The following is a 126,775-nucleotide window of genomic DNA, read 5'->3' on the forward strand; positions in this document are numbered from 1 at the left end:
TCCAGCTCTTGAGTGTAGCTTGTGTGCTAGGCCTTCTGATGAGGCACCCTGGCTTCATCAAGACACCTACACTGTTGTCAGTGAGCTAGGCTAGAGGTCTGGCTGTGGTCCAGACGAATTAGGCCTGGCTTCTGACTCTGAAAACCAGACAGGAAAAGATAATGGTCCGGGAAAAGAGTACTCACAGGCACAGGGTGTCCTCAGTCCTAGAGTACTGCAGTCACATGGCAAGCCTGGGCACTGTCTGAGGTTGGTCAGGCATGAGATATATATATATATATCAAACAAGGTTGAATTACATGACGATCCCAGTTCCCTTCTCCCCCCTTCCTCCTCTACCACCCCCCCAACTAAAATCCTACCTGTCATATGTCCTTTCTTCTAATCTACACCTGAATCAAAATTTCTGCTCCCTCATGACCTTCTTCTTCTTCCCTTCTCATTCTCGTAGCTCCCTCCCCCCTCTTCCCATGCTCTCACTTTGCTCAGGGGAAGGTGACCCTTTCCCCTTCTCCAGGGGACAAAGTTTGTCTCTCTTAGGGTCTTCCTTGTTTACTAGTTTCTCTGGCAGTGTGGACTGTAGGATGATAATCCCTTACTCTATGTCTAAAAACCACATATGAGTGAGTACATATCATGTTTGTCTTTTTGTGACTGGGTTACCTCGCTCAGAATGGTTTCTTCGAGTTCCATCCATTTTGCTGCAAATTTCAAGATTCCATTGTTTTTTCTGCTGAGTAGTACTCCATTGTGTAAATGTACCACAATTTCTCCATCCATTCTTCGGTTGAGGGGCATCTAGGCTGCTTCCAGTTTCTGGCTATTACAAACAGTGCTGCTATGAACATCGTTGAACAGATGTCTTTGTTGTATGAATGTGCTTCTTTTGGGTATATGTCTAGGAGTGGAATTGCTCAGGCATGGGTTTTTTAATGTAAGAAAGTCATCACTGCCTGGGGGGATTTTGACTCCAGTCACAGGATGTGGACCCATCAGACCTGTTCCTCAGAGAGAATGTCTGAGAAAGATACATCTCCTCCGATCCTAGGAAAAAGTGGCACGTTAGCAGCAGCTGCCTCTAAGACCTGTTACAACACTCTAAGGTCAAAGGCCACACAAACTCACCCAAGTGTCAGGCTGAGTGCATCCTGCTCTAGCTTGCATGTGTGGGTGGTTCTGGGCCATTCTTCACTGTCCTTGACCCCAGCTTCATATACATACCTGCCCTGATCTGCCCTGTGGGCTTTGAATTCCAGCGTTGGGCCCAGGGACCATGGCTTTAAAGAGAGTCTCACTAGCTTCGACACTTGTTCAAGGTTGAACTGTGTGTCTAATGTGTATATGTGTGTGCACAGTGTGTAAATGTGTATAAATATACATGTGTGTATGTGTCTGTGTATGGTATATGTGTGTGTGTGTGTGTGTGTGTGTGTGTGTGGTGTGTAAATATTTGTGTATATATGTATGTATGCAGAAATATGTGTTTATGTCTGTGTACAGTGTATCTGTGTGTGTGTGTGTGTGTGTGTGTGTGTGTGTGTGTGTGTGTGTGTTTGTGTCTGTGAGTGAGTTGAGATTAAGCTTTGCTGATACAGAATTGGGTACTGAGAGTGGCGAAGAACAGAATTTTACTGGGAGTGGAGCTTGGTGGTACAAAGTTCACCTAACATGCTTGCTTAGGTTCTATCTCTAGCATCACCGGAGGAAGAAGAGGAGGAAGAGGAAATAGGAGGGGGAAGAAGAGAAGAAGGAAGAGGAAACAGGAGGGGGGAGAAAAGTGGAGGAGGAGAAACTCACAAACGAGTTTTGGGTTTTCTGGAATTTTTCTCTGACCTAATTAGATCTAAAAGCATTGGTTCATTACCCTGTTTCCAGTGAGAAGAGGGACAGCGATAGCCCGTGGCATGAGTGTGACTAATTGTTCCTGAGTCACCAGTAGCTTCCTCTATCGAGTTCCTGTAGACCACAACGCTTTATGTGACAGTTTTGCTCCCACAGAACACTGGGGCAAGGATAAGTGGTGACGTATGGGGGCTGCGTCCTCGCTCGGAAGAGCTGAGGAATGACGATGGTGTTGAGCTCAGAGCTCTCGGGCTCCTGCTCAAGTTCTCCCATCCAAGTACCAGCCAGGCCCAAGGCTGCTTAGCTTTGGAGACCAGAAGAGGTCAGGGTCGTATGCCCAGACACCCAGCTCAGGAGCTCCATGAGGGACCTGAAGCTTCTGGCAGTACATGAATTGTGTTTCCTAGAGTCACATGGCTGTGGTTTCCACAGTTGTTTGACTAAGAATGGACCCCTAAGCTCATATATTTGAATGCTTAGTCACCAGGGGGTGGAACTCTTTGTGGAATTAGAAGGATTAAGCTTTGCTGAGGTAGAATTGCTACAGACCAAGAGGTGTGGCCTTGTGGGAGGAAGCTGCTGTGGGCTTTGAGGTTTCAAAAGCCATTGCCAGGCCCAGTCTCTCTCTTTCTCTGCTCATGGATCAGGATGTAGCTCTCAGCTACCGTTCCAGCACCATGCTTGCTGCCATTGTTAGACCCCCGAAAACTCAAGTATCCGGGGTCCTGGGCCACGTTCTCGGTCATCCCAATCACCAGGCGGATTCGAGAGCTTGCTGCAAACTGCACGAGGCTTTATTGTAATTTAACGAGCTAACCCCATGTTAGCTCGGGCCTTTCACCCACCCGCCATGGCGGATGGCTAGCAAAGACGGCTCCTAGGGGCTCCCAAAAGATCTTATAGGGCAGCGTAAGGGGAGTGTCTAGGGGTACGCACAGGCTCACGATTGGTGTGCCTCCAGGTTTGGAGGGCTTGCCCTGGGTTGATTGGTCAACTGGTTGTTATGGCCCATAGGCCCTCCCAGGGTGGTTGCTATGCTCTCTACATCATTGCTGTGCGCTTGTCCGTAAAGCACACCCAGGGTCGTAAAGCATAGCGCCACCAGCTAACTTCTGATTGGTTCCTTGTCACGAGATAGGCATCTGACTTTCTAGTGTCTGGGACAAGGTCATAGAAGCACATGTTCGGCTGTTATGGTTGCCAAAAGGGAAGCTGGTTCCTTCACCATGATGGAGTGACCCTCTAAAACTGTAAGCCAGCCCCAATTAAATGCTTTCTTTTATGAGTCGCCATGGTTGTGGTGTCTCTTCACAGCACTAGAACACTAAGACAGTTCTGAAACGAAAATGCCAAGTCTGAATTGAGGATAATTCTCTTACACCAAAACCTGAACTTCCAAGCATGCTATGTTGTTTGCTAAAAGTCTGGGCGGGCACCAGGAGGTGGGTGGCACACCCCTTTAATCCCAGCACTTGGGAGGCAGAGGCAGGTGGATCTCTGTGAGTTCAAGAGCAGCCTGGTCTACAAGAGCTAGTTCCAGGACAGCCTCCAAAGCCACAGGGAAACCCTGTCTCAAAAAAATGTTAAAAGGTCCTGGCAGGGGTTGGGAGGGTATGCGACCCTGCCTGAAGGCTTGGGACGTATTCCAACATACCTGGAGTTATGCTCAGCTGCTGTACTATTGCTGTGAAGAGACACCATGACAGAGGCAACTTAAAAAAGAAAACATTGGCTCAGAGGTTAAGAGCACCGACTGCTCTTCCAGAGGTCCTGAGTTCAATTCCCAGCAACCACATGGTGGCTCGAAACCATCCGTTATGAGATCTGGTGCCCTCTGCTGGTGTGCAGATAAAAAATGGAAGCAGAATGTTGTATACATAATAAATAAATAAAATCTTTAAAAAAAAAGAAAACATTTAACTGGGGCCTTGCTTACGGTTTCAGAGGGTCGGTCTATCATCATTTGGTGGCAGGCAGATGGACAGGGGTGATGCTGGAGTAGTCTCTAAGAGCTCACACCCTGAACCGAAAATGTTGAAGGCAGAGAGTGGGAGAGAAGGAAAAGAGAAACAAGGCCGAGGTGAGAAGGCGGAGCTTGGCATCCAAGTGACGAGTTACTCAGTCACTAGTATCTTCTGAAACTTTTGAAAGCTTTTTGAAACTTCAAAGCCTGTCGTGGCCCGGCATGTCTCAGCCCCAAACCATGGAAGCCATGAGGTTCGGCCTGAGATGGGGGATGTGGATTTGGAAACTCCCAGCAGCCCAACGTCGATAAAGACCAAACTCAAGCCAAACTCAAGCCGGACCTCATGGCTTCCGTGGTTTGGGACTGAGACATGCCGGGCCATCACATTTTAGACAGGCAAAGTAACACAGCTTCAGAGAGTTAAACAAATGCAACATCTTTGTATTGTTAGACCCCCGGAAAGCTCAGGCCTCCGGGGTCTCAGGCCAGGACCGAGGTCACCCCAATCACCAGGCAGAGTCAAAAGCTTGATGCAAACTACATGAGGCTTTATTGTTGTTTAACGAGCTAACCCCATGTTAGCTCGAGTCTTTCACCCACCCACCATGGCGGATGGCTAGCAAAGACAGCTCGAAGGGGCTGCATAGAGATCTTGTAGGGCAGTGTAAGGGGAGTGTCTAGGGGTACGCACAGGCTCAGGATTGGTGTGCCCCCAGGCTTGGAGGGCTTGCCCTGTGTTGATTGGTCAACTGGTTGTTATGGCCCATAGGCCCTCCCAGGGTGGTTGCTATGCTCTGAGCGTCATTGCTGTGCACTTGTCTGTAAAGCACACCCAGAGCATAGCGCCACCAGCTAACTTCTGATTGGTTCCTTGTCACGAGGCAGGCGTCTAACCTCCTAGTGACCAAGGCAAGGTCAGAAAAGCAGGTGTTACTGTCATGGCTGCCGAAAGGCGTCTGACCTTAGTGACTAAGACAAGGTCAGACAAATACGTGTTCGGCTGTTATGGCTGCCGAAATGGGGAGCTGGTCCCTTCAGTATCATGAAACAAATGTTCCACAGCATAAATGAATATAACACATCTCCAATGATATTCCACAGCATGCCACCTCCTTTTTGATAAAAGAAACCTTTTCCTCCCTGTATGTAGATGTGTAGTCCATTGCCTGGTGCTGCGGCATGGTTTTCCTGAGGTAGTTGCCTTGTGGGGTGCAGCTGATGCTCTGGGGACCGCCTCATACTCCCCCTTTTCCTTAAACCTGCTACTAGACTTCAGGCTCAACTGAACTCAAAGGCTGAGGGAGACTGGAATGGATGATGGTAACTCTGTCGTGTTAGATTCGCTTATCCACACACACCAGAATGGCTAAGGGGCCAGTTTCCACTGGGGGCTCAGAAATAAATGTGTGAAGGTGAGTCATAGGCGTCCTTCATAGCTCTGAGGTAGTCTTTGTAGGTCAAAAATTCTAACAAAGTGTGTGAGTATGGAGGCTTTCCAAAGTTTGTTGTACTCAGGGTCTGAATGCCTCTTATTCCCAAAGAGTCGAGTGTCATTGTGACTGTGGTGGCGGTGGGGTTATGGGTGTGTGTGTGTGTGTGTGTGTCTGTCTGTCTGTCTGTCTGTCTGTCTGTCTGTCTGTCTGTCCTCTGTGGGTCAGAGGACCGCTCTGTGGAGTTGGTGCTCTCTTTCCACCTTCTCATGGGTTCTAGAGGTCAAACTCACGCCATCAGGCTAACACGGCAATCGACCCACCAAACCATTTCTCCAGTCCTTTGTGAAAGGTTCAAGCATTACGCTGGCCTACCTCTGTTACCTGGCGGAATCCACTCAGGCAGTAACCCGGTCAGCCCAGGGTTCCATGGGAACTAAGTCTGCACGCAGGTGCAAAGGACCCCTTTAAAAGACAGACCCTGCCCTCTTCTTCTTCTTCTTCTTCTTCTTCTTCTTCTTCTTCTTCTTCTTCTTCTTCTTCTTCTTCTTCTTCTTCTTCTTCTTCGTCTCTCTACTCCTCTCCTCTTCTCCCACCTACTCTCTCTCTCTCTCTCTCTCTCTCTCCCTCTCCCTCTGGTGACCAGCCACAGCGGTCAGCCATTAGCCCTGTTTCTCTTCTCTCTTAGTCTCTCTACTCTGCCGGGCCTATAATAAACTGGTTCATATGTCTCGTGTCTCATCCTGCGCCTTTTCTTTAAATCTAATTTAAGCAAAAATCTAACACTTTGACCCGAGATTTTTTTTTTTATGCAAAAACCAAGATAGGAGTCTGAGATGCCAAAGGCGCTGGTGGCTGTCTACTTACTGATTTGTTTACTTAATTATAGAGTCAGGATTTCTCTGTGTAGCCCTGGCTGTCCTGGAACTCGCCCTGTTGACCAGGCTGGCCTGGAATGCACATATCTCGCCCCCCCCCTGCCTCCTGAGTTCTGGGATTAAAGGCGTGCACGCTATGCTAGGCGCCTGGTGCTTCATTACAGAGATGGGTGAGCAAGGTTTCTACAGTGGGGAGTGAAGCCAAAATAGCAACAAGAGAACTCTGACTCACAGGTGCGCTTGGCATTCGTGGGCTTATAAGGAATTCCTAGAAATGAAACCCATGCGAGCTTACTGAGTCTCATTCATCTAAGTGGGTGCATTCTGGGTCTAGAGTCTCAGAATACGACCCAAACAGCAACACCAGAATCAGAGCTTTCAATCATTTCCCACAGTTGGATCTGTGAGTGGAGGAGACGCTGGGGAAATTTGCTTTGCTGCCAAAACGTCATGCTGATCATCTCTCTCTCACATGCTACTTCCCCAGATAGAGCTGCAGGCATCTCCAGCTGGGCTGTGCAGTAGAGAGAGGGAAATGATTCCGCTATCCAAAGATTACCGGACTCGGGATCAGAATGCCTCCTATTCCCAGAGAGCCAAGTGACACTGTGGTCAGCTGTGGGGGCACTGTGGGAGCACTAGGGAGCAATGGGTGGGGGGTTTAGAGAAAGCCTATTTTACAGAGGACCTAAGGGACCCCTGAATCCACTCTGTGGCTATTTACACACACACACACACACACACACACACACACACACACACACACACGCTCTCATCCCCACTGTGCACACATGCACGCACGCACGCACGCGCTCACACTGTGTAGTGTTTTGAATGAGATGTCCACCATAATCTCAGACATTTGAATACTTTGTCCCCAGTTGGTGGTGCTGTTTGGGGATGGCTTAGGAGGTGTGACCCCGTTGGAGGAAATGTGTCACTGGAGGCAGCCTTTGAGAGTTTAAAGACTCAGGCCCTTTCCAGTTTGCTCTCTCAGCTTCATGCTTGGCAGTTCAGGATGTGAGCCCCAGTCTCCTCCTCCTGCTGCTCTGTCCTGCTAATCCCACCCATAGAGAGTAAGAATGCTGCCACAGTTTAAAGCCAAATTTGAAGCAAGTTTTAATTAAATGCTGGCCAGGTGGGTGGGCTCTGGCCAGGTCCACCCAGGTTCCTAGGAAATGGCCCAGAATCAAGTATGGCAAGAGCTTAAAAAGGCAAATTCATTGCATTTTTCATCAGGTCCAATCAGGAGCAAGCCTACATCCTGACGTATTTCCTGTGAATATGTATTACTCTCACTGGTTGATAATAAAGCTGATTTGACCTATAGCAAGACAGAAGAAGGCTAGTTGGGAAAGCCATACAAAATACAGAGAGGAGGAAGAGTGGAGTCAGGGAGGAGAGATTCGAGCCAGCCCCCAGAGGAACCAGATATGCTAGAGGGCAGGTAAAGCCATGAGCCGTGTGGCAGAATGTAGATTAATCGAAATGGGTTAACTCAGGTTGTAAGAGCTAGTTAATAATAAGCCTGAGCTATAGACAGACCATTGCGTAATTAATATAAGCTTCTATGTGCTTATTTGGGACTGGGCTGTCAGGAAAGAAAAATGCCACCTCTGTTTACAACATCTGGTACAGATGGGTCAAATAGACTTGTTTAGGTAAATGAAAACATGTGGCTTGCTATCACCCATAAATAATAGCCTCCAGCATTTGGGGAACTATCTTTCTCTGGCCAAGGGGTTTGCAGATGAGAGGCATTTTGTTATATAGATCACTAAGGCATAGTAATTAAAACTTAAAATGTAACTTTGGCTTTCACAGTCCCACCACCATGGACTCTTACCCTCTGGAACCATAAGCCTAAATAAACTCCTCCTTCTATTGTTCGTTCCAAAGGAAACTCCAATTCTCTAAACTGCAAAATGCAGTTCAAATATCCAGAAATAAACTCAACCAGGACTGTAGGGGGATTTCTGGTAGCCATATAAAAGGCAGCCTTCCTCAGGAACTTGTGAAACTGGTTCCCCTCTACCAAAAGGAGTCATCTCTCTTATTTCTGGGCTTAGGTCAACTTGTGGTGCCTATTAGGACATCAGAGCTCATGCTAGCCTTCAGGGTCCCTCAAGATCACATTTCTGTGATGCTGTGATACATTTCAAAGTTCACCGTCCTAGCCCTTCTCACCTCCTCCTCAACCCTAAACTCAAGGCTCAAAGGCTTCTCTTCCCCAGCTACTGCTAGTCTCAATATGTTTCTCTCTCTCTCTCTCTCTCTCTCTCTCTCTCTCTCTCTCTCTCTCTCTTGAAGGTGAGCATGTAAGTATATCACCAGACACAAGATAAATGATAAATGGGTGTTTATTGGAGACAACACAGAAAAATACAAAGAACCTCCAGAGTGTTTCCATGCTCTTCCTACGGGATCTGCGGACCTACGAGAAAGGGCTCAAAATGCACCTCAAGCTCCCCTCTTTCTGCCTGAAGCCACACCCAAAGGGTGTGGCCTCCATTTCAGGTCCACAGACCAGAAGCCTACACTTTCCCTACTTCACTGCCCATTTTCTCTGTTCTCTATCCCCTGCTGTTCTCCCTTCTCCCACAAGTAACCCTGACCACATCTGGTCTGCGGGACATGCTCAGTCTACTCTCCCTCTCTGCTCTGGACTCTTCCAGATGCCTCTAACTGTTCTCCCTCTCAAATCTACAATGAAAGCGTACCCGAGCCATACGATGGAGCTGTCAGTTTATACATGTGTAAGTTTCCTTGATCCTGGTGATTTATCATAGCAATAGAAAGCTAACACACACATACACACACACACACATACACACACACACACACACACACACACACGCACAGGAATAAATAATAAGTAAATAAACACAGGAAGACTGCCAACACCAGTTCCCTGACTCATGCGGTGAGACATGTTAGGATAGGAAAAGGCCAGTGACGTCATTACGAAGTTCTCCATCCATGAACACAGTAACCCAAAAGCAAAGCCACTTTCCTGGTGGGACTGTGAAGACTGCTGCCACCATGAAAGCCTGGAAGCAGATTGTCTGTTTCCACGAATCAGTCAGTGGGCATTCTGATGTGTATTTGAATCCCAAGTCCTCTGAAAAGAGTAGCCAAGGCCCTTAACTGATAACTCCAGCCCTTCTCCAAAGAGTTTTAACAGACACAAAAATATAACTTTGACGGTGAGTTAATGCAGGAGTTTGTCTCTAAAGGGCACACACAGCCCTTACTGTCCATCCCAAGGGTATTTTTCCACATAGACATGATGGGAATTCTGTATGCCGTGAATATGTGTTTCCCTTATTGGTTGGTGAATAAAGCTGTTTCATCCAATGGACAGGCAGGGGTTGGCCAGGCAGGAATCCAAACACACAGAGAGAAAGGAAATAGGCAGAGTCAGGCAGAAACCATGTAGCTGACTAGGAAGCAAGAGATCTGGGCATCACTGGTAAGCCAAGACCATATGGAGATACACAGATTAATAGAAATGGGTTAACAATTGAGAGAGCTAGCCAATAAGAAGCCAATGAGCAATAAACCAGTTTACAATTAATATAAGCTTCTGTGTGTTTATTTGGGACTAAACACCTGTGGGATAAGGCAGGATGGAAACTTCTGTCTACATAAGACACATTCCAGATATGGTGGGTCAACTTACAATTTTATTTATTTATTTGATGATTTGAAAATGATCGGTATAAACTGTACTCTAAATTTTGAATTTTGGTCCCTTGCTCCAGGCCCTCAATTTATGGTGCTGTTGTCACACAACGCTGAAGTGACCAGTGACCATTTCTCAGGCCAAGAGTGTACCATCCTTTCAACGCCTGGATACAACCATACATACAGGAATCGAATTATCTCGGGACTTAATAAATTACACAAACCAACCCAGGTGGTGGTGGCCCTCGCCTTAAATCCCAGCACTCGGGAGGCAGAGGTAGGTGGATCTCTGTGAGTTCGAGGCCAGCCTGGTCTTCAAAGAGAGTTCCAGGACAGTCTCCAAAACTTACAGAGAAACCCTGTCTCGAAAAACAAAACAAACAAACAAACAAAAATTACACATACCAACAAGTTCCATCTTCATCATTTAAGTCTGTTTGAATTGAGGTTTCTAACTGTTGCCATCCAGCTAAAATGAATAAATAACCCCTTCAGTAAAAGAAGCAATGCGTGTCCCATAGACGGAGCCGGTGTGATTTTAGCCAAAGCCTGGGGCTGTGGAGAGGCTGGCAACAGTGGCTGACTCTGTTGAGCATGTCTTGCATATCAGCACTCTTCAAACATAGTCTCTTAAATCCTCAGGACTATCCGATGAGCTGGTTACTAAAGGGCCCAGGGTTCCCTTTCTCTCCCCAGGGGCAGGCAGGAGTTTATAAAACAGCTCAGCACTACCCGGCCTGGCAGAGGACCAGGAGACGCCAGAACAAAGGACATTCTGAAACGTGTGAATCTAAATTTACTGGCTTATTATTGCATTCCTCCCTGGGCTTTCTCCCCCTAAGTTTTATTGGAGAGCCATGGATCCCTGACTTGCATCCAGGCACTTTGATAGCTGTTGGAGTGGCTAGACTCACTGCATGAGGTCCCCCAGGGGGGAGTCCTTAGGTCCTGAAGGATGGGCCACCTCTTCTGTCCTCCCAGGAGCTTCATTAGCAACCCATCTGGGTGGCCACATATTACCAAAAAAACTCTGAGAAGTCTCCCCTGGGTGCCATAATTACTGGGGAAACTGGGGTTTGTTTCTGTGGCTCTTAATCTCGTTCATATTAGAATTTTAAAATGGACTTGAATGGAAGCTTGGAGACGATTTCATTTGAGTTTAGAAACAAAGCCTGGAAGGAGGAAAAGAGGAAGAGAGAAAGCCCAAATGCTTCAGAGAAAGGTGAGGAAGCCCAGAGTGTCAGGGAAAGCTTGGCCAGGCGGTGGAAACAGTGATTGAAGGAAAATTGGGAAAGAAATTGAAAAGAAAAATAGGAAAATAACTTGGAAGCGGGTGGGAGAAACGGTGCTGCCCGGGGCTCAGCAAGCTTCTGCTGTCTGTTGGCAGAGGGTCCTTCAGCACGATTGGGATCCACATCGCCACCCGAGGCTGAAGTACCTTCCTGGGGCGCCTCTGAAGTTTGAAGGCCAGCCGCTCTCCCGGCAGCCTCAGTTAGCAGCTCTTCCAAGCGAGAGAGCAAGCGCTCTAACAGCGGAGACTGACAAGAACAACCCTGGAAATCACCTTGTGTGACCGGCTCAGCATAAATAACCAAGTGTGGCCGTCATGTTGACATCTCCAGTCTGGTCTCTCCTCTCTCACCCTGTTCCCTGCAGCTACCTTGCCGGTTTGGTCTGCCTTCTCCCTCTTGGCAGGGGAATTTTGCAGATGCTATTCCTTCTCCTATATACTGTTCCTTGTCTTCCTTCCTTCCTTCCTTCCTTCCTTCCTTCCTTCCTTCCTTCCTTCCTTCCTCCCTCCCTCCCTCCCTCCCTCCCTCTCTCTCTCTCTCTCTCTCTCTCTCTCTCTCTCTCTCTTTCTACTTTTTAGAGACAGAGTATAGCAATTTGGGCCAGACTTGTGATCCTCCTGCCTTAGCAGTTCAAGCATTGGAATGACAGATGTATGTCACTACTCCTGCATTCCCCTGAATCCTGTTGTCATGTGTGTACATGTGTGTGTGAGGGGTCTGTAACTGTGTGTTCATGTGGGTATGTTCGCACACATGTGGGAGACAGAGATCAATGTCAGATGTCTTGTTCAATCATTCTACACATTTTCATAAAGGATTTATTTATTTCATGTTAAATATTATACTTACGTATGTATGTATGCATGTATGTACGTATGTATGTGAGTATTTGTCTGTGCACCACAAGCACGCAGATGCCCGTGGAGGCCAGAAGAGGGCGCCAGTTCCCCTGGAGCTGGAGTTACAGGTGGCTATGCATCTCCAAATGTGGGGGCTGGGAACCCAACTCCAATCCTTTGAAAGAGCAGCCAGTATTTGTCTTAGTGTGAATTTCCATTGCTTTGATGGAACACCACGAATAACCAAAAAGCAAGTTGGGGAGGGAAAGGTGTAGTCCATCACTGAGGAAGTCAGGACAGGAACTGAAGCAGGGCAGGAACCTGGAGGCAGGAGCTGATGCAGACGCCATGGAGGGGAGCTGCTCACTGGCTGGCTCAGCCTGCTTCCTTCCTTCCTTTGCTCCTTCCTTCCTTCCTTCCTTCCTTTCTTTCTTTTTCTATCTATCTATCTATCTTTCTTTTTTTTTTTTTTTTTGGTTTTTTGGTTTTTCGAGACAGGGTTTCTCCGTGTAGCTTTGGAGGCTGTCCTGGCACTCGCTCTGTAGACCATACTCGCTTCAAACTCACAGAGATCCACCTGCCTCTGCCTCCCGAGTGCTGGGATTAAAGACATGCGCCACCACCACCTGGCTCAGCCTGCTTTCTTATAGAACCCAGGACCACCAGCCCAGGGCTGGAACCACCCGCTATGAGCTGGACCCTCCTGCATCAATCACTAATTACCCCATTAATTACTAATTAAGGAAACAGGTGCAGCCTGATCTTACAAAGGCACTTTCTCAATTCAGGCTCCCCCCTCTCAGGTATCTCTAGCTTGTGTCAAGCTGACATAAAACTATCCAACACAATTGACCCCCTGTCACCTTGACACACAAACACATCACTGTTAAGCCACGCCATTTCCTTCCTCATTCACCCCCAAGATCTCACATTAGAAGCATAAATAAAAGTCCCACAGTCTTTACAAAATCAAACACAATAAGAGTTCATCCCCTTTAAAATATCCAGTCGCTTTAAAGATCCAAAATTTCTTAAAAGTTCAAAATCTCTCAACTGTGGGTCCACAAACTTCAGCATTCCTCCAAAGGGCGTGGGTCACTTCTCCCACTCTGGCCTCTGCAGCACACACAGCTTGTATTTTAGTCTCTGGCTGACTCCTCTCCACTGTTGCTGCTATTATTGGTGGTCATTCCGTGGTACTGGCATCTCCAAAAGATGCTGGGGTCCCTTGCTGAAACTGGACTGCACTTTTTTAAAACTATTACTTTTTTGAGACAGGGTTTCTCTGTGTCCTAGCTGTCCTGAACTTGCTTTGAGGCTGGCTTCGAACTCACAGAGATCTACCTGCCTCTGTCTCCTGAATGCTGGGATTAAAGGTGTGCACCACCAGCACCTGAGATGGACTGCACTTTTACTAATAGCCTCTTCTAGGCTCTCTTCAGGGACTCCAGCCCTGCCACACAGTGCCAAGCCTCAGCTGCTCTTCATGTCTTTAAAACCAGCACCTCCTGGGTGACTCTCACACTACAAAGTTTTAGCTTGCCTGTTTCTGGAACACAGCTTCTGTGTGGTGACCCTGAGGAAACACTCATAGAAGACTTTACCTCAGCAATGCTGCTCTCTTAATCTTCTTAAGATGATCCTTCAGCCCCAGCTGACCAGGATCTATTGTCCCAGCAAAGCAAAGATTTTACTATAGTGGTTCTGATCTCCTGTTAATCACAGCTTCAGCTGACCAAGTCCTGCACAGTCTTCACACAAAAGACCCTGTAGATTCTTTGCTGCCCTCTGAAACCTCACAAGCTAGGTCTCTATTGTTGCACTGCTCTTAACATTCTTATCTTCAGACCTCTGACAGAACAGCCCACTGAACTCTCAATACTCTATGGTTCTTCTAGCCTTGCAGTGGTGGCGCACGCCTTTAATCCCAGCACTCAGGAGGCAGAGGCAGCTGGATTTCTGTGAGTTAGATGTCAACCTGGTCTACAGAATGAATTCCAGGACAGTCAAGGATACACAGAGAAACCCTGTCTTGAAAATAACAACATCAGAGAGAGAGAGAGAGAGAGAGAGAGAGAGAGAGAGAGAGAGAGAGAGTTAGTTTTCTGTCCTGCCTGGTCCTGCAGCTGTTTAGTCCTAAATAAACACACAGAGGCTTATATAAATTATAAACTGTTTGGCCAATGACTCAGGCTTCTTATTGTCTAGCTCTCTCTTAATTATTAACCCATTTCTATTAAACTATGCATTGCTACGAGGCTGTGGCTAACCTGCAATGTTCTGGCATGTTACTCCTTTGGTGGGCTACATGGTGTCTCACTAGTGACTCTCTCTGTGTTTCTCTTCCCAACCTTCTCCTAGTCTGGTAGCCCCACCTATACTTCCTGCCTGTCCATTGGCCAAAACAGCATTATTCATCATCCAATAAGAGAAACATATAGTCACAGCTTACAGAAGGACATCCCCCAACAGAGAGAGAGAGAGAGAGAGAGAGAGAGAGAGAGAGAGGAGAGGAGGAGAGGAGAAGAGAAGAAAAGAAATAAAAAAGAAATTAAATTCAATGGCTCTTTTAGCCCAAAGTTCCCAAGTCCTTCCACAATCCTCCAAAAAACATGGTCAGGACTGTCACAGCCATATCCCATGCCTGGTACCAATTAATCTTCTAAGCTTGATTTAGTTAGGGTTACTATTGCTGTGATGAAACCATGAGCAAAGCAACTTAGGAAAGAAAGAGTTTATTTGGCTTACACTTCCATACCATTGTCCATCATTGAAGGACAGGAGCTCAGGCAGGGCAGGATCCTGGAGGCGGAGCTGATGCAGACGCCATGGTGGATGCTGCTGACTGGCTTGCTCCCTATGGCTTGCTCAGCCTGCTTTCTTATAGAACTCAGGACCAGCAGCCCAGGGGTGGCCCCACCCACAATGATCTGGGCCCTCCCCCATTAAACACTAGTTAATAAAATGCCTTACAGGCTTGTGTACAACCTGAATTTATGGAGGCATTTCCTTAATTGAGAGTCCCTCCTCTAAGATGGCTTTAGCTTGTGTCAGGCAGACATAAAACTATCTGTTGTGGGGCATTTACCAGAGAAGACTGCTTGGACATGAGTTTAAGCCAACAGAAACCCTTTATTAGCTGGCCAGTGACTATACTGGGTGCTCAGGATCCCAGTGGAGCACCGAGCCTTTCTCAGGGTAAGCTTTTAAGCACAAAAATCATGCCCTGCATTGACATACTTCAGTTAACAAGAACTGTGAGCCAGAACCAGAACTGCAGACGCCAAAAAGCAAGGTTAGTACATTTTGAGATTTTCCCAGAACTGTGGACTTTAATGGATTAGGTCTTTGCTTTCATTTTGGCAGGTGGTGCTGTCTATGTGCTGAGTTTTTACTGCTCAATTGGCACTTTCATTATGGAGTCAGTTGTGCTGAGGTCTAAGGCCCTGTTATATTCCCCCATTGGTCTTAGTGACTGAGTCAAATCATGGACTCATCCTGTTTTAGTTTAAGATTCAGGGCCTTGATGTTAATCCAATCAGAATGAGAATTAAGGTGCCAGATAGTCCTGATGGCAGAGTAGTTAGTCGGGGATGGGGGGGGGGGACCAAGAGAACTAAAACTGGTACCAATTATTTCCCCCACTGTGGTGAGATAGTTTTCTAATTACTCCTGATCAGTTAGCTTAGAAACAGCAGGTTTCTCCCAAAGCCATACATAGTTTCCTTTATCTCCTGAGAAGTCCAAGCCTCTCTGATTTTGTAGGACATTTCTGCAAGGGAATCTAACTGTTGTTTTAATGAAGGCACAGAATCTTTTAATACCTCTAGGTCCTGGTCAACCTGTCTACTTAGTTTGGGAAGCATGAGAAGAGGCACATTTAGTCAAACCATTAGTACATGCCCACCAAGGAGTCTCCGGGGCCCAGTGCTATCGCTGTTGTTCATTTGGATTAACCCTTAATGCAGAGCAGCAGGTATCACAATAAGGCATGTGTCTGGGTTAAAGGTTTTGGATATCAGACACTTTTAGTCCCCGCCTTGGAAGTCTTTTTTTTTTTTTTTTTTTTTTTTTTTTTGGTTTTTTCGAGACAGGGTTTCCTGGCACTCTCTCTGGAGACCAGGCTGGCCTTGAACTCACAGAGATCCACCTGTCTCTGCCTCCCAAGTGCTGAGGTTAAAGGCGTGCACCACCATCGCCCGGCTCCCTTGGAAGTCTTCTAATGTTGATTTGAGCTGCCTCCGTCACAGTGAGTTTTGTTGGTCAATTGACTGGCAGTCTGGTTAGCTCCTATCCCTGTGTAACACAGGGGCGGCAGGTCTAAGCATGACCAGCAATCCTGGCTGGTTTCTGGTGGGAATGATTAACTAAAAGGTGGACTTTGTTAAGAGTGAAAAACAAGCAAGAGGATCCCCTCAGCTTCCTGGACAGGAGGTGGAACTCTGGCCCTAGGTGTGGAGGGAACAGTTGGTTGGGGCTTTGGCATGGGTGAGAGAATTCTATTAGGACTGAAAATCTGGAGATCTGGAAGGGCAGGGTTTGTTTGTTTGTTTGTTTTTTGTTTGTTTTTTATAGTAAGGGTCCACTCCCATGGCACAAAGTCTAATTCCCTTGTTTTTCCTGTTTCCCAAAGGCCAGAATTTTCCTTCCAGACATTTAATTTCATCACCATTGGATTCCATTTTTTATTGTGTTTCTTGGGAGGGAGGCTTTCTTTCTACAGATATGTATTCCACTGAGTGTTTCCAGGAAGCCTCGGCTTCACAACCCCAGTTTTGCAACGGAAACTCTCTTGTTCCCAGCAGGTAGGGGCCCAGCCACAGGCATGCATAGGACTGTAAACTGTATTCCTACCTCAGAAGACACATTCCCTCATCCTTTCTTCCTCTAAATCAACCAGACCCATAAAGTGGGCACCAACGAGCAAAGGTCGATATGGGAGGCAGCTGGTCTGCAGTCACACTAGCCAATACTGTCCCTGTATCTGTCTTCCTCGGTTTCCCGTGAAGGCCTGAGGATGGTGAATGTTGGACCATGATCACACTAAACGTAACAGTCAGGAGGAGGGAGAGGGGCAGGAAGTGGAAGGGCCAGGGCCAGACGAAACCTTAATTTTCCATCGTCCGAGACAGTCCATTTGGCAGCAACGTCTGTGACTTCCACTTTCTTGACTTGGGTATGGTGGATCCGTGGTGAAATGCCAGCTACCTTCACAGCCATAGGAGTGGAGAGAGTCAGCTTGTAGCACCCTTTCGGGGTTAGTTCCAGCGTCCCTTTGGCTACCTGCCTGACCCAGACAGTATCACTGGCCTAGAACAAAGGCAAACTGGTGGCGGAATCAGAGTCGGCTGTGTCTCTCAGAAAGTTTAATAAATAGCCTGTATGGAGAACCGGGGGGCCTGTAGTGAATTGAGAAAGGAATGGTTAGAGACTTCTGCCTGCCTGTCAACGGCTGGTCTCTGAGCCTGGGAAGCAGTGGGGGAGGTCTTCCGCATATAATCTCACAGTGGGTAAATCGTTCCTGTGGTCATTTGAATAAGAATGGCCCCCATAGGCTCATGAGTTTGAATGCTTGGCCCATAGGGAGTGGCACTATTAGGAGGTGTGGTCTTGTCAGAGTAGGTGTGGCCTTGTTGGAGGAAGTGTGTCACTGTGGAGGCGGGCTTTGAGGTCTCATAAATGCTCAAGCCATGCCCAGTGTGACAGTTCACTTCCTGTTGTCTGATGATCAAGATATAGAATACTCTTTCAGTGAGGAAATCTCGGAAATCTACAGGACCTCCTGTAGTAGTTCAGTTCTTATCCCTAGCATAGGTGTGGACCTTGGGAGTCCATTCCACATAGAGGAATACTCTCTGAATCAAGTCACACAGGGGTGGGCCTAGGCCCTATTCCAAAGGATATGACAGACTCTGATGACCCCCCCCCCCACGGAAGGCCTCACCCTCCCTGGGGAGCAGAAAGGATATGTGATAGGTAGGGTTTTAGTTGGGAGGGAGGTAGGGGAGGAGGGGAGGGAGAGGGAACTGGGATTGACATGTACAACAATCTTGCTTCTAATTCAGATAAAAAATGAAAAAAAAAAAGATATAGAAATCTCAGCTCCTTCTCCAGCACACCTGCCTGCATGCCGCCATTCTTCCTGCCATGATGAGAATGGATTAAACCTCTGAAACTATAAGCCAGCCCCAGTTAAATGTTTTCCTTATCAAAGTTGCCATGGTCACGGTGTCTCTTGCCAGTAATATAAACCCCGACTAAGATGCTGCCTTATATGGGGTGCAGTAGGCCAAAACAAAGTGAAGGAGAGGGCCTATCCATCCTTCACCGGACTCTAGTGAGAGTTTTGCTGGTTTTTGTTTTGTTTTGCTTTGCTTTTTGAGACAGGATTTCTCTCTGTAGCCCTCGCTGCAGACCAGGCTGGCCCCTCCCCCTTCTGGCCAGAACTCTGAGGTTTATATGCACAATGAAGTTTTAAAGCTTTAGTTATTAGTTGAGAGGTTTTAACTAAGAACCTGGGCCACTATCAGACCCCATTGGCTACGAGGAGGCCAAAGTTCCTGGAGTGGTTTTTAAGCTACTATCTGAGTAGTTTCAGTCCCGGTGAAACTACTGGAAAAAGCATCTATAAAAAACCAGCATGCACTTTTAACCTTCCCCAGCAGGCCGGATCTTAGTGAAGTCAGTTTCCCAGAGTTCACTGGGGATGCTGGTCTCTCTTTGGATCGCTTCCTGGGTAAGAGCTCTCTCTGTTTTGATTCATTTGCACAGACACCTGGCATCTGGCTGCGACATCCTGTGGTAGGCTGTCCTGTCGAGGTGTAGCACACCTTTGTCTGAGCCACTGAAGAGTTTTGTGGACCCCAGAGGAGTAGCTTGGAGAAGGTCAGATACGAGAGTCCTACAGGTTGTTTCTGAGAGAATGGTCTTTTCCCCTGGTGTCTTCCATCAACCCGTGGGTTTGAACTGTCCATTTCTTCTTTACCCAGGAGCCTCAGGCAGCACTAGGTTGGGGTATATCAGACTATCAAGAGGCTCCACTGGTCTTAGTGTCATTTGTCAGGCAGCCAGGTTAGCAGACCAGCAACGGAGGAAAGCCATTTGTAAGGGAAGCCAAATAGCCTCTAATGTCTTTTTCCCCTTTGGTGAGAAGGCCTCTTTCACTACAAATCATACTGTGGACCTGCCCGGTAGTAAAAGCACACCGACGGACGGTCTGCGTATATGGTGGCAGACTTCCCTTGCGCCCACCCGAGAGCCTGGGTCAGATCGATCAGTTCTATGCTCTGGGTTGAGTGAGGTACCCGGCTTGGGCCCAGATCATTTCAGTTATAGTAACTACGGCGGTTCCCATGAACTTGGTTTCATCTTTCATCTCATGACAGCCATGGATGAAGACTTGTAGGTTGTCACCATGCAAGAGGGTGGCAGGATTCTCAAACTGGACTTGAGGGCAGGCCAGGAGTAGGACAGTTAGCATTCTGGTGTTCCTTTGAAAATGGTGTCACCATGTGCAGTGAGTTATAAGCTCCTGACCCAGAGTTTCTTTAGACTAGCAGTGGCCACCGAAGCTCTTATACAGGTGGACCACCTCCAATCATTTGGACAGGTATGTCACAAGGCATTTCCATGGCCCCAAAGTTGAGATTAAAACCCCTTTTGTAATATTTTTTGTTTATTCTCAGTCCAGATTAGGGGCTCAGTGCCCTCCCCCCTTGTGCTGGTGTATAGAGGCCTTGCTATGTCCACAAACTCTGGTATCCAGACGCAGCAATATCTAGCTGCACCTAGGGACTCTGGATCCTGTCTCTTAGTCTTTGGAGTTGGGATCTAAAGGATGGCAGCAATCCTACTTTCAGAGAGGCTCGTTTTTTACCTCCCTTCAGTTGGTAGCCAGAATAGGTAGCCTCTGATGTACAAAGTTGGAAATTTCTAGCTGATACCATATAGCCCAAGGTCTGTAACTTTCAACAGTCCCTCAGTGGCTCTTTTAGAATTTATTTGCCCAGGAAACCTCTGACAGAAGGGTAGGAAGTCTTAGTGTCCCATTTAACAGGCTAGGCAAATTTTTAAATCTTTGGGCCAACCTGGTCTAGGTATGATACCCATTGTAACGCCCCTCCCCCCCCCCGCCCTGTCTGTCCTTTTAAAAGCAAGGATGGGTGAACTCACCCCTGCCAATGGGAGGCCTAAGAATGCATCTTTCAGGTCCAAGACAGGACCTGATTCTCTCGAGGAATCAGATGCATGAGAATCAGAGGTCCCAGGTTTCATCATAGGTGGGAGAGCTGTATTCCAGGGTGACTGGCAGGGCGCCAGGACGCCTGTCTCTTCAAGCCAGGCAATATGGACTGCAATTTCCCCTTTGTGTCCAGGGTCACTGAGCATTGTTTAATCTGGATGGGTATGGTTGAACTGGTTGATTGAACAATTTTAGGAGCTTGGTGTTGGGCCATTCGGGGGTGGGGGTAGGGGGCTGGTTTCTGTCCACACCCCTTTGAATCTTCATTGTCAGTCTGAGAGATAGTCCAACTGTACACTTTGATTGGAGACAGAGCTTCCAACTCGGAGATATTCTTCTGAAAGAGGTGAGACACCAAACTTTTTCTGGGTATCTGCAAGTCCAACTGGGTGTCATGGTCAGAGAAGGTGATGGTGGCTTTCGGTTTACGCAAAGGTCTCGAGAATTCAGGTCTCTGTCATTGAACACCTTCGAGCTACCTCCAGCCACTGCAACCTACTTCTGCCTTTAAATTATTTTTCTTTTAGCTTTATAACTTTTTTCTAATATCTGGGGCCAATTGGGTGACAAAGGACATCTTTTTTAGCAGTTGTCTTTAATCCTTTAAGAAGGACCTGGTGAAAAAATTTTAAAGTCTACCTGGTCAGTGTTGGCTATAAGGGAAAAATCTGTTCTATCCTGGCTTTGTTGTCTGGAAGCAATCCTGATTTTTCTACCTTAGTTCAGAGAATGATGTGTTTTGAGCTGTTTAATTATAGGGATCAATGGTTAATCAGGAGACAAATCATGAGAGGAAAAAAAGTAGAACTTTCTCCTTTCAGAAACAGCCCAGGGGAACGTTGGCTGGCAGGGAGCAGAGCGAATGCTCACCTGGGGGACTGTTTCCCCTCCCTGTGTGCAGTCAGCTTAGATGGCAGCCGCCGCCCCCCCAACCCCATTCCATGAGAGGCCTGGCTCCTCCCCCACCTCCACACTGGGACCAACCTTGACCCTGAGCAGGAGCTAAGCAACTGAACAAAGGAAACAGGAATCACTCATCTCCCAGAGTGGGATAGGATTTGGGTTCCCAACCTGAGGGGACACAGGTCATAAGCCCGGTTGGAGTAGGGTCTCCCACCAGAGAAAGTCACTGGTCAATACAGGGAAACAAAACGGACACATAGAAAGAGACACAGACACAAGCAAAAACAACCAGGGAGGCCAGCACACAGTCACGCACCCGGACAGACAGAGGGATCCAATGACACGCTCAGACAGCAGGCGCCTTAACCAGACTCACATCAAATGGACAGGCCTGGTGGCTTTCTAATTTGTTTCATTTTGGGGTGGAGGTGTCCGATTCCTCTAAAGTATTAGGCAGCAGTTGACTAAAGGGAATCTCCGGGACCTGGGTTTCAGGTTGTGTCCCCTGGCGACTTCACTCTTCCTTGTTCCGAGGGCCTCTAGAACCCCAGTGTCTCAAGGTCTTGTTCTGTGATCTCAGTAAGACCTCCTGAAATATTGAGGGGTATCCCCCAGAGAAGAATGCTTGGACCTGGGTCCAAGCCTTTGTTAACCAGCCAGCAACTACACTGGGTGCTCAGGACTCCAGTGTAGCCCCGAGCCTTTCCCAGGGTGAGCTTGTAAGCACAAAAACCATGTTCTGGGTTGACATACTTCCGTTAACATGAGCAGTTAGCCAGAAGTGGAACCATAGAAGTCAAAAAGGAAGTTAGAGACGTTCCCAGGACTGCGATGGATTAGGCCTTTGTTTTAGTTTTGGCGGGTGGTGCTGTCTATGTGCTGAGTTTTATAGGCCGGATGGTACTTCTGTCATGGAGTCAGCCATGCTAGGTGTGGGGCCCTTACTCTCTCCAGCTCAGGACTCTTAACCGCTGAGCCATCTCTCCAGCCCCACACCTTATCTTAATTAATTAACTTTTAGATTAGGCCTCTCACTGAACCTGGAACTCATCTATTTGGCTACCCGGTTGTTGGCTAATGAGCTCAAGGAACCCCACCTGTTCCCACCTTCCCAGTGCTGGAGTTGTGGGTGCCGCGGTGCCTTGTGTTTCTTCCATGCTGGGCTGAGGGTTTGGGCTCACTTCCTCAGGCTTGTATGGCAAATGCTGCATTGACTGACCCATCTCCTCAGTCCCTTTGTTATTTTCGGTAAGGTCTCATGTAGCCCAGGCTAGTCCAGCTATATCGTCAAGGATGAACTTGAACTCCTGATCCCCCTGTCTCTACTTCCTGAGTGTTGGGATGACAGGTGTGAGTCACCACACCTGGCTTCCCTATGTTCTTTACCTCATTAAATCTCCTCATCCTCAAGTCTCAAGTGAATTCACTGTCCTGGGGAAGCCATCTTGGGGTTTCCCAGGACCTGATACAACTTTACTGAGTTGGAAGGAAGGAAGGAAGGAAGGAAGGAAGGAAGGAAGGAAGGAAGGAAATGGATTCCTCACAATGGAGTCTCCTCTTCCCAAGTATATTTACTATCTGAAACTGTTTTATTTATTATTTATTTATTTAGGTTTTATTTTTTTTCGACAGGTTTCGCTATGTGGCCCTGGCTGTCCTGAAAGTCTATCTGAAAGACCAGCCTAATCTTGAACTCAGAGATCTACCAAGATCTACCAGCCTTTGCCTCCCAAAGGCCGGGATTAAAGTCATGAGCCACCATGCCTGGATGAAACCGGATTTTCCAAAGCAAAGATACAGCATCTCCAACAAGTAATACATATTTATCGTGAGGTAGATGCTGTGGCTTCAATGGCCTCAGACGAAACATGGTGCATTTTAGTCCCTCCTGTAACTGGTAGAAGCAAGAACAGAGGAGGCTGATGGGAGGAGGAGATAATAGTCAAAGAAGCAGACAGATCACCCAGGGGCTAATGAAGTCATGGGCTGATGGGTAATCCCCACCTGGGAGACTGCGAGGACTCAAAAGGTAAAAGGGCTTACCACCAAGCCTGACAACGTGAGTTCAATCCCTGGGTCCCACGTGGTGGAAGCAGAGAACCGACGACTCCTGAAGCTTGTTCTCTGATGTCCCTATGTACACTGTGTGTGGCATGTATGGGCTCACTCATAGATAGTCCCAGCACCTAGAAGGCTGAGGATAGCCTGGGCTACATATTGGGGGCAAAAAACCCAAGTTTGGGAGTCCATTTGGTAGGTCCAAGCCTCTCATTCTTTTGGCAGGGGAGGCGGCTGAGATTCCAAGTTTCGGGAAGGAAGGTTCCCGGAGAGGCTGGTGAGGAGCCTATGGTGCTTCCCAGGCTACCAGCAGGCCACATCCCCAGCCTGACTCCCTGAGCGGAGGGTCCAGCCTAGAGCTGTCCTCACTCGAGGACGTTGTGGTGGACTGGGGAGCAGGCAGGGGACAACCTGCAGCTGACCCTTGACCACAGAAGTTGGACTTGGCTAGAAGTGAAGGTAGGCTCAGGCTGTGAGCGAAGTCACATGGCCTGCCGGGAACTCTCTGTAGATTGTATTTAGCTGAACTAATTACATCATAAATCGTTTTTATATTCCACCCAGAATCTTGCAGCAGACTGGTGTCTGTAGGATGTCATTAAGTCTGCACCACAGCCTGTGTAAGTGAAAGAGACGGAGACAGAAAGACAGAGACTGGGTCACAGGAGAGAGTGACTGACCCCACTTTGCTTCAGTGGCCTTTGTGGGTCTAACACCTCCTATAAAACAAAACAAAACAACCAAAAAACAGCTTCTAAATGCCTGCTATAGAGAGCAGGAGGGCTGGTGAGATGGCTCAGTGGGGAAAGGTGCTTGCTAACAAAACCGATGACCTGAGTTCAATCCCCGGGATCCCACACATCTCTGCGGAAGGAGAGACCCAACTCCTGCAGGTCGTCCTCTACCCCACACGTGAGTGCAGCGGCACACGTGTGAGAATAGGTATAACTAAAAATAATAAATACATTCAGAGAGGAGAAACGGGCACAAAGGGCAAGTAGTCACTTGGGAAGCAGTGCAGGGTCAGGAATCTGCATTGGAAGAGCTCTCTGCGCTGCTGGATTCTCTGCTCCAGGGCTCTTCCAGATCCTGGGGGGACAGCTCTGACAACAGCAGGTCCCCACACAATGTGAAGAGGAAGTTAAGCAGGGTGCTGTGATCTGCAAAGGAAGAGCTGCTGCAGGGGCAAGGGTGTGGCTCTGAGGAGGGGATGGGGGGCAGGACAGAGCCGGACGGACGAATACATTTGGGGGGGGGGTTGCAGGCAGAGGGAGCAGCAACCACAGTAGCACAGAGGCCAGACAAGGAAGGAGCTTGGTGAGTCTAAACAGAAAAAAAAAAAAAAAGGAAATGAGCATGAGGTGGGCAGGGAGAGAGGAGATGAGGGGGGAGGGGAGGAGAGGGGAGGGGAGGAGAACTTACAAAGGATGTTCTCCAGGTAACTCAGCTGCCTCTAGGTGTGATACACACTTGTGATCCTAGCACTTGAGATGCTGGGGCGGGGGAGTGTGAGTCTGACCCCAGTCTGGACAGCATGGCGAGACCCTGTCTCAAAAAAGGGAAGGGGAGGAGAAAGAGAAGAAAGGGAGAAGACAGGGAAGGGACAGGAAGAGAGGGAGGGCAGAGAATGAAGAACACCCCCTCTCCTTCCTGTCCTTGCAGACAATTTTGTCTGCTCTCACCACTTCCCCTTTAGCTTCTCTTTATTCTCAGTTCAAAAGCTCCTTCGGAGTAGTCAAGGATCTCTGCACAGTCCCAGGCCATGGCATCCATCATCCATCCATCCATCCATCCATCCATCCATCCATCATCCATCCATCCATCCATCCATCATCCATCAATCCATCCACCCATCATCCATCCATCATCCATCATCCACCCATCATCCATCAACCCATCATCCATCCATCATCCATCCATCATCCATCCATCATCCATCCATCCATCCATCATCCATCATCCACCCATTATCCATCCATCATCCATCCATCCATCATCCATCATCCACCCATCATCCATCCATCATCCATCAATCCATCCATCCATCATCCATCATCCATCCATCATCCATCCATCATCCATCATCCATCCATCATCTACCCATCATCCATCCATCATCTACCCATCATCCATCCATCATCCATCATCCATCATCCACCCATCATCCATCCATCCATCCATCCATCCATCCATCCATCCATCCATATGCACCACCCACCATGATTTCCCATGGATCACCCCCTACTGATTTTCCACAGGTCTTTTGCCTGGGGTGCTTTTGTCAGAAAGCCTCTCCATTCCACTCCCTGTGATGCCTCCTCTGGGAACCCTTCGCTGACCACCGCAGCTACCTTAGTCCCATGTGCCTGCCAGCTCTCCATGCTCACGCAGTTCACATCCTGTGCTGTCTCTGTGAGAAAGCTGCCTGCCTCATGCACATGCTTCTCCCAGCCCTCCTCCCCTGTGTAACTTGGACATGACCAACCCCAAGCCCTAGCTGTCCAAATGAGCGTGGTTGTTCAAGTCAAGCCAATGGGAGAGAGAACTGCAGGAAAGATCTGGAAAGTGGAGTTCTCCTGCTGCTGCTGCTTAAGTAAGGCTGGGGCTGCTGGGCGTCATGTTTGCCCTGAGGAGGAGAGAATACACAAACACAGGAAATCAATATTAGAGAGGGAACAGGGGGCTGAGGAGGAAAGAGGAGAGGGGAAGGAGAGAGAGCTCAGTGAATTACTTAAACACTGGGATCCAGCCATCTCTGAGACCCATGCTCCCCCGAGTTTTCCAGAAGAACCAATACATTCCCTTTTGTGCCTGGTTTCCGTCGCTCCTGAGAGAAGGTCTGATACAGCCTCAGAGATCTGCACATGTAGCTGAGGTACTCTACCCTGGAGGGATGTGGGCAGAGGCTTCCTTCTCTCCGAAACCACTCCTACTCCAGGGACTACAGTTCTCTGAGACCTGAGCCTGGGGCTGCAAGGCAGGATTGCAGTGCAAGCAAGGTCAGAGGCCAAAGCCGGCAGAAACTGCAGGGAGCAGGGCGGGTTGGGGCTGGGTTTGCATTGTTAATGTCAACATCCATCTTCCTTGAGTCTTCTTTGCAGGGATGGCCCTAAATTCATTAGCCTGCTTATTAGTTCTGGCCACCATTCAGGAAAGGTCGTTTCCATCCCTTTGTGGTTCACAATCACCACCTCACACCGCTCTCTCTTTGGTGGGGATTGCTTCTGGAAAAGACTGTCATTCGTGCTCGTCAGGAAAATGAGAGGGAATTCCACTGGGGGCTGGTGGGTGGGAAGCTTTAGGAAAAGATGTTTTTGTTTGCAAAAAGTGATGGCACTGGGGTGACGGGGGTGGGGGGTAGAGAGGTGACTTAAGAGCCTTAAACTTAAGCCTTTAAGAGCACTGGCTGCTCTTCCAGAGGACCAAGCTTGGTTTCCAGCACCTGTATGGTGGCGCAAAACCACCAGTAACTCCAGCTCCAGGGAATCTGATGCCTTCTTCTGGCCTCTGCAAGCACCAGGCATGCATGTAGACATATGCATAAAATATAAATAAATAAATCTCACCTTTTAAAAAGTAGTATAACTAGAGAGAGAGGGCTCTACAGTTAAGAGTGCCAACTGCAGAGGATCTGAGTTCAGTTTCCATCAGTGCTCAGCACCCACATCGGGTGGCTCACAACTGAGTACTTATTACTTTATTTAGCTCCAGGAGATTCCATCTTCTGAACTCTGCAGGTGCCTGTACACACATACACATACACATACACATACACACACACACACACACACACAGAGAGAGAGAGAGAGAGAGAGAGAGAGAGAGAGAGAGAGAGAGAGAGAGAGAAATCTAAAAAAAAAGTAGTATAAGAGATTCAGGTATGGTGACATACGCCTGTGACTCCAGCACTTTCAAGTCTAAGACAAGCTCAGAAACAGCCTGGGCAACTCAGTGAGACTCTCAAAAGAAAAAGTAAAAACAGGATTGAAAGCATGACTCCGTGGTAGAGCCCCTCCCTAGAATCCCCCAGTGAGGGGCTGGGGGAGTGGCTCAGTGGTAGAGCCCCTGCCTAGCACTGATCAGGCCCTAGGTTCAAGCTTCAGTACCATAAAGAAAGAAATTCCTTCCTCCCTCCCTCCCTCCCTGCAACCATGGAGCCCTGTGTGGATCAATAGCGGCCGTGGAGCTCTCTGCAGCTCCTCCTCTACCTTTCTGCTTTTCTCCCATCTGTGTGGGGAATGAGGAGATAGCAATAATATTCAGCAAATAAAAACCCACTAATATTTTCCCTTCTGAGTCTACACATCAACTTCAGTGTTATGTTCAGGGCAATATCTATGAAGAAAGACAGTTGCCCCCATTACAGCTCTGGAAAAGTCTGAGTCTCCCTTCACAAGATGCACTGAACCCTCTGAAGCTCCCTTGGCCTACAAAGAACATGGTTGTGTGGGTTGTGGGTGGGTACGTGTGCAGAGACCGGAGGAGGGCGCTAAGCATTCTTTCTCGGACTCCACCTTATTCCCTTGAGACAGGGTCTCTCTGAACTGGGAGTGATGGTGGACATCTGCAAGCTTCCTCTCATCGGCCCCATCATGTTGTGTAGTGATTTCCTCTGAATTGAAACATTTCATGCTGGAAGGAAACTCCTTAAGATTCAGAAAGGCAACAACTCAAAAGTCTTAGGAAGTTCCTGAATGCGACCAGATACAAAAGTCCCCGCCCCACTCCCCGGGGCCATAAGAGCTAAGAATGCTGGGGGGAGGGGGCTCTCTGACCTGCTGAGTCCTCTGTAGGTCATGCAGAGAGCTCTGGGGTTGCAGCTTTTGTAGTCATCATCTAGGGAGGCCTCGGAGTCACCCGTGCCTGTAAGTGACCCCAATCAGCTCACTACTTCACCAAGCTGGACTTCGGTGTGACAGTTACTTTGGTCTGTGTGGGGTTCCTTTTCTGGACTGTTTGTTAGGTTCCCCTCTCCCCGCCCCCACTTAATTACCTACCATGAGGAACAAGATCCAAGAAACTAAGTGCTTAAAAGAAGTAGGGAGCCAGGCAGTGGGGGCGCACGTCTTTCATCCCAGCACTCGGGAGGCAGAGGCAGGCCGATCACTGTGAGTTCAAGACCTGGTCTACAAGAGTGAGTTCCAGGACAGCCTCCAAAGCCACAGAGAAACACTGTCTCGAAAAACTAAAAAGAAGAAAGAAGAAGAAGAAGAAGAAGAAGAAAAGAAGAAGAAGAAGAAGAAGAAGAAGAAGAAGAAGAAGAAGAAGAAGAAGGGAGATGGACAGAGTAGAACTGAGCAAAATAAATAATAAATAATAAATGGTTATAGTGTTTTGCATCTATAAAAAATGATGACTTGGCACCATGGCAGACATTTTGCCACCACAGGGGACGACAAGCCAACATGCCAAAGAGACTGAGTCCCTGAGGATGGTACTTGGTGCCCTCAGCACTGGGGGTATGTGTGGGGTGTTTTCTTTCCTCTGTGAAACTCCCTGTATAATAAAAAGCTCCTTAGCTCTTAGAGACGGTTGAAGTTTGTTCCTCCCTCACACGCAGACGAGAGTTTCTCATGTGGTGAGGGCAGGTCGGAGATGCCCACAAGGTGTGGATAAACTGGGAGAGTGAAAGCAATTACACACGAGGCCCAGGCCAGTGGCCTCTCTGAGCACTCTCCTCGCTGCCCTCTAAGCCCAGTCACGGTTGTGGGTGACAAAGCGGAGCTCCATGGAGAAGGGAACTGTAGATGTTTTTGTTTTTATTTTTTGTAACACCGTCACAGTTTGCTTTCCATTGTTGTGATAAACACCGTGACCAAAGCAACTTGGAAAGGGCATAAATTTCACCCTGCGGATTACCGTCCCTCACTTAGAGAAATCAGGGTGGGAACTCCAGGCCACGGAGGGGAGCTGCTGGCTGGCTTGCTCTCATGGCTTGCTCAGTCTGCTTTCCCATAGAACCCAGGACCACCAGCCCAGGGATGGCTGCACTCACAGTGGGCTGGACCCTCCCCCATCAACCATTAACCAAGAAAATGCCTGCAGGATTCTATCCAGGCCAATGTGATGGAGGCATTTTTCTCAAGTTGACTATAAAAACAATCAGATAAATCGCCAACCACAAAGTCCAATTATGATCGTTCCCGGAACACCTTTGTTGTCAACCCTAAGAATTCAACAGTGAAGTTATAGAAGTAGGGGAACCATGAAGAACCTTTGGGGTGCACTAGGGCTGGGGATTGTCTCGGATGAAATGACACACTGGCTTTACCACTGGCATGTTATCATAACAGGGTTTAGGTTGCTAGGTCAGAACTCAGCCAATGACTGCTTTTACATTGTTTTATTGTTGTGGTGCTAGGGATTAAATACAGAGCTTTGCACATATGAGGCTAGGACTCAATCACTGAGCCACACCCCCAGCCTCTCACTGGGGGATTCTAGGCAGGGGCTCTACCCCTGAGCCACACCCCCAGCCCCTCATTGGGAGATTCTAGGCAGGGGCTCTACCACTGAGCCACACCCCCAGCCCCTCATTGGGAGATTCTAGGCAGGGGCTCTACCGCTGAGCCACGCCCCCAGCCCCTCACTGGGGGATTCTAGGCAGGGGCTCTACCACTGAGTCACACCCCCAGCCCCTCACTGGGGGATTCTAGGCAGAGGCTCTACCACTGATCCATGACCCAGTGAGCCCCAGTCCAATTCCATTCTTGAAAATTACAAGGGAACATAAGTATGATCATCTTTGAAGAGTCAGAGCCAACCCACTAGCCTGATGGAGCACGGCTGTGGACAAGACGGTTCGTGAGAGCTAACTCATTTCTCCTCACGTCTAACCTGAGAGGCTAGTGTGGGTCTTCCACAGGGGCAGACACTGTGCCCCAGCGGGGTACATGGGAAGGGCTGGGCAGTGAATGGAAACCTGCCTTTGGAAACAGGAAGTCAACAAAGAAAGGCTTTGTGGGTAACAGATGAATCACACACCAATGGTGTAAACATCTTGCTACGAAAATCTCTTCACCGCAGAACCTGGCCTGGGAGGAAGGAAGGGGTGGTTAGAAAAGAGACGGGGTGGCATGCCCTGTGATAACAACGGGAGGCCTAGGTCATGAGGCCTGGAACCTGCAAGCCTTGTTTGGCCTTGGCCTCACTCCTTGGGCATCACGTCCTCCTGATGATGGCTGAACCCAGGGACATTAAAATCAGGGGTGAGGACTGAGGCTTGAGGACCAGCCTGGAAAGCTCAGACCACAGCCCCCAAAAGTCCGGAATATTCCTTGTATATCCAGCTAGGCAGCGCCTTCTCGAGTGTCCCGGCAGGCTCTCCGGAGCCAGGCTGAATACCTGCAGCTACAGGAAAGATTTATGAAGCCAGTGCCCAGCATCAGAGGCATCTTCACTTGACCCGTGAGTCCTTCCTTCCCTCCTCCCACACGAGAGGATGAAGCAAGTCCAGGCGCTAACCTTCCTTCACACCCGAAACTCAGAGACAAAGAAAGTAGACGATGCTACAAAAAGCCATCGTATCAGGGACCCCTCCAGGTACCCTGCCACGGCGGATCGCTCAGCATCAGATCCCCCCTCCCGTGTTGGGGACCGCTGACTCATTTCTTACGCCCTCTCTTGACCTGGCACTGGTAAAAGAAACCACGCTGCAATTGCAATTCTGAGGGCACCAGAGACAGCAAGGATGAACCACACAGCCGCCTGATTGCTGTGTGTGTGCCCGGCCTCCATGTATAAAGTGGGGTTGGTTACCAGTGCTGTTTTTGCTGCAGAATCCACCAAAGCCAGCTGAACTTCCTCCAGGGGAGGAGCTGAGAACCGTGAGCCCCTGGAATACCAGATGTGTGACAAACAGGATGTGGGCCTCAATAAAATAAGTAAGCCGGGCAGAGCAGCCCCCCACCTGTATGTAGTTGTAGCTACTATTCTGGAGGTTGAGGTGGGGGCATCACTTGGGCCAGAAGGTGGGTGACCACCATGGACAATATAACTAAACCCTATTTAAACAATCAAGGAAAAGGGAAAAATCTAGATGTAAAAACCCACCTGTAACCCCAACATTCCAGAGGCTAAGGCCAGAGCAATCTAAAGTCAAAGCTAGCCTGAACTATATAGTGGGACCTTGGCTCTGACTGTTCCCAAAGAATTCTGGGAGAAAGACTTCAGTCCCCCAAAGAGCTGATGGTTATCTGGTGATCAGAGGCCATTTGCTGGCTACATGGTTTCTGTTTCACCAACCGGTCACCACGTGGCTACGGGGAAGTAGCCATGCCTCTCTGAGACTCAGTTTCTCCACCGGAAAATAGCCACAGTCTCCTGTTTGCAGGGTGGCTGGAGAATCTGAGTCCGTGCAGCCAAGCACGCTCTTGCCTCTGTGGAGCAGCGGGCGGCTTTCCACACAGAGATGCCACTGCGTCCACCCAGCTCGAGCTTGGCAGACAAATCAAAAGACTATAAATAGACATGTCTCAGTTCTCATAAATGGGTTAAATATGACTTGGCCTCCTGCCCAGGCTTCCTGTTAGGGCAGTGGGCGAGGACTGTTCTCTGCAGGGGTCACCAGCAGTGGAGAAGGTGGGGACTGGAGCTAAGAGCAGGTGATGTCCATTCTAGACCCAGGCTGCCACCAGCACTCTGAGCCCTGCCCAGTGACTCAGGCTGGGCCACTGGCCCAGTTGCCTGAACTCACCCCTCTGGCCCAGCCTGCATTAGGTCAGTCTGTCTGCAAATAAGTCCTGAGACAAGCCCTGGGGTAGGGGAGAGGAACAGGAGGCAGGCAGCACCCCGCTCTAGGAGAGTCTGAGCTATCCTGAGGTCCCCTCCCATCTGACTCCAGGAAGAGCTCAGAAGTAGACCTCCACTCTGGTACCCTGATACTCAGAAGTATGTTTTGGAGATGGCACTGGTGGGTCCCCAGTGCCCAGGTTCAAGTCCCAGCTGCTTCAGTTTCTCCATCTGTGGAGGGCAGAAAATAATAGTACATCCCATACAGGGTGAGGGGATTTCCTAGCTCTCAGCGTAGAGTTGGAGCAGAGGGGTCTGCTCCGGATAGGAGAGAGGTGTGCCACTATTGTTTGTTTTGTAGGTGGAGTTTTCCTGTCCCACAGCCACTCTCAAAGAAGCTCTCGGAGGCTTAATATCAATTACAAGTGCTCTGCCAATAGCTCAGGCTTATTTCTAGCTAGCTCTTACATTGTAAGCTGACCAACCTCCCTTCTGGAGGTCCTTTTATTAGATGGCACGTTCATCTCCTGCTCCCTGTGTCTATTGGTGACCCTTCCTCATCCCATCATTCTCCGTTTGGCTTTCCCGCCTGACTTCATTTTGCTCAGCTATTGGCCAGGCCGCTTGCTTACTAAACCAATCATAGCAATATATATCCACACAGCGTACAAAAGGATTATTCCACAGCATTGTTTTGTTTTAATTTTGAGACAGTATCTTAAATGTAGCCCCTTGCTGGCATGGAATTCAGTGTAGTTCAGGCTGGTCTCAAAGCCATGAGATCCACCTGAGTGCTGCTGAGATTCAAGGCACTCACCACCATGCTCTGTTATTATTATTATTGTTATTCATTTATTTTTATTGATGTGTAGGTGAGTGTGTGCATCTATCTGCTTGTCTCTATGCCCAGGTACCACATGCATACAGTGTCATGGCACCCTAGAAGATGGGGTTGGATTCCCTGGAACTGGAGTTATAGATCTGAGTTGCCTTGTGGGTGCTGGGAATTAAGTTTGGGTCTTTGGAAAGAGAAGAACTGTTCTTAACCACTGAGCCATCTCTCCAGTTATTTTAAGACAGAGTCTTCCCGTAGCCCAGGTTCGTCTTGACCCTGCAATCCTGACCCTCCCAGGTACTGGGAATTTAGGTGTGTGTCACTCTGCTTAGATTGGCACGACTGTTTTTCAGCTGTTGCTATATGGTACTCAAAAAACAAGTACTGTAACATAGATGAGCTGGTACGTGTTTATAAGGTGAAGGCAGGAAGGTCGGGGATTCAAACTGTCATCCTAGCCCATGGAGCCCGGGCTATCTTCCACGTTCTCCGAAGCAAAAAACAAACAAACAAAATAAATGAAGACAAGGGTCAGAAGCCACCAAATTGGGTTCAGTACCCAGACACACCACTCCCAAACACTGCACCCTTAGATGTGGATTTAATTCCTTCATGTTTCTATTAATCATCTGTAAAATGTGTGTGCTGGCCATTTCTGATGTGTTATGAGAATTAATTAACACTCTTGTACTAGTTACCCTTAATTGTCAATTAAGCCTAGAGTCATCTGCAAGGAGAAGCATGCCCAGATCAGATGGGCCTGTAGGCATGTCTCTGGGGGGTTGTCTTGATTGTTACTTAATATGGGAGGAAGCAGCCCACTGTGGGCAGCACCATTCCTAGGCAGGCAATGCTGAGTTGTATATATAAAAAAAAAAGGCTGGGGGCTGGAGAGACGGTTCAGTGGCACTGTTCTTCCAGAGGACCCTGGTTCAATTCCCAGCACCCACATGGCAGCTCACAACTGTCTATAACTCCAAGACCTGACAGCTTCACACAAATGTACATGCAGGCAAAACACTAATACAAATAAAAATAAATAAAAGCCCTAGCTCTTTGAAAGAAACAATAAAATCGTTTAAAAAAAAAAAGCAGGGGACTGGAGAGATGGCTCAGAGGTTAAGAGCACTGGCTGCTCTTCCAGAGGTCCTGAGTTCAATTCCCAGCACCCACATGATGGCTCACAACCATCTACAATGAGATCTGGTGCCCTCTTCTGGCGTGTAGGTAGAACATTGTATACATAATAAATAAGATCTTAAAAAAAAAAAAAAAAGCAAGCTCTTGTTTTGAGTTCCTACCTCGACTTCCCCCAGTGACAGACTGTGACCTGGAAGTGTAAGCCAAGCATCCCCTTTCCTCCCCTAAGTTGCTTTCAGTCAAGAGTGTTTCGTTACAGAGGCAGAAACTAGAACACTCTTTACTTAAAACAGTACTCAGCACTCAGTAAACACCCAGACACTTGGTTACAGACACTTGGTCATACTGATCAAGGGAGGGGTGTGTGCTGTGTCTGTTGAGATTGCCAGGCTATGATGTAGCTGGAGAGGAGAAAGGGTGTCTTATCTTCTCTTGGGAAGTGTCTGGTTAATGCTAAGGCATGCAGGAAAACATGCAGTCGACAGAGGGAGACATCCAGAAGAGCATTATATGAACGTCTGGATCTGACTGTGCCTGAAGCAGCATCCTTTCCTGACTCCTCTGTGAGCTCCTTCTTAGCTTAAGCCGTTTTTGCTTGGATCTCTGTTCCACAGAGCACATGCACCCTGACCCGTATAGAACACACTGAGGGCCTCAGGACACAGATAAGGACCACAGGGGAGGCAGGGGGCGGGCAGAGAAGGGTCCCAGTTTAAGAACGACAGGATGGAGAGGCAGTGATCTCTGGGTTTGGGGGCTCCAGCTGGGCCACTCCCTACAGAAAGAGCCCGAGGAAGGCCCAGAGCCTCCCTCCCAAGACACAGCCTCACCATGTGACTCTGACCATTTGTCCATCACGAGGTGGGATCCATTTCCCCATGGCTGTGTCTGACTTGATAACTGGTGTGGCCAACAGACTGCGGTGAGAGAGACATTGCGTGGGATTCAAGTTTGAGCTGTGGGAAACTTTGCAGTGTCTGATTACTGTCTTGGTCACTTGTCATGACCTTGTGAATATGACCAGTTGGGAAGGTAGGGGGCTGGAAGCTCCCCACCCAAGTGCCCATGTATCCTCCCGAGGAAGAGCATGAAGGAGCAGGCCCAGACATGATGTTTATGGAAGAGTCTACATTTTGACACATGAAAGAGGGCCAAAGACATTGACTATTTTTATCATTGTTAGCGTCAGCTTCTGCCTCCCAGCCATTCCTGACTCTGTGGGAACCTTTGCATCTGCGGGTTATCACACGGTGCCTTTCATGGGAGGAGCTCTGCTCCGTCTTCCTGGGCCCTCGTCCTACCCTGGGAGCCCTTCTTATAGGCCCTGCCAGGACGTCACTGTGCAAATTTAGGGCAATGAGTTGTAAGAGGCATTAATATTTCATGTCTTGCTCTGCTGTCCTGCTAAATCGTTGTGTGTTGTTTCTGGGAACAGGCAGGCCCAGCTGTTCCTGCTTGTCAGCTGAGCAGGGACAAGTATCTTGTCCCAGTGTGGTACCGGAGGGCTCTCCCCCCACCACAAGAGCCCAGAACAAGAACGCAGAGAGGTGTGATTGCATCTGTGGCTGATGTCCTTTAGGGACAAGATGACAAAGGCATCAGGGGACCAGTGCAGACCTGGGTGGCCTGAGAGATGCCCCTGTGTGTCCTGCATCTTGTCCTTGGGACATGGTGTTGAATGAAGAGGCTGAAGTATCCCACAATAGAGACATAGCCTGTTGTGAATCGACTGAGATTCCTTTCTGGCTGACGTGTTCCTTTTGGGAGAGTGAAAGGAGGCCCAAGAGACTCAGGAATCGGAGCAGATGAAAGGACCAGCTCCCCATTTCCGCAGCCATAACAGCTGAACACGTGCTTGATTGACCTTGTCTAGGAGGTCAGATGCCTGCCTCGTGACAAGGAACCAATCAGAAGTTAGCTGGTGGCGCTATGCTTTACGGCTCTGGGTGTGCTTTACAGACAAGTGCACAGCAATGACAGGCAGAGCATAGCAGCCACCCTGGGAGGGCCTATGGGCCATAACAACCAGTTGACCAATCAACACAGGGCAAGCCCTCCAAGCCTGGAGGCACACCAAGCCTGAGCCTGTGCAAACCTCTAGACACTCCCCTTATGCTGCCCTACAAGATCTCTCTGCAGTCAGTTCGAGTTGTCTTTTCTAGCCATCCGCCATGGCGGGTGGGTGAAAGACCCGAGCTAACATGGGGTTAGCTCGTTAAACGACAATAAAACCTCACGCAGTTTGCATCAAGCTTTTGACTCTGCCTGGTGATTGGGGTGACTGCGGTCCTGGGAAAAGATCCCGGAGGCCTGAGCTTCCAGGGGTCTTACATGGATAGACAAGGCTCGGGAAGCTTGGGAAGTTCCATGATTCACAAAGTCCTCCCTGATTGCACAGCAGTAACCATTCTCTGGGGAAGAGGAGGCTCTGGCGGAGCTGTCTACAGTTGTATGGAAAGTTTAAGAAAGCGGCTCTCAGACATTCCATCACCTGTGCCGGGCCTCATGAGTGACATCATCCATGCTAGACTTTTGGGTGATGCACCCTCTTTAGAGTCACCTTCACTAATATAAGCACCCCCTCATTTATTGTCCTGTAAGGAATCCCAGTAAACTCACTAGTTCACCAAGCCAGGCTTGGGTGGATTCATTTCTTTTAGTCTGTCATTAGTGTCTGGGATGAATAGATGTGTGTTCACACCTCCCCAGAGAAAGCCATACCACACACCCTGAGAAGGTTCCCTCCCTCCCTCTGAGGAACCCTGGAGTCCCAGTTCTCCAATGACAAGACGGCGTTACCTCGTTGCCTTATCTGTGCAATGGGGTGACCCATAGATTAGCCGAGTAGAGAGTAAAACAAGGAGTGGCCATTGGATTTGAATACAGGTCTGTGTTGGCTCACACACCTCCAGGGACTAGTAGCTAAGACAGTGGAGAGAGACCAGGTCCCCTTTGGTACGGGGGCCTTGGTTTATTTCACCAGGAGGACCTGGTTCCTCTTCTTGCCTTGGGAAGGACGGAAGACCACCTTACAGAGAAATGCCCCCACAACCAGTACAGACAGCATCAGCAGCATTAGCTTCAAGCCTCTGAGGACCGAATCTGCCTTGCCTGGCTGCTTCCTGGACCACTCCTTGCCTTTGGATCGTCTCTCAAACTCCATTATATTGTCAGGGTTTGCGGGGTTGAACTGGGCTATGAGCTCCTGTTCCACGAAACATCTGTAGATGGCTGGCTGGACGACCCTCAGCTGCTGGCCACCGCTCAATGGGTCCATGAAGGTGCTGACATACTTTTCAGAGAGTTGTTTCTGCCATGTCAGAGCGGTATTGTTGGCTTCCCAGTGGACAGGCCTGGATGGAAGAAGCACAGGGTCAGACTTCAGGGTCCTGAGAGAAGGGAGGACTGAAGGCAGCTGGGGACAACCGCTCCATGTTCCCGCCATGGAGCACTGTAAATGTTACCAGGAGGTGCTGGGAGCTACGGCTCTCGAAGCTTCCAGACTTCTACCTCTGACTGGCTGGATGGCCCGAGTCAAGGCCACCAGTGTCTGTTTCCTCATCTGAGAACAGGGCAGCACCTGCCTTGAGGTAATTTGAAATAATTTTTGGAAAACCATTGCCCCCCCCCCCCCCGCCGATCTGTATTGCCTCCTCTCTGTTACCTCCACCTATAATTAACGCCCAGCCACACTAGTGTCCTAGGGATTTCTCAGCCATGCTGCCTCGGGGCCTTCATCTTTGTTGTTCCATCTGCCTGGAACGATGTTCCTCAAAGCCCATGGCTCTCTCATCTGTTTCTGTCTTGGCAGGAGTGACCAGTTCTCACAAGGGCCATCCCTGATCGACTCCCCACTTAGAATTTTAATTTTCCCCAACTGCCATCAGCCCTTAGCAACATTTAAAATACTGCATTTCAAGCTAGATATGACAGTACACACCAGGGATCCCAGCACTCAGAAGACTGAAGCATGACGATGGCAAGTTTGGGGCTAGCCTGGGCTATATAGAGAGACACTCCCCGCCCCCATTCTCAAAAAGACAACTCATCAGTTTAAAATGCCATGTTCTTATTCGTCCTGAAATAAAAGTAGTTAATTTTTCTGAGCAGGCAGGAGGCTGTGGTTTTCACCATTTCCTGGGTACCTAGAACGTTACTGAGACAATGAATGAATCAGGTCCTCATGGCCAAAGAAACTGGGTGACAGAGGGGAAGTCAGTGCTGTCACAAGGCCCCTGGAGAACACTGAAGTTTTGCCAGACAAGATCCTTTCCAATGAGAAAGCTAGATAACCATGAACCTGTGCGCCAGCAAGCAGCATTCCTCCGTGGTTCCTGCCCTGACCCCCTCAATGAGAGGCTAAAGTAAACAATGAAGAGAATCAGTATTAGGAACCCAGGAGGTTTTGTCTTATGGGCTCCTCTGACCCAGCTGGAGACAGTTGTTCTAGCCATTTCAATCACCTGCATTCCGATGGGAAACACAGCAATTATATTTGTATTATTCTCAAACTCCATACACCTGCATCAGTCTCTCCTTCTGGACCTCCATTGTGCTCCAAGCACCTTCCTCCAGAGCTCCAGAATCTCAAGGGCCCAGAGAAGAAGGTTAGCCACACTTGTGTGTGACCTGGTTTCACGTGACTTTAGGACTGAGTTCCACAGAGTGTGTGTGTCTTGCAGGCACTGTGACGGTTTTGAAGATACTTCCCAACCCCTTTATGGGGGTCATCGTGCACCCAAAGGTCCTCTGGCAGCCGGCTACCATGGCTCAGATCTGTGGTTTTGTGGGGTCTACAGTTCAGTCCACCTTGATCTTCCAATTGCCTCTCTGTAACCATCCCAGGGTGGATGGTTTTATGTGGAAGCCTGATTAAAATCCTTGTGTGAACACAACTTTCCTGGAAAATGAACTCTCCATGGTTCCTGTCTTCTGAGGGTCACACCCGTGGGACTTGCTTTGGTCTCTTATGCCTGCACTCTTAAGGGTGTGCCGAGGAGAAGGCATGGGGGGAAGCCTTTGGGGACTTGTGGGTCTCACCTGACTGCTGTGGTTTTTTGTTTGTTTGTTTTTGTTTTTTTGTTAGGGCGATCTAATGTCTGTCTAACTTAACCGAAAAACAAGTTCACAGAGAATCATGGGAAATCCTTATTCCTGTTCTATTCTATAGTGACACCCTCACTCAGCCCTCTGATCTACACCTGAGGAATGAAAGCCAAATGAGTGATAAAAAGGTTGGTGACAGACGACTCAAGGTTAGGGAGAAGTAAGAAACACTTCATGTATATCAGACTCAGGGGACTTGATTGAGCTGGAGAGATGGCTCAGTGGTTAAAAGCACCGGCTGCTCTTCCAGAGGACCTGGATTTAGTTCCCAACATCCACACAGTGGCTCGCAAGCATCTGTCACTCCAGTTTCAGGGACCCAATGCCCTGTCTGGCCTTTTTAGGCCCGAGGCATGCGCGTGGTGCATGTACATACATGCAGGCAAAACACAGACACACATGAAATGAAAATAATTTTACAAGTTGGCCTACTGGAAAATCACTATGACCTAACAGTTTGCTGTATTTTGCCGGTATCTGTTCTCACTCTTTAAAGAAGGGGGCATCAGAGCTGGACAGATGGCTCAGTGGTTAAGACCACTGACTGCTCTTTCAGAGGACTGAGGGTAGATTCTAGCAGCCACATGGCAGCTTACAACCATCCGTAATTCCAGTTCTAGGAGATCTGACCCACAAGGGCACTGAACATACGCAAATGCTGGCAAAGCACTCAACATACAAAATAAACCTCTAAAAAGAAAGGAAGGAAGGAAGGAAGGAAGGAAGGAAGGAAGGAAGAAAGAAAGAAAGAAAGAAAGAAAGAAAGAAAGAAAGAAAGAAAGGGTTTCTTCTGGGATTCCATTAACTTGGGAGTCTTTCTGATCATTCTCACATACCAAGGAGGTGTTTATGCTGAATGACAGGAACCCAGCTAAACAGCAGCAGTGAGTCTTTCTAAAGGAGCTGTCAATCCCTCCTCCTTTTGTTGAGACCGGGTCTCACTATGTAGCCCTAGCTGGCTTAGAACTAAATATGTAGATCAGGATGGCCTCAAACTGAGAGATCTGCCTGAATGTGCACCCCCAGTGCTGGGATTAGAGGGGCATACCACCCCACATCCCTCACTCTGCTTTCAACCCCTTGTGATCAGCCTTTAGTTGTAACACTGTACTTAACTCTGAAAAAGTACACACACACACACACACACTTTTAAGTATTGCCCTTAATTCTGAATATTTAAATATCACAAAAGTACATTAGCCAATAACAAAAATTTTTCTTTACCATTTAGAACAAATTTTAACACAATTTTATACAATTGTGAGACTGCCTTTCTTCTGTGGAGTACAATGGCTTTCTAAGCATTCTAATAAAATGCTTAATAGTTACAGCATACAATGAAAAAGAAGAGGATACAGTAGTAAATTTAAAATATTCCCACTGCTTTTAAGATAGTCACAATCTCCACTCACAAAATGCTCTCCCCATCCCTAGAGACTTTACCTACAGCCACAGACTGCCGCCTAAGTAATGCTCCATTAAAAATGGTTTTTAACCAAGATTAACTCTATAGATTCCTCTGTGTGACTCCTACAGCCTGAGTGAATGAGCTACTAGAGTTGAAGGGAAAGTGCCACTTAACAGGAAGGCCTCCACTCGGCCACGAAAGCCCTGGCCCAAGCCTGCTCTTCCTTTGTTCAGACACACACCATGACCAACACCAGTTGTATTCACATTCCAGAGAAAAGTTCACTGATGGGTTTGGAGAGCCGTGTAGCCAGCGAGCAACACAGTTCCTTGAATCTTTGAAGAGTCTTATTTCCAACAATAAACAGAGAAATCAATGACTGTGAGACTCTTAAATAAAACAACACCCCCCCACACACACACACACTCAGTATACTTTTGGACACAAATTCTTGCTGTGTGTTTTAGAGAAGGCGTGTTCCTGCATCCCTGGCTCCCCCGCCCCGCCCTGCCCCCGCCCCGCCCCGCCCCCATGCTCTCACGACCCCTGATGGCTACCAATGGGGCTGACCTAACCAAGACACCTCTACTAGCCTGGCACAGATTCACCATGAAGAACCCTGGGACTAGAGACTGGTGCAGAACTGGAGAAAGGGCCCCATCACCTGTAGATGGATGCCAAGGGACAGGTGAGCCACGCATACTCTGTCTGCTCCTGGATCCTGAAGCTATCAAAGATGACGAAGTCTACACCAATCCCATTTCTTTGGCACAACTCATAGCAGGCTTCCACCTGCATTTCAGGCCTTACTCGGGGGAAAAGTTCCTCCTCCTCTCCTAAGTACAATCCACAGGGTATAGGCTCCTCCAGCGGCTCCTTAACATAGCAGAAACCCAGGCGTTTGCGCTCGCCTAGGGTCTCACAGTTGCTGCATTTCTGCCAAGGTTCCCACTTGGTAAACACTATCTCTCCGTGGCCCATATTCAGTGTCTCATTCTTTAGGGGCTTCTGATTCAGGCCTGTGTGTGTGATATGCAGCTTGCTGGCGTCCTGAAAATCAATCTTATACCCGGTCACTTGGGTTCCATTCCAGCCCCGGCACTGGTAGAGGCCCGTGTTGAAGAATGATGGGTTTTGGATAAAGAGACCACCCTCTGGATTTTCTTTTATATTGGGAATCCCGGAGAAGACAATGTGCTTTTCTTCCATGTCCATCCCAAGGAAGAACCAGTCGGCCTTGTAGCTGCGGCATTCCAAGACAACATCATTATGGGAGAGAAGGGCCAGCTGGCACTCCTTGGCCTGGGGGCATCTGATGGTGTGGTGGAAACCGAACCCTGGGAGAGCAAAGCCAAGCAGCGTCCACAGGATGGTGATCATGGTGGACTAGAAAGGTGGCTGGGCACGGGCCACCAGCCTGGCCATTGTGAGGTCACTCAGAAGCTCAAGCCTCAAGCAGGGAGGTGAACAAGTGGATTAAGCCACCACCTCCCTTTGTGACAAGTTGGGGGTGTGGTTTGTCACCTGAATTCCCAAGAGGTGGTTTTCATGCCCAGGTGTCACACGTGTGAACATTCAACGTACTGCTCCTGCACGCACAGACTACGTATGCCTCACCGTGTGGCCCTGACTGCCTCGGAACTATGTAGCCCAGGCTGGCCTTGAACTCACAGAGATCCACCAACCGCTGCCTCCAGATGATGGGATGCCACTGCACTCTACTTTTTAAAAAAATAATTTTATTTTTCTCGTGTTGGTGTAAGTTTTTGTGTCCCATGTGTGCACTGGATCCTGGAGCGCAGAAAAGGCGCCAGGCCTCCTGGGTCTGGAGTTGCAGACGGTTGTGAGCCTCCCTCCATGTGGGTGCTGGGAACTGAACTCAGGTCCTCTGGCAAAGCAAAGCCAGTGGTTTCTGTTTTTTGTTTTTGTTTTTTGTTTTTTTAAACTTTTTTATTCTTTGTGGATTTTAAAACATGCATCTCAATCTCATTCCTCTCCCAGTCCCCCTCCCCCCGTTTCTGCCCTTGCAACCTTCCCCCAAAATCAAAATTTTAAAGTAAAAAACAGAACCAAAACCAAAAATAAATAAATATAAATAAATAAATAAAAATCTTGTCGGGACTGGAGAGATGGCTCAGAGGTGAAGAGCACTGACTGTTCTTCCAGAGGTCCTGAGTTCAATTCCCAGCAACCACATGGTGGCTCCCAACCATCTGTAATGAGATCTGGCGCCCTCTTCTGGCCTGCAGGCAGAAGACTGTATATATAATAAATAAAATCTTTAAAAAAAAATCTTGTCACGGAAACTGTATGTGAGCCACACAGTATACCCTCTACTCCATACATCTTTAAGTGTTCATTGCTACAGCCATTGGTCTAGTTGGAGGCCTTTGGCTTCTGCTACTCTATCGCTAGACACTGGGCCCTCACTGGGACTCCTCTTGGGTATCCTGTCTTGTGTCACTGAGATCCTGTAGCTTTGGGTCTCGGGTCCAGCCCCTTCACACGCTCCAGCGGATCACAGATGAGGTGGGTATTGGGGTGGGCTACGTCACAGTCCTGGTTCCGGGCCTGGGTGGCAGCTGGGTTGGTCAGCCTGCCAGCTTTCCCTCATCGTCACAAGTGAGCTGTCTGGCACTGTCCCGGCTAACTCGCCCAATGCAGCAGGCAGCAGGGCGTGGGGTCCAGGTCTTCGGCTCTCACACTCTCAGGTCCAACTCGCCCACTCACCCCAACTCGCCAGCTCTACAGGTGAGGTGACGTGCAGGGCCCGCTCTCCAGACTGCTGTGCTTGGTGAGGGGCAGGGCCAGCTCTTCCATTTTCATGCCCCCCCCCCCAGGACAGCTCTCCCGCCCGTCACAGGTGGCGAGGGGCGGAGGGGAGGGCACATTTCCATAACCCTTGCATATGAGAGAGGGGGTGGGGCAGCTCTCCTGCTCTCACCCCCACAGTCCCAACCAACAGGTCAGCTCTAGTGTGCTGCCCAGGCAAGGTGCCATGCCTGCTCTCCTGTGTGCTGCGGCTGGCTGTCGAGTGGCAAGTGGCGGGGCCAGCTTTCTTACCTGCTGCAGGGGGAGAGAAGGTGAGTTTTTGTAACCAATGCTCTTAACCCCTGAGCCATCTCTTCAGCCCCCTGACACACTCTCAACGCTGAGGATAGAGCAGTAGCCAAATCCTTGCTGGTCATTGCTCTGATTTCCTGTATCTCTCTGGCCACCCCACTTATGTTAACTTGGGTCCTGTTTCCCGGAGCGTTCCAACCAAGCTTCAGGACCTTTAGACAAGTTGGTCCCTAACTGTTCCCCCAAGACATCTGCACAATCCAATTGATCTTAAATAAATACATATGGTTCACAGTTTCTTCCACCCTAAATCTTTCCCTAAACATCTTCTCAGAAAGGAAACTTGAGGTGATGGAGTTATAGTAGCAGAAATTTACTAGAATCGTTGTGTCTGGGGCAAACATTAGAATGAAATAGTTGTTTTTCACCGGGCGTTGGTGGCGCACGCCTTTAATCCCAGCACTCGGGAGGCAGGCGGATCTCTGAGTTCGAGGCCAGCCTGGTCTCCAGAGCAAGTGACAGGATAGGCTCCAAAGCTACACAGAGAAACTCTGTCTTGAAACAACAACGACAACAAAAAAAGAAATAGTTGTTTTTCACTGTGTCTGGGGTAAACATCAGAATGAATGGTTTTCTTCTAGACGTGCTTTGACCTTGAAGAAATCACTGTAGAAAACGCTGATTGTTTTCTGTTACCTATGGGGTTGTTTTTCTCAAGTTTTACAGCCTTTGCACGACTTTGGTCACAGGACTACCCTGGCACACCTAGCTATCTTGAATTATTGGGAACTCAAAACACTATATAGTAAGGACTAAAGGGGCAGGAGTGTGATGATTTCTTCCAGAAAAAAAAAAATGTGTAGATTAGACCAGGGGCTTAGGCATGAGGAACTTGTTTTAACCCCCCCCCCCCAAACAACTTTTGTGTAACAATCATTATGTAAGCCTTTGCACACTGTTCAAGGTTCAGTTCACAGAAACTTTCTCCCTGCTGCCGAGAGCCTAACATTCATCTTGGAGTGACCCTCTTTCTTCAACCAACCCATGCAACCCAAAACACCAGACAGGGCGTGATTTTCTATGGTCCATCTGCTGCACAGACTCTTGGGGAATAGCAAATGCCAGCCATTACTCTTAATAAAGAAGCAAGGCCTCTGCCACCTTTGAATCACGCAATGTTACTGGCTACCATCCGTGCTGGGCTCGGCAGTTACACTTTAGAAAGTTGCAAGAATGATGACCGCTCCTACGGGAAACAGCCTCTGGCCTTTTGAACGTCCTCGCCTAGTATTTGCATCTAAAAATGTTTTAAGGTATAACATAGTAACTTAAGGTGTACAAATTCATCAGATTTCTCTCTCTCTCATTATGGTGCTGTTCATCAATAAAGTTCTGATAAGCTGTGACTCCAACTCTGACAGGGTAAAAACACCAAACTATACCACCATAAGATCATAACTGCAAGCTCAAGGTTAAGGTGCCTTTCATTGTGCAAAAAAATATCTGCCAGTTTTCCAGATGGAAGGAAGAGTGTTAATGCTTTCAACCAAAATCATTTCTGACATGAGTATACTGCCGTTTCTTTCTTTCTTTTCTTTTTCTTTCTTTTTTTTTTTTTTGTGGTTTTTCGAGACAGGGTTTGTTTGTGTAGCTTTGGAGGCTGTCCTGGAACTAGCTCTGTAGACCAGACTGGCCTCGAACTCACAGAGATCTGCCTGTCTCTGCCTCCCGAGTGCTGGGATTAAAGGTGTGCGCCACCAACGCCCAGCAGTTTCTACAACGCAAATTTCAGGACAATTTATTCAACAGTAAAAATGCTAATGTATTTAAAATTTATCTTTCCACAAAGAATTCTTATAAGTTCCTTTCTTGAGCCGGCTTTTTAAAATTACAACAGAGGGGAAGCGTAACAGCAAGAGCAAGAAGCTGAGAGATCAGATTTTTAAACCAGGTCGTCCCCATTCCAAAGCAGAAAATGAACTGGAGTGGAGTGAGGCCTTAAACTCTCAAAGCCTCTCCCCCCCAGTGATGTACTTGCAAGACTGCCCCTCCCTGTAACCTGTCCAAACAGTGCCACCAACTGGGGACCAAGAGTTACAGCATTTCTCTCTCTCTTTTTTTTTTTTTTTTTTTTTGTTTTGTTTTTTCGAGACAGGGTTTCTCTGTGTAGTTTGGAGGCTGTCCTGGCACTCGCTTTATAGACCAGGCTGGCCTTGAACTCACAGAGATCCGCCTGCCTCTGCCTCCCGAGTGCTGGGATTAAAGGCGTGCGCCACCGACGCCCGGCTAGCATTTCTCATTCTTGAACCACCACCATTCTGACAGAATGAAGAGGAGGAAAAGCTGCAGGCTGCAAAATGAGCGCCCACTGGGAAGGCGTGCGACTAACAACAGACGATGACCCAGAAAGCCAAGTGGAGAGGGACCTTTCAACTTCACACGCCTGAAGCCAACATTTTCATTATAGAGGAACCATCACTTAGGGCAGTGGTTCTCAATGTGTGGCTTGTGACCACCAGAAAACATACTTCTGATAGTCTTAGGAACTGAGACACCACTCAGTGGCAAAATTACAGTTATGAAATAGCAACAAAAATAAGTTTATGGTTGGAGGAGGGGGGTCGCCACAACATGAGGAATTGCATTAAAGGGTCCAAGTGTTAGGAAGGTTGAGAAGCACTGATTTAAGGGCTAGAGAGGCAGCCGAGCCATTAAAAGCACTGGCTGCTCTTCCAGAGGACCCAGGTTCAATTCCCAGCCCAGTTCCAGGCAATCCATTGCCCTCTTCTGGCCTCTGCGAGCACTGCACACATGGAGTGCACATAAATACATGCATTGTAAAACATCCATACACATAAAATGAAAATAAATCTTACATTGAAAAAATAAAGTAACTATGTGATTCTTAAGAGGGTTTAAAACAGAAACAATTAAAAGGAACCAAAATACCATCCACAACTGTAATAACCAAGGACAGTCACTAGGGAACCTCTGATGAGCTGTCTTCCAGAACATTCTCTTAAGTCTAGGTTTGGGGGTTTTGTTTGTTTTGTTTTACTTGTTTGGTTTTTGGCTTTTATTTGTATATTAACTTTTTTTGAACTAGGGCCTCACTACATAGCTCTAGCTGTCCTGTTAAATCTATGTTTTTACCAATAGTTTTTGTATGCAATATCTACAACTGTTGACATTTCTTTGTCTAATAACCATTACATTATATCATAACCTTTTGTCTACTTACATAAAATAGTGGCAGAGAGCCAAGCAGTGGTGGCGCACGCCTTTAGTTCCAGCACTGAGGAGGCAGAGGCAGGAGGATCTCTGTGAGTTCGGGGCCACCTGGTCTCCAGAGTGAGTGCAGGACAGGCTCCAAAGCTACACAGAGAAACCCCGTCTCCCAAAACAAACAAACAAAAATATTGGCAAAGGAAGAAACGAATATGTGTCAGGTGTGGTGGTGTATGCTTTTCATGCCAACATTCAGGAGGAAGAGGCAGGGAGACCTCTTGTGAGTTCAAGGCCAGCCAAAGCTACATAGTGAGACCCTGTCTCAAAAAATAAAAATACAGAGAAAGATCTAATGAAGGGGTTAAACTTTCACATTTCTACAACTGAATTTAGGTTTCAGTTCTTTTAGAGGGGCAAACAGGTGTCTCTCCCAACAAAGGGCCATTTATCAACAAGTTACATTTAGGGACGAGGGAGCGAGCACAAGCAAGGCATGAGTCAGCCCCACAGGGTCTCAAGGACAGTTCCTGTAACCCTCTCGAAACCTACCCAAGTATGTCCAAAGATAAAACCTCAGCCAATTAAAAGTATACTGGAGTAACTGCCGATTGCTAATCCAATTATGTTTGAGATGATCTAACTGCTCCTAAAATTCCCCTAGCACCATCCTCTGGGGGTCGTCGCCATTTTGTTCAGGTGAAGGACCACACATTTGCTGCTAAATGCTCTTTGCTCTTGCATACTCTTTGAGTCTGAGGTCTTCCTTCAGTGTCTTCTCAGACCCCTACACTAAGACACATGGCACTGGTGTAAGGACAGAGGGACAAACCATACCCATTAGGGGCCAGTCAGCAGACAGGGCCCACATCCATGTTTACATTGGTTGAGCCTGGGCCTGAGACTCTGGCTCCAGGTTGCCTGTGTGGGCGGGGAAGAGGTCTTTTTAAGTCACCACCTTCCTCAGCATCTCTTGCCTAGATCCCAGTGCAGAAGAGATTTCTGGTGTGAAAACATCTAAGTAAACCAGTAACTCACCAACCATGAAGGCTTCTGGGTGCGGTGGATGGAGAAACCTAGCAGCAGATAGCCCCAGGGGACCAGGACTGAGGGGGGGGGCAAAAGAAGGGCTGGTGGCCCTGCTCCAGTTACCTGTAGATGGAAGCCAAGGGACAGCTGAGCCACACGTGGTCGTTGGTTTTGTCCAGCTGATGAGTGTCAAAGACAAAGTACGGCTGGTTGGTTTCTGTGATGGTGTCACAGGGCACCTGGCAGGCTTGCAGCTGGAGCTCAGGGCGCAGGCGTTTGTGGGTCACCTTCTCACGCATGTAGAGCCAGCAGGGCATGGATTTTCCTAGCTGCTCCTCCACATAGCAGTAGCCTAGACGTTTGCGCTCACCTGGCTTTTCGCAGCGGTTACAGTCTTGCCAAGGATCCCAACGGGTAAAGACGACTACTTCGCCTCCTAGGTCCATGGTCTCGTTTCCCATGGGAGTTTGGCCCAGGTCTTTATGAGTGACATGCAGCAGGGCTATATCCTGAAAGTCAATCTCATATTCCACCACACGGGTCTTGTGATCATCCAGGCAGCGGTAGAGCCCCGTCTGCGAGGGCTGAGGGTTAGTTAACTGCAGGTTGCTCCGGGGCAGTATCTTCACATTGGACATGGAATTGAGCAGGGACAGTTTGTCCTCCATGGAAGAAGAAAAATACCATAGTGCTTTCGGGTGGTTACACTGCAGGATGACGTCATTGCCCGACAGCAGGGCGTAGTGGCACACATTCTTGTAGGGACAGTTGATTAGTTTCTGGGCCCACAGCATGGGAAGAGAAAGACTAGCTAGCCACAGAGTGGCCAGCATCGTTGAAGACTACACGAAGAATTTCAGAACCTTCTTGGGTTCTGTGATGTCATCCACAGAACTTGGGTGCTAAGCCCTGTGAACCGCACTGTCCAGCAAATACACATCAAAATCATGAAACTTGGGCTGGAGAGAGGCTCAGCAGTAAACTCTCCAGAGGACCTGGGATTTATTCCTGGTACCCACATGGCAGCTCACAACTGTCTGTGATTCCAATCCCAGAGGATCCGATGCCCTCTTCTGGCTTCTGTGGGTACCAGGCATACACGTGGCACACAGACATACATGAGGCAGACACATGAATATAAAATAAAAACTGAATTATGTGTGTGTGTGTATGTAAGTTATAACTTACATATCCCCAGCAAGTAGATAGAATTATTTACCCTCATACACACAGTACATGAAGATAACAGGTGTGCTTTAAACCTAAAGATCCAGTAGACTTCACACGTTCGGGTCCCTGACGGTGGTATTGATGCTGATGGTATTGAAAACCTTAAGTGTTCATCCCACTGAACGATAGGAGAGACCATTACCCAAATTCTTTGGTCAGATTATGCAAGATTTACTATCTATCAGACAGGGCTATCTCTCTGAAAGTGAGGTTTAGCATCAAACACAGGAGAAAGTGGGGTTTATATTAGCCCCAAAATTTCAAAGCTGAGGGTTTTTCACCGATTTTTGGTTACATAGGAACGTGGAGGAACACCTCAAAACTATTTGGCAGAGTATCTTATCAGGGTGGGGGTCAGGAGATAGGGTACGTAACATGTCGAATTCCAGAACCGGTCAAGACCAGGTCAAATCCAAGTTTTACAGAAAGCAGGAATGAACTTATTTGACCTTGTAACAATATAGCTTTTAATCTCAAGATGGAGCCAGGCTGGGCCATCACGGGGAAGTGGGACCCAGTTGGAGGAGGTAGGGCTGTCCTTAGGTCAATACTGTCCCTGGCCCCTTCCTGTCTGCATCTCTATTTCTTAGCTGATGTGAAGCAAGTAGCATACTTAGTTCTGTACCTCACCAGTTTTGCAGTGCAAGCTCCAAAAATGATGCAGCCAGCCAAAAACGTCCAGAAACCTTTGAAACTATGAGCTCCCCTCCCCCCCAAAAAAGATTAAACAAACACCCTGTTTCTCCCAGGCATTTGCTCAGAGATAAGTGCCTGACATGGGGAATGGGATAAGGACTTTCGTGTCCATCAAAAGGGGATGGAGAGATACTGGTCTCTAGCGTTTCTGGAGTCCAGTGGGAAGCCATGACAAGGACCTCCTCTCCAAGTCTTACATCATCATCAATCAGCCCCTTGGTGTCAGTGGGACACTAGTGGTGACAGTCTAGAGCCCATCCTTTCCCACATTCATGCCCGGCTGTGGTTAGTGGAGAGTGCTCCTCCACAAGGCCCCCACAGATGCCAGCTGAAACAACGCTGGTTGGTGTGGCAGGGGGAGGGCGTTTTTGTGCCACAAACTGTCTCTGAAAGGCTCTGGGCTGGGAGGGGAAGCCATACGCTTGCTTATATGCTACTATCTATAATTGACTGTGTAGCCCCACCTAACCACAGAAGGGCCAAGAAACAAATGTAGGGGTGGAATATTTCCTAAGCAACATTGTCTTTAGGTTGGGATAAAACAGACAGTGAAGATCTGACTTGTAAGATATCAGATGACAGTAAATGATTCCAAGAGGAAAAAGGGGGAGAGAGAAGTTGGGGATAACCCTGCCCAGGGATATATGCTGAAACCCTACTTTCACACTTGCACGTGGAGGCGCATATCCTATCTTCGTTTGTACAAATATTGAGCGAAAAGGCGGTGGTTAGGGTAGGTTCCAATCTAATACAGACTCCCTTTCTTATGTTGAAGGTGATGGATGACCAAGTCCTAAGTATGGATAACAGCGATCATCTTTACCGTTTGCAATCACTGCTTTAGGACTCCTCTATCTTTAAACCATGATAGCTCATGAGCAAGGTGAAATTCTATGAGAAGCCTTTGCCTTTGAATGCAGTCCTAAGGAAAATGGGATCAGATGTCACGGCAGCAGGAACGGAATTCTGGCAGTGACACCAGCTACGCGTGGAAGTCTGATTCAGGACCAGCCAGGCCAGTGTGGCTAAGCCAAGAGTGCAAAGTGACGTTGGGGAGGGACAATTAGGCCAGTATGCGTATTCTGAGTTTTGGTTTGGAGTAAGTGGCGGGGTGGGGGGGGACTACGGGAGATCTCCGAGCAGAAGCATGTAACCTAACACGAGTTTTACGACACAGAGAAGGAAATGATAGGTGGGCTCCCCACCCACCAGGCAATGGCCAAGTTTACAATCTCCTAGAATGCGTTTCCCCTCGGCTCCGCCAGGGAGCAGCCGTGTAACGCCGAGCAGGGCGAGAGCAGCCGCTCGTGCCCGGCGTGCAGGTGTCGGCCTGGGAACCTTTGAACCGAAACGAGTCCAGTGTTGGCTCAGCGCCTGGAAGCATCAGAACTTCGGGAAACCTGACCTAGAGAGAGGGATGCCCGAGGGGGGCGGTGGAAAAGGAACCACAAGTTAGGAAAAGGGAAACTGACCAAGTACGGCTCTGGCTCCAACTTTGGTTCTGTCCCCTCCAGCATCCGCCTGCGGGGCCAGAGCATCCCTCCTGGGGGGGGGGGAGGGAGACACCTCATTGATTCCTTCAGGCATCCAACTGGGGAGCCCAGAAGGCCCGCGACACCTCCCCCACCGAGACCAGAGTGGGAAGGCAGGCGGCGTCACCGCCACGCCCCTGCCAGCCGGGACCGAGCCGGGCCTGGCACCTCCCCGCAGGGCGCACCTAGGCGGGTCCATCGGCGCCGGGGACAGGGGTGTGGACCGGTAGCAAACAGGTGGCTCGGCAGGGCCGGCCCCTCTCGGCAGGTGGAGCATCCCCCGAGGGTCTGTCTCCAGGGAACGCGGTCCTCTCAACTTTGGCCAGAGCAGCAGGTGGCGGCGCCTCCCGGCTAAGCGGTCACTTGGTGCAGGCCCCGGGGGCAGGAGCGCACCTGAGTCAGCCCACTTCCGGGGAGGGAGGCCCGCAAGCCCCTCCCCTGCCACCCACCCCCAAGCCCAGCCCCAGGGCTCCCACCCTTGTGTACCTGGGCGGATCCATTCCTGGGAGGGCGCCGGGGGTGGAGTGGCCCGGAGAGCCACCGCGCACCGGCTCAGTTGTCCCGGGAGAGCCGAGGGCATGAGTCTCGTGCAAGTTTTTTCGGTAGGCTAGAACTCCTTCGGTGTGGGCAAAATGGACTTGGATTAGGGGCCGGGCGGAGCAACTGCCCTTCTCCGCCTTGGTGCTCGCCTCGCCCCCTACTCTCGGGATACTTGGGAGGGGACGCGCGGGCTCGGTGGCTGCTAGACGGCCGCGATGGCGCCGGCGCCCAGCGCGGGATCTGGGGCGCCTGGCTACCGCCGGGCCACTGTCTTCTTCATGTGGCTCTTTCTCCTCATTTACTACTGTCCAGGTAAGGATCGGGGTCCCCAGTGCTGTGGAACGGCGGGGGGGGGGCACTACAGGAGGTGGATGGAGGGAGGACTGCGGGCGGTCCTGGAGGAGCCGGGACCAAGAGGGGGGTGATGGCAGATTCAAGACCGCCAGATCCCCCCTGGTTGGGGGTGGGGGGGACCCCTGTGTGCCAGAGGAAGGGAATTTCTTCTGTTGGCGCGTCCAGCCTGCTCCTCCGCCTTTGTTGGAGATAACAGGAAGTGAAACTCTGGGGAAACTCTGGAGATCCAGAGTTTCACTCCCTGTAGGGAGAATGGGACCCTTTGTGGGACAGGACCAGGGGCCCCCCGATCACGAGAAAGGCCAGTCACTGGGATCTTGGGCACACCCCGAGATTTCTAGGTGTTGGGGTAACGGGGAGAAGGCACTCCAGGTCTAGACCAGACGTTTCCTGAAAGAAGAGCTCGAGAAACAGTGCCCTGGCTTGGAGTGGGTGTGGAACTGGGGACTCCCCACCCACCTCCCGGGTGTCTGTAGGGTGGACTTTTGAACCTCTAACCATCCTCCGCTGGCCAGCGCTCCCCTACATTGAATGTTGGCTTAGCTGGGGGCCGACAGGTTCTATCTGCTTTTGGGTGTGCATTTTGAGAAGTCTTTGGGTAGAGAGAGATGGACAGAGTATTCCAGGGACCTGGCCCGTGGGGCTATGTAGTTACCATTTTTCAGCCCCAAGGGCATATGAAATGGGCACATCCAATCTGCCTCGCCAGTCTAAGGGATTAAGGAACAGTATGCCAAGTGCGGGGGGTGGGGTGGGGGCAGGGCACGAACACAGTGTCAAGTGGTGTGGCTCCTTGCTGTTGCGGTGCTCCACTGGGCTGACCCTCCTCTTTTTCCCAGCCCCTGCTAGCGCCATCCAGGTGACGGTGTCTGACCCCTACCACGTAGTGATCCTGTTCCAGCCTGTGACGCTACCCTGCACCTATCAGATGAGCAACTCGCTCACATCCCCCATCGTGATTTGGAAGTACAAGTCCTTCTGCCGAGACCGAGTTGCCGATGCCTTCTCTCCTGCCAGCGTGGAGAACCAGATAAATGCCCAGCTGGCAGCCGGCAACCCTGGCTACAACCCCTATGTGGAGTGCCAGGACAGTGTGCGCACCGTCAGGGTGGTGGCCACCAAGCAGGGCAATGCTGTGACCCTGGGAGACTACTATCAGGGCCGGAGGATCACCATCACAGGAAGTATGTCGGGCAAGGCGGGAGGAGCCTGGCTGGGTGGTGGGGGTGAGAGTGTTTGAGTGTCTCAGTGGACTAATAAAGGGAGGGATCCTTTCGTCTATCCACCTATCCGCCCACTCATCCATTCAGTTCCTCCACCTATCTATTCATTCACCTCGCAGACATCCATCTGCCCACTGTCACCTATCATCGTCTGTCATTCATCCCATTATCCTACAATACAGCCCCTGCCATATACGAGGCTCTGAGAACACAGAAATAAAACCATTAAGCCACTCTCCTATGGAGCTCACAGTGCTGTAAGGGAGACAGACTCAACATGTGGTGTAAAGAGTTTACAGATTTGAAACAAACAAAAACCTAGTGTGGCCGGGCGGTGGTGGTGCACACCTTTAATCCCAGCACTCGGGAGGCAGAGGCAGGCGGATCTCTGTGAGTTCGAGGCCAGCCTGGTCTCCAGAGCGAGTGGCAGGATAGGCTCCAAAGCTACACAGAGAAACCCTGTCTCAAAAAAAAGAAAAAGAAAAAAAGAAAAGAAAAAAGAAAAAAACCTAGTGGGGATTTATTTTATAATTAATTCTAAAAATGCCAGCAATGAGAAATAATACTTCTGCCAGCTGGGGTGGTTCGTAGCTGTAATCCCAGCACTCGGGAGGCTGAGGCAGATGAATCTTAAATTCAAGGCCAGCTTCCACCACAAAAAGTGAGACCCCAGGCCTGATTCAAATTTAACCTGGAGTGGATTAACTCAGGTGGACCACACAGCAACTGAGGGATTCTGTTCTATTATTGTCATTTTTTTCACAGTTCCCTAGAGACAAGTGACTTGCAACAGCTGCGTCCTCACTCTACCGTTGTAGGCCTGGTCTCCAATCATTTGTTCATTCGTTCATTTGTTTGTTATTCTTGATCTCTGCTATTGCTAGAGATGGAATCCAGGGCTTGGCACATACTATGTAGATGCTCTACCACTGAGCCACACCCCCAGCCCCTCACTGGGGGATTCTAGGCAGGGGCTCTACCACTGAGCCACGCCCCCAGCCCCTCACTGGGGGATTCTAGACAGGGGCTCTACCCTGAGCCACACCCCCAGCCCCTCACTGGGGGATTCTAGGCAGGGGCTCTACCACTGAGCCACGCCCCCAGCCCCTCACTGGGGGATTCTAGGCAGGGGCTCTACCACTGAGCCACGCCCCCAGCCCCTCACTGGGGGATTCTAGGCAGGGGCTCTACAACTGAGCCACGCCCCCAGCCCCTCACTGGGGGATTCTAGGCAGGGGCTCTACAACTGATTATATCCACAGCCATTGACTTGGTGTTTGTCAAGGATCTGCTATGTCCCAGGTGCTGTTGGAAGCACTGGGAATAAAGTGGTAAGCAGAACATCCCAGATCCTGTCCCTGCCCTAAATTACCTTCTAGACGTGATGTTGGCAGTGAAAAGACGACTAGGAAGACTGAGAGCGCTGGGCATGGTGGTGCATACCTGTAATCTAGCATTGGGGTGGGGGTGGGGGGGATGGAGGTGGATTTGGAGTTATGACTACCCTTCACTATGTAGCAAGTTGGAGGCTGGCCTGGCTTCATGAGCCACTGTTGCAGGAGTGTTTTTGTTCCTGTTTTTGTTTGTTTGTTTGTTTGTTTTTTAAGTATGAGAGTTCACATAGTTTTACAAGGTCCAAAGAAAATAGCATTGGGTGGTGTGTGTTGAACGACTTGGAAGTGCCATCTTGGCCAGTGTGGTCTGAAGAATCCAAAGGACAGAGAACAGACAGGGACAGCAGTGGGCCAGGGTTGCAGGGTCCCAGGTAATGGATGTGTCCATCCATTCCTTGCCTTACAGGGTTGGCTTGAGTTCCGTGTGGGACTGTTCGGGAGCACAGGGGGGGGAGGGAGAGACGATTCTTTGCAGGTCCCTGGAAACCAGGTTGTGGAATATGCCCTCTCCCCATCAGGCCGCAGATGAAAGATGTGGTCTCAAGGAATTGCCTTGAATCTCCATGGAAACTCACCTGAGTTTCCAGCTGCCCTTGAAGTTGGGGAGAGGTTAGGTTCCTTGGGGGCTAATTGCTCAACCCTGATCAAGACACCACAAATACAGACTGTCCTTGAAGGCTGGCTGGACCTGGGTCTGCTCTGAGGGACGCAAAAACTCAGGAATGTCTATCAGGATAATCTGGGGGAACCTCATGACCCAGAGACCTCAAAGACTGGGTGTCCCCAGCTGGCTCATTTAAGCAGTGGTAGGTAATTGGCCATCCTTTCAAAAGTCCAAGTAGCCATGGGAGCTTCCTTCCTCTTCAGCTGTGAGGACAAAGAGAGGTGGGCCTCTCGGGGCATCCCTAGGGTCACCGGCCCTCCTAGTTTTTAAGAGTGAAAGTGAGTGTAACATGTCCCTGGTCTCAGGAGGCTGAGGCAGAGGAGCAGAAGTTAAAGGCCAGCTGGGCCACTTGGTGAAACCTTGTCTCCCAAAGTGAAGACTAAAAAATAAAAAAGCTGGAATGCAGCTGGTTGTCTAGTGTGGGTAAGGACATAGGTCCCCAGGAACTGCAAAAGAAAAAAGTGATGGAAAAATATATGTCCTTTGCCCACTCCTCCTGCTTTGGGAGGTGTGGGGTGTTTTATCGGAGGCCCCAGTTAACCTCTCCAGGCTGCTTGGAGCCATGCGCCCCCCATTCTGAGCTGCGCTGACTCGGTCAGCCCTGAAATCATGAATCTCCCCTCTTGTGTGCAATAGAGTCAGGACATAGCCACGGAAGAGGAGCCCAGCCTCTGTTCCCAGTGGACACCATTATCTCGGCCTCTCACCTCGCACAAGGAACCAGTACCCAGCCCCTGTGATCTCGGGGGGCCAGCAGTGACCAGGAACAGGGTGTGCCCCGCAGGAAGGAGGTGGACCCAGGCTTCAGGAGTGATCAAAAGAAGCCGGAAAGCTTACTGTTCATGGGCTCTGAAAACATCAGATGGGCCAAATACAATACAGCAAGGCCCAGATCTGGTCCTGGAGGCCCTTGGTTTTAATGTCTGGCCTATGTGATCATTTCCTGTGGCAGGGGGTTCCTGTTCACTCCTTCATCTTTGGGCAGGACCTGCTGTGTCGTGCACGGGTCAGGGGAGAGAGCAAACAGATGTGTAGACCCATGGGAGATAAAAACAATCGCGTGGACACCACGGCCAGTGGACCTCCCTAGTATTTAGCACAGTCTTAAGTTACTGAGTTTTTGAGGATTTTGTGGAAGGGTGGGTGTCTGCGATGGGGGTGGGGGGGAATCTGCCCCTAACGCCACCTCAGTCAACAATGGCTACAAGGCTGGCCGACCTTGGAGGAGGAGTTGGTCTTCACTCCTCCAAGGTCACCCCAGGCAGCCTTCCCAGAATTGAACGGCCCCGGCTCCCACGCCTGGCACATCCCATCCCTCCTAGGTCATGTCCTGCATACTGCTCTGTACCATGTGACAGGCAGTGTGCTTTAGCCCTGGTTGGAAGGAAGGATAACTTCCCTCCAGGAAGTTTCTAGATTCTTCTCAGAATCTCTGAGCATCTTATAACTAAAGAACTCTGACACCATTTGTGTCTGTCTTCTTCAGGAAAGTCAGCCAGTAAGAACTAAACATACCTTTTACAGGGGGGAAAAATTCCAAAACTAAAAAAATTACTTACATGAGGTAAATTGTTTTTCTATTCCTATGCATTTCCTTGGCATGGCTCAGCAGAAGCAAGACTCTCCAAGCAGCTTTAGTTTGCTATGAGATTACATATCACGTGGGAAATGCCTTTGAATGCCCCTGAGAGGTTAAGGCTGAGGCTGGTTGTGTGTCTGTCGGTGCTGTAAAATAAGTGTGACCTTGGAAACTGCTGGAAGGGCCAGGGTATCCCCTGGCCACACTGAGAACCTTTTATTTCTTTATTTTGTTTGTTTGGTTTTTGTTTTGTTTTTTGAGACAGGGTTTCTCTGTGGCTTTGGAGGCTGTCCTGGAACTAGCTCTTGTAGACCAGGCTGGTCTCGAACTCACAGAGATCCGCCTGCCTCTGCCTCCTGAGTGCTGGGATTAAAGGCGTGCGCTGCCACTGCCTGGCTGAACCTTTGCTTTCTAGTGAAGGGTTTTTGGTTTTGTTTCTTTGGTTGGTTGGTTGGTTGGTTGGTTTGGTTTTAGTTTTTGGTTTCTCGAGACCAAAAGACCAGGGTTTCTTTGTGTAGCTTTGGAGCCTATCCTGGCACTCACTCTGGAGACCAGGCTGGCCTCGAACTCACAGAGATCCTCCTGCCTCTGCCTCCCGAGTGCTGGGATTAAAGGTGTGTCCCACTGAGGACCGGCCGGGCTAATGAAGGTTATGTAAACACTTCTTGGGACATTCAGTACAGTTTGTTGTCTGTGATTTGTTGGGGGTCAGGGTTTGAGGTGGTCTCCCTATGTAGTCCAGGCTGCCTTCCAACTCTCCATCCCCCTGCCTTAACCTCGCCAGTGCTGGGGATATACCACCCATACCCCCAGCCTTGTTTAACTCAGAATGAATGGGTCAGGTGTTTATGTGATAACCAGGTGGCTGGGACAAGCTGAGGAGAGGAGTGGCCCTCCATGGAATCAGGTGACTGAGGCTAACTCCATTCTTCTGCCATATTGTCGTAAGTGAAGAAGTGGCAGTTAGCCCATGAGCAGGGTGTGGGGGTTCAGCAGGGGAGCAGGGGAGCCATGTGAGCCGGGGTGGCCAGGGAGAGTGCTCCTCCAGGTTGGGGCCTTAGAAAGGAGAAGGAACCCACCCGGATGGAGAAAGGAACCTAGCTGGAGCAGGTGGGCAGAAAGTGGAGGCCGGGGAGCTCACGGGGAAGACAGAGCCAGTGACCAGAGAACATGCTGAGGGCTTTGCAGGCCTAGGGACTGTGCTTGGCATGATCTAGATGGATTCTGGAAAGAGGTTTCACTTTTTGTTTGGTTGTTTTGTTTTTTGAGACAGGGTTTCTCTGTATAACAGTCCTGGCTGTCCTGGAACTCACTTTTTAGATTTGGCTGACCTCGAACTCACAGAGATCCACCTGCCTCTACCTCCCGAGATCTGGGATTAAAGGCGTGTGCCACCACTGCTGTTTTTTTGTTGTTGTTGTTGTTTTTAAGATTTATTTATTTTTGACCAGGTTGGTGGCGCACTCCTTTAATCCAGGCTTGGTGGGGGGAGGGGGGCAGAGGCAGGCGGATCTCTGTGAGTTCCAGGCCAGCCTGGTCTACAGAGTGAGTGCCAGGATAGGCTACACAGAAAAACCCTGTCTTGAAAAACCAAAAAAAAAAAAAAAAAAAAAAAAAAATTATTTTTATGTGCATTGTTGTTTTATCTGTATGTATGTCTGTGTGAGGGTATCAGATCCCCTGGGACTGGAATTGCAGACAGTTGTGAGCTGCCCAGTGTCCCAGTAGGGTCTTCTGAAAGAGAGTAGCCAGTGCTTTTAACCCCTGAGCCATCTCTCCAGCCTCTCGGCCAGGTCCTAATAGTGAAATCTTGCCTCTAAATAAATAAGGGGTTTCTTTTGAGGAAGCTTTAGCCCTTAGTAGCTGATGTCCCAGGAGGTGCCAGGTACCATGGATTTGGGCAGCTGCGGTTTAACGTGGGTGTGGTGGGCAGGTTGTCGTGCAGACTCCTAGTCTGTGGAACCAGGTGGCAGGCAGGTCATTAAGAGCCTATGGCTGAGAAGACAGCGGCCATGATCCCCTGGAGTTCTATTGGTTAGAAGAAATGCTTACCACTAGGACAGAGAGAGTCTCCAAGCCGAGGCTTCCCTGTCCTGCCTTGCTGGGTGGATGAAAGGGTATAACTAATTAGGGCCTGAGGAGTAGAGAGGAAACCGGATGTGCTAAAAGACTTTCATTAGTGGTGTAATTAGCAGGCTCCTTGCCTGGGGCTGCTTCAGACCAGAGCGTCCCCAAGCCCTGGGACTGACCTGGAATGTGGGGACAGAACAGGAGGGGTGGGCTTGGAACCGGGAACGTCATTCCCACACCTGTCAACCCAGTCCTTGGTGCCCAGGCAGCTCCTATCTGGGATCTGACCTAGTTAGCTTGGCTTCTTAGTTATTCACCCAGCCTCAGGGTCTGATGAGGAAGGTGAGACTTCGGCTCTGAGCCTGGGTAGGAAGGAGGAGGTGTCTGAATTGACTTCGCAGGAGGCATTGAGTCAGACTGTCCCTCCCTGCCTTTGGCTGGATTCGGTCATCACGGCACACCACAAGTCTCACCCCGAAAACCACAGTGACAGTGATGCTCACCTCCTAGGCCTGTTTTGGGCCATTTTTGTTTCTGTCAGTGCTGGGCTAAGTCAGTGGCTCTGTGCTAGGCAAACAGTCTACCACTGAGCCTCTGCACTCACCTGTGTTTGAGGTAAGGTCATACTGTAGCTCAAACCGGTGTTCAGCTTGAGACCATGCTGCCTTAGCCTCCTGGGTGCAGGATGAGCAGCCCTGCACCACCATGCCTGGCACCCGGATGGTTTCAAATATTACCCATGCTTGGTGTTCAGAGCAGTCCATAGAAAGTAGTGTGCTCTTGGAGGAATGATTTCATTTTAGCTGGGTGGGGTAGTGTCTTCGATTCCAGCACTTGGGAAACTGAATTTGGGAGGATTTCCAGTTCAAGGCCAGCCTGAGCTATTTAGTGAGATACTATATCAAACCAAAACCCAGTGATTTAGTGCTTATTTCATGTGTATGATGTTTGCCTATATGTCTGTCCGTGCACTGTGAGTGTGTTTCCAGTACTTGGGGAGGGGAGGGGACGGTCAGAGAGGATGCTGAAATTCCTGGAACTAGAATTACAGATGGTCGTAAGCTCTCATGTGGGTGCTAGAAACTCAGCGAGAGCCACGAGTCCTCTTAACGGAGGAGCCATTTCTCCAGCCCCAAATAATGATTTAATTTTGACTTGACTCCCTTGCAGCCCTGCATCCTTGCTCTCTTCCCACAATGTGGGAGGTGTGGGGGAAAGGGATGGACGAACAGACGGGACACTCAACCGCTGTTGATCTTAGGGACACCCTCCCCTGAGGAGTCTTCATATTGTCTCCTCCTGACAGATGCTGACCTGACGTTCGAGCAGACGGCCTGGGGGGACAGTGGGGTGTACTACTGCTCTGTGGTCTCAGCCCAGGATCTGGATGGGAACAACGAGGCCTATGCAGAGCTCATTGTCCTCGGTGAGTGAGGCGGGCTGGGTTTGGAGGGCCCTGAAGGGGGGGGAGGGGCTGGTACTCTTGTTCACTCTTGTGTGTTCTCTCTGTCATCCAGCTACCATGCTGGGTCCTGTTGCCTGCTTGCTCCCCTTTGCCAGTCACTTGGGCTTCTCTGTGCCTTGCACCCCAGACAGAACCCTTCCCTATATGGCATTTCAAATCAGCCAGAGTCCAAGTAAGAGTGGAGAGAACTCAAGGATCTACTGGTCTCTGATTCTAAAACACACACGGAGCCAGATGCCCAGCTCTTGGGAGGCAGAGGCAGGTGGGTCTCTGTTTGAGGCCAGCCTGGCCTACAGAGCGAGTCCCAGGGTAGACAGATCTACAAAATAGAAGGACCCTGCCTCAAGAACAAAGTAAAAGGTGGGCAGGGTTGATTGGCAGTAAGAACTTCCTTGACTGTGGGGGTTCGGTTCTGGGTCCCTTGTGGGAAACACTGGAGTGCCAGATAGAATCCATAACCTTTCCATTGTTCAAGGTTACTTAGAATTGCTGATAAAGCAAGTATGTTACAGCGCAAGCTGTTACATTGTTGCTGAGAGGATAAGAGTAAGAAAACAAGTTGCACATGTTTGATAAGGTGTATTCTGAGAGGGTGGCCGCCCAGGCTGGAATCCCTGCGCTTAGGAGGCTGAGTCAATACCATCAAGGGTTCCAGGCCACTCTTAAGCCACATAGTCCCTTTCGGGACAATGCAGGCTATATTGAATTTCAAGATAGTCTGAGCTACACAGTGAAATTTCTAGCTAGCCTGGACTACAGAGTGAGACCTGTTTTAAAGGGGAATAGGGGCATTTTCTTTCTTATGTTTTTGTTTTGTTTTGTTGTTTTTTTTCAGGATTTAGTTTTCTGTATTGCTTTGCCTACATGTATGTCTGTGCCAGGGTACCATATCCCCTGGAACCAGAGTTATAGATACTTGTGAGCGGTCACGTGGGTGCTGGGAATTGAATCTGGGTCCTCTGGATGAGCAGCCAGTGCTCTTAACCATTGAGCCATCTTCCCAGCCTTGGGGGCATTTTCTTTTGAGTATTTCTCTTTGTATTCTGGATCTGGAAGGCAAGTTGGACCTACCTCTGGCCACATTCACAGCGTACCATGAGTCTTTTGTCCAAACACAGAGTTTGTCTTCTGTCCTTTTGTGGGTGGTGCTGTGTGTGATTTATGCAGCGTGTGGAAATTTGAGTGTGTCTTTAAAAAAAAAAAAAAAAAAAAAAAAAAAAGCAGATGGCAGGGGCAAGGTAGAGTGTTCCCAGGATCTCCAGTCTGGCCAAGTGGTTTCCTTGCCTGGGCCAATCAGAAGCCACCCCGTAGTCTCTAGTAGCATGTGAGCATTGCTGTCCTCATATGTGAGCTAGTTCGTGGTGGGAACAGGTCCAGAGAGGGCTTGAGCCACAGGACAAAAGGCAAGTGGTGGAATCCACTGTCTGATGACCTAGGGATCTTTGTTGGCGTGCGCCATCAATAGTTCTTGGAGCTATTCAGGATCTCACAAGTTTTGTGCCATGTTTGTGGTTTATATCTAGTTGCTTGTGTTAAAACTGAACTAGGAGCTTTTTTTTGAAACAAGGTCTCACTATGTAGCTCAGAGTGAAGTGGTGATCCTCCCATATTCCCTCCTCTTGAGCACTTAGATTATAGAATGTGCCACACAACTGGCTGAAACTGTGAAGTTTTTAACATCCCAAGGTAAATAACTCAATTGCACAATGTTCACCAAGGTGGCACTGGTGTGACAGGGAGCCTGTGCAAACCCCAGCTGTGCCCTCAGGGAGAGGAGAGTGGGTATACCTAGTTCTGGCCTCAGGGAGGGGAGAGTGGGTATACCTAGTTCTGGCCTCTTGGACCACACGTCGTTTTGGGTTTTTAATTCATTTCTTACTTGTGAGATAGGATCTCATGGAATCTTCAGTTCATTATGTAGCTAAGGCTGGTTGGTTGAAACTGCTGTTGCTCCTGCCTCAGCCAAGTGCACACTCAGCTGCCAGATGCATATACTCTGGAGAGAGGTGTGTTGGTGTGGAACCATAGTTTCATGGTGTGTCTGTGTGTCTACGTGTGTGTACTCTTCCCCTGATAGTTTTTTAAAAAATTATTTAACTGTATTTATTGGCATAAGGGTGTCAGATCCCCTGGAATTGGAGTTACAGACAGTTGTGAGCTGCCAAGTGGTTGCTGGGAAACTTGGGTCCCCTGGAAGAACAGCCGGTGCTTTTAACCTGCTGCTGCACCATCTCTCCAGCCTGCCCATCCCCCCACCCCCAATAATATGTTTGTGGGGCACAGGACCTTCATGGCACCTGGGTCTTAAAACTTATATATGTGCTGGGCGGTGGTCGCGCACGCCTTTAAACCCAGCACTTGGGAGGCAGAGACAGGTGGATCTCTGTGAGTTTGAGACCAGCCTGGTCTACAAGAGCTAGTTCCAGGACAGCCTCCAAAGCCACAGAGAAACCCTGTCTCAGAAAACCAAAAAAAGAAAAAGAAAAACTTATATATGTGACCCAAATGGTGAATAGAGCTCAAACCTTCCTGGGTCACAGACTCAGGACCATATAGTATTTTAATGTGCCTTCATGGCCCCTTACTACATTGGAACAAAGTATTATGGGCTAAAGTGTAGCTGGGTGGTCCTGGGTTCAACCCAGCATTTTAAATAATACATACATACATACATACATACATACATATATACTGTATTTCACAATTATGTTGCTATAGAGATAATTCATTATGATATACTTGGTATCATAATTTTTTCTTCATATTTTAGTATTCAGAATTTAACTTTTATATAATCTTTATTCTTTGATAATTTCATACAAGTTTGAAATATTTGGTTATATGTCTGCACATATCCATACCCCACTTCCAATTAGCCCCAGATACCCTCAACACTTCCCTCCCAAGTACACCTTTTTAAAAAAAAAAAAACAAAACTGCCTGAGTCCTGTTGTTGTCTATGTGCTCATGGGTGAGGGGCCGTCCACTGGAGTATGCTCAAACCTACCCTGTGGCCACATCCCCAAAGAAAAGTGACTGACTTCCCCAGCAGCCCTAAGTTGCCAAAGGGTCCTCATTTTGAGCCCTGAGTGGTGGCCCCTGCCTGTGATCCTGGAACTCAGGAGGCAGAGGCAGCAAGATTGCTTCAAGTTCAAGACCAACCTGAGCCACCATGTGAGATCTTGTTTCAAACCAAACAATAAGCCATTTTTGGTGTTCTCTATAGAGTATACCTACCATGCCTGACGGGCCCTGTGTAGGTGGGAGATGAGAGTGCCAGACTGAGGTCAAGCCCTTCAGATGGGGCCCTTGTGGCAGGGTGGAAGGCATATGCTTCCTGCCGGGACTGTCGTAGGTCACCATTGTCTCCGTCTCTGCTCAGGGCATGTTTTCCACTGAGGAGTTGAAGATGGCTGTTCTTAAGAGTGGTGACTTTGGCTGGCCATGGCCAACATAATCATGTTTCTCTTTTGTCCCTCCAGGCAGGACCTCAGAGGCCCCTGAGCTCCTCCCTGGTTTTCGGGCGGGGCCCTTGGAAGGTATGGGGGTGGAATGTCTGGCAGAGCTTCTCTTGGGGTCCCTGATAGATTGCTTCTGTTTCTAGTCCCTCCCTACCCCTAATCACTTCTTGCTGTGGACCTCCACTAAACCTGCCCCACTCTGTGACATCTAGTGGCCTGGCTGAGGGCTTGGGGAGGCCTGGGCTGGTTGAAGAGGTTCTGGGGTGTAGGCAAGGGGCTCGAGTGACTGGTGCCTGCTGTGTTCCTCTGGGGTTCAGGTATGGGCTCTCTCCCTTCCTGAAAGCTACTTTGTTTGTTTGTGTTGCTCCAGCCAGGCTCCCTCTTGCTCTCCGCTTTGTCTGACTGAACTCAGGATAAGGTCTCTCATGTGGGGACTTAACCTGGCCGTAGTGGGGTTGGTGTTCCTCTGTTGCTATGCCCTAGTCTTGGGCACAGAGAACCAAGCCGTAGTTGCAGGTTCTCTGAGGAGCTTTGCACTAGTCCCTTGTCCTAGAGCCGGCTCCACGCCACTCTCTGTGGAGCCTGGGTGCCCTGCCCTTCCTTGTCGAACACTGTTTGTGCTCAGGTCTCCCAGCTCAGGCCCCACTCTCCTTTCTCTGCAGATTGGCTCTTTGTGGTCGTGGTCTGCCTGGCAGGCCTCCTCTTCTTCCTCCTCCTGAGCATCTGCTGGTGCCAGTGCTGTCCCCACACCTGCTGCTGCTATGTCAGGTGTCCCTGCTGCCCAGACAAGTGCTGCTGCCCCGAGGCCCGTAAGTGCCCCTTCCCTGCTTCTCCCTCTGGAACGCTCCTGGGCACATCAGCCTGCGCTCCAGGTCTGGAGACGGAGGCGGTGTATACAGCAGGCCATGTAGAACCTGATGCTCTCTGTCATGAGTCACTTACCTCAGCTTTTAATTTCATTGACTTTGAGACCGCTCTTGCAAACACTGCCACTGAACTACAGCCCAACTCTTGAGTTTTCTCATTTGAGAGGATAATTTATGGCTGTGGCTCAAAAACAAGACCACCAAAAGCAATAGTGCCCAACGGTACACAATAGTGTCCACAGGAAAGTCAAGCTCCCATTAAAAACAAAATCCAGGTGGGTGTGGCAGTTTTCCTAAGCAATCCCAGCACTGTGGGAGGGTAGAGACAGGAATTATCTGAAGTTCAAGGCCAGCCTGGGCTACATAGGAGCCTGTCTCAACAAACAAAACAAAATCCCCAAGTGGAAAGGGAAAAACCAAGCAGGGTTTGTGGGACGCACCATTGTAGCCAGTTGTAAGCGGCACAAAACCACTCAAATGGTTTGTCTCACATGGGGCCTCTGTGCTGGGACACCCAGGTGGGCACCCGGGAGGGCTGGGAATAGGAACTGGGAAGCACATAGGTGAAACAGGGAAGGACAGCAAAGTGAGTAACTCCAACACCACACCCACCCCCATGCCTCTTAGGGGACAAAGCTGCTGGCCCTTTAGTTTTCCTGGGGCGGGGGCTGTTTGGATAGCTCTGCACCTTGGTGCAAGCCCACAGAAAAGAACAGGCCAAATGGCCGATGCAGTTTGTGGCAGAGCTCTGCACAGCATTTGGTGGGATCCACTCAGCGTGTTCCACGCCTGCTCTGTGTTGGCTATTGCCATGAGCTGGTGCACAGGTCTGAGAGGCCTGCTGTGCACTGTGTGTGGCCTGAGCCATGTTCCCATCTCTGTTAGGGGTACAGCCATTAAGGGACTACTGTGAAGGTGCCCAGGATGAGGCTGCTAAATGGTATGCTTGAGTTCTGCTCTCAAGGAGAAGCCTCTGGTTTTACTGACAGCTAACACTGGCTGTTAGTCCATTTTACAGATGTGGAGGGAACCCCGAAAGCTGAGACCACTAAGACTGGGGCTGAGTCCCAAGGTGACAATACATCCATCTAGACTCCATGTCACATGCCCACGGACTTGTCTCTCCATGGGAGGTTCTTAACCTCTCAGGAAGTACCAGCCCGTACTGCTAATTACAGCCCAGCCAGTCACCTAACTAATGAAGGGGCTCCTCGTAGACAGAGATGAGTACTTAAGTTTTCTGCTTCCCAGCCAGAGGAACAAGGAACCTTCAAGCCTACAGGAGGGCCCAGGGACTTCTGTATGAACCCAGGCCCTTAATAAGCACTCTGCCACTGACCTACATTCCTGGGTCTCTTTGTATTTATTTTTGAGACAGCATCTTCCTAAATTACTCAAGCTGGCTGGCCTTAAAACTCTGTAGCCTTCTAAGACTGGAGAGATTAGCCCAGTGTGGTATTGCACACCTTTAATCTCAGCTCTCGGGAGGCAGAGGCAGGAGGATCTCTGTGAGTTGGAGGCCAGCCTGGTCTGTGTCAGGCAGCTCACAACTGTCTAAATGACTCCAGCCACAGGGTATCTTATTCCTCTGGTCTCCACGGGGCACCTACCCTCAAATACACATCACCACACACGTACACAAGTGGAAAACAATAGTAGTAAATCTTTAAAACAAAAAATTCCAGGGATCCAGCGCTGGTAAGATGGCTCGGTTAGTAAAGGTACCCACTGCCAGTCGTGACACCTGGAGTCTAATCCCCGGGGCCCACATGGTAGGAGAGAACACATTTCTGCAAGTTGTCCTCTGACTTCTCCCACACACAATAAATGTAAATAAATGATGATGACAATAAACAGTCAAAAAACCCAATAGCTCCGATAGGCCTTGGACATGTTGCAATCCTCCTGCCTCAGCCCCCTAGGTAGCTGGTATTATAGGGCCTGCACCACCAAGCTGAGCTGGATCCCGTGAACTGATTTAGGAATTGCCACCAGGACTCAGCCTCTAGCCTGAGAAGGATTTACCCTTGAGTTGTTAAGCTAGAATCTGCTGGGTGGGTAAGAGTGGGTGTGGCCAGCAACTGGAAACCGTGAAGGTATGTATTACTCCGGGGTGCAGGCAAGGTAACTTCCGAGGTTCCTGTGTGCTTGTCTTCATCATGACTTTTCACACAGTATGAGCTAGGCTGCCCCGGCTTAGGGAGACAGTAGTGGGCCCAGAAGGTGGGGGGGGGGGCTTTATTTATCTAAGGGGAGTGACAGAGTGACTCTGTCTATTATTGCCTTTAGGTGCAAGCCTGTCAGTCTTAGCTTCTGATAGCTGAGGCAGGAGGATGACAAGTTCAAGGTCGGTCTGTCTTGGCTACAGAATGAGTTTAGGATCCTCCTGGGCCACTTAAGACCTGTCTCAAGACAAAAAAAAAGGGGGGGGGTTGGGAACACAGCTCAGTGGTAAAACACTTAACCTAGGAAGTCTTAAGGTTCTGGGATCCTTTTCCAGTTCCAAAACAGACACAATCGGCCTGGAGTTTCGCATGAAACTTTCCTATTGTCACTGTTGTCAAATAGCCATCATGTGTACCTACCAGTATGCACCCCTGTTCTCAGAACTCCATGTGAAGCCAGCTGTGTCCCCTAACTTACAGTGTTGCAGGAATGGACTGGAGGGAACAAACTCATGTCCCCCCAGAGTGCCATTCCAGCATAGGAGAGCAGAGCTTCTGATCACCCTTCTCATGCCAATTTGCCCTCCCAGTTTACGCTGCGGGCAAAGCAGCCACCTCGGGGGTCCCCAGCATCTATGCCCCCAGCATCTACACCCACCTCTCTCCTGCCAAGACCCCACCACCTCCGCCTGCCATGATTCCCATGGGCCCTACCTACGGCAGGTACCCTGGAGACTTTGACAGGAATAGTTCAGGTAAGGCCTGGGGGAAGCCAGACCGGGTGGGATGGGGCTTTAAGGGAGCATGGGAGATTGGGGGTGCCCTGCTTTGGCTCCAAAGAGCAATGGCTGATAAATGATCTCTGCTAGTCGGTGGCCACAGCTCCCAGGTACCTCTGTTGCGAGATGTGGATGGCAGTGTATCTTCAGGTAAGAACCTGTTGTCTTGAGATTGAATGTGCCTGAAGAGTTTGGCCCACGTGCCCCCCTCCCCCCGAAATCAATCACCTTGTTCTCTCCTCAGAAGTACGAAGTGGCTACAGGATACAGGCTAGCCAGCAGGACGACTCCATGAGGGTCTTATACTATATGGAGAAGGAGCTAGCCAACTTTGACCCTTCCCGGCCTGGCCCTCCCAATGGCCGAGTGGAACGGGGTGAGCTACAGATCTGAGCCTGAGGGGGATGAAGTATGCTTGCTACTGATCTCACACGCCTTGTCTGCTGCGCTCCCAGGGGAGGGTGGGAGCCTACGGGTGGCAAGGGTGGACCTAAGTCAGTACCAGTGACATCTCCCTTCTCTACAGCCATGAGTGAAGTCACCTCCCTCCATGAAGATGACTGGAGATCTCGGCCTTTCAGGGGTCCTGCCCTTCCCTCAATCCGGGATGAGGAGTGGAGTCACCACTCACCTCGGAGTCCCAGAATGTGGGAGCGGGAACCCCTTCAAGAACAGCCAAGGGGTGGTTGGGGATCCGGGCGGCCTCGGGCCCGCTCTGTGGATGCTTTGGATGACATCAACAGGCCTGGCTCCACTGAATCTGGAAGATCTTCTCCCCCAAGCAGTGGGAGGAGAGGACGGGCCTACGCACCTCCCAGAAGTCGCAGCCGCGATGACCTCTATGACCCCCACGATCCTCGGGACTCCCCTCATTCCCGGGATCCCTACTATTACGATGACTTGAGGTCTAGGGACTCCCATGCCAACCCCAGATCCCATCAGAGACCCCGGGATCCCCGGGATGCTGGCCCCGCGTCCCGAGACCCTCACTATGACGGGCGACTATTAGAAGAGGCCATAAAGAAAAAGGGGTCTGGGGAGAGGAGGCGACTTTACAGGGAGGAGGAGCAGGAGGAGGGGGGTCACTACCCGCCAGCACCTCCACCTTACTCAGAGACCGACTCGCAGGCCTCGCGGGAGCGGAGGATGAAAAAGGTGAGCGGGGGACCCTGGGACTCAGGCCCTCCACACGCTTCCCCTGCAGCCCGTAAGATTCACACTTTCTTTTTCCTTTTTCTCCCTTTACAGAATTTGGCCCTGAGTCGGGAAAGTTTAGTCGTCTGATCCCACGGTTTTTTGTTTTGTTTTGTTTTGTACGTAGCTTTTATACTTTTAGTTGTTTTGTTTTTTAATCGGAGTGCTGCTGAAACTCTTCACCAAGCCCAATAAAAGCGCCTGATCACAAGTTCCCAGCGTCCGTTTGGTTGTGCGCGATGGGGGGTGGGGGGGGGACGACGACGACACGACACCGGAGCAGGAAGGGACCAGCCGGGCCTTCTGCCTCCTCTCTTGGCCTGCGGCCTGGAGTACGTGCCCCGTGCCGCCTCCGCCCTGCCCTGCCCCGCCCCAGCGTGCGCATGCGCCCCGCGTCCGGGAGCGCGCGTCTGCGCGCGCCCCTGGCACCCCCCACCCCCCGTCCCCAGCCACCCCCAGAGCGCCGGGCTCCCCGACGACCTACTTTACAGTCTTCAAACCCAGTGACCCCCGGCGATCGGTGTCGCCGGGCGCTCACCCGGCCCGCGCGCGCGGCTGGTCGAGCCACCCGGCCTAGGCGCGTGCGCGCCCCGGCCGCCGCCGCCGCCGCCGCCGGAGACAGACAGCGGGCGAGCGGCGGAGAGCGTGCGCGCGCGTTCCCCGGGGCCTGCCCTCCTCCCCCCGCCGCCGCCACCACCGCCACCACCACCGCGCCGCCGCCGCCACCATCGCGCGCGCGCGCCCGCGTCCCGGGATCGCGCCGTCGCCGCCACCGCCGCGCCCCGCGCGCGCGCAGCTCCAGTAAAGGAGAAAAAAAAAAAAAAAAAAAAAGGAAAAAGAAAAGGGGGGGGGTGTGAGATAGAAGGCGGCGGCGGCTGCAGCCACGATCCGCCACCGGGCCGGGCCGGGGCTGGCGGACTAGCGGCGGGCGAGCCGGTGATCTAGGGCCAGGGCGGCCGCCATCCAGGCTGGGCCGTGTTTAAAAAAAAAAAAAAAAAAAAAAAAAAAGCAGCTCAAGTCGCGGCGGCGCGGCGGCGAGCGCTCAGGGAAGCAGGCCCCAGGCGCGTGCGGCGACGGACGGCGGCGAGCGGAGCGGGAGGGGGCAGGCGAGCCGCGGCCCGGAGCCGGAGCCGAGGGCGAGCGGAGGCGGCGGCCGCGGCGGCTGCAGGAGAGGAGGAGGCGGCGGCGCGGCTGCAGGAGCAGCAGCAGCGGCGGCGGCGGCGGCGGCGGCATCTCCTCCTCACATGACCCCACTGTTTGTCCCCGTGATCAGCGCGAGCGGCTCCCGTGTCTCCTCCGTCCCCTCCTGCCGCGCGGCGTGAGCGCCGGGCTCGGGCCCCCCCCGCCCGGCCGCCCGCCCTCGCCGCCGCCCCCTCCCTCCCTCCCCTCCCCTCCCCCCACCCCCCCATGGACATGCTGGACCCGGGTCTGGATCCTGCTTCCTCGGCCACCGCTGCTGCCGCCGCCAGGTAAGCGCGCCGGCCGCTCGCGCCCCCTCCGCGCCCCGGGGCCCCCCCCACGGCCCCTCTGTCCCCCCCCGAGCGCGAGAGGGCGGGGGGACGCCATTGATCCCGAGCGGCCTCCGGGCCCGGCTCAAAATGGAGGCCGCGGGGAGGGGACCCCGGCGGGGCCCGGCCGCCTGGCGGCGAGCGGGCGAGCGGGCGAGCGGGGCCGCTGCGCCCCGCTCGGGTGCGGGCCTGACTCCGGCGCTGACCCGGGCCCTGCCTGCCCCTCGTGTGCCCCCGCAGCCACGACAAGGACCCGAGGCCGAGGAGGGCGTCGAGCTGTCGAGCTGCAGGAAGGTGAGTGCTCCGGGGGGGCCGCGGCTCGCCCGCTCGCTCGCCCGCCCGCCCGCCCGCCGCCCGCGCGGGGTTGCAGGCAGGCAGGCCGGGTTTGGGGTTGGGGGGGGGCGGGACGACGGACGGGGTGCGGGGGGACACACGCCGGGAGGCCCCGCTCGCCCGCTGAGCCTGCTGCCCCCTTGCCCTGCTGCCCCCCCCACAGGCGGGGACGGCCCGGGGGCCGAGGAGCAGACGGCGGTGGCCATCGCCAGCGTCCAGCAGGCGGCGTTCGGCGACCACAACATCCAGTACCAGTTCCGCACAGAGAATAATGGAGGCCAGGTGAGGGTGGCGGCCGCGGCCGGGGAGCCCCGGGCGAGCACGGGGAGGGCGAGCGCTCGCCGCCGCTGGGCAGGGAGAGCCTCCGAGCTGGCCCCTTACTCGGGCCCTAGCGTCGCTCTCGTCGCTCTGCCGCCCCCTGCAGGTGACATACCGCGTAGTCCAGGTGACTGATGGTCAGCTGGACGGCCAGGGCGACGCGGCTGGCGCCGTCAGCGTCGTGTCCACCGCTGCCTTCGCGGGGGGGCAGCAGGCTGTGAGCCAGGTGGGTGTGGACGGGGCAGCCCAGCGCCCCGGCCCGGCCGCTGCCTCTGTACCCCCAGGTCCCGCGGCACCCTTCCCGCTGGTAGGTGGCCCGCAGCTCCTGGGGAGGGGCTGGGGAGTGGAGGGGGGGGGCAGCCCCCGGGGGTGGGGTGTGTGAGCTCGCCAGTGATGCTCGCTCTCCAGGCCGCCGGGCCGTGCGAGGAGGTGGATGTTGGGCCCAGACGTCGCGCAGCACGTCTCGTGGAATTGTTATTATTGCTTTTGTTTTTCTGTATAAAACAGGAGGCAACTTAGAGGAAAAAAAGTAGAGTAGCTGAGATAGCCACAGTTGAGTCCCGTCAGAGATGAGATGCTAGACAGAATGGTACACACAGCGGGCTTCCTCCCCTCCCCACCCCCCCACAACGTAGCAAATGAACACCCATCCCAACAGCCAAGGTGGGATGGCGGGGGTGGCTAAGGATTGGCCTGTGTCCTCTTCCCTAGGCTGTAATTCAAAATCCATTCAGCAATGGTGGCAGCCCGGCCGCAGAAGCTGTCAGCGGGGAGGCACGGTTTGCATATTTCCCAGCATCCAGTGTGGGAGATACCACGGCTGTGTCTGTGCAGACCACAGACCAGAGCCTGCAGGCCGGAGGTAAGGGGAGGAAGGGTAGCTAGGGAAATCACCGAAGCAGTTCCACCTTGCTGATGCTCCCTGGACGTTTCCGGCAGGCCAGTTCTATGTCATGATGACACCCCAGGATGTACTTCAGACAGGGACACAGAGGACAATTGCACCCCGGACACACCCCTATTCTCCGTATGTGCCTAGTCCCGTTGTTGGGGGCCGAGGAAAGGGAGGGTTTTTTGGTGCTTTTTTTTGGGGGGGGGCCTAGCCGCTGGGCCTGTCCAGTATACAGCAGGAGTCGGGTATGGGTTTTGTTAGCTTTTGCTTCTGGAGTACCACTTTTAAAAAAAAGTTTAATTTTCTCTCCGTTTTCACATGGATTTACTTGGCAAAACTAATGGTCCTGGGCTGGAGAGGTAGCTCAGTGGCAGAGCGCTTGCCCAGCATTTTGCAGAGCCCTGGGTTCGACTCCTAGTGCCGTGAAAACAAAGGTGTTTGTCAAGTCTGGTAGTTTGGTAAATACTTGAAGAGATGGATGAGTCTAAGGTAATAGGTGTCTGTTATTTCCCCTTCTGTTGTAGAAAAATCGATGGAACCAGGACTCCTCGAGATGAGAGAAGAAGAGCTCAGCACAATGAAGGTAAGGGTGGTGGTGTGTGTTCCTTGGGTGCTTCGAGCCCATTGCCTGTCAAGCCCAGATGCCGGAGAGGTGTGTGCTGAATTCGTCGGGCAGGGCTGATGGGTGACGGGCAGGGCTGATGGGTGACGGCAGTAAGCTGTTAGGAAAGATAGAGGGCGAGAGTTGGCCTTGGCCAGGTGTTTTCTGGCCTGTGATTTAGAGTTGGTCTGTTGGCCAATCTCTTAAAAACGGCAGCCCCTACATCCAGGTGTAGGATTTGCCCTTCTCATTCACGTGTTCTTGCCCTCCATGTGTAGCTGGGCGGCCTTTATGAAAAGGAAATTGAACTTCTGGCCAGTTGAAGCCAGTGTCTCCCGCCCTTCCCGGAAGCTACAGTTCCACCCTAGGTCTTTTGTCTTTTAGGGCTGTTCCTTGGTCTCCCTGACTTGATTGGTCATCAGCATACTAGCCCTCAAGGCAAGGCAGTTCTGACACCCAAACAGCCACCCCTCAACAAATATTTACTGACCCCGGATCCCAGGCAGGACAGGGCAGGGCAGCACAGGCCCTGGGCCAAGACTGCTGCCTGGCCTAGGGGATCAGTCAGAATTGCTAACGAAAGACAGCTTGTGGCTGAGAGATGGCTAAGGCACTGAAGTGAGGTTGCCCCAGGAAGATTTTTCTGGGAGCTTTAGCAATTAGAGGATGGCACAGGCTGAAGAGAGTGTTTCAAGGGTGCTGTTTGCTTGTCACTGAGGCTTTGTGTGGTTTCTTTGAGACTGAACCAGGATGAAGACCTCAGACCCTGAGACTTGAGGGTGCTTTGATAGCAGAGGGAATAGGGGGTGCTACTGTTTAAGTGGTGACAAGCTTTTGGCCAACAAGCACCCAGCCATGCCTGCCCCCATCTGGGCCTCAAGTGCAGTGGAGACAAGGTCTAGGCTCTGGCACCACTCACTGGTAGGAGACAAGCTACACACAGTTACCATGTACCTTGGCATGCCTGAGCACTGGAAGAGAGAACCCTGAGTGGAGCAGAGTGATAGACACATGCTTCAGAGGCCTCTCAGGGACCTGAGAAGAAGCAGAGGAACGCCCGGGCCCTCAGCCATAGATACTTTTAAGTTTGAGGAAGAGCGGAACAGGGAAGGGGAAAGAGGAAGTGTGGGGCTGGAAGGGGACCTGCCAGGGTGGCTCACACCAGCTCTCTAGAAGCTCTTCCCAGATTAACCCTGGGGTGAGGTCTGGTGATGGGGGCTCCAGTGTGGGGTCTGTGTCTGGAAGCAGGATGATAAGATGATGAGAAACCAGAGACTAAGAAGTCACGCGCTAGAGATGACTTCTGGGCGGGGGTGGGGGGGGGGTGGTTCTGGCCTGAGGTGGCAAGATGTGGAGAAGTTTCTGGAGCTGCTAGGTTGGGGTCTCCTGCCCTGCCCTGGTCAGGTGGCTTTGAAGGGAAAGGGTGAACTGGGACTGGAAGTCGTTTCGGAAGTGACACAAGGGAATTTGAGGGTCCTCGGGCTGTTACTGTGCCCTGTGTAAAATGAGCTAACACAACCCTCAGTGGTCCTGAGCCCTCGCCTCTGACTCCGGCCTTCCCACTGAGTGTGCTCCAGTCAGTCACCCACTCTCCCCTTCATTCTGCCTTACCCTGGATTCAACCAGCTTGGAGCCCTTGTTGTTTTCATCCTCCAACAAGCAGTTTCCATAGCCTCCCCCACCCCCACCCTCCAGCTGCAACCAGCTCTCTGGCTTCTAACCTGTAGAAGGTTTGACCACCATCTGCCTGGCCCTGTGGCTTGGCAGTTTAGTCTGGCCTACCAGACTGGCTCCATTGAAGGTCACCTGTGGCGACCTCATTGCCAAATCTGCTGGCTTCCTTTTCTGTCTGAGCTCCAAGCATCTGCCCCTGCCTTTTAACCCCACCTCCACCCCCACTGCTTTTGGGAATGTCCCTTTTCCTGCTCTCTCTTATTCTAATGTCTTCTTTGTTGGTCCCTCCCTCCCTACCCATCCCTACAACAACCTTGGGAGTTCTCGCTGACTTCTTCCCAGCACACACACCCTCAAGAACTTGGAGCTGGCTTTGGCTGTGGGTGCTCCTTAAAGCCAGTCTGAGTCCCTTTTGCATCTACTAGTAAGCTCCAGCCAGGGCGGCAGAGAAGCTCTAGTTGTCTGGCCTCTAAGACTCATCCCCAGCACCGGAAGTCTTACTTCTTTTTCTCCAGAAAGGTGGTAGTCACCTTCCCACCTTCCTAGGGCTCCCCCCCCCCCCATGGCACCACAGGATGAAGTGTCTACTCCTTGGGCATTGGAACTTGCAGCTCAAACTCTCGGTGTCTGGCTGCCCCTGAGATTTACCCCAGCTTGTCCACACAGAGCACACTGCCTAACCTCCTGAGGGGCCCCGTGGATGCTTCTCTGCCAGAAATGAGGCAGGCAGGGCAACTTTCAGAGTTCTACCCTTGCCTTCCCAGGGCTCCACCAGCATAAGTTTCCCCGTGGCTTCTCTTTCTTTTCTCCCTCTGGCTTTTCTGCAGGGGTGGGGGGTTGGGGGCTCCAGAAGGTACCTGCCAGGCCCTGAGAGAGCAGCAAACATTTGTTGCACCAAGGGGTAGGTGGAGAGACTGTTGTTACTGGTAGCAGAGTATACTATCTCTGGTGGTGGAAATTCGGGTCTTACATGAAACCTGACTTTAAATCTTGAGCCGGGTTCTTGTGTTTTATTATTTTCACTGTTTGTAACAGAGTCTTAATCTATGGTGGTGGTCTTGCAGAGAGTTCTTTGTTGGTAGACACTGGGGTAGAGCCTAGGGCCTTGAGTGCTAGGAAAGAACTATGTAACTATGTCCCCAGCCTTTCCAGTTCTTTAAATCTTTTTGAGACAGTCTCACTAATCTGTCCAGGCTGGTTTTGAACTCAGAAGCCTCCTGCTTCATACTCCCTAGTATCAGGGATTCCCCACGTCTTTACTTTTTAAGCTGGGTATGGTGCCCTTTTGTAAGCTCAGCACTGGTAAGGCTGAGGCAGAATTGTGAGTTCAAGGCAAGCCTGGACTACATAGTAAGAACCTGCCTTAAAGAAAGCAGACAGTGTGGTGGCGGTGGTGCATGCCTTTAATGCCAGCACTTGCGGGGGGGGGGGGGTATGGGGGAGCTGAGGCAGGCGGATCTCTGTGAGTTCAAGGCCAGCCTGGTCTACAAAGCTACACAGAGAAACCCTGTCTTGAAAAACCAAAAAACAAACAAACAGACTTTTTCCTGATGTAAATCTATAGCTTCAGACTTTTGTCTAACTGTCCCATTTGTATAAATGATTTTATTATCATTTATATCAAAATATTTTCCACATCTCCTATGATTTCTTCTTTGACCCCAGTTATTCAGGAAGCATGGTGCCCAGTTTCCAGACGTGTGGGGCTTAAGATCTCTCTTTTGTGTGATTCCAGTTTTTTAAAGGTGTAGGACTTACTGGGTTGTGCATCCGGTCTAGCTTGGAGAAGGTGCCCCGTGTACTACAGTGGATTGTGCCTGCTGCTGGGAAAGGTCCCCTCCACAGGGAGGCCAGGCTGGCTGAGGTGGCCGGAGATTTCCAGCCTGGTGTTTTCTTGGAGAGAGGCAAGCTAATGTCTCCCACTAGGTTTGTCCCACTTGGCCTTCAGCAGGTTGTACTGTAAGGTGTGGGATTGATTTATTGATTTATTTTGGTTTTGGGGGCAGGATCTTTCTGTAGATCTGCAGTTTGGCTATTCTAGAACTCACTGTGTAGACCAGACTAGCCTCGAAATCGCAGAGTTCTGTCCAGCCTCTGCCTCCTCTAAGTGCTGGGATTAAAGCTGTGCTCCAACACACCTGGCTGTGAGAGGAGTTTTCAGTGCAGTGTTGCAACTGCAGGGCTTCTGTGAGACAGTTGGCCTTTTGCTGGTCCAGTGTGTCCTATTAGTTTTTCCAAGCCACAAGCCAAACCACGTTACCACCTGGACACAAGCTGTAGACAATTTACATAAAAACAACACACACACACACCCAAAAGTGTTTTGTGTCATCTTTTGTGGGATCTTATTACCTGTCTTCCTGGGGTCCCCTTAAAGTTTCTCTGGAGATTTATCCTACTGTGGGCCCCATGCAGAAAGGGACCCTGCCCTTCCTTGGGCACAGTTACTTTGGGCACAGCATCCCCATCCCCATGTACATCCGTTACAGTGCTGTCTTGAGCACCAACCAGGACAAAGCCAGCATTCAGTCCACCCTGGATGACATCCGTGGTTAAAGCCGTGCACTTGTACATTTTGCAGAATTGAATGCACACCAAAGGAACCCTGCCACACCCACCCACCCTTAACCCTAATGGGTTGAGGTGTGGTCATGAGTGAGGCGAATGCCTGGTGCCTAGCCTCTGGAAAAGTGGACGGTAGGATGGTGGGGAGTGCTGAGTGAGCCCTGGAGCACTGTGCCAGGGAGCCTGGTGGGCAGTGCTTCTAGGCCCTGGCTAGACTGCTTTGCCGCTGCAAGTCCACCACCAGGTTCCCAGAAGATTCTGCCACACTGGATGGTGACAGTGGGCCAGCCCTAAGCCTAGTGGAGATTCCTCCCTTACCACACTCAGCATGGCTGTCTGTCAGGACACTGGAAAGATCTCGGAGAAAGATTGATTGCTGTGAAGAGGGAGTGGACAGAGGGGGGAGACTCTTGACAGTAGACTGACTGAGCAGAGGCAGTGGCCTCCCCTGTTCCTGCACCCTGAGGTCCCTTAAGGGACTGCCATGGCAAGGCGTGAGTTCAGGTCTGAAGAGAGGAGCCCGCCCTCCCTTAGAGTTTACCCATTTTCCATCCTCACTGCCCTCGTTTTCTCCACAGCCCATCAGGCTCTAGCCCCAGATCCCCTCCACAAATTTGACCATTGTCTCCAGCCCTCCTGACAACACGATAGGCCTGACAACAGGATAGGCCTATGAGGGGACTTGGGGATCACCAGGGTCTTTTGGGCTGCAATGTGGTAAGGAAGGGCCGGGAGGGAAGTCTTGCTACAACAAGCTGTGAACCTGGTTCCAAGTCAGGTAGTTCCTGACAGGCACCCTAAGCATATGACAGGCCATGTCTGCGGCCAGTTGTCCCTCGGTATAGCTAGCAGTGGGAGGTTACAGAGTTAATTAAAGCACAGGTCTGGGCTTTGAAGTGAAGTCTGTCCCTTGCCATCCTTTGCCTTCAAGGTCTGGGGTTCACATTGGGAGGTGAGGTTCACAGGGCCAGGCCTCAGTCGATCGAGTGTGGGCTTCACTCTCAGCGTAGTGGCTACTTAGGAGATGGAGACAAGAGGGTCAGAAGTTTAAAGTTACCCTTGGCTCCACAGTTTGAGGCCAGCCTGACCTATATGAGGCCCTCTCCCCAAGGGAACAAAATAAGATGAGAAAAGCAAAATTATAGAAGCCAGAGTCTCTGGGGACATACAGAGAAAGAAATGCAATGGTCACAGTGGCTGTGGGATTGCTGGGTTCTGCCCCTCAAAGAAAGATGAGTCCCAGCGCCCGGGGATGCATTTTCAGCTGGCCCGAATGTGTGTGACACTGGTTTTTACATGCTGGATCCAGTGTGTGTAGTGCCCGGAAGGCAATGAAACAAACCTGCGGCTAGTTGTCAGTGTGGACTTCTGTCCTAACAGCGTGGCCCTTGACGATTGAGACGTGGTTGTGTTTCTCATGGAGCAGTGTGGCCCATGGGGAGGTGGCAGCCCTAGGGTCCCTGAGGTCCTTACCAGTGCACCACACTGGCTTCTGTGAACCTGTCCATGAAGGCATGCCTGTCACTGTCCCCTGCAGTGGAGCGGAGACGGAGGGACAAGATTAACAACTGGATTGTCCAGCTTTCAAAAATCATTCCAGATTGTCACGCAGACAACAGCAAGACAGGAGCGGTGAGTGTCCCCAGTACCCCCATCATTCCAGATTGTCACACAGACAACAGCAAGACAGGAGCGGTGAGTGTCCCCAGTCCCCCATGCCGAGCACAGCAAGCAGGTCCTGTCCTCTGACTCTGGCCTGCTCCCCTCCCCACTCCAGAGTAAAGGGGGCATCCTGTCCAAGGCCTGTGACTATATCCGGGAACTACGCCAGACCAACCAGCGACTGCAGGAGACCTTCAAGGAGGCCGAGCGGCTGCAGATGGACAATGAGCTCCTGAGGCAGCAGGTGGGTGTAGACCTGGGATCCACTGGGGGCCCCAGGATGCCGAGGGCCAGCCCCTGGCTCATGTGTCCTCTGTGGTGCCTGCAGATCGAGGAGCTGAAGAATGAGAACGCCCTGCTTCGAGCCCAGCTGCAGCAGCACAACCTGGAAATGGTGGGCGAGAGCACCCGGCAGTGACGCCCCCGGCCCACCCTGCCGCTGCTGCCCCTCCCCCAGCCCTTAGCACAGAGAGGGAGGCGCCCCTCCCCAAGCTGCGTTTTTTATAGTAGATTTTTAACAAAGACAAGGAGACATAATGCATTTCTGTGGATACATTGCCCACTACCCTGCTCCATGCAGAAAACCTGCCCACCTGCCAGCCTCCCTTCTCAGCCCTCACCAGCTCCTCACTTGTACTGGGCTCACAGGAGGAGCAAGGGAGGAGGACAGAGGCCCCGCTGCCCGCTGCCCCCTTGGTCTCTAGAGGTATTGAGACAGGGTGCTTATGGGAAGGAGGGAGCTTTGGGGGTGCCTTCCCTGGGGCCTGGACCTATGCAGGGAGGCCACGTCCCCCACCCCTCTCGTTTCTGGATCCCTGCTCCCCTCTGGGTGTGTGGGTGTGTGTGTGTGTATGCGCGTGCGTGTGTGTTTAATTTTCTTTATGGAAAAATGGACAAAAAATAGAGAGAGAGGTATTTAACTGCAATAAACTGGCCAGTGTGGCCCCGCCTTGTCTGTCTGTGTGTTGGTTCAAGTTGGGCGAGGGGACAGGTGGGGGTCCTAGGGTCTCCGTGAGGTCTAAGCTTCAGCTACAATGTGTGAAAACGGCTGGGAGAATTAAGGATTGAATTTCTCCATCGAGGCTCTGAGGTGCAGATGAGGGTTATGGGGGCTGGAGGGTTATGGGGGCTGTGGTCAAGGACGTGCCCCCTGGTGTTGGAAGGGAGGCTGGAGTCTCCCGGGTCAGGTCTTCTTGAAAACAGGGTCTATGAGCATCCCTGGCCTCTGGGGCTGAACCCTCCCCTGTGCACTAGCCAATGGTGGGGCCTGGCCTTGAGCCCCCCACCCCCCAAGGGAGGGCAGATGGCCAGAAAGCCAGGCTTGGCCCGGCAGTCTGTCGCCTCACACTGCGGCTCTGGCGCCTGTGCTGTGACCCCTGCCCTTGGCGGATGATGAAACCTGTCCTGAGTAGCCACAGTGGTGCCTGGCAGGGCTGGGGGAGACCGTCATGTCCCCAAAGAGACTGACTCACCTGCTCTCAAGATCCAGGACTGCAAGTCCACCTAGCTTTACTTTTCAGCCTTGCCACAGCCTAAATACACCTGATGGTCTCTGGTTTCCCAGAACCCTGGCTTTGGGCTTACCACTCCCTGATGCTCCTTTTGAGAGCCTGGCAAGCAAATGAGGGGCCCTAGTGAGAGTCAGCGGTGTAGAGGTGGCAGCAGCATCCCCAAGGCTCTACTCGAGATTGACTCTGGGTAGTTCCCGAGTGAGGAAGGCAGGCGTGGTGTCTAGTAGCCCGTCTCAGTCACAGTTCCTTAATGGCTCGGGCCATGCACACGCCAAAGGATCCAGGTAATAGATAGGAACCAGGACACCACATGGGTTTCAGTAGTACTCCAAGAACCAACTGCAAACACCCTGAAGTGTGTGCTGTGTGCCAATTTCTGTGGTGTAAGTTCTCCCAACGTGGCAATTGAGAAGGTTCTGGCCTAATACCACTGCACTTGGAGGTGTGTGGTGGGCATAGTCTGCTCTGCCAAGCCAAGTCTAACCTACTGCTGTGTCCCTTGTGCTTAGTGGGAGATGGAAGTTTGATAAATAGATCAGGCCAGGCTCCTGGGGTCAGTGACGAGAAGGCAACTGTAAACCTAAGCACTTAACCAGTGTTAGGTCCCCCACTTGGAGGCCTAGCAGCACTAGCTGTTAACACGAAAGACGTGGTGAATTAGTGCACACTGGCCTTGTCTGTCTGTGTGTTGGTTCAAGTTGGGCGAGGGGACAGGTGGGGGTCCTAGGGTCTCCGTGAGGTCTAAGCTTCAGCTACAATGTGAAAGAATGAAGTCGCTCAGATGCTGGGCTGTGAAACGTGTTGGCTCTGGCCATGAATAATACCATAGGCAAAAGGGGACTTCAACACAAGAGCTACATCGTGTGGTCTGGACACTGGGCACCATGGGATAGCCTATACTTGGGCATCTGTCTGTCCCGATTCACGCTAGAATGCACCCTGCACATGCATTCCCCATTGCTGGGTCTTTCTGAGGAGCCCAGTGAGTGACAGCCATAGTGAAGACACTGATAAGGGTGAAGGGCAATGTCCAGGGGAAAAGGGGAATTTTTCTGGGATCTACAGTGTGACATCACAGGCCGCTGGCTGGAGGCTTGTGTTCATGGCCCTAGCTGCCCCACCCCCTGGATGCACCTCTGCTGGCTCAGGGTGACACAATTCTGTCCCCTGCCACTCTGTTCCCGCTTATCTCTGCCGCCAGTTCGGCGCCACTGTCTTCTTGGAAATGGGTCAGGGCAAAGGGGAGGGGGGCTCAGGTGTCCCCTCCTCCAACTGGTCCCATAAAAAGGACTAGGACTGGGTCGTAGACACCAGGCAAGTCCTTAGACTGCACAGCCAGCGGGACGGAAGGCACGATGGCGCAGAGCACTAAGATCCAGGCCGCCTGTCTCCTGCTGCTCCTCATCGCCAGCCTGGCCAGCAGCACCCTTCTCCAGCAGCTGGTGAGCATCCCAGGCCTGCCACGGTGGGAGAGCCGTCCCCCCGGGAGGCAGGGGCTCCTCAGTTACTCAGGGCAGCTACTGAAGGGACGAGGGTGGGCCTGAGTGGACGGCTGAGGCACTCCCTCTAGCTGCACAGGTATTGTGGAATGTGAGCGTGAGGAACATGCTGGAAGCCAGACAAAATGTTCCTCAGGCTGCACCGTTCCAGTCAGGGTGTGCTCCTTAAACTGCCTGTAAATGACCATTTAGAAAACAGCTATTTGTGGGTAGCATGGGAGAAAGATGCTGGGCCGAATTGACTGCTCTAAGGAAGGCCCAGAGGTGGGGCCACGAGGCAGGAAGCCAAGCCAAAGTGTTTTATAAGAAAATGATGCAGAGGGCTGGAGAGGCTGCTCTGCAGTTAGAGCACACAGGACCCAGGTTCAGTTCCTGGCACCTACATGGTGGCTCACAGCCATCTGCAACTCTAGTTTCAGGGCATCTGATGCCTTCTGACCTTCATAGGCACTAGGCATGCATGTGGTACACATGCAGACAAAACACTCATCCACACGAAAGAAATCTGTAAGAAAGAAAATGCTACAGAGCCAGGCTTGCTGTAAGCACTCAGAAAATAGAGGAGGACCAGGAGTCCACAGTTATCCTTGGCTACACAGCCAGTTCAGTGCCCATCTGGGCTATGAAAACCCTGTCACAAACAACAACAAAGATACTAGAGGTGAGCCTTGGTGCTGAGACAGCAGAGTGGGCACTCAAGTGGCAGGTGACCACAGGACCCTTGGATCTGTAGGGTCTGATAAGTGGAGTCAGTGTTGGAAGTGAGGAGAGGGTGGGGGTGGTTCTGATGGTGCCAAGCTTTGTAGACAGCTGTGCAGATGATAACTGGCCCTGGGGTGGCTGAGAAAGGGACAACCACAACCCAGCTGATGGCGATATAAGCTACTGTGCTATGTGGTGACCTGATTTTTTTTTCTTTCGAGACAGGGTTTCTCTGTGTAGCTTTGGAGCCTATCCTGGCACTCGATCTGGAGACCAGGCTGGCCTCGAACTCACAGAGATCCGCCTGCCTCTGCTTCCCTAGTGCTGGGATTAAAGGCATGTGCCACCAACGCCCGGCTTGGTAACCTGATTTTAAGGGACGAGATGTGGAGAGAACTGTCGGGAGGGTCGTGTCCAGAAGGAGGAGAGTACAGTAACAAAGAAAGTGGGGTGCTCTTACCAAGCAAAGCGCCCAAGGAATGACGGGCAAAACAAGGCAGTGAGGTCTCTTGGAGGAATCCCATCCAAACACACATCCCTAAGGCCCCCGGCGAAGGAACAAGTTGGCAGAGCCAAGTCAGAAACCTGGGCTGGAGACTCAGCAATACTCAAGTAATCCTTTCCTCTTTCCCAGGTGAGACAGCCTGAAGCGCTACAGCCTCAGCACAGGACAAAAGCCCAGACGGACAGGACGGACAGGACGGTAAGAGCAACTGGGACTCCTCCCATGATTCCCCTGCCTTTCCCATGTCCAAGCAAGGCAACTCATTTCCCCTTCTTCCTTTCCGCGCAGCTCCTGATCCCAAAACGAACAAAGCGCGACAGCCACTTCCCAATCTGCATTTTTTGCTGTTACTGCTGTGGCAACTTTAAGTGTGGCGTCTGCTGCAAAACATAGAGCCGAGCCAGCCGTGCGCCCCATCTCCCAACATCCCCTGCCTCCCCTCCACCCGACCCCCATTTATTTATGAGTTTGAAATAAAGGTGACCATTTTACTTTCAAACTGTGGTGTCTGCTATTTCTTTGCCCTTAACAAAGGTTTCTGGACTGGTTGCAACCCCCGGGGACAGTCACTCGGTAGGACACGCAGGTCTGATGCACTGAGGCTGCTAGAAACCTGGACAAAACTATTTGTTGTCTGCTCTTCATTTTTGTCCCCATTTCCGAAGATGTGGAGTCTTTGCAGCAACACGGGAAGAAAGCTGAATAGACTTGCCTCTCCTCAGTCTTGTTGTTTCTTTCTAAAAGATTTTTATCAAAAAAAACCCAAACAATGTTTTCAAACTGTGTGTGTGTGTGTGTGTGTGTGTGTGTGTGTGTGTGTGTGTGTATGTGTGTGTGTGTGTGTGTACACATGTAGTAGCCAGAGTAACCCCAGCTGGTATGAAACTTGCTTTGTCAAACTCACAGAGATCCTCCTGCCTCTGCCTCCTGAGTCTCGGGACTAAACATATGCACCACCAATGTCTAGCTAGGTCACTTTTTTTCCCCTTGGTTTTGGTTTTGTTTAGTTTTTTGTTTTGTTTTGTTTTGTTTGTTTTATTTTGTTAGTGTTTTGTTTTTGAGACAGGGTCTCTCACTGAGCCTGGAGCTCACTGATTCCCCTAAACTGTCTGGCCATTAAGTCTCTGGGACCCACCTGTCTCCTCCCCAGCTTGTAATGTGGGTGTTGGGATTCCTGTCTGTGCTTGTACAGCAAATACATTACCCACTGAGCCATCTCTCCAGCCCGATTGCTCTTCTTTTAAGAGAGACATACAGAGACATGAGATGTAATTCTCTACCGCCCCAGCTTGTATGATTCCAACAGTTTTAATGATGAGAAAGGCCACTGATCATTTGGCCTTTGTTGAATCCTGGAACAGAATAACAGCCTAATATCCATGTCCAGAGGCAAGCCACTCTGAGAAGGGCATCTGACTTGGTCAAGACAGTCTGGAAAGCCTTCATGTGAGATATACTAACACTTTAAATGTTGTCACCTAAGCTGGGAATGGCAATTCAAACCAGTAGCAATAATGAAAACAAAAAGTTCTTTTCCCCCCAGTATTAGGTGATCAAATATAGGCCCACACAGAACAGCCAAATACTTATTCCAAGTTATACCCTGAGCCCAGAGAAACTTCTTTTTATTTATTTTTCAAACAGGGTCTTGTGTTGTCTAGCCTGGCTTTGCACTCTCTAAGTAGCCAAGGATGATTTCTGACACCCCCCCACACACACATCTCTCCCTCCTGAGTTCTGGGTTTGTAAGTATGTGCCATCATATAATGCTGAGAATCAAACCCAGGGCCTGTGCATTCTAGCAAGCACTGTACTAACTTTGCCTACATCTCTATCCCTATATGTAGCCCAGGCTATACTAGAGCTCACTATGGAGCTTAGGTTGGTTTCTAAACTGGCTATATTCCTCTTGCCTCAGCCCAACTGGAAATGAAAAAGAAAAAATTTGATCTATAGGACAAACTCAAACTAGAAGCCAGCACGCACCACCTTTTACCATCAGAAACTGGAAGAGGCCGTTCATCTAAAGGAGGTGAAAAGAGCAATGATACCTGCTCCCCTCTACAGCCTACGTTTTTACAACCTTGCGGTTTCTACCACCCCAGCCTTCTCTTAGCTTTAGTTGTCCAACCCAACAAACACAGGCTTGATGAGATGCTGTAAAGCCAGAGGCACTGATCACAACCTCTGGTAGGGTTGAGTCCAGGACAAGGCATGTACTCAGTACAGCAGAAAGCAATACCTCTCCCCCAACAATGACATCGTAGGCCCTGGTTATATGGCTAAGACACACACACAGCAAATCACACGACTCATTCTGGAAAATGTCTGAGCTCATGAAGAGCTCCGCCCTCTGGCCTACCTTTCGCACTCTTCAGAAGTCCCTCTCCCCTCACCCACAATTTAAGGATACAACTTGAGTATCTCTGAATGAAGGTGGTCCAGGCTTCCATATAAGCCAATACCCCCAGGATGGATGCAGGTCGTAATATTGCCTAGATTCCCAGTTTGCTCAGCCCACTGAAAGATCATTTCTCTTAAGACTCGAGCAGCTGTAGTGGAAAAGAACCAGAAGCTAATTGGAGGTTTCCTGAATGGAGACAGAAGGGGCAGGGAGAGGACCCAGCCACAGAGGGCTTGGCTCCTCATGGTACCGACACTTTTGCCTGTTGAATTCAGTCAAGGAGAGGAGTGTAGAATTGTTTTTGATAACTGTCAAATAGTCCCTGCATGTGCAAAGTCAGTTATTAACAGGGCAGAGGTGAGGTCTCTCTCACCCCCTATTTTGTTTTGAAAACAGAGTCTCATTGCAACCCCAGCTGTCCTGGAACTTGGAGCTGGAGAAACAATATGGCAGTTAGGAGCGCATACTGCTCTTGCAGAGGTCTAGAGTTTGGCTTCCAGCACCTAAGTCAAGTCACTCACCTCTAGGTCCAGGGGATCTGATGCCCTCTTCTGGCCCCTGAAGGTACCTGCACTCACGCGCACGTTTCGCCTGCACGTGTGTACACACTTAATTTTAAAACGATAAAAGCAAATCTTAAAATTAAAAGAGAAAGTCTCAGCCTTAGCGTCGTCTTCCTGGAAACTCCTGCACCAAGAGAGCGAAGCAGAGGAAAATGAGGATGGGGATGCCAAGGATGAAATGCAAGGGAAGAGAGAAAGGCAGAGGTCCAAGTAAATTAGCTCGTGCGCCCAAGAAGGCGGAGGAGCAGCGTGAACGATGCCGAGGGCTAGGACACTGGTACAGGCTGTTGGCCTGTATGCTGCTGTCGGCAATAAGTCTCAGTGGATCTGAGACATCACGTGCTCCGTGAGACCCCTGAGAGACTACCTTCCTATGACGCAAACGGCCCTGCTGGCCCTCTGCCTTGCACCTGTGGCATTCTGGACTCCTTCTGCTCTTATTTGTAGATATATATATGATTCCTTAGGAGGCTGGAGAGATGGCTCAGAGGTTAAGAGCACTGACTGCTCTTCGAGAGGTTCTGAGTTTAATTCCCAGCAACCACACGGTGGCTCACAACCGTCTGTAATGAGATCTGGTGCCCTCTTCATGCAGGCAGAACATTGTATACGTAATAAATAAAATCATTAAAAAATTTGTTCCTTAGATTTTTATTACACAAATCCCAGTAGATAATATACACATTACTACAGATCAGTACAGATAAAACCATCATTCAAAATTATTAAATTAGTTGCATATTTTGAACTACTCTTGATGAAGTCAAATACATTTTAGCATTGATAAGGCAGCAGAGAGTTGCTTTAGGGACCCTCAGCTTTTCTATAACGTTGGCATGGTAATTAAGGTTAGCATTCCGTGTTTTCCCTTCGGCAAGACCGTTTATGCAGATGTGATCTGTGGCTTGGCAGCAGTAGCTGAGGCACTGTCCCTTTCAAGAGCTGGTCCTCGAACTGCTATGCAGACGCCTTCTTACTCATCCGTGCTCTTGAGATAGTCCTTGCTGCGGACGCAAGTCCTTGCTTTAAGCTTGCTTTGCGCCCCAGTGCCCCAGCTATGGCCATGCATGCGCTCTGCAGCCTCTCTGCAGCAGGGGAAGCCACTCTGCAGACAGATGACACCCTTGGGCATGGAGCGGGCCAAGTGTAACTCTTAATCGTCTTTCTCACTGCCTAAAAAATAAAATAAAAAATACGGATGAGTGGAGTTTTAAGTTCCGGAGGTCGTCTGTTTCTTTTCTGGCTCCATGCTGGAAACAAAGGTCCACTCCTGCCATGATGCTCTGCCTGAGGCCCACAGTGACCGACGGAGGAACTGACCGCTCACAGAAACCTCTGAAACCACAAGCTGAAACACATCCTTCCTCCTTTCAGCTGTTTCCAGGGGCGTTTTGCTACATTGACAAAAAGTAACTAAAATGTGGCAGTGGTAATTACTCTGAATAGCTCTGGGTACCCTTGTCTTGTTTTTGGTCACATTTCTCCTAGTGTCGTGACATGCAAAGCAGAGGGGTTACAACCTTAGTGTGTGTGCAAGCCGGGGTTACAACCTTAGTGTGTGTGCAAGCCGGGTGTGGAGGCGCACACCTTTAATCCCAGCACTCGGGAGGCAGAGGCAATCGGATCTCTGTGAGTTTGAGGCCACCCTGGTCTACAGAGAGAGTTCCAGGACAATCTCCAAAGCTACACAGAGAAACCCTGTCTTGAAAAAAAACAAAAAACCAAAAAAAAAAACCCACCACCACCACCAACAAAAAACTCTTCACCCCTTGCCTCCTTTTTTGAGACAGGGTCTCTGGTAGCCAAGGCTGGTCTCGGACTAGGTAGGTGAGGACCATCTTGAACTTCTTATCTTCCTGCCTCTACCTTCTGAGTGCTGGAACTATAGACATCTGACAGTATGTATACCCAGTATATGTGGTTGCTGGGACTCAAACACCATGCTAGGCAAGCACTCTACCGACTGAACTATAGCTCCAGGCCCTTGAACTTGCTACAGAATACAGCCCTATAGCTGCTACTGACATGAGTACCACACTGTGATGACCCTTGACATGAAATACCAGTCCTGACTAAGAGCAACAAAGGGACTCTGGGCTGGCCAAGCCCCAGGCCCAAGACAGCATTAAGGGATGGAGTGACTAACAGCGCTATGTGTCTGGAAATGTTTTCTCTAGTCCGCATGCTATTTTGGATAAAATTGGGCTAACAAGCAAAAATCATTACTCTACACAATTTTTTGTTTTGTTTTGTTTTGTTTTTTGTTTTTTAAGGCACGGTTTCTCTGTGTAGCTTTGGAGCTTGTCCTGGAACTAGCTCTTGGAGAACAGGCTGGTCTTGAACTCACAGAGATCCACCTGCCTCTGCCTCCGGAGGAGCGCTGGAATTAAAGGTGTGCGCCAACAACACCCGGCCACTACACAAAATTTCTATCTCTGCCCCAAGTATATACTGATGTGTTAAACCCTAGTCCTGCAGAATGCGATCTTAGCTGGGGATTCGGTCTTTTTTGAGGCAGGGAGGTTGAGACAGGGTCTAATGCAGCTGAGATGAACTTGATCTGATCCTCCTGCCTCCATCTCCCAGGTGCTGGGATTACAAATGTGTGCCATCACATCTAGCTTTGGTGGTAGGTATTTACTGAGGGTGGCAGGTAAAATAAAATTATAATGGTAGGCCCTAATCCAATATGATTGAGGTCTTGGCAAAAGCAGAGATTTGAACACAGACAGATCCAGGTAGAGCTCTGTGTGAATATGCAAACGTCCAAGTCCAAGGCTAGGTGATGGAGGAACTGGGGGGCTGGGGGGCTGGGGCAGATCCTCTCTCTAAGCTCAATAGGAAGTAGCCCTGCTGACAACTTGATTCTGAAATTGAACCCTGAAAAGCTGTGAGATAATACATTCTAGTTTGGGAATTTGTCCCCAGCCCCTAGCCCTTGTAGACTGAATACCTGCTTTCTTGAAGGCCTTGGCTGATCAGTGTGACAGGGAGTCAGTCCCCTTACCCAGCCCCTCTGGGCTCTCATTCCATCGGCTCCACCCTTATGGGGGGCGGCCCCACCCAGTCCCCTGGCTTAACAACAGACTCACCTGCCCATCTTCTTTCTCTAGGCACTGCCTCCAGTTCATACCTGGAGCTGACAGACTACCCCCCATACCCCCCACCCCGGCGCTCCCGCACAGGAACACCAACTCAGTGACACTGGTGAACATCTCTACCCCCAAAGTCCAGGCACCAGGGCTCTCGATTCTCCGGAACCCAGGCTTTCAAGCCCCACCCAACTGTCAATGGACCATTGTCTCAGACTGGGAAAGGCACGGGCAGAATCTGACATCATGAAGCCTGAGGTGGGGGTGGCACCCCCAAGCCCAGTCTCCCTAACTCCTGATCTGCTCCCTAGTCTAAGGGATTTCCCTGTCCTCTCTCCTGGAAGAAAGGACTCTCCCTTCCCCACCCCTGCGCTGTTCTGGCCTCTGCAGGACAGTGAAACTCCTCATGGCTCACGCCACCTCCAACACGGTGCCTGCCTTTTGAAGTTCGTTCCTGATTCAGGGCCATTGTGAACTCCACATCAGAGGGTCCTCACCCAGCTCAGAGAGCCATCACGGCCACTGTGTGCACCCAAGCCTTGTTTTAAAGACCCCAAACAAATGCACAGGCAGGCGTCTGTGGGAAGCCTGCTCTCTGGGGGCTCCCAGCTAGGTGACAAAGCAGGGACCAGAGAGAATCCCGACCTTCAGTCATGTTGAGTTCTATGGGAAGAAAGGACAGTTTTTAAATGGAGGGGCAGGGCCTGGATGTGGTGGCACACACCTATAATACCAGAACTCTGGAGACTTGGGCATGTTGTATTCAAGCCTAGCCTGGGCTACATAGTGAGCTGGAGGTCAGCAGGATATATATATATATATATATATATATATATATATATATATCTTCTAAGAACACACACACACACAGAGAATCTACACGCATACACTAAATAAATAAATAAAGTAGGAGCTGGAGAAATGGCACCCACATGGTGGCTCACAAGCATCTGTAACTCCAGACCCAGGGGTCCGATGCCTCATCTGACTTCCACGAGTACGACATGCAAATGGTGCACAGACAAGCACGAAGACAAACCAAACACCCATTCACATAACATCAATCTAAAATAAGTAAATCGCTGTTGGTGGCGCACGCCTTTAATCCCAGCACTCGGGAGGCAGAGGCAGGCGGATCTCTGTGAGTTCGAGACCAGCCTGGTCTACAGAGCGAGTGCCAGGACAGGCTCCAAAGCTACACAGAGAAACCTTGTCTCAGAAAACCAAATAAATAAATAAAATAAGTAAATCAATAAACGTAACCTTTAGGAGGGGAGGCACCGCCTTCAGCATGAAACACCATACTTCTGCAGGAGCAGGGCTGGGGTCAGGAAGGATGGGGTGGGGACAGCTCTCCAGGAACTTGAGGGGTAAGAATAACATCTCCGAGTCCCAAATGTCATGGGGCATTATATATTTTAACGGGTGGAGACTCAGAACAACACAGACAGCCCTTGTCCTCACCAGGGGAATGTGGCCATCTCACCAGGAGGACAAGAAGTATCAAGGAGGAAGCAGACCAGGAAAGGAGCCACCCCATAAAGGTGACTCAACGTGGTGGAGGAGCTGCCAGTCTCCTCCTCCTGACAGCCAGTCTCTCTCTCTATTGGCCTCTTGGGACCAAGATCACACTTAAAGGTTGCCACCAATTCCTCGAAGACGACACATTCCACCTTTCAGCCAGGAACTTTCAGAAGCATGAGGCCACTCCTACCTCCTAAACCCCCAAATTAGGGTGTCTATCAATGGAGGAAGGGGGAGGAGCAAAGGAGGCAGACCCCCCATCTTCTCTAGGAAGGAGCTAGTAGGACCCAGGCGTCAGGCTGCCCAGTCCCAGCTTTGTGGTGACAAGGGCCCCTTTGTGCCCCCCTCCCCCGAGGGCAGGGAGGAGCTGGGCCCTGGAGGCAGGCGGCCCCTGGCACCCAGGGGGAGAGGAGGGGCTGGCAAGTGGGGGCCTAGACCCTGGGAAGCCGAGGGACTGTGAGCCGGGCCAGCAGAGCAGAGGGCACAGAAGCCAGACCATCCAAGTGAGTACTGAGGCAGAGAGGGTGGAGGGGAAGGAGTGGCAAACTGCCCCCAGGGGGTCGGGAGCATTGGTAGCCAGAGCACTTGCCAGGCCAGGTGTGCCAAGAAGCCAAGGAGTGTCACTGTGAACTGGAGGGTCACTCGTTTCGAATGGGACAGGGTGTCTCTTTGGAACCGATTGGGATCTTGGTGGAGACAGTGGCAGGGCTTTGAGAAGAAGAGATAAGGGGAGCTCAGTCATGGGCACACCTCATGAGGGAGGCAGCTTCTGCCGTGCAAGCTCCCCTGAGGTTCCCAAATTTGGGAGAGATGGGACAGTGATCTGGGCTGGGGGGGGAGGGGGAGGAAAGGATGCAGAGGCGTCAGACACCTGAAGCCACCATGTGAGGCCAGCAGGCTGTGAACACCAGGGTACACCGTGGGGGTGAGAGGGTGAGTGTGTGTGCCCACCTCCCCCTGGAGCCATCTGCATTGGCGTTCCTCAACTCTTCTTCATCATACTTTACTAAAGAGATTTTCAGGTGTATTTTTTTTTCCTATCTTCACCCCTCCTTTGGATTTGTTTCTGTTTGTTGAAATAGAGCCACTCACAGTCCAAGCTAACCTCCAACTTGCTAAGGTAGCCCAGGCTGGTTTTGAACTCCTGACCCTCCTGCCTCCCTTCCCACATTCTGGGATGACAGGTGTGCTGTCACCATGCCTGGCTTCTCCAACGGAAATTTAACACGATAGATATGGGATCTGTTTTTTGTTTTTGTTTTTTTTAAACAAATTGTGATTCTTTAGAAAACTTCAAATCAGCATCCTAGCTGAGACTGCTTGGGCCCCTACCCAAGACCACCATTTACCCGAGTAGAGAATTGTGCATGCCTGCATCACCCATCTGCTTACGCTGAATTGGTTGGCGCTCACCTCTGGGTATCTCCAGGTCCTTCCAGCCACAGCTGCCCTGTGCCCATAGATGTGTCTGGACGGAGACTCCGTAGTCACACCTCAGTGTGTGAGCAGGTCCTTGTGACTTGTGAGCGTGACAGTCAGAACCATGACTGCCCAAGGCGTGCGTGTCCAAGACCGAGGGCAGTCAGGTGGTCTCCGCGTTGCCTGTGCACGGATGCTTCCCTGTGGAAACAGGGGCCTCAGGGCAGGGATGTATCCTCACGAATCTCCGTCTCTCCCTTGTGTGAGTCTGGTCTGGCTGCCTGTCCCATTTCCTACTAGCGTTCGCATGTTTCTGGGCATGTGTCTGCATCTGTGGGAAGAGGGCAGGCAAGGCCGGGAAAAGCAGCCACTTCAAAATCCTGGCTCCGGTCCCAAGCGACCCACAGAGCAGCGAGGGGGCCAAGGGGCCATCACCTCTGGCTCTTCCTGGCCCCTCGCAGAGCCCAGTCAGGAAGACCAAGTTCTCACTCGTGCCCCACCTACCCCCAGGAGGTCCCTAGGATGAGGCACCCACACCCCCAAGGGAACAGGGCTCTTTTGTATTGGTCACTGGCCTCTGGTGAGGGTGGGGACACCCAGGGCCTGCTGCGGGGTGGGAGAGGGCGGCAGGAATTCACGCGGCACGCTGGGAATGCTGATGTTGTGAAATCCAGTCATTGATGGGGTTGGGTCCCTGCCTGCCACCCCCAGGCCTCATCTGCTTCTTCACCCCACTCACCACTCGCTGTTACCCTCAGCCCAAAGCTACCACTCCCTCCCCTCCCCACAGTTCTCCCACACCCCAGCTTTTGGGGGGGGTGTTGTTGTGGTACAGCATCTTTGAGGCTGTGTGGGAGCATCCTGGGTATCCATGGGTACCAGAGAACATGGATGTTCTTACAACAGGGACCCGGTCCCATAGTCCACGTGGAAGAGCAGGAGGGTGGGTGCTGAGGCTTTCACCCCCCCTAACTCCTGTCTGACGTGTGTTCTAGGTTGACTGGCCATTTCAGGTGGACTCGGGAGACATTCCCAACTCAGGGAGACTGAGGTAAGGCATAAAACACCAGTGTTTCCTTCAGCCAGACAGCCCGCTTCTTACTGCAGGAGGATTGTTGGCTCTGTCTTTGCCTAGCACTCTTGGAGAGGCGGAGAAGCAGGACAATGGTGCTTAGATCATGACTAACTAACCTGCCACTACCATCCAGGGACAGCATAGCCTGGCCGCCAAGTCTGCAGACCAGCTGTGTTACCTCGGGCAAGCTTTGTACCCCTCTGGATTTTTAGATGTGACCAGTAATTGCACCTATCTCAAAGACATCAGAGCTGTAACCCCAGTGCCCACTTGAGCTATGAGAATGACAAACATGAGACAAATAGAGCCCTAAACGATCCAGCTGCCCACTGAAGAACAGTTGTTCCTATTATTCTAGAGACATCTGGGGCTAAAGGCAGGGAGGATTGGGGTCAGGAATGAGGTGTCTGGGCCCCTGCTTGGGCTGGGTAACTTTAGACATCTTGGTTAACTTCTCCGGGTGACTGGGTTCAAGCCTGGGAGTTGTGCCTAGCTCGCGGCATCCAACTCTGAGTAGCAAAATGTGGGGATTATTATAGAATGAAGCACTGAGGCCTGGCATTTATAAATGACAACAACAGATAATCTTGGCCCACGGCACCCCTCCTGTGATTTTTTTAATATTTATTTATTTATCTTGTTTTTTCAAGACAGGGTTTCTCTGTGGCTTTGGAAGCTGTCCTGGAACTCACTCTTGTAGACCAGGGTGGCCTCGAACTCACAGAGATGTGCCTGCCTCTGCCTCCCAAGTGCTGGGATTAAAGGAGTCCGCCACCACCGCCCGGCTCCCTCATGTGACTTTTCAAACTCACTCTCAGCACTCAGGAGGCAGAGGCAGGAGGATCTCTGTGAGTTAGAGGCCAGCCTGGTCTCCAGAGTGAGTTCCAGGAGAAACTCTGCCTTGGAAAGACAAACAGACAATAACAAAGCTCACTCTTGTCTTTCCTCAGCCCTAGCTCACTCACTTGCTGGACAAGATGATAATCCTCACCACACTGCCTCTGTTTTGGATAATGATCTCAGGTAATGGCTGGGGAGACCTGTGCCAGCCCCAACATCCCAGGCCGGTGGGAACTATTGGAGATAATGGGGTGGGCTCGGTGGCTCAGCTTCTGTGCTCCCGCCCACCAACAGCTTCTCGAGGAGGCCACTGGGGTGCCTGGATGCCCTCGTCCATCTCAGCCTTCGAGGGCACATGTGTCTCCATCCCGTGCCGCTTCGACTTTCCGGATGAGCTCCGACCGGCTGTGGTACATGGCGTCTGGTACTTCAATAGCCCCTACCCCAAGAACTACCCACCGGTGGTCTTCAAGTCCCGCACCCAAGTGGTCCACGAGAGCTTCCAGGGCCGCAGCCGCCTGCTGGGAGACCTGGGCCTCCGTAACTGCACCTTGCTTCTCAGCACGCTGAGCCCCGAGCTGGGGGGCAAATACTATTTCCGAGGGGACCTGGGTGGCTACAACCAGTATACCTTCTCAGAGCACAGCGTCCTGGACATCATCAGTGAGTCGGTCCCGCAGGGTTGGGTGGGCTCTGAGGGGCTGCTTCTAAGCGGGGAGGAGAGGGAGGAGGTCGATTTAGCTGAATACAAACGCCCGGGGCCCACTTAGGTCACGTGGATAACAGACGTAAATAAATGGGGCCCCGAGTAGTCTGGCTGCCCTCTGAGGTTGCGCTTATCCTTCTAGAGACATCTAGAGCTAAAGACAGAGGGGACCTGGGGTCAGGGGTGAGACATCTAGATGCCTGCCTTTAGGCACCTTGATTAAGTTTTCTGGTCCTTAGTTTCCTTGTGTGAATTGGAGCTAAGAACCACTGGGTGTCCGTTTTTAAGGCTGGGAGGTGTTTGCAGTACCAGATCTGAGCTCTGACTGGTAGATAGATGCAGGACCATGGCTGCCAGGCGCACTGTTTGCCATAGAAACCAACACCTGGAGGTTTCCGGTAACAGCTGGATGCTCATACTTGCCTTGCATGGCTCTATTCCTGATATGGAATAGAGGGGTAGGATCCCAAAATGGATAATGGTGCTTGCCGCCAAGTCCAATAAACACAGTGTTGGCTACATGTATGAGGTCCAAGGGTCAATCTTCAAAACTGTGTCGTTGGGGTGGGGAGGGAAAGAAATGGGGGGGGGATCTGCTGGTAGTTATGGTCAGGTTTGGCAATTAAAATCGAGGCCCCTGCCCGGCTTCAGGGACTCCCACTGCCTGGTTTATGAGAGGCCTCCCTGATTGGAGATCTTAGGTTAACTTTCCCAGCCAGACTACAGCTCTAACATAGAAACAGAACACGCCACACACACACAGCACACCAGAGTGTCCGTGTAACACACCCCCAACCGTGCACATGCGCCCACAAAACATGCCAGCTCCCCACCCCTATAATATACCTGTCATAATGTTGCTTTCCGTTGCTGTGATAAACACAGTGACCACAAGCAACATGGGAGGGTGGAGTGTATCACAGTTACCGCTCAGGTCAGAGTCCACCACTGGGACTGAGGGAGGCCAGAGCAGGGGGGACTCAAGGCCTCCTGGAGGCAGGAACTGAAGCCCAGACCACAGAGGAGAGCTACTCACTGGCTTGCTCCTCAGTCTGGAATTCAGCAACTTGTCTTATACCACCCAGCACCACTCGTCCAAAGATGGCACTGCCCACAACGGCTAAATCCTCCGGCACCAATAATTAATTAGCCTAGAAAATGTTTCACAGACATGCCCGTAGGCCCATCCCATAGAGCCATTTTCTCAGCTGGGATTCCTGCTCCCAGCGGACTCAAGGCGACACAAAACCAACCAGGACAAGGTCACAGACTCACGCATATACACCACACCCGGCCGACTGTTCCCCTTGCCCCACCCAGCAGCTCAGGTAGGTGATACATACAGGGACCAGAGAGGAATCTGATGAAATCGAACTCGCACATGCCGGCAGAAGCAGGGGTACAAAGCCTGAAGCCTAATTTTACGCAGCCACCGCTTGTGGCCTCGACATTTTCATACGCAAAGTAGCAATAGCAATCTTTGAGTACTGTGTCGCTTTTTATTTGAGTGTCCTGATACGCTCTGTGAAATGCTTAGGGACAGGGCGGTATGGATCGGGGGTGGGGTGGGGTGGGGTGGGGTGGGGGGTGACCAACACCAGGGAAGGGTGTAGCTGAGGGGCGCCGAGGACTCGGGGTTAAAGTCCCAGGAGTGGGGCTGGACAAGGTGAGCACGACCACGGCCGGAGACTGCTTCCAGAACCCTCCTTTTCCTCTCCTTCCTACGCAGACACCCCCAACATTGTGGTGCCCCCGGAGGTGGTGGCAGGAAGTGAGGTGGAGGTCAGCTGCATGGTGCCGGACAACTGCCCGGAGCTGCGCCCGGAGCTGAGCTGGCTGGGCCATGAGGGGCTGGGGGAGCCCACTGTACTGGGTCGGCTGCGGGAGGAGGAAGGCACCTGGGTGCAGGTGTCGTTGCTACACTTCGTCCCCACTAGAGAGGCCAACGGCCACCGGTTGGGCTGCCAGGCCGCCTTCCCCAATACCACCTTGCAGTTCGAGGGCTACGCCAGCCTGGATGTCAAGTGTGAGCCTGGGGGCGGGCTGGGGCAGGGGCGGGGCCTGGAAGAGACGGGACAGAGAGTGGCGGGGTAGGGAGTCTAGCAGCTGGGCTTGGATGGGTGGGATCTGGGGCGCGGCTTGTTGGTGGGAGGTGTTTTGGGGTGGACCTGTCTGGTGGGTGGTACCTGGATGGTGGGGCTTGGAGCCAGGAACCTAGACTGTTTGGGCAGGCTGGGAGGGATGGGGACCTGGGGTGGAGTTAGGTCTGGTTGGTGAGTCCTGGAGGGGCAGGACCCCGGAGAAGGGGCCTATAAGGTGGGACCTGGGGGCCAGACCTGGGCTGGTGGACCGGCTCTGGATCTGACCCTGGCCTTCTGCCTTCTCCCGGGCCTCAGACCCCCCAGTGATTGTGGAGATGAATTCCTCTGTGGAGGCCATTGAGGGCTCCCACGTCAGCCTGCTCTGTGGGGCTGACAGCAATCCCCCGCCGCTGCTGACCTGGATGAGGGACGGCATGGTGTTGAGGGAAGCGGTGGCGGAGAGCCTGTACTTGGATCTGGAGGAAGTGACACCGGGGGAGGACGGCGTCTATGCTTGCCTGGCAGAGAACTCCTACGGCCAGGACAACCGCACGGTGGAGCTGAGCGTCATGTGTGAGTCCCCCCCTCCTACCCGGGGCACACCCCTGCTGGGAACAGACATTAGGAAAGGCATCGTTCACAGGGACCAGACTTAAACTCCAGGAACTTATTTGCATTTTAAAATAAGGACAGTGGTGGCTAAGGCTTTTAACATTTATTTGATTTTTATTTGTGTGTGGGGTGTGGCTTGTACATGCCAGGATGCTGTGTGGGGGTTCAGTTCTGGCTTTCTACCATGTGGGTCCCAGGGATTCATCTCAGGTCCTCAGGCTTGACAGCAAGCTTCCTTACTGGCCGAGCCATCCGGCTGGCACCAGTTGTCGTTTAATGGGAGGGCTGAGGAGACCCCAAGGCATCAATCAGCCCGTTACACAGACCTGGTTGTAATCTGACAGGGATGCTGCCAGAGTGGGACACTTATCTGAGAATCAAGCACAGGCCATTCATGCATGTACTCATTCAGTCACTCATTCACTCATTCATTCATTCATTCATTCACAAATATGTATCGAGGCAAAGTGCCCAAGGCTGGGGATAATAAAGACAGTCACAGCCAGTGTTCACTCAGCACTTCCTGACACACGCTCTTTGCTCTGGAGTCCCCTCCACTGCCTGCTTCGCTCCCTCAAGCCTCCTTCCCCTTCCTACTTAGAACCCTGACCACCCGATTCCCCCTCCCTAAGCTTTTTTTCTTTTTCTTTTTTTCTTTTCTTTCTTTTTTTCTTTTCTTTTCTTTTTTTTGTTTTTTTTTTTTTTTTTTTTTTTTTTGTTTTGTTTTTCGAGACAGGGTTTCTCTGTGTAGCTTTGGAGCCTGTCCTGGCACTCGCTCTTGTAGACCAGGCTGATCTCAAACTCACAAAGATCCACCTGCCTCTGCCTCCGGAGTGCTGGGATTAAAGGCATGCACCACCAACGCCCAGCTTTAAGCTTTTGTTTTCTAAGCACAAATCCTCGGGCTGAAAATGTATTTTATTTCCTTACATAGCACCTTCCCGTAGGGCTTTGCTCAGCTACAACAGTGCCTGCCACTCACTGGTAAAGGTTTCAGCCCAAATTGCATGATCACCCCTCTTCTGTGAAGCTGGAACTGTTCAGTTCATTTTTCAAATGGGAAAAGCGAGTCTCAGGGTTAAGACTAGAGTCTGCACAGCTGGGAAGGGGTAGGTAGTGCTAGCATCCAAAGACAAGCTCCCAGGCCACAGATGTGATTCCAACATTCAGGAGGCTGAGGCAGGAGGATTGCCATGAGTTCATGGCGAGCATGGACTATGTAGTGAGGCCAAAGGCCAGCTAAGGCTACATGGCAAGAGCCTGTCTACAGAATGACAATTCATGTAAATAAGGCAGCCAGGGCTGGCTGTTGTAGATTGTCATGTTTGGTGGCGGGAACTGGCCAGCAGATGGAGCTGGGTTACCGTGGGTTCTGATACCTTGTCGTCCTCCAGACGCACCTTGGAAGCCCACAGTGAATGGAACGGTGGTGGCCGTTGAGGGGGAGACTGTCTCCATCCTGTGCTCCACACAGAGCAACCCGGACCCCATCCTCACCATTTTCAAGGAGAAGCAGATCCTGGCCACAGTCATCTATGAGAGCCAGCTGCTGCTGGAGCTCCCGGCGGTGACACCCGAGGATGATGGGGAGTACTGGTGTGTGGCTGAGAACCAGTATGGCCAGAGAGCCACTGCCTTCAACCTATCTGTGGAGTGTGAGTACCCCCGCCCTCAGCTTCCACCATAGGGCTCAGTGGGGACACCTGGGTGATTGGGAGGGGCTCTTGCATCCCAGCCAGGGCCTGCTTTGCCTGTCCCTGCCCCCTGATAAGGACGGGGAACAGCAGAGAATCTGAATCCATGCTAACTGCATCCTAGGAATTGGGGGAGCTTTTGACCAAGGGGGTTCAGGATCCTCCAGTTATTGCTCCTCTATACCATTAAAACGGTAACTCTGGTATTGTCCCTGGGAGAGCGTTGAAAGGTACCATGTGCTATATGCAGCGTCCTGTTTCATCTTCGTGACATCAGTGCCCACTTTATAGAGAAGGAAGCTGAGGCCCAGAGAGATTAGGACACTTGCCCAAGGCCAGGCAGCTAAGAAATAGCAGACTTTGAGAATCAGACCCAGGCAATCTGGCTCCACTCTGCATTACCTGGGGTGGACCACCCTGAGCTCGTACACTGACTGAGCCATAGCCATGTGCTCTTGAGAGGTTGGGGGGGTGGGGGGAGCAAGGAGCCACCAAGCTGATTAGCAGACACAGACAGTCAGGGGAATGCTAGGGACACACGTATAAGCTAATGTCTTGGAAGGCAAAGTAATTATTACACTGCCAACTAGCACCTGGCCCGACCTCTCTGTGGACGACCCCCTCCTCTGTCCTACCCTACGCCTGTGTTCACTACAGGAGTCCTAGTTTTGACTCCTGTTCCTCCAGCTCTCCAAGAATTTCCCAACAAGGAATGCCATCTCCTTGTTTACAGTTTGCCAGGCTTCCCCCTCAGCTTTGCCTGACTTACAGCACTGACCTCTAAACTGCACTTCTTACAGGGCTGAGGATGAAACCCAGGGCCTTATGGGTGCTAGGCAGGCACTCTACCACTGAGCCACGCCCCCAGCCCCTCACTGGGGAATTCTAGGCAGGGGCTCTACCACTGAGCCACACCCCAACCCCTCACTGGGGAATTCTAGGCAGGGGCTCTACCACTGAGCCACACCCCCAGCCCCTCACTGGGGGATTCTAGGCAGGCACTCTACCACTGAGCCACACCCCAACCCCTCACTGGGGAATTCTAGGCAGGGGCTCTACCACTGAGCCACACCCCCAGCCCCTCACTGGGGGATTCTAGGCAGGGGCTCTACCACTGAGCCACACCCCCAGCCCCTCACTGGGGGATTCTAGGCAGGGGCTCTACCACTGAGCCACACCCCCAGCCCCTCACTGGGGGATTCTAGGCAGGGGCTCTACCACTGAGCCACGCCCCAGTCCCTCACTGGGGGATTCTAGGCAGGGGCTCTACCACTGAGCCACGCCCCATCCCCTCACTAGGGTTTGACAAAAGCACCTCACAACTAAGATGACCACGAGGATGAAAGGAATGTGTCCTATGCATTCTTATATTTTTGGTTGTCAGCCTAGCCTTTAATGGCTGAGCCACCCCTCCAGCCCTGTCCTAGGTATTCTTAGATATCATCTTCTAGCCCCATTGGCTTTTCTTTGGGATTCAAGCCTGGGTGCTTGTCCCTGCAGCCAAAGCTTCATGCACTTCCTCTGCTAGATGCTTTACGTATACAGATGTAAATATTTGGCTGGGATGCTAAGCCTTTCATACATGCTCATTCATTCACCATTCACCGATCTTTGGAGTCCCATAGCCTCTTGTGAGCTAACAGCACCTCCCCTTCTCCAGGGACTGGGAATGCAGCTCACTTGGTAGAGTGCTTAGCTAGTGTGTATGAAGCCCCAGGTTCCATCCACAGCGTTGCATAAGCCCAGAATGTTGGCACCCTCCGCCCTCCCAAATTCCAGCAATCAGGAGGCTGAGGCAGAAGAATCAGAAGTTGCCCTTGGCTACCCAAAGAGCCTAAGGCCAGCCTGGGTGTCTTCATTTTCTTTGGTGTTGATAAGGGAAATGTGTTTATTTAGCTCATGTTTCCAGGTTCCAGCCTGTCATTGTGGGGACGTCATGTTAACAGGAACTTGAAGGAGCTGGTCACATCACATTCACAGTCAAAGAGCACAGACATGAATTAGTGCCATGCTCAGTTCTGTCTCTCCTTTCATTCAGTGTGTGTCAGGGGACGGATGGCCCCATGGACCGACGCTGCTCACTTTCAGCGCGGGTCTTCCTTCAACAAACTTAAGAAAAATCCCTCACAGCCATGGCCACAGGCCAGCCTACTCTCCACAGCCCCTCACTGAGATCTCTTCCCATGAAATTCCACAGTGTTGACCATTAACACTATCATATTGGGGTACCCAGGACTCTCTCAACAGAAAGAAAGGCTCACTGACCACACTCAGCCAGTAGATGGCAGAGTTGGGATGTCAAAGCCAGGCACTCCAAAACTCTTCGTGTCCGAATCATGCCAAAGGGTTCTACAGAAACTTCTGAGAAGCCAAAAAGATACTGAATACACACACAGTTAGGGCACCAGCACTCGGCATCTGCAGTGGGCACTTGCCACCGGTGTGTTAGCTGTCATGTCCTTCCTGTGCTTCAGAAATATTCTAGAATCCTCTTTTAGTTCAGATTTGTCATGTCGCCTGGGCTGAGCTGATTGCTCACGACCGCAGTGAGCAGAGTGTACCCGGGGCCTGTCTGTTTTAACTCTGCAGACTCAGAGTCGTAGGCATTGAGGCTCCAGCTGGAATCAGCCACGCCTGGCGCAGATTCATCTCTACCTGTGACTTTCTGCCTTTCACTGATACTGGCCTGGGAGTGAGATGGTCTTCTGCCTCCATGAGCAGATTTGGGTTAGAAGTCACTTAGTACCAGCACTTGGTCTAGAACCAGCAGAGAGGTGCCAGATAGTTTATGACAGATGGACACAGTTTTAAAAGCACACTTTAGGGGCCAGGGAGGTGGCTCAGTGTGTTATGTACTTTCCGTACAAGCGTGAGGACCTGAGTTCAAACCCCATGCCCCCATGTAAAAGAAAAAGAAGGAGGAGGTGGAGGTCATGTGTGATGGCAGGCACCTGAGATCCTAATACTGGGAGCAGAGACAGGAGGATTCCAGAACTTGGTGGCCAACCAGTTGGCGAGCTCTAGTATTAGTGAGACAGCCTGTCTCAAAGATAAGTAGAGAGTGATAGAGAAAGACACAGGTTATTCTCTGCTCTCTGGTGTCCACGTGTGTATACATGCATCCAGACACATACAACTGCACATATATATATATATGCACAGCTCTCTCTCTCTCTCTCTCTCTCTCTCACACACACACACACACACGCACACACAATGCACCATTTATCTGGGCATGGTGACTCAAGCCTGTCAATCCCAGCACTTGGGAGACAGAAAACCCCAGAGGGCCCCAAGCTATTCACAGAGTTATGTAACAAGGCTCTGTCTCAAAACAAAACAAAATAAACAAAGAAAACAAAAACAAAAGCAAGCAGACAAAAGGCGTCACTCCGTGTTCTAATATAACTTCTTTTCTGGAAAAATGAAAGAGAGAAAAAAAAAAAAACCACTCTAGATTACACGTGTAATCAAAGCTATGCAATCTAGGGATGCTGGGGGTAACGAAGAAAAGGATCGGGATTTAAGGGGTCTCCGGGAAGGAGGCGAGTTGGGGGGCACCCTCAGGATCAGGGGAGAGGGAAGGAAACTACCAAAGGAGGCTATCATGTGGGTGGGTCAAATGACCAAAACCCATAGGTCCCCTTTGGAAAGCGTCACCCCAACCGTGATGAGAGGCCAGGGCCAAAGTTAGAGATGACAAAGGAGGGAGAACACTGCTATTTTGTCCCCGTATCAAGGCTGGAGTCACCTCAAAGGCAGGAGAGTCTCACAGGGAACATCCCAACCCCCCTGGGCTGATAAGGGTTGGGATGCCAAAGAAAGAATCCTTGGATGTCAGGGTGGGCCATGTAAGGTGTCTATTAGGAGAACTAGTGTGCAGGGGGGACTCCGGTGCCCCCAGCATGTGCAGAGTGAGAAATGAGTGTCCTGGGGTGCTTGTCATTTTGAACTCAAGTCTCTATGTCTCTCTTGAGTCTCCCTGTGGCTGTCTTCGAGCACAGAAGGCCTGCCTGATGGTGTGTGTTAGACTGTGAAGATGCTGGCTGAGGCTGAGGGATTTGTTTGTTTGAGACAGGTCTCACTCTGTAACCCTGGTTGGCCTGGAACTTTCTAAGTTGGTCTACTGGCCTCGAACTCACAGAGACCCACCTGCCTCTGCCTCCCCAGTATTGGGATTAAAGGCAGGTATACACTATCACACCCAGTTCTGGCTAATGTATTTCAGTGCTTGGGGTTGATGTAACCACTTTGCCGCGGCCTGTGATGTCCCTGTGTTGCTGGATTGTGTTCAGTCTGAAGGGACAACGTGCAGTGGGCGGGGTTACAGAGTGGTTGGGAGTTGATGTTTCTTGGCCAGGACCTACCCAGAGCTAGCTCGCCCACCTCTGGACACCCTTGCCCCTGCCTAGAAGTCCTGGAGGCCCAGTCTCACCCTCAGCCTTGGTTTTAATCTTGCAGTTGCTCCCATAATCCTTCTGGAGTCACACTGTGCCGCAGCCAGAGACACAGTTCAGTGCCTATGTGTGGTGAAATCCAACCCGGAACCCTCTGTGGCCTTTGAGCTGCCTTCCCGAAACGTGACTGTGAATGAGACAGAGAGGGAGTTTGTGTACTCGGAACGCAGCGGCCTCCTGCTCACCAGCATCCTCACACTACGGGGGCAGGCCCAGACCCCACCCCGGGTCATCTGTACCTCCAGGAACCTCTACGGCACCCAGAGCCTAGAGCTGCCCTTCCAGGGAGCACGTGAGTGATGTGATCTGGGGGTGGGAACTACTGGGCCGGCCGGGTTAGGGGAGGATGAGGGACTCTTGGATCCACCCCACCCTTACTACTGCTGATGACCAAGTCACTGAGCATGGACCAACTATGTAGACTGATGAAACAGCAAAAGACATTATCTAGACTTGCCATCCCAGCTACTGGGAGGCCGAGTCAAAGAATTATGAGTTCTAAGCCTGCTTAGGCAACTTACTAAGACTATAAGTAGCTCAGTGGTAGAGCCCTTGCCTAGAATCCCCCAGTGAGGGACTGGGGGGTGTGGCTCAGTGGTGGAGCCCCTGCCTAGAATCCCCCAGTGAGGGGCTGGGGGCGTGGCTGAGTGGTAGAGCCCCTGCCTAGAATCCCCCAGTGAGGGGCTGGGGGCGTGGCTCAGTGGTAGAGCCCCTGCCTAGAATCCCCCAGTGAGGGGGTAGGGCCCAGGGATCAAGCATTTGCTTAGTACTTGGTAGGTCATAGAGTTCAAACTCTAGGACTATAAAAGCTGCCTTCATAACTGGTGAGCAGAAGCTGCCTAAAGTTTTGAGTTCTGACTCCCTGGGGTGTCCTCAGGCCTACCAATAGCCCTGAGGGTTCCTGCCCCTTCTCTGTCCCTAGATCGACTGATGTGGGCCAAAATCGGGCCCGTGGGTGCCGTGGTTGCCTTTGCTATCCTGATTGCCATTGTGTGCTACATCACCCAGACCCGCAGGAAGTGAGTGCCGGCCAGGCTGACCAGGAGATGGTGGTGGGAGACTGTGGGAGGCTGGGTGAGCAAACCCGGGTAGTTCCCTATGCACGGGCAGGGCAGATGCTGTACCGAGAACGTCTCCCTGGGGACACATTTGTCCAGGTTCTGTGCTGCAGCCTGCTGGCCTGCTGCTTGAAGCTCTCCACTTGTCAGCAAGCACAGGAGGCCTGGAAGCAGGGAAGGGAGGGAGCCACTGGGGTGTGAGGAGAGGGTGCCCCAGGAGTCCCCAATAAAACTGCTATGTCATGCCTCCCTGTAGAAAGAACGTCACAGAGAGCCCCAGCTTCTCTGGGGGAGACAACCCTCATGTCCTGTACAGCCCTGAATTCCGAATCTCTGGGGCCCCAGATAAGTATGAGGTGAGGGCCACACCCCTGCCTATGGCTCCTGTTTAGCTAGGGAAAGTCGCAATGTCGATGAAGCTGAGGGTGGAGGTGGGATGGAAGCCAGGGCAGAAAGCAGGCCAGCCTCATGGGAGGGTGTTTGGAGGGCTGGATTGGGTTGGAGTCTGGGGAGAAGGTACCTTTGGAGGCTCCAGAGGGCTGGGGGGTGGGGCCTGGGTAGCCCCGCCCTCCCCGCCTGTGCCTGTGACTGCATTTCCTTCTTCAATAGTCCAGAGAGGTCTCTACCCGGGAATGTCACTGAGAGCCCCAGGAGGTAGGTTCCGGGGGCCTCAGTGTGCCAGCCTCCAGGCCCTAGCTGGGCCTCGGGGTTGGAGTGCATGTGTGTGTGTCCTAGTCAGGCGTCTGTGGCACTCTTTGGTTAATCCCAGCCTTGCTCAGCAGCCCTGGCCTTGTCTATTCTGTCCCTTCGCTGATGCCTTTTTTGCTGTCTGTGGCCATTGTCCTATTGTGTGTCCAAATGCTGGAGGGGTGGGAGACAGGAGTAGAGAGTTGAGTCACACCCCTAGGATCTCCTCAAGTGAGGAAGAGAGGCCCCACACCATATCCAAAGGCACTTGCAATCTTTCCAAAAGAGTGGTGCAGCCAAGATTTAACCTAGGGAGGTGTTCTGGGTTAAATCCTGTACCCTAAGGTTGCTCTCAAAGAGGGCTTCCTGGAGCCTGCAATTCCTAGGCGAATGTCCAGGTGAGCAATGAGGAGATAGCAGTGTTAGTGGGTGCCAGGGCTTGCCAAGCCTCCCCCCACCCCTAATGGGACCCGGTGACTGTGGAGCTCACTGAGCTGGTGGCCCCCGAGGAAAGGGGTACCAGCACCCCAGTCTTTGCTTGGGGAAGTCAGAGAGGACCCCGCTGATGGCCGTCTTCTCCCCTCGACAGAGCAAGAGGCGCCTGGGATCTGAGAGGAGGCTGCTGGGCCTTCGTGGGGAGCCCCCAGAGCTGGACCTCAGTTATTCCCACTCAGACCTGGGAAAACAGCCCACCAAGGACAGCTACACTCTGACAGAGGAGCTGGCTGAGTACGCCGAAATCCGAGTCAAGTGACAAAGCTGGGGCTGGCCCTGTGGCTCACCCCCCCATCAGGACCCTCGCTGGCCCCACTGGCTGTGGGCTCCCTTCCTCCTGAAAGTGGTAGGGGTGAGGGCAGGAAGGGGCAGGGCAGGAGACAGTGAGGTCCTGGGGGCCCAGCCTCCCCTCCTTCCCAGCTGTTCCTCCTTGCCAACATGCCCATATTGCCTTCCTTTTAACCTCGGCTGTTTAGAGGGGCGTTCTGTCTGTCCATGTTATTTATTGCGATCCCTTTCCTTGTCTCCCGTCCCCCTACCTGGCCCTGGGACCTGTACAAAAGGGACATGTAATAAATGTCCTAATGCCAAATGCCTGTCTAGATGCTTCCTTTGGAGGAAAGGGGGTGTATCAATTGTTTTCCTCATGGCTGCAAAAATCACTGGACAAAAACAACTTTGGTAATTACTGTGAGAAAATCTCATAACCAAAAGGAAGGGAAGGAAGTTTTTTTTTTAAATTTGTGTTTAAAGATTTATTTATTTTCAGTGTGTGTGTGTGTGTGTGTGTGTGTGTGTGTGTGTGTGTGTGTGTGTGTGTGTTTTGCATGCATATGAATATACTGTGCCTGGGGCCTGCAGGGTCAGAAGAGACCATCAGGTCCCCTGGAACTGGAGTTACGGACAGCTGTCAGCTGTCATGTGGGTGCTGGGAATTGAACCCAGGTCTTCTAGATGAGCAGTGAGCGCTCTTAACCCCCGAGCCGTCTCTCTAGGCCCCCAAAGGAAAGGCTTACTTTTGGCTTACGAGTCCAGTGTAGAGTTCATCATGATAGGAGAGACTTGGCAGGAGCAAGAAGCTGGCTGGTTACATTTTTATCCACACACAGGAAACAGAGAGAACTAACAGGAAGTGGGGCAAGGCTGTAGACACTCAAAGCCCGCCCCCCTGCCCCGGTGCTCTGCTTCCTCGGCTAAGGCTCTCTCCATCACTTCTGACAACAGCATCACCAACTGAGGACCAAGTGTCCAAGGCCACAAGCCTACGGGAACTTTTTCATTCAAGCCAGCCCAGCAGCTTAAGGAAAAGGGGGTTTATTTTGGTTCATGGTGTGAGGGTACAGTCGGGAATTGCTGAGGGATGATGACTATTTACTACCCGGCTCGCTTTCTTTTTGTTCATCCCAGGCCCACAGCCCATGGTGTGAAGCCATCACATCCAGGGTAGGGCTCCCCCCTCAGTTAAACCCTCTGGGAGCCTTTCATAGCTCTATCTGGAGGTGTGTCTCCTAGGTGGTTCTAAACCCAGTCAGGTGACAGTGAAGATCACAGGATCCGTCAATCTTGTTCCTGGAATGATCTCAGAACTTTCCCTTTACCTCTGCTGGGCCCTGAGGGTGTGTGGGGGTCATGATTGACAAGCAACAGGCTTGTCCTGGTCTGCTGTAAGACCCCCTGGAGGCCCAGGCCCCCAGGATCTCCGTCGAGGACCGAAATGACCCCAATCACCGGGCAGAGGCAGAAACTTGATGCAAACAGAACGAGGCTTTATTGTAGTTGTTTAACGAGCTGACCCCATGTTAGCTCGGGCCTTTCATGGTGGATGGCTAGGAAAGACTCGGCAAAGCCATTGCATAGAGATCTTGTAGGGCAGCGTAAGAGGAGTATGTAGGGGTACGCACAGGCTCAGGATTGGTTTGTAGGCATCCAGGCTTGGAGGATTTGCCCTGTGTTGATTGGTCAACTGGTTGTTATGGCCCATAGGCCCCCCCAGGGCGGTTGCTATGCTCTGTGAGTCATTGCTGTGCGCTTGTCCGTAAAGCACACCCAGAGCCGTAAAGCATAGTGCCACCAGCTAATTTCTGATTGGTTCCTTGCCACGAGGCAGGCATCTGACCTCTTAGTGACCAAGGCAAGGTCAGGCAAGCACGTGCTAGGCTGTTATGGCTGCCGAAATGGGGAGCTGGTCCCTTTGTTGCCACCTGGATGCCATTCGAGGATCCTCATTTCTGCGTCAGCTATGATCAAGTCACCTGGCAGCACTTCCTCAGACTCAACAAAAAGGAAGGAATCTGCCCCCTCTGGAGAATGCAGACCCCCTGTGTACCTCAGTCCCCACCATTCCCTGTGGGCAGCACCCAGCCCCCCCGGCTGGCTTTACTCCCTCCCCTCCCTTACATTTCGGCCCTTTCGGATAAGGCGGGAACCATAGACCCAGCATCTCACAGGTGTGTGCTGGCCTTGTTAGACCCCCGAAAACTCAAGTATCCGGGGTCTCAGGCCAGGTTCGCGGTCACCCCAATCACCAGGCGGATTCGAGAGCTTGCTGCAAACTGCACGAGGCTTTATTGTAATTTAACGAGCTAACCCCATGTTAGCTCGGGTCTTTCACCCACCCGCCATGGCAGATGGCTAGAAAAGACGGCTCCTAGGGTCTCCCAAAAGATCTTATAGGGCAGCGTAAGGGGAGTGTCTAGGGGTACGCACAGGCTCACGATTGGTGTGCTTCCAGGCTTGGAGGGCTTGCCCTGTGTTGATTGGTCAACTGGTTGTTATGGCCCATAGGCCCTCCCAGGGTGGTTGCTATACTCTCTACGTCATTGTCGTGCGCTTGTCTGTAAAGCACACCCAGTGCTGTAAAGCATAGCGCCACCAGCTAACTTCTGATTGGTTCCTTGTCACGAGACAGGCATCTGACCTCTAAGTGACCAAGGCAGGTTTATGGCAAGCACGTGTTCGGCTGTTATGTCTGCCAAAAGGGAAGCCGGTTCCTTCACGAGGACTCAAAGACAACTGCATCCCTGAAAAGCCCACCCCAGCATGGGTGATGTCCCACAAAAGCTTGTGCCTGGATTGTCCTCAAGACTTGGAGGCAGCATGGCTGGCCAGAGAGTCTCTTTTCCCCAGCAACTGTTACTGCTCTGTAGTAACAGTTATAGAGGGGCCTCGTGAAGCCAGTGGGGTCTGGCCTCTGGATTGGGGAGCTTATTAGAAAGGAAATTCATCCCCTCCCCCACCACACTGTTGTAGCTGTCTTGGAAAGCTGAGGGTCCCTGATGTTTGAAGAGCAGGACTGTTTGAGCCTAGGAGGTTTAAGTGGCTTCTTTGTGTCTCCGTATTTGCTGGTACCTGTAGAGTCTGGTTTTGAGCCACAGGCTCTGTCTCTACGGCCACTGGATTACCACTGGGTCACCCTGACATTTTGTTCCGAACCACTAGCAATGCACAGGGTCCTGGCTCATCCCCAATCCCCTGTAGCTCACAGTCTTTCTTGCAGGGTCAAGGGCGACCAGGCTCATACACGAAACCAAACTGCAATTCGTCCCACCTGGGCCTAAGGAGGTGTGTGGGGCTTTCAAAGCACAGGACAGAGGTGAGACTTAGAGTCTTAGGGGTTGGGGACCCTGCAGGGGAGTTCCAACTCTGTCAAGACCCTCCCACAAGCGGTAGGACAGCTTGCAAAATCCCAGGAACTAATCTGGGGGTTTTAATTCCAGCTCTCAGAGGCTGAGGCAGGAGGATCACCATGAGTTTGTGGATAACCCTCAAACTACATAGTGAGTCTGAGACCAGCTGGACTATATAGCAAGACCCTATCTCAACCCCAACACAAGAAGCTAGAACCAGGGCAGCAAGGCAAGGTGAGGCCGAGGATAAACCAGTGTCTTTTGAGACACTGGCGTGGAAGTTTGCTGCAGTTCCCGCAAGCACACCACACCCCGGTGGGCACACCCTGACACACCTTACCAACAGACCCTGGCTCCAGCTGGTCTGGCTTGGTAGAAGGGCATCCTGAGGACTTTGCCCTTGGGAGAAGAGCAATGTCAATAAGCAGGGTTGGGGGATATCCCTCGGCCTCCTCAGGTGCAGCCTGGGCCAGTGGCTCTCAACTTCCCTAAGGCTGGTTTCCCAAGGGGGTCGCGACTCACAGGCTGAGAACCACTGGTCTGGAGCCATGTTGGTTTGGAAATTAATCTAAAAAGGGTGTTTTTGTTGATGCATCACCTAGTGTCTTTCAGAACAAAAGCAGCATACTGAAACAGTGTTTTCTTAAGCAATAAAAGGCTAGAAAGAGACCAAGTCAAAAATGCAAAGTTAAGGGGCTGGAGAGTTAAGGGGCTCAGTGATTAAGAGCACTGGCTGCTCTTGCAGGTGACCTGGGTTTGTTTCCCTGCTCTCTTGGTGGCTCCACGAGTTACTGTAATTTCAGTTCCAGGGCATCCAGCATAGTGTATATACACACATTCAGGCAAAACACTCATATACATCAAACAAAATCAACAAATAAAAGAGAAAGAAAAGTTAAAGCCAAGAGAAAAAATACCAAGGAAACTGGGTTTGGTGATGCACTCTAGTTAGTCATCCAAACTCTTAGGAGGCAGGCTGGCCTGTGTAGTAAGATGATGTTACAATGCAAAAATGGAGACATTTTTAAAAGATTTATTTATTTTTATGTGTCTGGGAGTTCGCCGCTTGTCTGTATGTGCATCCACGTGGCCAGAAGAGGAGGCCAATGTTCCTGGAGCTGGAGTTGCAGACGCTTGGGAGCCGCCTAAGCTGGCTGCTGGGAACTGAACTCAGGTCCTCTGCAAAAGCATTATGTGCCCTCAACAGCGATGACACCTCCCCAGCCCCTCAAGTGAGGCGGTTTCAAAAGAAAACCAAAACAAAAGGAAACATTCCAGGTCATTTTCAGACAAGGGCCCCAGAGGTGAAGGCTGTGGACAAACCTCCAAAGTTAAAAACAAAACAAAACAAAACAAAACACCGTATCATTTACTTCTCTGATAGCTGTGACAAATCCCTTGGCAGAAGTGACTTAAGGGCAGAAGGGCTTCTTTCGGTTCAGTTTCAGAGCATCATGGCCGGGAAGGCGGGGCCAAGCTTGCAATGGCAGGAGCTGGTGGGGGAGGCTCCTTGCATCCTGGCAGATCAGGAACCAGGCAGCATGGACCTGACCAGAAATAAATGTCACCTTCAAGTGTTGCCCCCCAGGGATCCAGGGAGGCACTCCTGCTAGCTAGGCCAGCATTTCAAAGGTTCCACACCCTTCCAAAACAGCAACACCAGCTGGCAGGATCCTAAAACAAGAACAAAAATTAATTTGGTAGGCAAACACGGGAGCCTGTGGGAGACTTTTCACATTCACATTCACGTCCTAAGGCCGTCTCTCAGGAGGCTAATGTCCCAGGAGATATTCTAGCAGGCCCAGAAGTCAGGCCTGGGACTTCCTCCACAAATCTTCTGAACCCCAAGAGAGTGTCACATGTGATTAGTGAGCCAGCGCTGGGCCCCCAAACAGCCACCTCCGGGAGCTTAGAGAACAACACAGGTGTCAATCAGACGAGCAGGTGTCCTTTGGCTGCTCTTCAGGTAGTGAGGACGCAGATTTGGCAAGAAAGCGAGATGGAGGTCAGCTGTGTCACTGGAGGTTGAGCTTACAGGGAGAGGGCTGTCTGGGTGGGGCCTGGAGGGAAAGAAAGCAGGCAGCCGTAGCTCATTTTTGGAAAAGGAAGTTCTAAGGAGAGCCGCAGCCAAGGGCGAAGCCCCACGGCCGTGATGTCTTGGTTGCACTTGTAGAAGAAGGAACTTGTGTGTCTGAGCAGAGGGATGGAGCAGGCATGGCTGTTCAAGGGAAATGGATCAATGGGAGCTTTGACGGTCATGGGCAGGATGCAGATTTTACTCTGAGCAAGACAGGTAGCTCTTGATACTTGGAAGAATGCTCGGGGGGGGGGGGTGGTTTGAAGACCAATGGTAGATGTGGACAGTTGTGGACAGAGGATCTCAGAGTACATGGTCATCGATGAAGGAAGGGGGACAGTGGGGGCTGGGACGCATGGGGGGGAACCAATGGAATGCCAGAGAGGAGAGAGGAGTCCTAGATGGCCCCGCTGGTTACTTCCTTCCTTCCTTCTTTCCTTCTTTCCTTCCTTCCTCCCTTCCTTTCTTTCTTTCTTTCCTTTCTTTCTTTCTTTCCTTCTTTCCTTCTTTCCTTCCTTCCTTCCTTCCTTCCTTCCTTCCTTCCTTCCTTCCTTCCTCCCTCCTTCCCTCCCTTCCTTTCCTTTCTTTCTTTCTTTCTTTCTTTCTTTCCTTTCTTTCTTTTTTTTTTTTGATTTTTCGAGACAGGGTTTCTCTGTGTAGCTTTGGAGAATATCCTGGCACTCGCTCTGGAGACCCGGCTGGCCTCAAACTCACAGAGATCCACCTGCCTCTGCCTCCCGAGTGCTGGGATTAAAGGCATGCGCCACCAACACCCGGCTCATCCTGCTGGTTTCCTGGATGCCAAGAAAGGGAATAATGAGGGTGGGTGGAGACCTAAGAGAGGTTTCCTTTAGCCATGTCTGGGGACAGGAAAGACATGGTGTCCCTACCTTGAGAAAGAACAATCGAACAAGAGTAGAAACCAGGCCACAATGACTTATAGCCCTAGGGCTAGAGAGCCAGGCTTGAGGTGGGGCTGACCAGAAGAGAGCTAGCTGTGTCTCCTGATCTCAGAGACTGCATACGATGGACGGAAGACACCCAGCATCAAGCCGTGGTTATGACACAGGCCTCTTTGTTCCTCTGGCCCCACCAACCTCCTGAATGGTCCTAGACCACAGTTCAAGATGCACGCTGACGTGGATTATGGTGGGTAAGAACTTTCTTAGAAAGGCTATAATACCATGAACAGACAGACAACAGCATGTCAGGGGCTCTGAGTTCAGGTTCCCACGTCAGAGATAGACAGCATACTGGAGCTCCTCAAGAGAGGAGTCAGACCCACATGGCAGAGCTGGGAACCTTGCCATAGCTTCCTGAGGAAGGGATTTTGCAGCTGGGGTCTTTGGTTCCTGGGCAGGGGAGGGGTGAGGAGCACGATGTGTGGCTGGGACACCTGCTTTGATGTGAATTCACTTCCCAGGTGAGATGACTGAACACCCGAATGTTACGGATAAATCTTTCCGCCCAAAGCTGCCCAAGCCCTACCGCCACATGGGCACTTCCTGCCAGCCGCCCAAGTTCTGCCCACGAGTGGATGGTCAAAATAATATTCAGAGACTTATATTAGGTACAAATACTGCTTGGCCAATGACTAGGATTCTCATCTGTTAGCTCAGTCTTAATTATCATAAATCTATATATTTTATAAGACTTATCTTATAGAGGATGCCTTCCGCTGGTGCCCTCTCTTGCCGGCAGATCACATGGCAACTCTGGAGGAAGTGAGAAGGGGAAAGGGGGCCCACTTCCTGCTTGTTCTTGCTTAAATATGTGTCTCCCTGCTATGTCACTTCCTGCCTGGGTCACCACTTCTTTACTACATTTCCCAGAATCCTCCTTGATCCCTAGTCCCATCTAACTTGCTGCCTCATTGGCCAAACAATACTTTATTCAACAATCAATAAGATGAACACACACAGAAGTACATTCCCCATCATCTCTTCTTTTCTGTCTAAATAAAAGAAGTCAGGTAACTGGAGAATGCTGATAGACCTGAGAGCCATAAATAAGGTATTTCAGCCTATGGGCTCTCTACAACCTGGAATGCCATTGCCTTCCTTAATACCCAAAGGATGGCCGATCATAGTAATTGACCTGAAAGACTGTTTTTTCACTATACCATTACAAGAAAGAGATAGAGAGAAATTTGCATTTACTGTACCAACTCTTAATAACTCACAGCCAATTCGGAGATATCAGTGGAGGGTTTTGCCACAAGGAATGCTAAATAGTCCTACTTTGTGTCAGAACTCTGTACCTTTGGAACCTTTGGAACCTTTGCAACCTTTGGAAATAATTCTTAAAAATTTCCACAATCCCTCGTTTATCATTACATAGATGATATTCTTTTATCGGATTCCAATAAGGAAACTTTGGAACGTATGTTTGACATGGTGAAGGAAGTTCTGCATAGAAGGGGGTTACAGATTGCCCCAGAAAAGATACAAAGAGATTCTATTAAGTATTTAGGTTTTAAGATAGACTTACAAAGAATCAGACCACAGAAGGTACAAATTAGAAGGGATTGCTATCAAACTCTTAATAGTCTTCAGAAGCTGCTAGGAGAAATTTCTCAATTACAGACGATTATTGAGGTAGAAGGTCATGACTTAAAGCATTTAAAAATGGCGCTAAAAGGTGATAAGGACCTAAACAGTCCACAGATATTATCCACTGAGGCAGAAAAGAGTTACAATGGGTAGAAAACAGAATATTGGATGCGCATGTAGATTGGATAAACCTTGATTTAAACTGTATTCTGGTTATCTTGCCATCCAGAGAATACTCTTCTGGAATTCTGATGCAAATGGAAGACACTATATTGGAGTGGATATTCCTGCCACATAAACAGAATAAAAAGTTAAAGACATATATAGAAAAGATTTCTGATTTGATTTTAAAGGGCAAATTAAGACTTCGTCAACTGACTGGAAAAGATCCAGCAGAAATTATAGTACCTTTAACTAATGAAGAAATTTCCTCCTTGTGGAAGGATAATGAATATTGGCAAATAGCTCTTGCTGACTTTTTGGCAACAATTAGCAACAATTATTCCAAAACTGACAGAATTAAATTAATAAAAAAGACAGTCTGGATTCTTCCACGTATTGTAAGACAAACTCCCATTTCTGGAGTTCTTACCTTCTACACTGATGCCAACAAATCAGGTAAGGCAGGTTATAAAGCAGGTGAGGTAAGTAAAGTAGTTCAAAGTCCATATACATCTGTACAGAAGGCAGAATTATATGCAATTCTCATGGTGCTTATGGATTTTACAGAACCTCTTAACATAGTTACTGATTCTCAATATGCAGAGAGAGTCGTCTTACAAATTGACACATCAGAATTTGTTCCTGATAATACAGAATTAACCTCGTTGTTTTTACAATTACAGGAAACTATCAGAAACAGAAGTAACCCTATATATATTACACATATCAGATCCCATATGGGTCTGCCAGGCCCACTAGCACAAGGCAATGATGAGATTGATCGTTTATTAATTGGAAGTGTGCTAGAAGCCTCAGAATTTCATAAAAAAATCATGTAAATAGCAAAGTTTTAAAAAAGCACTTCTCCATCACTTGGCAACAAGGCAAGGAGATAGTGAGAATCTGTCCTACTTGTTCTTTTAATAACCAAACTCCACTGCCAGCAAGCTGTAATCCTAAAGGCATTCAGAGGAATGAGATGGATGTCTTTCACTTTGCAGAGTTTGGAAATTTGAAATATGTGCATCATACTATAGACACATTCTCAGGGTTCCAATGGGCTACTCCTCTCAACTCTGAAAAAGCTGATTCTGTTACTACACACCTGCTAGAGGTGATGGCAGTTATGGGTAAACCTGCACAAATAAAAACTGACAATGCTTCGGCATATGTCTCCACAAAAATGGAACAGTTTTTCAAATATTACAAAGCATATCACTGGTATACCACACAATCCTACAGGACAAGCAGTGATTGAGAGATCTAATAGGACACTTAAGGAGATGCTCCATAGACAAGCTGGTAAGTCAAAACCCCCCAAACATAGGTTGCATAATGCTTTATTGACACTAAACTTTCTTAATGCCAATGACAAAGGACAAACAGCTGCAGAAAGACACTGGACTATGGAAAAAACCCTGCTGAACTGAATCAACCAGTGTACGTCAAAGATGTACTAACCTCGGTCTGGAAGCCTGGACATGTGTTACATTGGGGTAGGGGTTTTGCATTTGTTTCCACAGGAGAAGAAAAACTTTGGATACCATCAAAGTTGATCAAAATTCGAGTTGAAAAAGACAAACCTCTCGACAAGGACGAGTGACAGGTATTTACAGATATTATGAGGTCTATTTCATAAACCAAATAGAAACCTCCCAAAGGAAAGGGAAGTGTTTTGCTTCTATCTTCACAGGAAAACTCATTTCCAGAAATCCAAGAACATTACATGGGTAGATGCTTAAGAAGAGAAGGTAGCTATCAAACAAAAGGAACGTGCCATATGGTAAACTTTACAGCTGTCTCTCAAATAACTCTACTTCTCTTCATTTCCTAGTCCCTATTCAAGTAAATCAATGTTGGATTTAGAGTTGGATTTGGCTTTCCTCCCCTAAAATCCAAGCACATTGTTTAACTAAACTTTAGAGTTTCTGTAGTGTAGAAGCCAATTGATGTAATACAGAACAAATAAAGAATTTGAGGACTGTCTTTGTCTTTCTTGGCTCTTTCCTTCAAGGTGTACACTGTCTCACAATCATTATTTTCCACGATTGCCTTTTCCAGCATACATACATGTGCAAGCAAACATTTCTCTGCTAACACTTATGTTTGCGTCCCACACAGCCAATGAAGACCTGCCTGACATCAATCCCTGGTCGCTCCGGAAAAGAAATTGGGCCATACCTCCTCGACTTCACTAGATCCAACTTATTCTGTTTCACCTGACACTCCGACCACAGCTTCTAGTACTGACTTCAATCAAGTTGAGGATTTCAACCTAGATCTTCAATCAAGAAAATCCCATCTAACATGGACTGGATATAATCCGTTAGAGACTTTCACTATACTAACATTTTCTTCCCACAGGACCCCACGAGGCTACCATTGTCCCATTTCAGCAGGAAGTAACTTGGAGGATGCTACACCCCCGTTCCCCATTATTGTCTATTAGGGTAGTGTAAGCCTAGTTAGGAATGACCTTCCTATTGTTTAGGGTTGGGATTGGAAGGAGGGGTTCAGGTTTGGACACCTCTTTCAGATGACTTTAGGGTTTAGCTGAAATAGACATGGTTAGAATGTGCAATAGGAGATTTCTTGTATTTCACCTTTATGATCGTTAATTTTGGATACTTTACACTGTTAAGTTTTAATCCTCTTTTAGACTGAAAGGGGAATTGTAGGGGACAGTAAGCCACGCCTGTTAGAGGCTGGCTACAGGTCTGCCTGACCACGCCTGGTGAGGTCAGGATGACTCGTGATGGGCTCTTACCTGGAAGTCTGTGAGCTGAAGATGCTCAGACAGTCTCAGCGCGGCCCGTGGGTGTCTTGGAGAGGGGAGGGGATGCAGGCACTGTGGCCTGAGCAGCAGTCTAGTCTGTATTCTAACATCCCATCTCCTGAGTCACTTCGGGCTGAGATGACACAATTCATCCCCGACCTGTCCCTACCCCAGATACAGGCCCAGGCAGGCGCCTCAGTTATCCTCCGTGTTAAACGGCTACAGGCCACCAACGTCTACATCTAGAACTTTCCCCAGGCTAGGCTGGCTAAGCAGGGTTGGGCTCTGGCAACAGTGGGGTGGGATGGGGACCCACAGTCCTGAAGTAGCCACATTCTTTCAACCTCATTGTCCTCACTCTCAGATTCATCTGCTTCCTAGACAAGAGGTGGTCACCTCACAGGCAGGACAGACAGCAGGCAGGGCAGCAGGCAGAGTGCCATCACTGCCCCATAATCCAATCTCCCTGAACTATCTTCCCTGGGGAGTCAGTGGGAAGTAATGTTTTCTTCTCAAGGGTCTTTCTGTCCAACTCAGGAGTCAGAGGTGAGGTCTGTCAGTGTAACTGAACACCCACAGAAACAGCTCAAGGGACGGAAGGGACACTTTGGCTGATGCCCATCATTGTGGGGAAGGTGTGGGCATTGTTGGAGGACCAGGAGGTAAGGAGTGAGACTGGAGCCAGGGATTGGCTCTAACCTTCAAGGCCCGCCTCTACTGACCCCATCTCCTTAAGGCTCCAGGCATGGCCTCTCAAACCAGCACCATAAACTGGAGACCGAGTGTTCAAAATATGAGCCCGTGGGGGGACAGCTGAGCAGGTGACAATATCCATAGCGACGATGGCTCCCTTCTACAGAGCACCTGTACAAAGTGACACACACACACACACACACACACACACACACACGGAGAGTGTCTCACACACTTGTGATTCGGGAAGGGTAACCTGTGAAACTGATTGCACCAGCCTCATCATTGTCGTTACAGCTGGTAGGTGGAAAGGTGGATTCTAAACCCAGGTCTGTTTGCCACACGCTCGTGCTACTCTGTGGATGCTGTGGAGTATACCACATGTGTGATCTTGTGAACCCTGGGTAGGCGGGCACTGACATCACTGCCATGCCATAGTCCTCCCTGCCCAGGGGCCTGGGGCTCACACCAGGTGTGGAGCATCCATCCTATACTCGGTCACTTCCCTGGCTCCATTGCTTCCCTGGGGAGGAAGAGACCGTCAAGCCACCGTAAGCGGAGACCATTTGTCTCCTGGGAAGGAAAAGGGACATGATCAGAGACATTGTCCCTGGGCGTCCCACCTCCATGCTCTGGAATTCTCCAGTGGCCCGTGGCTACCATGACCTGTTGCCCAATTCCCCCCCCCCCCCCGGTGACAGTACTGTGAACGGCCTCAGCACCCTGGGAGGCAGAAGGCCCAGACTTCCTTCCAAGGACTGAGATGGGTTCAAGTGCAAGAGTCCTCCACCTGAGGTGGTTGTGACCTGGATGCGTGGGCTGGAGCCGCACTCTCAAATCCATGTTTTATCTTATAATTATCCTGCCCCGCTCTGTCTCTCTTAACCTAGGACTCCCTACATGCTACAAAAGTCCTCTACCACTGAGCCACACCCCAGCCCCTCACTGGGGGGACTCTAGGTGGGGGTTCTACCGCTGAGCCACGCCCCCAGCCCCTCACTGGGGGATTCTAGGTAGGGGCTCTACCACTGAGCCACGCCCCCAGCCCCTCACTGGGGGATTCTAGGCAGGGGCTCTACCACTGAGCCACACCCCAGCCCCTCACTGGGGGGACTCTAGGTGGGGGTTCTACCGCTGAGCCACGCCCCCAGCCCCTCACTGGGGGATTCTAGGTAGGGGCTCTACCACTGAGCCACGCCCCCAGCCTCTCACTGGGGGATTCTAGTCAATCGCACTAATGCTGAGCCACACCCCTAACCCCTCTCTGTGACTGAAGAATTCGAGGCAAGCATTCTACTGCTGAACTACATTCAAAGTAAATTTTGTGACAGACTCACTAGGTTACTCAGGATGGCTTTGAACTTATGCTGTTGTTGCTCCAGCGGTCCTTGGATTTGTGATTCTCCTGCCTCGGCACGTACCTCACCAAGCCCAGATCTTTATTTATTTTTTTATTTTTTTGCTTTCTATTTTGAAGTAATTATAGATACAGGAAGTTGCAAATGTAGACCATAGGGGCCCGTGTGCCAGTCACCCAGTTAAGATAATTGCAGTACAAGGTCCACAGCAGGGGCCTCATGGTGGGATTGTGTGTGCATGGCACAGTCAAGATACAGAGTCCCTCTGTGACCATGAAGACCCCCACCCCCGTGCTAAAAGCTTATAGTACAACCCTCCTTTGTCCCTGTGCTAATGTCCTGGCAACTAGCCATGTCCCCGTATCTCCATCACTCTGTCATCATGAGAACACTCTGGCCCTTTGAGACGGACTCTGTAAAGTGACCTTCAGAATCACCTGGATTTCTCGTTCTCACAAAGCCTCATTAAAAAAGAAAGAAACTGTGTCCAGTCTTCCAAAGTCTTATGCATTTATTCACTGTATATTGGCAAAGTCACCTCTCCAACCCCCAGCCAGTGTCCTTTACCTATCTTTCCCCAACTCCATGCGTGCCCCCTTTTGAATGATTGTTATTATTTTAGAGCTGGAATGATGGCTCAGAGGTTAAGAGCACTGACTGTTCTTCCAGGGGTCCTGAGTTCAATTCCCAGCACCCACATGGTGGCTCACAACCCCCTGCTGGCATGTAGGCAGAAGACTGAATACATAATAAATAAATAAAATCTTAAAAAAAAGTGATACGGACAAAAATCAGTATAATAACGGGCCGTGTGTAAGTTACATGCAGGGTTTGTACAATCAACTTGAGCATCCGAAGACGTTGCCTCCTGCAGAGGACACGGGCTCAGTTATCGCAGATAGTAAGGGCTGGCTGTATTCCATGCTACAGACGCAGCTTGGTTTATTTAACTACTCATCCTTCAAAGGGCGTATTCCTTCTTCCCAGCGGTTGGCTGTCACGGAGAAAGCAGTGATAAGTAATCTACGTATGTTTTTTGTACACAGACATAATTTTCTTATTTGTTGATAACAAAATGCCTCGGAGCATAATGGCTGTGTCAATGACAGGTACATTTTGTTCAGTGTTTCCAAGAAACTGGCAAACCATTATCTGTGATGGCTGCATCAGCTTATACTTATACTTATACTTATATTATACTTATACTTATACACCTGCAGTGTATAAAAGATCCAGGCTGCCGGGTGGTGGTGGCGCACACCTTTAATCCCAGAGCTCGGGAGGCAGAGGCAGGAGGATCTCTGTGAGTTCGAGACCAGCCCGATCTACAAGAGCTAGTTCCAGGACAGCCTCCAAAGCCACGGAGAAACCCTGTCTCAAAACAAAACAAAACAAAACAAAACACAAAAGATCCAGGCTTCTGCATCTTCAACAGCATTTGACATTGCTATCATTGTCGCCACCGTCGTCACCACCACCACCATCCTGGTCACTGACACCACCTCCATCACCTCCATCATCACCATCGACAGTGACGTCAGCATTGTCAACTCAGTCATCATCATCCCCGAGTAGTGTGGTTCACGGCTGTTCCTAGACCTTGGGAGGTAGAGACAGGAGGGTCAGGAGTTCAAAGTCAGCCTCCCCTACACAGCAAGTTTACAGCCAATCTTGAACAGATGAGACCATGTATCAAAATTATTGTCGATGTGAGACAATGTCTCACTGTGTAGCTGCCCCGAAACTCAGATCCTCCGTCCTTCCGCCACCATCTCCCAAGTGCTGGGACTGCAAATTGTGCCTCCTGTCAATATTGTTTTATGTGAGCGCTTCTGATAGCTAGTCATGTCCTGGTGTGCACGGTCCTGATGGTTAATGGTGCTGAAGCCCTTCCTGGCACTGATAACGCCATCTGTGCACCCTTCTCAGCCAAAAGTCTCAGGCCATTTTCTCGTTTTCTGACTGGGCTGCCTTAACTAGTCACAGACCACGCGTCACACCGGTGGCCATGTAAATCGGTGTATGTATTTATTTTATGTGTGGGTATTTCGTCTGCTCACCAAATGCACACCTGGTGCCCTCAGAGGTCAGAAGAGGGCGTTGGAACCCCCTAGGGCTGGAGCTACAGATGGTTGTGAGATGCCATGTGGGTGCTGGGGATGGAGCCTTCCTCTTCAAGACTGCGCGTGCACTGAATCACTGAGCTGTCTCTCCAGCCCCAGTTCAGTGGTTCAAAGTGTATATCTATAAATGGAGTTGTGAAAGTAACACCAGCTCCGAGTTTAACACATTTGGTCACCCCCTAAATAATCCTGTCTCATTAGCATTGGTTCCCCATTTCTTCTCAATACTCCCCACCCCTCCCCCACTGCTAACCACTGAGTCTGTGTTCCTTTTCTGGACTTCTGACACTAGTGGCACCGTGAGTATGTGGTCGCTGTCTTTCCTGCACTGTATTCAAAGTTCACTCATATTGCTGCTTTTTATTATCAGGGCTTCATTCCTTTTTTTTTTTTTTTTTTTTTTTTTTTTTTTTTTTTTTTTTTTTTTTACAGCCCAAGAATAGTCCCCAGTCTGGATAGGCCACGTTTTGTTCCTTCAGCCTTTGCTTGGTGGACGACATCTGGGCTGTCCCTACCCTTTGCCTCTCATGAGTCATACTTTCTCAGTTACCGAGCAGTGAGGTTTCTGGGTGGGCACATTTTCACTTCTCTCCTGTGTCTAGCTGGGGGGTGGGGGTGGGTTGGAACTGTGGCTCTCTGCTTAATCTTTGAGTAACTGTTTTGAAGTCATTTTCCCACAGTGCCTGGACCTTTGTTCATACTAGCAACATATAAAACATTCCATTTTTGCACAAGCTCTCCAGCTTTTCACATGGTCACCACTGTTTCTGCTTTGGTGCTTTTGGTAAGTGTGCCATGGGGACACCCCATTTGCATTTTCCTAAAGGCTGGTTAGTGTGGAAGGCCTTTCTCTTTCTACCACTCTCCCCCTGCTGACCTCGAACGTGCCACCAAGAATGACTTGGAAATTCTGTCTGCACCTTCTGAGAGCTGAGATTTCAGGAAATGTCAGCATACCTAGGCTATTCAGTTTCCGGAATGCCAGGCAGGCACTGTACCAACTGAACCATATCTCCACCCATAACTTCTTGTTTGTTTGTTTGTTTCAAGACAGGGTTTCTCTGTGTGCCTTGGAAACCTGTTCTGGAACTCACTCTGTAGATCAGGCTGTCCTTGAAATCAGAGAGATCCATCTGCCTCTGCCTCCCGAGTGCTGGGATTAAAGGCCTGCGCCACCACCTGCCCGGCTCTCTTTCTTTCTTAGTGTATTCTTCTCTCATATATTATTACCTCCCAACTACAGTACCCTCCCTGACTTCCCCTCTCGCCCAGACCCAGTGCTCCTCCTCCATTTCCCTTCTGAAAAGAGCAGTCCTCCCGGGGATGTCAATCAAACCCAGCATCACACGATACAATAAGACTAGTCACAAAACCGAGAGAGAGAGAGAGAGAGAGAGAGACACACACACACACACACACACACACACACACACACAGAGAGAGAGAGAGAGAGAGAGAGAGAGAGAGAGAGAGATGTTGGTGGCACACGCCTTTAATCCCAACACTGGAGAGGCAGAGGCAGGTGGATCTCTGTGAGTTCGAGGCCAGCCTGGTCTCCAGAGTGAGTGCCAGGATAGCCTCCAAAGCTACACAGAGAAACCCTGTCTCAAAACAAAACAAACAAACAAAAAAGATTTGTTTTTATGCACATTGGTGTTTTGCCTTCATGTATGTCTGTGTGAGGGTGCCAGGTTCCCTGGAACTGGAGTTACAGACAGCTGTAACTTGTAATTGAACTCAGGTCCTCTAAAAGAGCAGCCAGTGCTCTCAACCCCTGAGCTATTTCTCTAGCCTCCCATAAAACCTCATTTTTTGAGACAGGGTTTCTCTGTGTGGCTCTGGATGTCGTGGAACTCACTCTGTAGACTAGGCTGGCCTCGAACTCAGAGACCTATCTGCCTCTAGTCTGAGTGCTAGGTTTAAAGGCATTCTCATGCACTACCACACCCAACTTGATTTTATTTTATTTTTTTCATTTTTGAGACAAAGCAGTCTTGAATTTGTGATCCTCTTGCTTCAGCCCTAGAGAAGTGGGTGGAGGGGTTTACAGGTCAGCACAACCATGCCTAATTAATTTGAGATAGGGTCTCATTATGTAGCCCAGGCTGGCTTTGAACTCATGGGAAGCCTGTTGCCCTCAGCCTTGCAAAGGCTGGCATATTGGTTATAAGCTACCACATGAGGCTTACATCGTACTTTTAATATTTAATGTGTGTTTGTATGTGTAGACAAGGCTTTAGTGTGTAGCCTTGTCTTAGTATACCTAGAATTTACTATGTGGTCCAGACTGGCTTCAAACCTCCAGCAATCCCACCTCTGCTTACCCAGTGATTGGATGATAGATGGCACACCATGCCTGGTTCTTTTTTTTTTTTTTTTAAGATTGTATTATGTATACAACATTCTGCCTCCATGTATATCTGCACACCAGAAGAGGGCACCAGATCTCATTACAGATGGTTGTGAGCCACCGTGTGGTTGCTGGGAATTGAACTCAGGACCTCTGGAAGAGCAGTCAGTGCTCTTAACCTCTGAGCCATTTCTCTAGGCCCCCATGCCTGGTTCTTGAGAGTTCTTTTGTCCTTCCTTCCTTCCTTCCTTCCTTCCTTCCTTCCTTCCCTCCCTCCCTCCCTCCTCCTCCTCCTCCTCCCCCTCCTCCTCCTCCTCCTCCTCTTCTTCTTCTCCTTCTTCTTTAAGGATTCCTATGTATTATTTTTATTTGTGTGTATGTGTGTCTATGTGGGTATATCCCACGTTTGTGCAGCACCTTCAGAGGCTAGAAGAGGGCATTGAATCCCCTGGAGGTGGAGTTACAGACGATTGTGAGCAGCTGAGAGGATGCTGGGAATCGAATCCGGACCCCCTGGAAGAGCAGTCAGTGCTTTTAACTGCTGAGCCATCTCTGCAGTCCCCCTTTGCTTTAATCCTTATATAAGGTTATTTTTTTTATCATATTTGTATGTGTGTTTTACCTCATGCAGGTACAGTATGTGCCTGGTGCCCATGGAGGCCAGAAGAAGGCGTCAGATCCCCTGGAGCTGGAGTTACGGATGGTGGTGACCCACCCTGTGGGCGCTGGGGATTGAACCTGGCTCTTCTGCAAGAGCCATAAGCGCTCTTAGCCACTGACTGGCCTCTGTCACCTCCCCACAGCGGCCATGGTTTTTGCAAAAACCTCAATACTCTGTGTGTGTGTGTGTGTGTGTGTGTGTGTGTGTGTGTGTGTGTGTGTGTGATTTCCCCATTCGTGTCCTTTCTCGATTGCTTTTAAGATTGTTATTTTTTCCCAGAACTCTCTCAAATTTAGAGATACTTTTAGAAATTCGCCTGTGATGTGTCTTGGCATGATGCTGGAGACTTTTCTCATTTCAGGGGGTTTCCTGAGTAATGTGGGGATGTTGTTAAATCAAGAACATTTGCTACCATTATTTCTTCAAATACTCTTAGGCTCAGGTATCTGGCCACCTGGTCTCCAGTTGGTGGCACTGTGTAGGAAGGGTTATGGAACCTGGAAGAGGTGCAGCTTTGCTGGAGGAAGCATGCACCTCACTTGGGGTGGGCTTTGAGAATTCAGAGTCCCCTCCCACTTCCGGGTTGTTCTCTCTGGCTGAAGATGCCATGTCACAGTTTCCTGATTCAGCTGCCTGCTGCTGGGTCTCCTCCATCATTACAACCTCTCCCTCTGGTCCCTTAAGCCAAACCAAACTCTTCCTGAGTTGCGGGTCGTGGGGCTTTAACACTGCCATGAAAGTGACGAAAAAAAGTCAGTCACCTTCCCACCTCAGCCTGGAGATTGCAGGATGCCCCTTGAGCCATTTTTATAATTTGAAATTTCTATCAGATTGCTGTAGGAATCTAGCAGAGCCACTGTGTCCAGGGTAAGCATTAGAGTGAAGGGTTGCTTTTTAGAAGTACTTTGGCCTGGAAGCATCATTGTGGAACAGTGATTGTTTCCCGTGATTTACAGAATTATTTTTTTGAAGGGGTCTTGCAGCCTTCACAGGACTGTGGTCGCAAGACACCTCTGAGGCTCTTGGATTATTGTGAATTACAAATGGATAAAGAGTAAAGGACTAGAGTCATGAGGACATGACATGCTCTCCTTTAGAGAGACAGATAGGTTAGATTAGACCTAGGCATGCAGAAATACTTTACCCAAAAAGCAACTTTGTGTAACAATCAATAAAAAACAACTTTGTACGGCTGTTTGAGGTTCAGTCCATCATAGGTTGGACCTTCCTGCTGCCACACAGTCGTCTTGGAGGACTGGAGAGATGGCTCAGAGGTTAAGAGCATGGGCTGCTCTTCCGGAGGTCCTGAGTTCAATTCCCACCAACCACATGGTGGCTCACAACTGTCTGTAATGAGACATGCTGCCCTCTTCTGGCAGGCAATGTATTTCAGGCAGAGCACTGTATGCATAATAAATACTCTTAAAAAATTAATCTTGGAGTGACCTTTTTCTTCGACTAAATACTCTAACATCAGATAATTCTAACATCAGTGTTATCCTGATGCTGGCATCCGTAAAGTCTGAGATTTCCTTGTCTTGGTGTGGTGAGTAGCTTTCAGCCTTGTAAGCCTTGTAAGCATCTGAGATCACCCCCCTGCTGCTACAAAGAAGCAACATGTAGGCAGCCGCTTCCAAATCATCACACAGAGACTTAGTGTTATTTATAAATGCTTGGCCAATAGCTCAGGCTTGTTACTAGCTAACTCCTACATTTAAATTAATTTATTAATTTTATTATTTATTTATTTATTTATTATTAACTCTTACATTTACTATTAAATTATGTATTGCCACGTGGCTTTACTAGTCATCTAGCATCTCTCGCTCCCGCAGGGGCTGCAAGTAAAGAGTCTCCATCCAGCCTTCCCTCGTGCCTGAGGGCGAGGATGCCTCCTTATTGCAGGGCATGGGGAAAGCTCAGGACGCCATTAGGTACCTGCTAAAATCATCCAGTCTTAGTGAGAAAGATGTGTCTCAGGACTGGTGAAGGGGACCCCCCTACCCCCCCCCCCCCCCCCCACCGAGCACAGCAGAGGCTCCCTCACAGATGCCAGGTTAGGGACAAACCACACTCCAGCACCTGTTTTCACAGAGATCCGTTATTAATTGGGGATAAGAAGTTAAAGTGGCTGCTTTCTGACTCAGACAGAGAACAGCAGCGAGTGACCTTGCAGGTGTGATTTTTTTTTTTTAAAAAAAGATTTTACTTATTTATTTTTTATTATGTATACAGCATTCTGCCTGCAGGCCAGAAGAGGGCGCCAGATCTCATCACGGATGGCTGTGAGCCACCAGGTGGTTGCTGGGAATTGAACTCCGGACCTCTGGAAGAGCAGTCAGTGATCTTAACTTCTGAGCCATCTCTCCAGCCCCGCAGGTGTGATTTTTAAGAGAAGAAGGGGAGGGCTGTGTTAGAATGGGCTAGGAGGCAGTGGTAAAGGAGATAGGAGGAGGAGAAAGGAACCAGGGAAAGGGGGCAGGGATGTGTCCCAGAGGGATAAAGGACTGTCTCTGGATGGAGGAGACAGACACGTTACCAGGGCAAATGGCAGTTTATAAAGGTAAAAGGGGAAACCCCATGTTAGGATGAGGTATTTAATTTTAATTGGGCATATTTATTAGGTAGGCCAAAGGGGGCTTTTCCTTACTGGATTTCAATACTTTGATAGCTGGTCCTTGGTGGTCAGCCTCAGGAGGAGGAAGTGGCCAAATAAGGGAACAGACCTTGGTGACCAGCTTTCGGAATGTAATCTAACTTTTAGCAAGGCAGAGGGAACTGGGGAGAAGGGCAAGGCCTGCCAGAGACACGTGCTCGACTGGGCTAGAGTCCCCTCAGCTCTTCCTGCGTGGCTGCCAGTGTTACTGATACGTGGAGACCCGTGATAGTCCCGAGAGCGGGTACCAGCCCTGACTTCCTCTAGGCCTCTGACATCCTTCCAACAGGCCTGGCGGGGGAGAGGGGGAGTGGCTCACTGTGCTTGGGAGGACGATGGTCCCTATTGTGCTGAGGTCATCCCACTGGCAATAAAGGTC

General features: G+C 50.6%; 6 protein-coding genes across 10 annotated transcripts; 4 read left to right on the plus strand and 2 right to left on the minus strand.

Annotated features, from left to right (window-relative positions):
* Positions 1-36,574: 36,574 nt before the first annotated feature.
* Positions 36,575-41,736, minus strand: LOC100759185 (protein FAM187B). Its single transcript, XM_027431066.2, has 2 exons — positions 41,021-41,736; positions 36,575-37,195 (listed from the first exon to the last, which is right to left on the minus strand). Exons 1-2 carry the CDS (start codon positions 41,734-41,736, stop codon positions 36,814-36,816), a joined length of 1,098 nt encoding a protein of 365 aa, XP_027286867.1. The 3' UTR covers positions 36,575-36,813.
* A 6,056-nt stretch (positions 41,737-47,792) lies between these two features.
* LOC100756806 (protein FAM187B) lies at positions 47,793-48,655 on the minus strand. Its single transcript, XM_027431080.2, has one exon. The coding sequence runs from the start codon at positions 48,504-48,506 to the stop codon at positions 47,793-47,795; it is 714 nt and encodes a 237-aa protein (XP_027286881.1). The 5' UTR covers positions 48,507-48,655.
* A 3,231-nt stretch (positions 48,656-51,886) lies between these two features.
* Lsr (lipolysis stimulated lipoprotein receptor) lies at positions 51,887-69,090 on the plus strand. 3 transcript variants are annotated; one of them, XM_027431098.2, is made up of 10 exons: positions 51,887-51,983; positions 52,865-53,209; positions 60,262-60,381; positions 63,903-63,959; positions 64,544-64,690; positions 67,503-67,667; positions 67,782-67,841; positions 67,936-68,067; positions 68,218-68,846; positions 68,940-69,090. In XM_027431098.2, exons 1-10 carry the CDS (start codon positions 51,887-51,889, stop codon positions 68,973-68,975), a joined length of 1,788 nt encoding a protein of 595 aa, XP_027286899.1. In that variant the 3' UTR covers positions 68,976-69,090. The 3 variants fall into 3 exon arrangements, with proteins under 3 accessions (XP_027286899.1, XP_027286900.1, XP_035305423.1); XM_027431099.2 differs by lacking the exon at positions 63,903-63,959; XM_035449532.1 differs by lacking the exons at positions 63,903-63,959; positions 64,544-64,690.
* A 1,178-nt stretch (positions 69,091-70,268) lies between these two features.
* Usf2 (upstream transcription factor 2, c-fos interacting) lies at positions 70,269-79,391 on the plus strand. The gene is given in 11 exon segments (XM_027431097.2): positions 70,269-70,354; positions 70,634-70,638; positions 70,641-70,679; positions 70,890-71,008; positions 71,151-71,351; positions 71,756-71,906; positions 71,984-72,071; positions 72,461-72,519; positions 78,314-78,408; positions 78,554-78,682; positions 78,767-79,391. Coding segments are annotated over 11 exon segments (1,038 nt in total). The 5' UTR covers positions 70,269-70,292; the 3' UTR covers positions 78,857-79,391.
* Positions 79,392-79,532: 141 nt separating this feature from the next.
* On the plus strand, positions 79,533-83,128 carry LOC100757672 (hepcidin). Its single transcript, XM_035449475.1, has 4 exons — positions 79,533-81,483; positions 81,585-81,657; positions 82,785-82,853; positions 82,944-83,128. The coding sequence occupies exons 1-4, from the start codon at positions 81,305-81,307 to the stop codon at positions 83,046-83,048; spliced, it is 426 nt and encodes a 141-aa protein (XP_035305366.1). The 5' UTR covers positions 79,533-81,304; the 3' UTR covers positions 83,049-83,128.
* Positions 83,129-92,659: 9,531 nt separating this feature from the next.
* LOC113831770 (myelin-associated glycoprotein) lies at positions 92,660-105,621 on the plus strand. 3 transcript variants are annotated; one of them, XM_035449544.1, is made up of 10 exons: positions 92,660-92,728; positions 93,689-93,755; positions 93,867-94,235; positions 96,008-96,304; positions 96,675-96,932; positions 98,366-98,626; positions 103,127-103,414; positions 104,045-104,141; positions 104,437-104,536; positions 105,457-105,621. In XM_035449544.1, exons 2-10 carry the CDS (start codon positions 93,710-93,712, stop codon positions 105,619-105,621), a joined length of 1,881 nt encoding a protein of 626 aa, XP_035305435.1. In that variant the 5' UTR covers positions 92,660-92,728; positions 93,689-93,709. The 3 variants fall into 3 exon arrangements, with proteins under 3 accessions (XP_035305435.1, XP_035305433.1, XP_035305434.1); XM_035449542.1 differs by lacking the exon at positions 92,660-92,728 and having other exon boundaries at positions 93,710-93,755; positions 96,008-96,060; positions 96,187-96,304; XM_035449543.1 differs by lacking the exons at positions 92,660-92,728; positions 105,457-105,621 and adding an exon at positions 104,790-104,822 and having other exon boundaries at positions 93,710-93,755.
* The last annotated feature ends 21,154 nt before the right edge of the window (positions 105,622-126,775 follow it).

This window comes from Cricetulus griseus, chromosome 9 (genome assembly GCF_003668045.3).
Source record: "Cricetulus griseus strain 17A/GY chromosome 9, alternate assembly CriGri-PICRH-1.0, whole genome shotgun sequence".
NCBI classification, from domain to species: domain Eukaryota; kingdom Metazoa; phylum Chordata; class Mammalia; order Rodentia; family Cricetidae; genus Cricetulus; species Cricetulus griseus.

What these genes read in the sequence shown, in the direction of transcription:
- LOC100759185 (XM_027431066.2), bottom strand. Translation starts at nt 41,736, where the DNA reads ATGATCACCATCCTGTGGACGCTGCTTGGCTTTGCTCTCCCAGGGTTC. An exon ending in CCCTTGGCATCCATCTACAG is followed by an intron (nt 37,196 to 41,020) that starts GTGATGGGGCCC and finishes TCTTCCATCCAG; the next exon opens with GCCTGTCCACTGGGAAGCCA.
- LOC100756806 (XM_027431080.2), bottom strand. Translation starts at nt 48,506, where the DNA reads ATGCTGGCCACTCTGTGGCTAGCTAGTCTTTCTCTTCCCATGCTGTGG.
- Lsr (XM_027431098.2), top strand. Translation starts at nt 51,887, where the DNA reads ATGGCGCCGGCGCCCAGCGCGGGATCTGGGGCGCCTGGCTACCGCCGG. An exon ending in CCTCATTTACTACTGTCCAG is followed by an intron (nt 51,984 to 52,864) that starts GTAAGGATCGGG and finishes TCTTTTTCCCAG; the next exon opens with CCCCTGCTAGCGCCATCCAG. An exon ending in GGATGGCAGTGTATCTTCAG is followed by an intron (nt 67,842 to 67,935) that starts GTAAGAACCTGT and finishes TTCTCTCCTCAG; the next exon opens with AAGTACGAAGTGGCTACAGG.
- LOC100757672 (XM_035449475.1), top strand. Translation starts at nt 81,305, where the DNA reads ATGGCGCAGAGCACTAAGATCCAGGCCGCCTGTCTCCTGCTGCTCCTC. An exon ending in TAGAAAACAGCTATTTGTGG is followed by an intron (nt 81,658 to 82,784) that starts GTAGCATGGGAG and finishes CCTCTTTCCCAG; the next exon opens with GTGAGACAGCCTGAAGCGCT. An exon ending in CGGACAGGACGGACAGGACG is followed by an intron (nt 82,854 to 82,943) that starts GTAAGAGCAACT and finishes CTTTCCGCGCAG; the next exon opens with CTCCTGATCCCAAAACGAAC.
- LOC113831770 (XM_035449544.1), top strand. Translation starts at nt 93,710, where the DNA reads ATGATAATCCTCACCACACTGCCTCTGTTTTGGATAATGATCTCAG. An exon ending in GTTTTGGATAATGATCTCAG is followed by an intron (nt 93,756 to 93,866) that starts GTAATGGCTGGG and finishes GCCCACCAACAG; the next exon opens with CTTCTCGAGGAGGCCACTGG. An exon ending in ATCACCCAGACCCGCAGGAA is followed by an intron (nt 104,142 to 104,436) that starts GTGAGTGCCGGC and finishes GCCTCCCTGTAG; the next exon opens with AAAGAACGTCACAGAGAGCC.